Genomic DNA, 144,179 nt, shown 5'->3' with positions numbered 1-144,179 from the left:
GGTTCAAGAAGGCAGCTCACCACGACCTTCTCAAGGGCAATTAGGGATGGGCAATAAATGCTGGCCCAGCCAGCGAAGCCCACATCCCTGAATGAATAAAAAAAGTTATTGCTTTTAAATGGGTCCCACACGAGCAATGTTATTGTATTCTGGCTGTGTTGAGTTTTTGACAGCAATTGGTACATAGGGAAATATTTAAAATCGTGCAACTAGGTGTTCCCAGAAAAATGAGGAATTGGAAGCTGCAGCATGTGAAAAAATACATTTTGGAAGCAACCAGCCCTCTCCCTGCTGGAGGGAGTGTCTATTTTGCACCTTATTTCCCCCAACCTTCCCACTATTTTTAATTCTCAATGCATCTTTGTCTCTTTCTTTCTCAGTCTCACTAATCTCCCCAGCTTTGTTCCTCTCTCTCCCTCCCTCCCTCCATTTCTGTTCTTTATCACTGCCACTCCCGCCCGTTTCTACACTTTCAGCCTCTCACTTGTCTATCGTCTCACTCGTTCCCTATCTCTCTTCTCCCTTTCTTCCTCTTCCTCTCTCGTGTATACGACCGGCTTCATTTTTGCTACATTAATCAGGTAAATCAGAATTTCGGTGTCCTGTTTCAAAGCAATATGGCTCCATTTCATGAACCCACCCACGATGGTGAGATGACTGTCTCTCCCCCGTCAAACCCATAACTCCATACCTTGCTCTCCCCCATCATCCAAATATCTCACTGGCACACCCTCAATAATGGGCAGACAAGTGCTGACAAGTCCTAAGTAGCTTTGTTACATTTTACCGCAGTTTGTGACAGAAAGAGTATTTGCGGAGGTAGGAGGTGAGACAAAAACTTGTCCTTTGATGTTTGCTGTTGTTGACAATTAATTAAATCCCTAAGTAACCAATGTTATAAGGTGACTAATAGAAATGGAGAGAATGCAGCTCTCTGTCATGCACTAGTCATCCAGTTCAGGGCTTAGCTAAAACAGACTGGGGTGCCCCAGACAGTGTAACTTAGACTCCGCACGTACTTAGGTTGCAAACCTTTATAAAGCTCTGACTATGCCACAACTAGGGCACTGGATTCAGTCCTGGTCAACGCGCTTTAGGAAGGATGGGAGGGTCCTTGAAAGGATGCGAGGAGAGTTGCCAGAATGGTTCCAGGGATGAGGGATTTTAACCGCAGGGTGGGAGAAACTGGGGTTGTTTTCCTTGGGGTGAAGGAGATTTGAGGGGAGATCTGACAGAGGCGTACAAGATGAAAGCAGGTTTATAGGTGGGCAAATGAAATCTGTTCCCACTGGATGACCATACAGGTACTAGAGGAGATAGATTTAAAGTTTTGGTTGAGAGAGCTGGTGGTGGTGGTGGTGGTGGTGGTGTGGGGGGGGCGGGGGGGAGAGGAGGAAGGAAAAATGTCTTTACTCAGTGAGTGGAAATGACCTGGAACTTGCAGCCCACAAGGGTGGTGGAAGCGGAGGCGATTAATGATTTCAAAGGGAAATTGGATGGGCATGTGAGCTAAATAAATTTGCAGGGATACAGGGGTAGAGCGGGGGAGTGGAGCTGACTGGATTACTCTACAGAAAGCTGGCATGGACTCAAAGGGCCGAATGGCCTCCTTCTGTGCCATCATGACTATGACTCTAACTCTAATGGTATCACAATTGCCAACTACCCCGCCCATGCCCTCCCACCATTGATCACCAAAGACGTCGGCATTATCTTCCTGTAAACACACCCTCCATTCATGGTCTGGACAATTCTTTAACTATCAGTCAAACAGGCCTCTCCCCCCCCAATAATTTTTATAACTTGCAAACCAAATGTATTTATTGCCTCTACTTTTGTTCTCCCTCAGCGGTGCCCTGCGGGTTGGTATTTAATCCCAGGAGACTCCAGGGCCAGGATTTCACAGTGCCTCCCGCCGGGAGGGATATTAGGGACCTGCCGAACTGAATGGAGATTTAAACAGGTGGGTGGAGAGCGAGAACAAATAGGAATCTGTTATAAAGTTATAAAGTGTCAGCGAGAGGAATTGGCCAACCCAGAGCCAGCTCGTCCTTATCCAGCAGATAAAGGGCCAGTGTTGTTGTAACATGAACAATTAACCTTCTGACCCAAGCCTTTCGCAGCAAAGTCGCTGCACTCTGACTAGAGAGGGAGCCAAAGAATGGAACGTTAGGCAGCAAGGAAATCATAGAAAGTTTACAGCCTGTGGGCCGGACGCAGTGAAGGAAAGCAGAAAAGGAGAATGCAGAAAAAGTTGGCACCACAATCTTGTCCACTTTGTCTGTGTGTGAGATACTTGAGGAAAACAAAATGGTTGCTTTCTTAAAGGGACAGAGCCCACGAACTGTAGAGTTTTTTTTTGAAATGGGCTCCTTTCCCACAGTGACAATTCCACATCAATGCCACCCACGTCACCCAAAACACCAGATTTCTTACTGTGTCAGAGCTCACACCACTGTCAATATTTACACCGTGTTACTCACTGACTTTCTGCCCACAGTTCTAACAATGGACCAATGATGGAGTGGGGGTTGGGGGGGGCGGGGGGGGTGTGTGGGGGGTGTCGGTGAACAAATAACTTTCCCTGAGAATAGGTTTTAAAGTGCCTCTCAGAAAGGTGGGGTGGGACATGGGGGAATGATTTTAGGGGAGGGAATTCCAGGGTGTGGGGCCTAGACAAGGCCCCCAGTGGTGGCCTGGAGTGGAATGCATGAGAGGGGATGGAGTGCGAGGCCACAGAGGAATGTACAAAAGGAACGGGGTTGGGGAGAGGTGGTGGAGCATGAGACCACAAGCATAAGAATCTAAAAATATTCGCTTGCTGCTTGTAGGTTACCATTAGGGTCCCCATGCAACCCTCCAGGATTGGCCTGGAGACTCCAGGAATTGAAGATCGATCTCCAGGACATTGCTGTGGGCAACCCTGGAGAAAAATGTTTTTTTTCTATCATTTTCTTTGAACGTTTCTCTTTGCCAGATATAAAGGTATTGAAAATGGGGGTGAGGGAAGGCTGTGTTGGCTGACAGTCAAGCAGTCAAACATCCAGTTGGGTAATGAGTCTTTCTGCTATCCAATTGGCGTAGGAAGGCAGTACGTCACAGGGATGGATGTGTTGGCCGACTAATGGCTGGAGTGTGGGGGCAGGTCATGTGATGAAACCTCCAGAAATACATTTAATCACAGTTAGCACCCCTAGTTACTGACAGAAATATTTCTCCACTTTAACTGAAAGCAAGGGAAGTGAAGAGCGAAACCCAGTGAGTCCCAGTTAGGCCACAGCAGACAGGCTGTGCACAGGGGGCCTTCAAGGAGCAGTACATTACTTGGGACCATATGTGAATGGAATGAGGACATAAATATCTCCTGAAGCCAGTTCTCAGCACCACTGCTTTATACAAATTGAGTTTTTGATAATTAAAGAGCTATTTTAATTATGCATCCTCTGGAATGTTGAGGTGCAGGTTCCATCAGGACTGTTTAAAGGCGCTGTATAAAATCTCACAGGATATGTTATCCAGCCAGTCCTGTCCCCCAGCCTTGGCAGGTTCACCAGCATTCCATAATCCTTTGGCAGACAGAAGAAACAGTGGTTGGACATTTATTACGTATTGAACCAACCATGTCAGCATTAACAATGACGCCACCTCACATAGAATGATACGACACAGAAGGGTACCATTTGGCCCGTCGTTTCTGTGCCGGCTCTCCGATGGAGCTATCCAATTAGCCCAATTCCCCTGCTCTTTCTCCACAGCCCTGTAAATCTTTTCCCTTTAGGATTTATCCAATTCCCCTTCTGAAGGTCACTATTGAATCTGCTTTCAGGCAGCGCATTCCCGATCACAACATCTGTGCTACCACCCGACTGCAAACTGTACCTCGGCTCCACTTACCCGTCTTTGGTTGTTACAAGCCTATTTTTGACGTTTGTGTTTTACATTTTCCAGTTGGTAGTCTTAAAGTCTTTGGCTGTGTCAGAATTATTGTTCGGTCTGATATCTTGCGAATCTGAAGACTGAAGGGTATACAGCACTATCGATTTTTTTTTTCCCTTCGAGAAGTACATGTTTCCTGTTCTATTGGCCTTGTGACATGGTTGCCATGACAACCAGTACACATCCTGTTGCCCAGGCCTCCATCACTGTCTGCCTTGGACAGTGGCCAGGGGACCTGAATACCACACCGGCCTAGCATTCGCCTCTATCTCCCTCCTGCTGAATGGCAGCTCGCACAGCTGGGCCTCTATCATTTTGGTCCCATGTACCGGTACCTGGCATTCCAAAATCCGGGAGGATCCGAAAACCAGCGACACTTGAAGCTGGCGTCCTGGTTAGCAATTTGAATAAAACACTTTGATTCTTATTTTCATACTTTATTTTATGTGTCGTAAGCACATGCTAGGCCTAGGACCCCCAAATCCATAGAATCCCTAAATCCGGCCCACGTCTAGTCTCAAGCTTCCCAGATACGGGATCCGGTACCTGTATTTTTTTATGTTTCTTAGGTACAGCATGATTCCACTATCACTGCATTACCCCCTCCAACCCACCCCCCTCCTCCCCAACCCACCACCACAGCCCTATTGTTTTATCCTCCCTCTTCTGAAGTCACTGACTCATGTTTGCATACATTTTCTGTGGGCAACAGTTGCTCCCAGTATCTTAACTGTGTGGCCTCTCTTCAGGTGTGAGTCCAGACAGCGTTGGTGGGTGTTCCGACTCTTGGGCCCTTCAGAAGGCAAACTCTGCCCTCATCTCATAAAAGACCTGCACTTATACAACACCTTTAACAACCTCCAGACCTCCTAAAGCCTATGCAAGCCAATGAAGTATCTTTTTTTTTTGAAGTGTAGTCACTGTTGTAATGTAGGAAACGTGGCAGCCAATTTGCACACAGCAAGCTCCCATAGACAACAATGCTGATAATGACCAGATTGCCTGATTTTGTGATGTCAATCGAGGGCTAAATATTGGCCAGGGCACCAGTAATAACTCCCCTACTCTTCTTCATGTGTGTCATGGGATCTTTTGCATTCACCTGAGAGAGTAGGCAAGATCTTGGTTTATTACCTGAAAGTCAGCACCTCCAAAGAGTGCAGCACCCCCTCAGAACTGCACTGGAGTGTTTTAAGCTCAAGCCTCTGGAGGGAACAAGATCCCTTGAGCTTCTGACTCCGAGGCAAGAGTGCTACTAACTAAGACCCCCGATCACATCTCATATTCCCTCTACTTCCAGCAGCATTCATCTCATAGTGATCAGGAGTATGGACTTTGGCTGAATTTTTTTTTTAAACCTGACTCATCCAGGAGCACCCATAACACCCTTAACACTACCATAGTGATGGTCAGCTAGCTTGGCACAGGCCTAGGATCCAGCACAAAGCTTTCCACTTCCCTATGACTGGACTACTCACAGGTCTTTGCAGCCTGAATCAGAGGAACTGGATTGAAGAGACCGACAGCATCTGTCAGCATACATAGGGTTCATGCAATTAAGTAAATTAATCTTTGCTTCAGTACATTCCAAAAGGGAGGGATTACTTTGAAGGGACTTTGTTCACAAGGTCAGAAGTGATCCCTTGAACTGGTTTGCTTTACTCTTTCAGGGGATGTGGGCGGCACTGGCAAAGTCAGTATTTTTTGCCCATCTCCAGTTGCCCTTGGGAAGGTGGTGGTGAGCCGCCATCTTGAACTTCTGCAGCTCCTGTGGTGTAGGTACACCCACCGTGCTGTTAGGGAGGGGGGTTCCAGAATTTTGATCCAGCGACAGTGAAGGAACGGCTGATATATTTCCAAGTCAGGATGGCGTGTGGCTTGGGGGGTGGGGGGGGTGGTGGAGCTTGCAGGTGGTGGTACTGCCACCCAGCTGCTGCACGTGTCCTTCTCGTTGGTAGAGGCCGTGAGTTTGGAAGATTCGCTTATTCCAATTTATATATTTTTCTCTTGCCGAAATGATTTCAACCACTGTTGCTGCAATTGGAAACTTTGCTGATGTTCTTAGGTCAACTACAGGGGAGGGGAGGCCGTGAGTGAGAGCATTCGACATGGCCAGGCCAAGACACTCGTTGAGCTCCCTCAAAGATACAGTGTGCGAGTAATGAGAAGAGGGTCACTGCTCAACTCGTTAGCGCACTGTTCCCAATCGGGATTCACATGAACACTCCCTCGGAATTCCCCACTTTCTATCCTGGGATTATTGCTTTCTGCTTCCAGGATGTTCTCTTAAGCCATCCAATAAATGAGTTACTGAAGTCCTAGAGGCCAATTGGAAATCACAAGTCAGTGCTCCTAACGGAGAGATATGCTCCTCTGGAGTATTGTCACAGGGAGGTTTATAACCTAACCCATCCCTCAGGGAGCAGACAGCATCAGATGCAACAGTGGTTTGGTACTTCATTCAATTTCACTCTTCATCGAACTCAATAACAGATGGCGTGTATAACCAGCTTTCCAACTCATCCTGTGGCTTTCCTGTCCAGTGAGTCAGCTTATACCTAATCCCGGTCTCCCCTTCTCCAAGAGCCCAACCTGTGATAGGACATCCCTCGGGGAATGCATTTATACACTGGCAGAGCAATTTTAAAGGGACATTGTCTCTGTGAAAAAAGTATCTGACAAAATCCCCTCTTCCCAGCTTATTTGGTAAAATGGTTTGTTTTGAGCTTTTTCTGGTAGGTATTTCCTTGGGTTCAATGCCACTGGCCTCTTTGGGTAAGTGGACCTCCTGCCCCCTGTGAGCCGGAGAGGACCAGGTGCGTGGATAAATGTAGCAGACACAGAGGTCAAGCAGTGTCCTCCAGCTTACTGGAATGCAGCACCTGTCACCGTACAGCCTTCGATAGAGGGAAGGGGGCAAATTGTACCTAGGCTCTGGCGCACACTGTAAGCCATAATAAAAGCAGAAAATGCTGGCAAAGCTCAGCAGGTCTGTGGAGAGAGAAGCAGAGCTAACGTTTCGAGTCCGTAAGACTCTTCTTCAGAGTTCTTCTCTCTACAGACTCTTCTCTCTCCACAGATGCTGCCAGACCTGCGGCATTTTTCCAGCATTTTTTGGCTTTATTTCCAATTCCCAGCACCCGTGGTATCTAGTTCGTTGAACATCACCCAGCTAATCACTGAGCACAAACAGCAGGTTTACTGTAAATACAGGCTTGACTCTCAAACCAAAACAGAAGCACTTGCCCTACTGCAGCTCTCATCATGGATTAATAAAGTCACTTGTCTCTAAGCTGGCTATCTGCTAGAGCCAGGCATTCGTGCTGGCTTCAGTCTGTTACATGGTCGCAATATAACCACCATAGAGCTGTAGACTTCAGTGCCACCATCCCAGAACAAAAAGGATTCGTTTCACAGTTGCACATTTTTGCCGGCAGAGTAGATAGCTGGGCAAAAGTGCTTAGAATTGAACGGGATACGGCTTGACTCCTTTGTTCGCCTTTTCGAAACACTTGGAATGATTTGCGAGGTAGGCTCCCGGTCCAGAGAACATTGGCTACAATCCAAGGCCTTAAGTGACATATTCTGGGATCAATGCGTACGGCAGGAGCTCCGCCGTGACCCATTTTAACCCTGTGTGCACTCGAACCGGCAGGAGTGAACTCCCAAAGATAACCAGGCGTTCCCATTAATCTCACGCCGGCAGAGGGTGTGGAAAAACTGGATCATTAACCCCACAGCCTGTCAGCATAATAGGCTTTGTCGTTACTTGGATGGTTGCTTGGGATTGTACACGAACTTTTGCTGAGTTTCAAGGGGATAGATTCCCCTTTTTAGACACAGGATTAAAGCAAAATCAGGGTGGACTGAGTTCCAGGACCTAATGGTCAGCGACTGTGCTCAATAGGACCCGGAAGTTAGGCAGAGGGATGGGGTGTTCCTTTCAGTTAGAGGGCAACAACGGCTGAATAAATAATTCTCAGCCTCAAATTCAACGGCATAATTTAATCTATTAATCTGGCTGTCAGGAATATTAAGTCATTGAGAAGCAAAACATAACATTAAAGCTGGAGAGTTTGGTGATCCCACGAAAGTTCCCCCGCCACCACCCTCTGGGAGATAAAAGTTTTTTTTTAAGTTTGAGTGAGATGAAGACTGTGAAGTGGAGACCAGAAATCGCTCCAAGAATGGAGTTTTGCAGAGAGGAGTAAGTTAGGAGACAATGGAAAGGCCCCCAGAGGCGGAGGAGAAACTTTCTTTTCAACAGTAAAAAGTGCAGACAGTGTGTGAGAAAAAGAGAGAGAGAGAGGGGGGTGCAGCGAGGGAGCTGTCAGAGTGATTGAGCTCCCAGTGGACGGGTCAAAATGAGAAGAAATGGATTCCTTACACTGTCCAGGTGCCTACGATGGACACAGCGCTGGCCAGCAGAGGCAGAAACAGCCAGCAGCTCATCGCGGCTCTCGGCGCAACCTTGATCCAAGCAGGTCCAACAGCGGCTGGAGTTACACTCGATCACACCCTGAGAGAGGAGCATCGGAGGAAGGAGAATCTGTCAGGAGCCCAGAAATGAAATCCCTCTCCAGCCGCAGCCTGCCAGAGCTGGGTGCCCCTGAGGAGCTTAGGGCTCAATGAATCACACTTCAAAAGCGAGCACACACCCAAAGCACAGCCAGCCCGGAGTCAGGAGGAAGTTATATCTGTCGTAACTATCGCTCCACTCTCTGTCTAAATGCAGACCCGAGGCTTAGAATCACGGACCACACTCACATTGCACCAAACACATGTTCTGGCTCCAACCCCTGACAATATTGGCTGGCAAAAGATTAGATGATTTGCCAGGCGTTTCTAGTTAAAGGTTATGATACCAAGGTACCCATTCCTTCCCACCCCCACCTCACACACATTGCAGATTTTACTTTTGAATCAAGCTGTAAAATTTCCTCTGCTAGTTATCTCCCCATTCCACCACCACCACGCCCCCCCACCCAACATTCCCTCCTGTGCCCAGAGCCAAAGCAATTCATGCCCCGGTGCTTGCCAGTCCCCTTATAATGTGAGCCGGGGTATGGAGCACAAACAATGCTTTTGGCTGGCTGGCTCATCCTATTTCCACAGGGGGTCACTGTGGAAGCGATCAGGAGCCCGCAGACTTGCGGGAGGTCAACTGGAAGGAAGGAAAGAACTTGCATTTCTATAGCGCCCGGCACAGCCTCAGGGATGACCCTCCCCAACCCACCGCGCAGCCAATGTAGCACTACTTTTTTTTGAAGTGCCGCCACTCTTGTCACGTAGGGAACACAGCAGCCAATTTGTGCACAGCCAAGTTCCCCAGGGGTTGCAATGTGATGAAGGTTGAGGGATAAATATTGACCAGGGATCAGAAGATAATTCCCCTGCTCTTCTTCCAAATAAAGCCATGGGATAGGATATGACCCTCTATGCCATCATCCCTCTCCCTGGCAACTGACTGAGATTGAGCCAGTCTGTTCAAAACATTTGACTCCGAGATAAGCTTCTGACCTCACTTTCAGACAATCACTAAGGACGCCTTTCCCGCTCTGTAACATCACCCGACTTTATCCCTGTCTCAGCTCATCTGCTGCTGAAACCCTTTGTTACCTCTAGACTCACCTGTTCTAGTACACTCCTGACTGGTCTCTCACATTCCACTCTCCATAAACTTGAGGTCATCCAAAACTCTGCTGCCCATGTCTTAACTCACACCAGCCCCCGTTCACCTATCACCCCTGTGCTCACAGGCTTACGTTGGCTCCCAGTCAAGCAAAGTCTTGATTTTAAAATTCTCATCCTTGTTTTCAAATCTCTCCATGGCCTCACCTGTCCCTATCCCTGTGATCTCCTCCAGTCTCACAAACCTCCTCCCTAACTCCGGCTTCTTGAACATCCTTGATTTTAATCACTCCACCACTGGAGGCCGAGTTTTCAGTTGCCTGGGCTGCAAACTCTGGAATTCCCTCCCTACTTCCCTCTGCCTCTCTACCTCACTTTCCTCCTTTGAGATGCTCCTTAAAGCCTACCTCTTCAACCAAGCTTTTGGTCACCTGACTGAGTATCTCCTTATGTGGCTCAGAGTCAAACTTTGTTTTATAATGCTCCTGTGAAGGCCTTCGGATGTTCGACTACATGAAAGGTGCTATATAAATATAAGTTGCTGTTGTTCTATTGCCGTGAGTCTCCCTCAGAAATTTTGCTAAATTTCTTTAACCAGGCTCAGGCTCCCTACTGATGCGCTGTTGTTGCGAACCGGAATCTGAAAAAGGCGATGGGAGCAAATTCAGAACCAATGCTGAAGATCGGGGGATTTTAAAAAGGAGCTACATGCAGCTACGTTCGAGCTTTCTTATGCTTGCTCGAGAACCAATTCGCCTGAATCTGGCACCGACCACAGAACTGCTCCCACCCACCAAATCGGCATTGCGAGTTTTGGCTAATGGCAATTGGTTATAAAGTCTCTTTAAATGATATTCATTCAGTTAGGTGCACAGACATTAGTCAGTTTGTTTCAACTGCTTTGCTGTAGCAAAATTATTTAACTTACTGGGAAACTGACCAATGAAACTAGTATATGGTTCAGTATAGTCTTTTTAAAAGTGATTTTAAATTAGGTTACTCACAGCTGCATGTCTGGGCACTTATTTAAATGTTTGTTCTGTCAACAAATGTGTTTTCCACTTTATTAATAAAACTGCACTAGGTCACCACTCTTCAAAGCAACAAAGGACACATCTTAATGGAAAGAAACAATTCCATTATATTCTACTGCCTGATTGTGCTGGCTTTTGAGAGGTTTTACATTTGTGATTTTGAAAATTAATTTCAGCAAAGACATGCACTCCTGACTGCTCTCCCACATTCTACTCTCCATAAACTTACAGGATGTTAGGGTCATGGGCAAGGTCAGCATTTGTCACCCATCCCTAATTGCCGTTTGAGCTGAGTGACTGGCACAGCTATTTCGGAGGGCAGGGTTAAGGGTCAACCACATTGATGTGAGTCTGGAGTCACATGTAGGCCAGACCAGGTAAGGACGGCAGATTTCCTTCCCTAAAGGACATTAGTGAACCAGATGGATTTTCACAGCTATCAGTGATAATTTTATGCTTTAACTTTGAATTCAGGTTTTTTGCTTTTTGCATGAATTTAATTTTAAATTCCACCAGCTACTGTGTTGGGGCTTGACCCCATTTCCACAGAGTATTAGGCTGGGTCTCCTGGATTACTAGTCCAGTCACATTACCACTACACCATCATTGCCCCATAAAACATAGCTGCATTTCTTGTGCAATGTCCCAGTTGCACTCAAAATGAGACTCTCTTATCTTCATCTGTCAGTTCAATTTCTCTGTGATCTTCATTTGTTGTCATTGTTGTGGGCCCCACTTCTCAATTCAGTAATTCAGTGGCAGGGAGGGCGTTGTCCATTTAAAGGAGGTGGTTGTGACAGACTCAGAGGAGGCTCCGCCCTGCAACACCAGGTTTGTTGGAACCCCTCTACTTTTATTTTCCTTCACGAATTTCTGAATTTCCCCATCAGCCTCATCTCAATTATTACTTTTCTGCTGCCTTTTGTTGCCACTTATCCTGAAAGGTCTCAGCTGGGGTCACCCTCGAGGGACAGTTACTTCCACTGAGACAGCAGCCTAGTGCAGAAAGATGTCCCAGAGCAGGTTACGATGAGGAGTCAGGGTGACACCGAGAACAGTGGGATGGGAATCCAAAGGCACATTCAAATGGGAGGGTTTTGAGGAACGTTATGAATTTTATGGTCTTGCTTTAGACCTCCTCTTCTTCCTCTTAGACCATCCCTCGGGATCGGGGATGACTTGCTTCCACTCCGGTTCGATGGGTTCTGAGGTGGCCAATAAATCCAATGCACGATCTGCAGACTCCGCCACATGTGGGGCAGGTGGTGCTTGAAGGGTTGGGTAAATGGGTTGCTTGAGGGTTTGTGCACCCTCTCCAACATCTTGACTTCACCTCTGCACTAGCCAACGAGGTCTCTCAATGTGTTCGGCGCCTTCCCGAATGAATCTTCTCCATTTTAGTCGGTTGCAAGCCAGGGTGTCCCATGAGTCAGCGGGGACATTTAATCTCTTCAGGGATGTTTGAGGACATTCCTAAAGCATTCCCGCTATGCTCCTGGGAACCTCTTGCTGCAACTGAGCACCGAGTAGAGCGAACGCCTTAGTGTCAGGCACACAAATGACAGGTCCGGCCCAGCAGACCTGGTTTGGAGTGATTGGCGCCTCGATGCTGGGCATGTTGGCTTGGGAGAGGACACTGTTATTGGACCACCTTTCTTACTGCAGGATTTGGAGGATCATGCGAAAGCACCGCTGGCTGTACTTCTCCACTGCTTTGACGTGACTGCTGCAGGTTGTCCAAGTCTCCGAAATGCATGGGGGCATGGGGATCACTGATGTCCAGTAGACCATAATCTTAGTCCCGGGTTTGAGGTCCTGGTCCTTAAATACTCTTTTCCTCAATTGGCTGAGCCGGTGCATTGGAGGTGATGAGGAATCTCTTGCTTTAGATAATCTCCACAGTACCTGATTGACACTGCATGTATCTATGTCTGTGAGCACGGTTGTATGCACCTCTATGTGTGTGCACGTTTCCATGTGTTTGTATCCACAACAGTGTGCATTTTGACTTCATGTGAACCTAATTAGAGTGCGTCTGTGTGCCAGCATTATTGGCATTTACCCCTCTGCTCGTGCATTGGAGTGTTGGACTGGGCAGAATTTTCGGGTTGGGGTGTGGGTGCGCACCTGCCCCATTCAAGCATAAAATAGCACGGGATGCCGTCAGGTGGGTGTCCCAACATCATCTGGCACTCACGCGATATTTCGGCTGGCGGGCAGGCGTTATAGCTGGAAGCGCGCCCGCCGACAATTAAGAGGGCATTTAAGCCGATGGAAGTCGTAATTGTCCCCGATTTTTCATGGTCCATCCAACCTGCACGCACCCTCCATTACTCAAAAAAAGGGCTTGTCCCACCCCTCATGCCCTCAGCTCCACACCAGCCAGCCCAGTAAGTCCCTGACGTTTGGAATTCTGGAAGAAGTTTGCCTTAGCTCCCACTTTCCAAAATCTACCTGTCACATTTTGAGATTTACTTGGAGCATTTTTCCCACAGGACAGGGTGTAGGAAGAAAAGAAGCAGCTTTGCGTTTTAAAAGCAAATTGCGTTCGCACAAACCAATAGGCAAACAGAGGCAGAAACACTTTGCAAGTTTTTAACAGATTGTTATGGGGAAATGAGATCCAACAAAGGCTGCCAGAGGGTTAGACACAGGGGAATCGTTCAAAGTCCATTTGTTCTCACTAACTAAGATGGCCCATTGATGTGGGGAACCATGGCGAGTTTGTTATTTTTTTACTACAGTGTGCAGACAAGGTAGACTGATCGAACCAAGTGACTCTGATCCGAATCGGTTCCCTGTATTCATTCTCACTGTGAAATAAAGCAATTTAGCAGATCTTTTTCAGCCTCGTCTTACCTGTCTCCGAGGAAACACAGATGCGAGGAGCATGAATAAAGCCTTTAAGTCACATGAGTTCAATGTTGTTACACCCCTTGCATTACACTGCTGTACAGTGCTGGACCTCATGGTGAGACCCTCAGGCCACATACAGGGGTGGGTGAGCAAATACAAAGGGTCATAACTTCCATTGGCTCACAGTCGGATTGCCACTCCGCTCCGAGTTATTTACCCTGAAATGCAGCTGCACCTCCCTCACCCAACCTCCTGACTCAGGCCGAGTGAGAACAATCCAGTGCAGTGGGTTCTCAAGGCTTTGTATCAAGGGTGGCTGAATCTAAGGCAAGGGAGACATGCCCCTTTTTTACAGCACTAGCTGCCGTAAAGCAGGTGGGTTTTAAAGGCCCAGTCCCTTTGAGAAGCCACAGAGGAGGTAAGTGAGTAAGGTAAGTGGGTAGGATAGTGGGTGTTGGGGGTTTTGGGGTGGAATTGGGGGAGGTGCAGGTGGTTGGCTGGTCAGTGGGGAGCGGTGGTCATTGTGTGGGGATTGGGTGGTCAGCAGGGGGTGTCGGGTGGTCAGTGGGAAGGCCGTGTGGTCAGTGGGGGTGGTGGTCACTGGACAAGCTGGGTGGTCAGGGAGGGTGGTCAGTTGGGGTGTGATCAATAGGGGTGTTGGGTGGCTGGTCACTGGGAGGGTTGGGTGGTCTGTGGGGGGATTGTCAGTGGGGGTGTTTGGGTGATTAGGGGGGTGGTCAGTGGGGATTCATGGTCAATTGAAGGGGGGGTCAGGATGTCAGTGGGCCTTCAGGAGGTCAGTGGGGCCATCAGATGGTCAATGAGAGGATAGTCAGTGGTGGAGGTCAGGCAGTCAATAGGGGGATAGTCAGTGAGGGGTTGGGTGGTCAGTGTGCTGGTCAGTGGGGGTTTTGGGGGTGTGGTCAGTGGGGGGGTTGGTCAGTGGGGGTGTGATCAGTGGGGAGGTGGTCAGTGGGGAGGTGGTTAGTGGGAGGGGGTGGTCAGTGGGAGGGGGTGAATGATCACTGGAGGTTGGGTGGCCTATGGGGGTGGATTGGCTGGTCCTGGGGGGTGGTCGGGTGGTCAGCGAGGGTCTGATCAGTGGGGGTGGTCAGTAGGTTGCTTGGGTCATTGATGGAGTAGTCAGTGCCCGGGGGGGTGGAGGGGGGGAGGTGGGTGGGTGGGGTGGGGGGGGGTTTGTCAGTGGGAAGGGGCTGGGTGGTCAGTGGAGGTTGGGCAGGGTAGTCAGGGGTTGCAGGTAGTCGGAGGGGTGGAAGTGTAGTTGGAGGCTGGGGAGGGGTGTCAGTGGATGGGGATGTAGTTGGGGGCTGGAGAGGGCAGTTGAGGGACCTGGGGATGTAGTTGAGGGGTCCTGTGGGGGGTGGGGGTGGTTTGGGTGGTGAGCAGGTTCAGGGGTGCCAAGTGGGCTCGGGGGAGTGGGGATATCATCTGTGGGTCCCAAGGAGAGTGGGAGGGGATGGGGGCGATGCTGTGGGGGGTCAGGGAGGGATCAGTACTGTAGATACCCTGCAATTAGAAGCGGTTTTAATTCTACTAACAACAGGAGTTAGAACTTCCCAAGCAACTGTCAGGCAATCCTTACCTGTGAATTTCTGTCAGGGGGGTCTCCCAGTGTGTCTTTGGGGTAGCCTCCAGGTACGATCTTCCAGAGTTCAGAGGTTATGGGCCAAAGAGTCATAGAGTTATACAGCACAGAAACAGGCCCTTCGGCCCATCGTGTCTGTGTCAGCCATCAATTGGCCCTTAGCCCTGTGTGCTATGGCATTTCAAGTGCTCATCTAAATGCTTCTTAAATGTTATGAGGGTTCCTGCCTCTACCACCCCCTCAGGCAGTGTGTTCCAGATTCCAGCCACCATCTGGGTGAAAAAGATTTTCCTCAAATCCCCTCTACACACCTGCCCCTTACCTTAAATCTACATGTGTAACGTGCATACAAGACCTGACTGGTTCTAACACTGTCATTTCCATTTGCCACATATTCTGATGGAATTCTGCCATGGGCCACATTGGGGAAACCAGTTTGAGAGATGGAGACTGAGCGCTGAATTGCAGTGTGTACCGATAGAAGAGTCACACTGCATTGAACATGTAGCCTGACCAACGCTGGATCCGCCAAATAAACCAGATGAAACCAATAAATACCGTCTCTTAAATTCAGCGACAACTTCAGGGCACTGGCTGCAAAGACTCATATCAATAACTGGACAATTATGCACAGGAAACAAAATTGTTTCGTGGAGTCATTCATGACTTACTTACCGTCTTAAAGATGCTTTGCAAAAAGAATTGTCCATCGCACATCAATATTCCCTGTTTATACACCCCTCAGTGGCCTCCCATCATCTCTCTTCCACATGAGCGACAATACCTAGTCAGATATATCAGAAATAGGTGCGGGAGGGAAGTCGCAGGGGGATCTACTTCATAGTCGAAGTGTTGAAGGTGAAAATGACCCCTGACGACTGAGAATAGGTACACGTGTGATGGAGAACCAGCATGGGTCATCAAATATTTCGAGGATGTCTGAGCCGGACTTGGCGTGGGACTGGGTATGGGCTGTAGGATTTTGGATTGGAGGCTGTGGAGTGTGGGAGAACATTTCAAAAATTAGAACTGGTTGTGACAAACAAAGGCCTTGGATGCAGGGATGCAGAGGTGGAGCGAGGGTTGCAGGGGTGGAGGTGAGTCTTCCTGATGTCGGTACCCAGGATACAAAGAGAGGAAGAACTTCAGTTATATAGCACCCTGCATGATTTCAGGACCCCCCCCCCTCTCCCCGCCAACCGCCACAACACACTTTCCAGTCACTTCTGAAGCACAGTCACTCTTTTTAAAAATTTGTTCATGGGGATGCCGGCATCGCTGGCTAGACCAGCATTTATTGCCCATCCCTAATTGCTCTTGTTCAAGGGGCATTTAAGAGTCAACCACATTGCTGTGAGTCTGGAGTCACATGTAGGCCAAACCAGGTAAGGACAGCAGATTTCCACCCCTAAAGGGCATTAGCGAACCAGGTGGGTTTTTACAACACGAAAACAAAAACAGAATTATCTGGAAAAACTCAGCAGGTCTGGCAGCATCGGCGGAGAAGAAAAGAGTTGACGTTTCGAGTCCTCATGACCCTTCGACAGAACTTGAGTTCGAGTCCAAGAAAGAGTTTTTACAACAATGGTTTCATGGTCATCATTAGACCTTTAATTTCTGACCTTTTTTAAAAAAATTGAATTCAAATTCAATTACCATGGATTGCCGGTCCAGAGTTTCAGTGACAATACCACTACCGTCTCCCCTTCTAATGTAGGAAAAATTGCAGCTAATTTATGCTCTTACCCTGAACATTCACTCCCTCCACCACCGACGCACAGTAGCAGCAGTGTGTACCATCTACAAGACGCACTGCAGCATCTCGCCAAGGTTCCATCAACAGCACCTCCCAAACCCTGCAACCTCTACCTCCAAGGAGGGCAGCAGACACATAGGAACACCGCCACCTGCAAGCTCCCCTCAAAGCCTCACACCATCCTGACCCAGCGAGAGATCACCATTCCTTCAGTGTCACCGGGTCAAAATTCCGGAACTCCCTCCTTCACCACCTGGGCAGCAGACATTCAAGACAGAATGGCCCATCACCACCTTTTCAAGGGTAACTGCGAAATAAATCCTGGCCTTGCTAGTGATGCCCACATCTCTGGTATGAATTATAAAAAAAGATCTATCCTACCAGGTAAAGGGAATCCAGCAAAAGTATTCAGAGACGGTACTCGCAGCACCACCTTGCAGCTGTCTTCCACAGGAATTATAAAATAATTTAAGGTAAAGTTACAGTCTCCAGAAGGGCCACAGGATTGGACAATCCTGCTGTAGCCCCCATCTCCAAGCTGCACTCCCATTGGCTGTGACTCCTGACTGGGAGCCTCTGATTGCTCAGTCTACCCTTTTGGCTTCAACTAAATCCCACGCATGGCTGCGGTCCCCTTTTCAAAGGTTGAATTTGGGGGGGCATTTGGGGACAGGAATACGTGGGCTGCTGCAGATCATGAAGGTGCATGCCTCTTAAAGGGGCAATGCAGCGGTACCGGGCAAGGGTTATATTGGGGCTCCGGAGGAGGAGATCACACCAAGGATGAGGCCACCTGCTCTCGCAGGTGAAGCTTGGGATGGCCCCTCTTCTATCCCCCTCATAATGGCCAACAGGTCAGCGGAAGGATTGCTCCAGGCGTGGTTGGATAAGGCCGATCAGGTCGACATGAACAGAAGAATATCGGGGATTTGGATTCCGTGATGGAAATGGTTGAATGACCTGAACACCTTCTCTCACAGCTCGATGGCTTTCACCATTACGTTGCACTGTAAGTTTCCCGGCACCATCTCCCCGGTCAGAAAACTGAGCTCCTCCATCCATCACATACAAACAACACTCAAACATGTGGTTGTTGGCATGTGTGCTGATATAAATGTTAAGCACTCAACACATGTCTGTGTTTTTGTAGAAGAGAGTGCAGAATAAATGAGAATGGAAGATGATAGTGAAGGGCCAGGCAAATGGCATCCCAAATTATTGACTTTGGCAGTGGTGTAACTCTGAATTGCCAGAATGATACCAGGGTTTAAAGGGTTAAATGATGAGGATAGGGTTGCATAACCTCGCATTTGATGGTTGATCTAGTCAAGAGCCTTAAAATAATAAGAGATTCAATAGGATGGACAATGAGAGGCTATTCCCTTTGTTAGGGTAATCTAGACTGTGAGGGCATAATCCAGAAATGGGGAGGTGGTGGTTTAGTCGTAATGTCACTGGGCTGGGAATACAGGGGCCCAGGCCAATGCCATGGGGACACGGGTTCAAATCCCACCACAGTAGCTGAATTCTGAATTCAATTAATAAATCAGGGATATAAAGCTAGTCTCAGTAATGGTGACCATGAAACTATCATTGACCATCGTAAAAACCCATCTGGTTCACTAATGTCCTTTAGGGAAGGAAATCTGCCATTCTTACCTGGTCTGGCCTACAAAGAATAAAGAAAAAAAAATCAGAGTGTGTCCATTTAGAAAATCAGGAGCGGCTTTTGTCACACAAAGGGCAGTGAGGTCTTTCCTGGAGTTCTTTCCCCAATATGGATGCTGTGTCAACTGAACTTTTCAAGACTGAGATTGATGGATTTTTGTTAGGTAAAGCTATCAAGGGATGGGGAATAAAGGTAGAGTTGAGGTACAGTTCAGCCATGGTCTGGAAAGGCTGAGCAACTTCGAAGGGCTCAATGGCCTAGGCCTGTTGCTAGGCTCAAAGCGTCTCATTTGAGAACAAATCTGACAACTTTCCTGCTACCGAAGACCACTTTCACTCCTCTTCGCACCTACTCTCGAACGCTCTTTCAGTCTGAGCTACCTACTTCTCCGACAGCGACAGGATATCCTGAGGTGGTTGATTTATACCAGGAGCCTTGTCATTGCCTGTGGGCTGTTTCCCTCTTAACAGAGAGAGTGAAAACACTCTGTGGGAGGGTGACCAGGTTTCAAAAGTCAAAAGGGGGGCGCATTGAAAAACCAAGGGGAGGCGGGGCCCCGTGATGATTGACATGTTGGGTGACCAATGGCAGGAGTCTGGGGGAGGGACAGTTGACGGTGGGAGGTCATGTGATGACATCCCCCAGAATATGCCCAGCTGGAGTTGGCAACTTTATTTCGTAGATAACTCAGAAGGCATCATCAGCAATGGAGCCGTTGGTGCCAAAAAGGTAATGACAACTCCCTTAAAGATGTCAAGGTGGGGGTGGGATATAGGTCCACTGCATGCAAGGAAATATGATGTAATGGGTGTTTACAGGCAGTAGGGCTAAATTTCAAAGCCCTGGGTTTGAGTGGACAGCCCTGAATGGCTGGGGCAGGGGGCAGGGGACAAGGGGAGAGGGGAGGTGGGAGTGAGGAGGCATTACCAAGGGCTGCTCCTTCCACAGGCCTAAAGCTAGATTACAGACAGTCGCAGCAGCTCAGATGAGGAGGCATTCACTTTGTGACCTTGGTGCTCCAAAACCTCAGGCATCGCAATGAGTCGCATCCTTGTAGACACAAAATGAACACCCTTGACCTTTGCTCCCTGTGCCCCCCCCCCACCCCGCCCCATGGCTAACTGTTAATTGTCAGCTGATAGTGTTTCATTTCCATTTGATGGTCACATTGTAGGGTGACCAGATGTCCCTGTTTTACCTGGACAATCCCGGTTTTTCATTAAAAATCCAAAAAATTCCCCAAAAGTAGTCCAGATTTCCTGGTTTTCACCTTTTCCCTTTCTGTCCATGGTCTCCAACGTCTTCTTAGGGCAGGTGGAGCAAACTGGGCCCTTTGGGGGGGTGGGGGGAGAAAACCTGTGTAAAAATTTCAACCTGCCTCCTGTGAACACCCGGAGATAAGTAGGTGAGGGGACATTGAGGTAACACTGGGAGCAACATTTCTGGGCTAAATCCATCAAGGAGGAAAATCCGAGCCTTTTGAAAAGGGAGCGCCGTAGTAGCAGGCATGAGCCTCAGAGACACGGCACCTTCCGGAAAATAAATAAAGTGCAACGTGTTCTGTTTCACTTGTACACCACCAAAAAAAGTCATGGAGTTGAATTTGGTGGTATATCGGATTACTAGCTCTGCGGTGAAAGTGGAGAGGATGGTATTTGCAAGCCATGGGAAACGTGAAGGGAGGACTGGACAAGTGAAAGGTCAATGAGTGATGAAGTAAAGGAGGTTCTGTGGGTTTGATCTCACAGCTGGCATCCGCGCAGATATGCCCTTGGGCAACTTAGTGACGTCTCCTAGGTGATGTTATATCCTGCTCCATGTGGCCATGTTGCTGAAGAATGAAGTTATGGGGAACACAGCGATTTCCAAAACACTAGCGGAGCTGCATTGCCTCTGATGACCGGCAACTTTGATCCATAAACGAGCCCTGATTAATACCTTGGCGGTTCCCAAACGTCCCAAAGACTCATCGACTCACCCCACGTAAAATGGCTCTGATGAAAGGTCATCGACCTGAAACGTTAACTCCATTTCTCTCTCCACAGACGCTGCCAGACCTGCTGAGCATTTCCAGCATTTTCTCTTCTTATTTCAGATTTCCAGCATCCGCAGTGTTTTGATCAAGTAAAATGGATGTCTGCGATTACTAAGACTTGTATTGCTGAAGGAACTGCTTTTTAAGAGTCCTACCTCAAGGCTGCATTAAGAAGTTTGAAGGGTGTTAACACACGATCCAGAGCTCGCTGCTGTGTCCAAACCGGCAGATGCCATAGCACGAGAAGGAAATACTGCTGGAACACGGCATGGGGGCATTAAATGGGCAGAGAGCTGGCATCCCCGTTCTTCAATCTAATTTCCAGAGAACTCCCTCAACTTACATCCGGTTTTTCAGGCAGAGCTGATCTGAAAAGTTGGGCTTCCATTTTGCCTCATTTGGAAATTGTTTAGGGAACAATTTCCTCTCCCCCACCCCAGTGTTCTCCCCTTGAAGCCACTGGCTTTGCTGGGGAAGGCTTCAGGAAGGCCACACAGCACCATCTCAGCCAGAGTGCTCATTGTTCAGGTGTCTATTCCTACTGAGTATCAATTGGGTATAACCCGATCTCCAACTTAACGAACACCCAATGCTGAATAATTCCTAGATAGGCAAAGGACTTGCATTTATATAGCGCCTTTCACAACCCTCGCAAAGTGTTTTACTGCTGATGAAATGTAGTCACTGTTGTAAAAAATATGGCAAACAATTTGCACACAGCAAGATCTCACAAGCAGCAATGGGATAATGTTAGTTCAAAGATAAATATTGGACAGGACACTGGGGAGATCTCCCCGCACTCCTCAAAGTAGTGCCATGGGATCCATGAGAAGGGCAAGTGGACATTGGTTTAACATTTCATCTGTAATGTGGCAGCTCTGACAGTGCTGCACTCCCTCGGCACTATACTGGAGTGTCAGCCTGGATGGGGTGCTCAAGTCTGAATGAGGCTTGAATCCACAACCTTGTGACTCAGAGGTAAGGGTGCTACCAACTCGGCAATATCTATGTTAATTTTTAGGGAAATTGGGGAAGCGGGGTGGGGGGATGTGTGCGGGGTGGAGGGAGCTGGTTTGTGAATACCGCAGCTGATTTTATTTCCTCTTCGCCCTCCCACTCCCATTTCTAGCTCGGGATAGTCTGAGACCAATCCTGGTGCCCGTAACAACATCTTGGTTGAGATCAGCTAACTTAGCCCAGGCCTGAGTCCACCTAGCAACGCACTTACCTGCTCATACTGGGGGCAGTGGGAGGGCCACTGGAAAATAAGATGTTCAGTTCACAACGCTTGGCTGTATTTTAAAGGTAAGAGCGTGTCCCACACCCCCCTCCCCCATCCTCCACACTCCCTCTACCCCCTCCACCACACGCCCCCCTCCCACCTCCTCCACACCCCCTCCCCCACCCCCACCTCCCCCCTCCTCCACACACCACTCCCCCCTCCTCCATACCCCCCTCCCCCACACCCCCACCTCCCCCCTCCTCCACACCCCCCTCCCCTCTCCTCCACACCCCTCCTCCCCCATCATCCACACTCCCCCTCCCCCCTCCACCACACGCCCCCTCCCCCCTCCTCCACACCCCTCCCCCACCCCAACCTCCCCCCTCCTCCACACACCCCTCCCCCCTCCTCCATACCCCCCTCCTCCATACCTCCCTCCCCCACACCCCGCCTCCCTCACAACCCCCTCCCCCCACCCCCACCTCATCCCTCCTCCACACCCCCCCTCTCCTCCACACCCCCCTCCCCCACATACCCCTCCCCCCTCCTCCACACCCCCTCCCCCACCTCCACAGCCCCACCTCACCCCTCCTCCACACCCCCCTCCCCTCCTCCACACCCCCCTCCCCCACCTCCACACCCCCACCTCACCCCTCCTCCACACCCCCCTCCCACTCCTCCACACCCCCACCTCACCCCTCCTCCACACCCCCCTCCCCCCACCTCCACACCCCCACCTCACCCCTCCTCCACACCCCCCTCCCCACTCCTCCACACCCCCCTCCTCACTCCTCCACACCCCCTCCCCCACCTCCACACCCCCCTCCCCCCTCCTCCACACCCCCCTCCCACCTCCACACACCCCTCCCCACTCCTCCACACCCCCTCCCCCTCCTCCACACACTCCCTCCCCCCACCTCCACACCCCCCTCCCTCCTCCTCCACACACCCTCCCCCCTACTCCCCCTTCCACCCTCCCCCTCATCCCTCTCCCCCCACCTCCAGACACCCCCCAACCCAAGGTTTTGAGTCTGCTCCCAGTTTAATGATATCAGATACAAGCGGCCTTGAGTTTAGCAAAAATGGTGGCAAAGTAACAAAACGGCACAAAACGCGTAGGGAAAACCTCAGCAGCTTTCCTGAATACAGCAATGGCCTTCACTCACCCTCTCACACATTGATATTGTAATATTTTCGACTCACTCCTCACACAATGAGATACTAGCCGAGGACAAAGACCTTTTTATCCAGGTACTTCGGAATGATTGGTTGCTGCATTAAAATTTCCAAGTGACAACCCCAATCTCATGGTTGTTAACAATTAGCATACGTGATGTGATTCTGCTCCCCTGACAGCCAGCTATTGGCTCGGGAGAGATTTTGATAAAATGTTCCCTCGGCCAGTTGCAGTGTTTAAGAACGACTTGCTAGATGCCAGCCTTGGCTATAGCACTCTCGCCTTGTGATCAGAAGGTTACAGCTTCAGGTCTGGCTCAAGAGTTAAGCACACTAATTCAGGCTGGCACTCCAGTGCAGCACTGAGGGAATGCTGCACTGTCAGACGTACCATCTTCCGGGTGAGATGTTAAACAAATGCTCTGTCCGTCCTCTCAGGTGGATGTAACAGACACCATGGCACTATATGAAGAAGGGCAGGGGCATTATCCAAAATAAAAACAAGTATTAGTAAAATTCAGCAGGTCTGGTAGCATCTGCGCAGAAAGAACAGAGATAACACTTCGAGTCCAACTTCTTCAGAAGGAACTTCAACATTCACTCCCTCCACTACCATTGCACAGTGGCAGCAGTGTGTACCATCTACAAGATGCACTGCAAGAATTCACCAACACTCCTCAGACAGCACCTTCCAAACCCACAACCACCAACATCTAGAAAGACATGGGCAGCAGACACACGGGAACACCATCACCTGGAAGTTCCCCTCCAAGTCCCTTACCACCCTGACTTGGAAATATATCGGCCATTCCTTCACTGTCACTGGGTCAAAATCCTGAAACTCCCTCCCTAACAGCACTGTGGGTGTACCTACACCAGATGGGCTGCAACAGTTCAAGAAGGCAGCTCACCACCACCTTCTCAAGGGGCAGTTAGGGATTACCGACCTAATCCCATTTACCAGCACTTGGCCCATAGCCTTGAATGTTATGACGTGCCAAGTGCTCATCCAGGTACTTTTTAAAGGATGTGAGGCAACCCACCTCCACCACCCTCCCAGGCATCGCATTCCAGACCGTCACCACCCTCTGGGTATAAAAGTTTTTCCTCACATCCCCCCTAAAGCTCCTGCCCCTCACCTTGAACTTATGCCCCCTTGTGACTGACCCTTCAACTAAGGGGAACAGCTGCTCCCTATCCACCCTGTCATGCCCCTCATAATCTTGTACACCTCGATCAGGTCGCCCCTCAGTCTTCTCTGCTCCAACGAAAACAACCCAAGTCTATCCAACCTCTCTTCATAACTTAAATGTTTCATCCCAGGCAACATCCTGGTGAATCTCCTCTGCACCCCCTCCAGTGCAGTCACATCCTTCCTATAATGTGGCGACCAGAACTGCACACAGTACTCCAGCTGTGGCCTCACCAAGGTTCTATACAACTCCAACATGACCTCCCTACTTTTGTAATCTATTCAGCCACATGAAGAGGGACACGTTGGAAATGAAGTTGAAAAATTTTTTCCGCTTTTTTTTTTAATTTGCTGTTGGAAACCTCATCCTGCCTGTGCTGAGGCTTCGTAAGAAATGCAAAGGCTGCCGGGCCTATTTGCCTGGCCGCCGACTGAACAGCTGAGTGGGCAGCGAGAGATGGCAGGCAACTGAAACGTCAATGGGTTTAGTAGTCCTCTTAGCTGCTGGCGGACGTGTTGCCGATTCTCGAGTGCGCCACACCGACTGAACGATCGCAAGAAGTGCATGGTGACGGCGGGACCCTCGCCCGATGTCATCACGCACGATTTTACGCCCGATCGGGTCGGGCGCCCACCCACCCACGGGTGTAAAATCCTGGCCCCCCTCCCCCCATGGTGAAGCTTGGCCTAGGTGGAGTGCTGAGCCTGGAGACCATGGGCCCACAGTCCTGATTGTTTTTGTGTGTGCTACGTGTGGAGTGGGGGTGCTTGTTCAGCTCAGGCATAGAGAACCTTACGGCACAGAAGGAGCCCATTTGACCCATCATGCCTGTGCCGTCTCTTTTGAAGGAGCTACCCAGTTAGCCCCACTCCCTTGCCCTTTCCCCGCAGGTTTTTGTTAGTTAGGGGCATGACGGGGTTGTGTAACCTTGGTGGGTAGATGGAGCTATGAATCAGATCTGCCATGACCTTTTTCAAATACACACTCACCATGACTATGCCAACAATTTGAAAGAACTATTCAGCCCTACATTCTGCTCTTTTGGGTTAAGGGGACATTTCATAGAGGCGTTCAAAATTTTGAATGGTTTGGATAGGGAGAAACAGTTTCCAATGTCAGAGGATGATAACCAGAGAACACAAATTTAATATCTTTGGTGAGAGAACCTGGAGGGGATAAAGAGAATTGGGTTTTTTTTAACAATTCTTATAAAATATGCATATTGGGGTCTCTGATTACACTGGCCATTCTCCTAAACTGGTCGATGTCAATGTTCATGCATCACATGAACCTCACTCCCTCCAGTCCTGTCTCGATCTCACCCCTCCCTTGTGCCCAGCCTTGGTGCGGTGTGTGTGTGACAGACAGTGTGAATGGAAGCCCAAAGCAATGTCTACTGACCTCAAAGTCCAGGAAGAAGTCTAGCTTGCCAGGCGCATGCCACTTGTGTCCAGCCTTGGAACAGAGTGTTCTGAATTCCCACTGGGGCGGGGGGTGGAATTAATTTGGAGGGGAGCAAGATTCTTGTGTGTTGGGCTTTTGATGAGCATTCACGAGATACAAATGGAGATCCTGACATAGGCCCACGGGACACTCTAAACCGCCATGAAAGTCGGGAGAACAAGATTCCAAACTAAGTTCCCGACGTCAGGAATGGGATTTTCGGCCTCCTGAATCTTGCTCCCCCGACCACCACAATTCCCACCTGCTGGTGGGAGCTGAAAATTCCGCCCCGGGACTTGAGCTCATCAACTAGACTGAGCCTCCATTGCGGTACTGAGGGAGAGATTCCCTTTGTCATGGGATCCTGCTGTACACAACTGCTGTCCTTCCTACATTACAACAGTGACCATAAGTTCATGAAAGATGCCATAGAAACGCAAATCTTTCTTTATCATATCAAAGACCACAAGCCAAATTGGCTGATGGCGCTCAGTTCATTTACTTCAATTACGTAGACAGATTGGAGAAGTTGGGACTGTTCTCCTTGGAGAAGAGAAGGCTGAGAGGAGATTCGACAGAAGTAAGATAACAATATGCAGGGTGAGAAGGTGGGGGCATGGCACAAGGTGAGTTGCTCATTCTGAGAGCTGGTGCAGATACAATGGGCTGAGTGGCCTCCATCTGTGTTGTAACAGTTCTGTGATTCTGTGAATTCAGTGCCAAAAGGCAGTTTAACTCATTACAACGATTGGATGGTGCATCGGAAGTAATCGCACAATATAGACATACTCAACATTTAACTCATCGAGTTCTGTCGAAGGGTCATGAGGACTCGAAACGTCAACTCTTTTCTTCTCCGCCGATGCTGCCAAACCTGCTGAGTTTTTCCAGGTAATTCTGTTTTTGTTTTTGTTTTGGATTTCCAGCATCCGCAGTTTTTTTGTTTTTATTTAACTCATCGACTGCTTTGGTACAGTAGTCAGCTTCTAAGTCTTCCTGCTCTCTACAGATGCCTTCAGGCCAAAGCAATAAAAGCTCTTAATCAAACTGTCATGCAATTTCAATTCTCCATTCCCCAGATTGAAATCATTAGTGATCCCAATCTCATCGCAATATTCCCTGTTCACGATCTCTCACCATTTCCACTTTGTGAACCCTGGTGCATTTGTTCAAGGTGTGTGTTGTGTTTGGGCATTGTCATCATTACTGTGTGACAAAATAATGCGTATTTTCCTCACGTTTTAGTTTTCAGACCAAGTTGCAGAAGAATATATTGTTACTGTTGGCCAGAGGCTACTCTGCTTGGAAGGAGCTGTACCCTATTTTAGTGGAAGATGGGTTGCACTATTGTTCCTTTTAACAGTCTAATTCCCTTTTGAATGCCTCGATTGAACCTGCCTCCACCACACTCTCAGGCAGTGCGTTCCAGACCCTAACCACTCGCTGCAGGAAAGTTTTCTCTCGTGTCGCTTTTGCTTCTTTTCCCAATTATCTTAAATCTGTGCCCTCTCGTTCTTGATCCTTCCACCAATGGGAACAGTTTCTCCCTATCTACTTTGTCCAGACCCCTCATGATTTTCAATACCTCTATCAAATCTCCTCTCAAGATACCCAGCATAATTTTCTTCACTGCGTATTATTCTGCTTCCTTCACCCATCACCGCCCCAATTTCTCCAGGCCAGACAGGGTGCAACTCCACTTATTGTGTTCGCTCCCCAGTATTTTATTCAAGTGTCCATTATCTACGTGTAAGCCTACTTGATAAGTTTCAATGGATTGGCTTCCCACAGGGTGCATCACAGCCTAAATCCAATCCCCATCTCCTCCAACACTCACAGGTATACGCTTCATGAGAGAGATATCCAGGCACTAAGACCAACTCCAGCACTCCCACTGCTACCTTGGCCAATATAGACTCAGAGAGCACAGGCCGGCGATTGAATGAAAATCTTTTGGTCTATTTGGCTCGGTGCCACCTAGTACTGCTTCTCTGGTGATGGCGCATTCTATATGAAGCAGCAGAACTGAAGCTGATTTATTGGTTCCCTGTGAAAATCTAGGATATTCGGTAGCCATTTTTAAAAATTAGTTCATGGGATGTGGGGTTCTCTGGCTAGCCCAGCATTTATTGCCCATCCCTAATTGCCCTTGAGAAGGTGATGGTGAGCTGCCTTCTTGAACCGCTGCAGTCCATGTGGTGTAGGTACACCCACAGTACTGTTAGGGAGGGAATTCCAGGATTTTGACCCAGCGACAGTGAAGGAACGGCGATATATTTCCACATCAGGATGGTGGGTGACTTGGAGGGAAACTTGCAGGTGGCCGTATTCCCATGGATCTGCTGCCTTTTCTCTTCTAGGTGGTAGAGCTCGTGGGTTTGGAAGGTGCTGTCGAAAGAGCCTTGGCGAGTTGCTGCAGTGCATCCTGTAGATGGTACACACTGCTGCCACTGTGCATCATTTGTGGAGGGAATGATGTTGAAGGTGGTGGATGGGGTACCAATCAAGTAAGCTGCTTTGTCCTGGATGGTGTCAAGCTTCTTGAGTGTTGGAGCTGCACTCATCCAGGCAAGTGGGGAGTATTCCATCACACTCCTGACTTGTGCCTTGTAGATGGTGGGCAGGCTTTGGGAGTCAGGAGGTAAGTTACTCATTGCAGAATTCCCTAGCCTCTGACCTGCTCCTGTAGCCAGAGTATTTACATGGCTGGTCCAGTTCAGTTTCTGGTCAATGGTAACCCTCAGGATGTTGATAGTGGGGGATTCAGCAATGGTAATACTGCTGAATATTAAGGGCAGGTGAACTTGATTGAAACATATAAGACCCTGAGGAGACTTGGCAAGGTGGATGAGGAGAGGGTGTTTCCTCTTATGGGAGAATCAAGAACTAGGGGCCACTGTTTAAAAATAAGGGGCTGCCCATTCAAGACAGAGATGAGGAGAATTTTTTTCTCCCAGAGGGTAGAGAGTCTTTGGAACTCTCTTCCTCAAAAGTCAGTGGTAGCAGAGTCTTTGAATATTTTAAAGACAGAGGTAGCTAGATTCTTGATAAGCAAGGGGGTGAAAGGTTATCGGGAGTAGGCGGGGCTGTGGGGTTGAGGTTACAATCAAATCAGCCATGATCTTATTGAATAGCAGAGCTGGCTCGAGGGGCCGAATGGCCTACTCCTGCTCCTAGTTCATATGTCAGTTCATATGTTAGATTCTCGCTCATTGGAGATGGACCATTGCCTGGCACTTGCAGGGCACAAATATTATTTTCCACTTATCAGCCCAAGCCTGAATGCTTTCCAGGTCTTGCTGCATATCGGGACAGTCTGTTTCAGTATCTGAGGAGTCGTGAATGATGATGAAAATTGTGCAATCATCAGGGAACATCCCCACTTCTGATCTTATCTTGGAGGTAAGGTCTTTGATGAAGCAGCTGAAGGTGGTTGGGTCTAGGACACTACCCTGAGGAACTCCTGCAGTGATGTCCTGGTACTGAGGTGACAATCGTCTTCCTTTGTACTCGGTATGACTCCAACCAGTGGAGAGTTTTCCCCCGGATTCCCATCGACTCCAGTTTTGCTAGGGTTCCTTGATACCACACATGGTCAAATGCTGCCTCGATGTCAAGGGCAGTTGATCTCACCCTAACCTCTGAAACCTGAGGTACAAACAGAATGCAGCACCTTCAAACATAAAATGTCACTTTGTATATATTTCAATCCCATATTTTTAAATGATGATATGATGGCTGGAACTGTAGTCTATTTACCACTGGAAAGAGCAAATGATTGATAAGCAACATTTCTAATAATACAGATATTTGTTTAAAATGTGTAAAAATTCAACTATTTAAATTGATGAATTGGTCATTGCACACAAAAGAGAGTTTGGCTTCTTAGCTAACCTGGTGATATCAGATGCCAAGACCAGAAATGGTTGTCACTGTGCGGAGGTCCCTGATCGCTTCAGAAGTTGATACAACAACAACTTGTATTTATTTAGCACCTTTAACATAGTAAAAATGTCCCAAAGCATTTCACAGGAGAGTTACCTGTCAAACCTTGACACCGAGTCACATGAAGAGATATTAGGGCAGGGGACCAAAAGTTTAGTCAAACAGGTAGGTTTGAAATAGCATCACAAAGGAGGAGGGAGAGGTTTAGTGAGGGAATTCCAGAGCTTAGGGCCGAGATGGCAAGGGGCATGGCTGCCAATGGTGTGGCGAATGAAATCGAGCATGTGCTAGAGACCAAGATTGGAGGAGCGCAGAGATGTTTGAGGGATGGAAGAGGTTACAGAGCTTGGGGGAAATGATACAGTCGGCAAAGACTCTTCTCAGTGGAGGTGGGTACAGGGTCAATGTCAAATGCTTCTGAATTCACAAAACAGAGGGGATCTGGGGGCAGACACATCCTCCCTGGGGAGGGAGAAGAGTGGAAGGAAGCAGAGCTTAGGCCAGTTAAGTCCACACAGAGGTAGGGGATGGGGGAAGGATGTAAATGCAGGGACAGTGAGGAGGTAGCAGGAGTGCACAAAAGCAGGGCTGATGCTTCTGGTCAACCTGCCCTGTCTATGGACAGCTCCTAGTTAGTGGGAACGGTCATGTCTAAGAAGTAACATCGTTCCTGTCTTCCCTGGAAGTGAAGGATGACATAAAAATACACAGAATCAATCACCAATAAATGGAAATTACATTAAAAAAATGAACATGATAACTCCCATTTGAACGTTTACCTGTCCCATTTACAAGGGTCAGTGTTACAAGCAACTTAAAGACAACAAACTCCTTTCACAATACTCTGAATGGTCGAAAGATTTGCTGTCATAAAATATATAATTCATTTTTCTATTATAAAAATCAAATTTTTATAAAAAAATGTAAATTTCGTATAAAGGTTCCAAAAATACCATTGGAAAAGGAAAAGATTTGGTCCTCTTGTGATGGCTTTTTTACGTAACAGTATCCTTGATTCTCAAGGATCCGAGGTATCTAGTGATTATTCCTTGCATTGCATCAGGCAGCAATGCTCCACAAATACCTCTGGCCCCCAGTCTGACTGTTATGGATGTTTTAAGGCAGAGTTACAGCTGTGCCACAATCATTTAACCTGCTTGTGGAGATCTTGAAGCCTAAATCATGGTGATGGCCTCTTGAGCACGGTTGATGCCTGTGCTGAGGACTACATTGTTGTCTGATTTACAGTGAGTCTTCTTGCCTTTCTTTGCCAATATTTCAAGGAAGGTGTTTTGGGTGATGGAGCCAAACTCCACAGCGAACGTCCCATAGAAAATGAGGATGATGATGGTGAAAATCCATTCGCATATAGCTGCTGCATGCTGGAGCTGTGAGCTCTCCTGGATAAAGAAGACTCCACCTAGAAGGATGGTTAAGGAATTTATAAACTGGGTATTGATGCTGCTGTCAATGTGATTTTCTAGACTGCATTTTGGGTATAACTGCAGACCATGCTATGGGTGTTATTTCAGATTTGCTCTACTTGACCTATCAGATCATATCCTAGTTATTGTTCCAGGTTACAGTTTAGAAATTGCTTCAGACCACACTCTAGATGCTATTCCAGCTCACACTCGAAACGCTGTTCCAGATCACATTCTACATGCTGTTTCAGACTGCACTCTAGATGTTGCTCCAGATCACATGCACTAGATGCCGCTCCAGATCACACTCTAGATGCAGTTCCAGATTGTGTTCTAAATGCTGTTCCAGATTGAATTCTAAATGCTGTTCCAGATCACATTCTAAATGCTGTTCCAGATCGCATTCTAAATGCTGTTCCAGATCACATTCTAAATGCTGTTCATGATCACATTCTAAATGCTGTTCATGATCACATTCTAGATGTGTTCCAGTTGCATTCTAAATGCTGTTCCAGATTACATTCTAGATACTGTTCCAGATCACATTCTAAATGCTGCTCATGATCACATTCTAGATGCTGTTCCAGATTACATCCTAGATACTGTTCCAGATCACATTCTAAATGCTGTTCATGATCACATTCTAGATGCTGTTCCAGACTGCATTCTAAATGCAGTTCCAGATCACATTCTAGATACTGTTCATGATCACATTCTAGATGCTGTTCCAGGTTACATTCTACATGCTGTTTCAGACTGCACTCTAGATGTTGCTCCAGGTCACATTCTCGATGTTTTTAAAACTCTTTCACGGGATGTGGGCATCGCTGGCTGGGCCAGCATTTTTATTGCCAATCACCAATTGCCCTTGAGAAGGTGGTGGTGAGCTGCCTTCTTGAACCGCTGCAGCCCATGTGGCGTAGGTACACCCACACTGCTGTTAGGAAGGGAGTTCCAGGATTTTGACCCAGTGACAGTAAAGGAACAGCGATGTATAATAGGAACTATGTATGTAACAGATCACGCTATAGGTGCTGTTCCAGATCACATTCTAAATTGCAAATTTGTTTGAGATTACGTTGTGTGTGACACTTACTGGAAACCAGAACCATAGCTCCTCACACAGCAACAGAGTCATCACATAGATTTGGAAGTGAAGCCTTGAACCAGAATTGGTTCAGTAAGATTAATGTGAATTCTATTGTTGGAACCTGACAATGGAGCTGTATGAATACACAGCATAACCATCTGTCAAGTAACATTTTCACCTAGTAGTTTTCCGATGGCAGTGAGGGGTCAGGAATCATATATAGATAGGGGAGAGAGCTGTGGCTCAGCTGATGGAGGTGTTATCTTTTGGATGAGATGTTAAAGTGAGGCCCTGTCTGCCCTCTCAGGTGGACATGAAAGATCCCACAACACTCCTTCAAAAATGAACATGGGAGTCCTGACCAACATTGATCCCTCCATCAACATGACAAAAATAGATTATCTAGCCATTAGCCCATTGCTATTTGTGGGAGCTTGCTGTGCACAAACTGTCTGCTGTGTTTCTTCATTACAACAACAACAACACTTGAATGTATTTAATTGGCTGTAATGCGCCTTGGAATGTATGGTGGTTATGAAAGGCACTATATAAATGCAAATCTTTCCTTCTTTACAATGCTAATACACAATATATTACTTTGCTGCTAACTTATATATTTGTCTGCTTAAGGTTAAACAAACGTAATATTTCTTGACATGAATGATAGGGTCAAGCTGCAGATGAGAATGTTGACTCTGTTCCTGAGGAGATTGATTAAGATGCTGCAGATATTCTGGCTCCAGTACTAACTGGATTCGAAAGTATGGGAAAAATTATCCCCCCGTTGGGGGGGAAAGTGCAGGAGCGGGCGCGGGTGGGCACACCTCCGATCAGCGCCCCCTATCGGGGGTGCACCGCCATTTTACGTGGGTGGGCCAATTAAGGCTCACCCAGTGTGACATCCACTAGGAAGCACTATACGTTCCCCGTGCGAGCGGGGAGGTGGGAGTTCCCTCAGCTGGGAGTGCGCTTTTTCACGCATGCGCACGAAAGAGTGCACTGATCTCCCTGAGGCTAAGTGCTGCCTCAGGGATATCGCCTCGGAATTATAACTTTTAAGACAAATGTTTTAAAAATTTCCCTGACATGTCCCCTCGGGTGACACTGTCACATGCGTTGGGACATGTCCATCACATTTACCCAAAACTTTATTAAGTTTTTCAAAACCCTCATGAAACCTCATCCCACCCATGGATGAGGGTTTGTGCTTTCGCTGAATCCTGCCACGGCTCCCGGCCTCCCCGCTAAGGTTGGCTGGGCAGCCCTGTCAATTACTTAAACTGTTTTACTAATGGCCTCAATAGACGGTTGACAGGTTGGTGGGTGCACAGCTGACTTGGCTGCGCCCCCTGCCGACCTGAAAATGGAAATGACGCGGGGTGACGTCGGGAGTTCCGCTCGACATCATCCCGCGTCATTTTACGCATCATCAAGCGGGCCCCACCCCCGCTCAGTGACCGGAAGATCCTCCCCTATGTGTCAGTTGCTAACAGATCTTCCAATGGCATCTCTAGTGGTCAGTCGGAGAATATACTTCATTATAGAAACAGGAATGTTTCAAAGTGTGACAGGGTAAACATGACAGGAATTAAGTGTGACGGTTGCTGAAAGTTGCACAATAGGCAACCTGTGTACTGTAAGTAGGTCAGCAGGGTCGTTTGAGACCTCAGGGAGTAGCTGTCCTTGCCCATTTGCGAGTCGGCCCCTATTCCAGTTAAGGGTTCCCATACCCAAGGTGACGGGTCATGGTCAACAGCAGAACCAGTGAATTTCCAGGTGGTGGTGTCGAAGGAGCTAGAACTTTGAGGGACAATGGCTGCTTCCCAGACGGAGGATCCCTGGGGAAGACGGCTTATGTTTTCTTTAAGCGGGAATGAGGAAAGCAACAGGAAAACCACCTCACCTATTCTTATCATTCATCACGTTGTTCAGTGAAGTTTGAAAATCGGTGGCTCCCACGAGCAACTGAAGAGGAAAATGCAAGACCGTGGGGATCAGGGAAATGAGCAGAGGGACCTCCCCTGGTGCAGGTCACTACTAAATAGTTGCAGAAGTGGAGATGTTCACTGATGATTGTACAATGTTCAGCGCCATTCGTGACTCCTCAGATACTGAAGCAGTCCATGTCCAAATGCAGCAAGACCTGGACAATATCCAGGCTTGGGCTGATAAACAGCAAATTACATTCATGCCACAAAAGTGTCAGGCAATGACCATCTCCAACAAGAGAAAATCCAACCATCGTCCCCTTGACACTCAATGGCATTACCATCACTGAAACCCCCACTATCAACATCCTGGGGGTTACCACTGACCAGAAACTGAACTGAACTAACCATATAAATACTCTGGCTACCAAGAGCAGGTCAGAGGCTAGGAATCCTGTGATGACTAACTCACCTCCTGACTCCCCAAAGCCTGTCCACCATCTACAAGGCACAAGTCAGGAGTGTGATGGATACTCTCCACTTGCCTGGATGAGTGCAGCTCCAACAACACTCAAGAAGCTTAACATCATCCAGGACAAAGCAGACCGCTTGATTGGCACCACATCCACAAACATTTACCCTGTCCACCACCGACCACCACCATCTACAAGGTACACTGCAGGAACTCACCTAGGCTCCTCCAACAGCATCTTCCAAACCCACAACTTCTATCAACTAGAAGGACAAGGGCAGCAGACACATGGGAACACCACCACCCAGAAGTTCCCCTCCAAGCCACTCACCATCCTGACTTGGAAATATATCGGCCGTTCCTTCACTGTCGCTGGGTCAAAATCCTGGAACTCCCTTCCTAACAGCACTGTGGGTGTAACTACACCACATGGACTGCAGCGGTTCAAGAAGGCAGCTCACCCCCACCCTCTCAAGGGCAATTAGGGATGGGCAATAAACGCTGGTCTTGCCAGCAATGCCCACCTCCTGTGAAAGAATGCACACAGATCACTAAACACTAACGCACAGCTACCAAAAACAATTTTGTTTTTCACCTCAAGACAGCTGAAAAGTAAAAGTGAGGAAGTTATGCCTCAATTGTACAAACTTCAAATAAAATACTGTGTTGAGGTTTGGACAATGCTCCTCTGGAAGGATATATTTGCTTTGGAGCAAGTGCATCACAAATTAATCAGAACCACACCAGGGATTAAAGAGTTAAACTATGAGAACCAGCTACATAAATTGACTTGTACCTCCCTTGAGATTCGAAGGTTGGCCTGAGGGCCTTTATAATGATAAAGAGAATTCAGTACGGTAGAGCCAGAGAAACAATTTCCTCTGTTGGGGACTGCAGGGTTAGAGGGGCATAATCTGCAAATTCAAGCAATAGGAGCCAATTCAGGAAGTAAGGTTTCAGGCAAGGGTTAGTGAAAACCTGGAGCTCGCAACTGTGGGCACCAGGGAAGGAGCCGAGTGAAATATTAAAAACGGAGATGGATAGATGTTTGTGGAGTAAAGATATCAAGGAATACAGAACAAAGGCAGATAAAATGGAGGAAAGGGACAGATCAGTCACGATCTAATTGAATGGCAAAGCAGACCTGAAGCTGTATGGCTATGTCCTCACTCAGAGTTAATTCCAGTCTCTAATTATACCTCAGATTAGAATTTCACAAATTAATTATTTATGTTTGGCTTTGAATTATGTGGAAGGGGAGAGAGGAAGAAGGGTCTTTTAATCTGTTTGTGCTGTTAACAACTTTTTGGATCCTGGTTTGTGGTTTAGGTTTTAGGGCTGTAATTCATAAAATACCTGTCAAAGTGAGTTAAGAGGTCCAGAGAATCATTACTGATAGTTCTCTAGCGTATACTCAGCAATATCATTTTAATCCTGTGACCAAGTTACATTAGACATCAACAATCATTTTCTTTTTAATGTCTACTTAAAACAGTTTGCACATCATTTATTGCTAAGAATTTTTTTTTTATTCATTTTAGGACCAAGCCTAAACTCTATAGTCTGATGAGTGTTTAAAAGGGTGGGGTTCTCACTGAGCCATATACAATATGAAATTGTTTAATTAAGATAACTCCAGAATGTTGAAGGGTAACTCAGTGAGACCACACTGTTGGCTGGGAGTTTTCACACTGCTCAGGCAAGGAGGACAGTTGTCAAATCTGGCAGCATCTGTGGAGAGGGAAATGGAGTTAACATTTCAAGTCCAGTATGGTTCTTCTTCAGAAGAGTCTTCAGCTCTGAGGAAGAGTCATAGGGACTCGAAACGTTAACTCTGTTTCTCTCTCTACAGATGCTGCCAGACCTGCTGAGTTTTTCCAGCACTTTCTGTTTTTATTGCCGATTTCCAGAATCCGCAGTATTTTGCTTTTATTTTAGTTGCCAACTCTGTTTGGTTGCATGCCTGGAGACTTGGTCACATGGATTCACCCTCTAACTGACGAGCTCAATCAGCCTTTCTCCCTCAGCGTTGAATGACTTAGTAACGACTAAAAATAATTGTTCAAAGGAAATGAGAGAAGTGGATTACTGTTTTAATGCTGCTGTGATTTTTCTCCTGAGATGCTCTCATCACTGTTCAGGAGATTAAACGTTAATTCCTGGAGACTCCAGGGCAATCCTGAAGGGTTGGCAACCCGATGTGCAAATCAGACAATGGAACACACCATGTCCGTGATTTTCCGAATTCAGGGTCAGCGTGTGCCCGAATTTTCAAGTTGTGTTGCCAGCTCCCAGCCAACAGCACAGATCCACCGAATTACAGTGTCAGAGCAGAGGACATAAATTCAAATGGAAAAGCCTATTTGAAGTTGGTATTAGGACTGCTCCCTCAAACATGAAGAATATTTGCCATAATCAGCAGGTGGGGTTCTTAAGACAGGTATTAGGAGCATTCAAAATACTCTTGGATGGCATATTGGGAGTAAGTCTGCAAGAGGGATGAACTTCAGTAAGCCAAGCCTTCCTCTGGAGGTTAATACATCAGCAAACATAGGGTTACTAAAAGCAGAAAATGCTGGAAACACGTAGGAGTTCATGCAGCATTTGAAGCAGGGATTAGCGAATATGGGACAAAGGGCGAGTTTGAGAGGAGGGATAGGTTCAGCAGAAAGTGAAGGGGAAGAAAGATCAGGAGGGGCGTTAGTATCTAACAGTCGTGAAACATGAATGAAGGGAAAACATTGTTTGGTAAAGTGCAGATAAGGCAAAGGATAACAGGGAATTGAAGGCTAGGACAGTTCTGAAATAGGGTGAGTCAGAGCTGTGAAGAGAGGTGGAGAGAGGGCATATGGCATTAAGCATGGTAAATTTATGGTACAATTGCACTACAGCTTCCAGTCTGACCTTGATAATATGCTTTGTAGTTCTTTATATTGCACAGGCCAGCTGGTGCAACACTGAATACACTGCCCTCTACCTGTTTGCTACACATTACTCCTCAGGAGTATTTGTGCATCTGATTACCAACCGCCTGTGTTTGTTTCTGATTTTGGCTTAAAGCAACGTGACAACGGCTGGTGGAAGTTATACTGCTGCCTCCGAGCGCTGTCTGGAAGGAGTGCTCTGCGCAAAGGATACTCAGTACAAGGTTGATGAAGGCCACAATGGTGAGGAATGTCCGGCAGTGACCTATCTGGTAGTCCAGTGAGTTCTTTGCTATCCTGTAGGTGAGCACAGATTGGAAACAGATGAACAGCATACTGCTGGGAAATCCCACTCCAGCACCGACATAGTGTAGGACTTTGGCATTGTCAACCTGCAGGCATAAGAGAATTCAGCTGTTAGACAGACGCCACTCCCTTTCCCTGACTTTCATTTGCTGCTTTTTCAACAATGTCACATCAGGAATCTTAACACCAATGAACGAAGCACACCCTTTGCTTCAGTCAAATGCTGATACATCCTTTTTGTAAAATCACATGATCAAGAGGTGCGAATGGGTCCCAAGGACGAGGGGGTTGTCCTTTGCTGAGAGGCTGAGTAAATTGGGTTTATATTCTCTGAAGTTCAGAAGAATGAGAGGTGATCTCATTGAAACGTGTAAGATTCTGAGGGGGTTTGACTTTTGGTCTCTCAGGGAATTGAGGAACATCGGGAGCGAGCGGGATAGTGGAGTTGAAGCCCAAGATCAGCCATGGTCGTATCGAATTGCGGAGCAGGCTCTCGATGGGCTGTGTGCTCTACTCCTGCTCCTATTTCTTATGTTCATATGTTCTTAAGCTAAAGATTAAGCTGACTGACACCTAGGCCTAAACTTTGCACCGGTCGGGTGTGCGAGATCAGTGAGCCCGGAAGCGGACATGGAATACACTCCCGGACAAGATCTGGGAAGAGACACGATGTCACAACGGCCTGGCCAATTAACCGGCAGTCAGCGTGAAACGTGCACCAAGAGAGGCTCAACATCGGCCTGGAGCTGGGGGTGGGGGGGAGGGGGGTTGGGTGGCGATGGGGGATGGATTGGGGGCAGGAAGAGGGCAGAAGGCTGACAACTGCTCAGAGCTGCCTCAGGGAGCTGCGGCGTTGTACAAAGGATGTTTTCACACACAAAATGCCGCAAACTATCTATAACGCAACTGCAAACAACTGACGGTGGTACTCCTGACTCCTCAGCCTTCAAGCATTTTTTTGGAATTTTATCCCGCACTGGATCAAGAACGATGCAAAAACGTGAAGGCTGCCCTAGCCGATTGGCCCGTGCGCTAAGCATAAAAGCGCATGGGCCACTAAATATCCCGGATGATTGGGGCTTTAAGTGGCTTAATTGAGACTTTAACTGTCGGCAGGCGCACTTCTGACTCCTGCGCGTGCCCACCAACCACGATGTGGCGCGACGTCGCTATGGCGACAGGATGCCTGCCCACCGGTTCCTCACGCGATTTCGCACTAGCTCAGGCCGGCTGCGTATCCGATCGTTAAATTCCGGCCGTAATTTCTGCCATTTTTGTCAATCAAAATATGGAAGGTTTAAACCCTGCGGGAGGTATGTTGATCTCTCAGTGTGTTAACCTCTCAGAGCCTTACACCAGAGGCCCGATCGACATGGATCAGCACCACCCAACAACTTGCATTTATCTTGTGTCTTTAACTTCGTCAAATGTTCCAAAGTGCATCACGGGAGGGTCACAAGGCAAAATCCAACACCAACAATAACAAGCGCCATTGGTATAGCATCTTTAACCTATGTCCCAATGCACTTCAGAGGAGCGTTGCTCACCACATGATGAGATGTTAGGTAGGCTTTAAGGGTCCTCTTAAAGGAGGAATGAGAGGTGAAGAGGCAGAAGGGTTTAAGGCAGGAATCTCAAAGCTTAGGGACTCAGCAGGCAAGGGAGAGGGTGGTAAGAGGGACCAGTGAAGTACAGAATGGACTAGGAATCACAGCCTGCAGGAATTCTAAATGAGAAACAAGCGGAGGCACAAAGACTGCTGAGGAGTAACTGTAGGTAACAGCAGAGGGCAGTGTACTCAGAAAACTCAACATGTGAGACTGGCAGGGCCGTGCCATACAAAGAGCTACAAAACCATTTCAAGGTCAGTGATTATTCCAGCTCTGCTATCCACAGGAAATGTTCCCTGTGTACAGAAACAAAAAAAAAGAGAAACAAGCAGAACCTGGAATCCACATACGGATTGTAAGAGATGCCCTCCCCCAGCAGACCCCAAAATACACCAGGGCTCACAAAGTCCACCAAATTTATAAGCCGCGCAAAGATTTAGTGTCAGCCAAGCAGTTCAGCAGCATTCAGGCGTAGGGGAAGGTTGGGGAGCTAGAGCTGGGTGTGAATGCTGTGCATCTAGAGGCTAATCCTGTGTCCGAGGGCGATGTCGCCAAGAGGCAGCGTGTGGTTAAGGCAGAGGATGCTGTGGGGGGGTGGTGGGGGTGGGGGGGGGTGGGGGGCACATGGGCGGGTGGAGTGCCAGTGCGTGGGAGAAAAGAGGAGCCATTGTTGGAGATGTGTTCAGGTGGGTAGGAATGGAGCTGCGCCAGGGTACATCCAGCAGTCCCGGATGGTGGAGGAGAAGCATGGGAGGATGATTGGCTGGTCAGCCCTGTGGAAATGGGTGGAGGAGGGACCAATGTGTCGCTGTCACTGAGCCCGTCGTTTGTAACTCTGGTGCTACGAGCAGGTTGGGAAGCCGGCTGGGTACAGACAGGGTGTTACAGAAGAGCCTGGGCATGAAGCTGGGAGATGTTGAGAACCTGAAAGAGGGAAGGGAGATTGGAAATAAGATTCCCAACCGTCCAGGGTTGTCCTGGAGTCTCCAAGAATTAATGGCCAGGATAAAGCTGCGAGCTACGGAGGGGAAAGTAGAAGCATTGAGGTGTTTGTACATTTTCTTTGGATACTTTTATTAATTGTAACATATCCGACATGGGCAAATGGCTGTTTGATTGATGGTGAAGAATTGTCCAATCAGGTACTGAAGAATCTCCACCCTTTCCAATTGGCACATCAAGAGGATGGACATCTGGGCCAACCAATGGCTGGAATTTGGGGGCAGGGTGTTTGGAAGCAGAAGGTCATGTGATGGAACTTCCAGGAATGTGTCCGACCCAAATTGGAACTGTGCGATTGGTTAAGGCATGAAGGTGAAGGGCGGCTTCTTGGGGGTGAACAGATAATTCAGCAGTTTTGAAGGGGACAGGGATGATGTCAATTTATCCAGCTCCATGGGGAATGAGTGAGATTGATTGATAGATTTTCCAAAGGGCCAGCACAAGGACAATGGGCCAAATGTCCTCTTCAGTGCTATGAGATTTGGTCATTCTCTTTACAGTTACTTGCTCAGCTGCTGTGTCTTTTCAGCCTTTTTTTGTTCATTTGTTCGGTCATTTTACATCACGTTCTTTGGCTGGAATTATCAATTATTCCTTTTGTAAAGACATAAAGTTCAACAGATAGCTGCCTCGGACACCCTTTACAAGAAAATGAGAAACCTTTCCAGAGCCACAGAACTTTTATGTATCCCGCTTTTGGCTGTGTGGGTGTGTGCGTGTCGGCGTGTGTGGGTAGACGTGTGTCTGTGTCTGGGTGGGTGTGCATGTTGGCGTGTGTGGGCGGAGTGTGTGTGTGCGTGTTGGGTTTTGTATGTGTGTGTGTGTGTGTGCGCGCGAATGTTGGGGTGTGGGTGTGTATATGGGTGTGGGTGAGTGTATGTGTTTGTGGGTGTGTTAGGGTGTGTGTATGTGTGTGTGGGTGGATGTTGGGGTTTGTGGGTGTTGGGGGTGTTAGGTGTGTGCATATTGGTGTGTGTTGGGGTGTGTATGCTGATGGTGTGTGTCCGTGTGTGTGTGTTGGGGGGTGTGTGGGTGTGTGTGTCTCCGGGTGTGTATGTGGGTTTGGGAATGTGTGTGTGTATCTATGTGGGTGTGTGTGTGTTGGTGTGTGTGAGTGGGTGTGTGTGTCTGTGTGGTTGTGGGTGTGTGTATGGGTGTGTCTGTGTGTGGATGTGTGTGTGTGTGGGGCGGGGAGGTTGTTTGTTTATATGAGACCCAGTTGCATGTTCAATCCTGTGTCTCCCACAGCCCCATGAATCACACAAGCTGCACTGGTGTTTAATGGTGCTGCCTATCACTGTGTAAGCGTAATCACTGTGTAAGTGTAATCAGTACACCCGTTGGCAGCAAAAACATTTTCATTTCCTGTGGAGATTACTTGATCTTTGCAATTCTTCAACGTGTTTTCAAAAAAAGCCTCATGGAGTCTAATTCTTTATGGGAGACTGTCTCAGTGGCTCAGCCAGGTGACTGGGAGCAGACACTTCCAGAATCCTTCAACCCTGAGCAAAAAAAAAGGCCAATTTTGTCTTTCAGCTGGGTCTTTTAATCTCACACAGGCACAAACCAGACAAAAGAATGCTCTGAGGCTTCTTTTCAGCCTCCTAACTGTGTAATATTGAACCAGCAGATGTGAATCTGTCCAGGCTTTAATCCCTTTGTTTCATCTACAAGGTTTCATTTTGCACTCAGAGTGATGCTCACTTTCCAGGACTTTTTATTTATTGATTCTCAAGACCAGAATTTATTGCGCATCCCTAATTGCCCTTGAGAAGGTGGTGGTGAGCCGCCTTCTTGAACCTCTGCAGTCCATGTGGTCTGGGTACACGCAGAGTGTTAATAGGGAGGGCAATCCAGGATTTGATTCAGCAACAGTGACAGAATATAATTCCAAGTCAGGATGGTGAGTGACTTTGGGTGGGGGGCTTGCGGGTGGTGGTGTTCCCATGTGTCTGCTGCCCTTGTCCTTCTAGGTGGTCAAGGTCATGGGTTTGGAAGGGGCTGTCAAAGGAGCCATGGTGAGTTCCTGCAGTGCATCTTGTAGATGGTACACACTGCTGCTACTGTGCATCGGTGGCAGAGGGAGTGAATGTTTGTGGATGTGGAGCCAATCAAGTGGGCTGCTTGTCCTGGACAGTGTCAAGATCCTTGAGTGTTGTGGGAGCTGCACTCATCCAGGCAAGTGGGGAGTATTCCATCACATTTGTGCTTTAATAGTAACAGCATTGTCTAGATTAGCAGTATAGACTAGAGACAGCTTTTTAAGGCAAGTAAAGGTTGGTGTTGTGACATTTAGGGAGTCAGTATAAAACAGCAGTGCTTCTCCCCTTGGAAATTATGTAAGTGAAAGGATTTGTATGACAGTTACATGCACATGCACACTCCTTCCATGGCTGTAGCATTCTCACGATAGCCAGTTAGTTATCCTATATATGGAAGCGTTTCTGGTCTCCCATATAATGGGGGGATGGGATGGGGTGGGGTCCCCAGCTTAACCATTGGACTCAGGGATCCTGCTGGATGTGAACCAGAAATTCAGAGCCGGAGCTCTGGTTTCCACCTACCGGGGCTGCCTGGTGTGCACTTTAAACCCTGTGCCCACTGCTTCAGCATGTTGCCATTATGTCAAAGACTCACTCAAATAGTGGGATTGTTTGAAGGAAATGTTGAGCGGGGCTGCTTTATGGGGGTAGTGTAGAGTGCAGCTGCTTTATAGGGATGGTGTAGTTTGGGGCTGCTTTATGGGGATGGTGTAGAGTGCAGCTGCTTTATAGGGATGGTGTAGTTTGGGGCTGCTTTATGGGGATGGCGAGGAATGCAGCTGCTTTATAGGGACGATGTAGTGTGGGGCTGCTTTATGGGGATGGTGTAGATTGCAGCTGCTTTATAGGGATGGTGTAGTGTGGGGCTGCTTTATGGGGATGGTGTAGATTGCAGCTGCTTTATAGGATGGTGTAGTTTGGGGCTGCTTTATGGGGATGGTGTAGAGAGCAGCTGCTTTATAGGGATAGTGTAGTGTGGGGCTGCTTTATGGGGATGGTGTAGAGTGCAGCTGCTTTATAGGGATGGTGTAGTGTGGGGCTGCTTTATGGGGATGGTGTAGATTGCAGCTGCTTTATAGGGACGGTGTAGAGTGGGGCTGCTTTATAGGGATGGTGTACAGCGAGGCTGCTTTATGGGGATGGTGTCGAGTGCATCTGATTTAAAGGGACTGTGTAGAGTGGGGCTGTTTTATAGGGACAGTGTAGAATGGGGCTGCTTTATGTGGACTGTGTAGAGTGGGCTGCTTTATAGGGACGGTGCAGAGTGGGACTGCTTTATAGAGACGGTGTAGAGTGGGGCTGCTTTACGGGGACGGTATAGTGTGGGGCTGCTTTAGGGGGACGGTATAGAGTGGGCTGCTTTATGGGGACGGTATAGAGTGGGGCTGGTTTATGGGGACTGTATAGAGTGGGGCTGCTTTATGGGTTGGTGTAGAGTGGGCTCAGTAGGGACATTGGAAGCAACAACCTTAAAATCTAGATTACAGGCACTCTCCAAATCATTGCTAGGATCTGCTGATGGTACGAAGGTGGAATTCTAAGCTGTTTGTGGGCCTTGCTTTACCTGAGAAAAACACATCTTCTGTACTTTTGCTTTAATCAAAGGTGCCATCTCTTGCATATTTGAATTAATTTTTAAAACAAAGGTCAGGCATCTGCACTGAGCTCCATCCAAGTGCTCAGGAAGACTCAACCTGCAAAGGAATCATTACTTCAGCTTTGAACTGAACACTATTTATGTCTTGTCTTTTAAAGTATCTACATTAGGTGAAGCAACCTCAATAACTGTTATTATGCCAATTTGCAGCCAGAGGGCAAGAAAGGACCAAAGAAAGGACAACATTCCAAACTCACGCCATCATTTTTCTCAGAAGCATTTGTTTTATATTCTCTGTATGGATTTTATGATTGTTATTGGAAGCGTGTCGACAGTTAAGAGTTAGGAAGTCTGAAGGTATGCGAACTCTTACTTTTAATAATTGAGTAAACTGGGCCCCTTCCAGCGATGAAAGGATGAAGTTAGACGATGAGGTAAATCAGGCAGAAGCAGGGGGCACAAAGCTCGGCTTTACCGACCCTGTAGATGGGGGGAAGGTGGGAAGGCTGACTGAGGGAAAAGGTTGGGAAACAAAGCGTTCGGGCGGAATGGTCGGGTCTTGTTGGTGTCAGGCAAGATGACGGGCGGGGGAGGGGGGTGTACAATGTGTACAAGATGGCAGGCGGGGGAGGGGGGTGTACAATGTGTACAAGATGGCGGGCAGGGGGGGTGTACAATGTGTACAAGATGGCGGGCGGGGGAGGGGGGTGTACAATGTGTACAAGATGGCGGGCAGGGAAGGGGGGTGTACAATGTGTACAAGATGGCGGGCAGGGGAGGGGGGTGCAATGTGTACAAGATGGTGGGCGGGGGAGGGGGGGTGTAATGTGTACAAGATGGCGGGCGGGGGAGTGGGGTGTACAATGTGTACAAGATGGCGGGCGGGGGAGGGGGGTGTACAATGTGTACAAGATGGCGGGCAGGGAAGGGGGGTGTACAATGTGTACAAGATGGCGGGCAGGGGAGGGGGGTGCAATGTGTACAAGATGGTGGGCGGGGGAGGGGGGGTGTAATGTGTACAAGATGGCGGGCGGGGGAGGGGGGTGTACAATGTGGAGACAATGTGGCGAGATGGCCAAAAATCACTTTATCGCCGGCGTGAAACCAGTTTGCGATCGTTCACCGCACCCAACAATGGCGGCCGTGTCTGTCACCGCTAGCAACCTAATTGCAATTCTTTAGCATCTCATGATAAGCCCTGCTCACCAGAATCATCCCCCCCTCCAGCCACCACACCCCCCCCCCCCCCCCCCCCCACCCCCGGCCCCCAACTTCCCTGTCCCCCCACCGTCACCCACTCCCCCCGTCAACTTTGGTCCCCATGTCGGGGTGACTCCAGAACGGTGTGCTTCACAGATACCTTTGAAGGGCGTGCACCTGGCAACCTGAACTTTGAGAGGAATTCGGAGGTGAGTGAACACAACCTTGTGCAGAGTTCGTGAGCATCGCCCGAGGGGCATGGAGGAAGAGGCACCGCGCATTGGCAGGGGACACAGGCCAGTCGCTTGGGGGCGAGGGCTCCAGTGTGGGCCAGGCCGGGAGGGGGGGGGAGGTGGGATGTTGGGGGGTGGGGGGGGCAAGGCCGCACAGACTGAAGGACATACCCAAGCACAGGGTGTTTAGATGGCTCCTGTCATTCCCGCAGATGACTGAGAACCAGTGTCGCTGAAGACTGTGCATGTCTAGGGAATTGGTCGGTCACATACGCCACCTGCTGCAGGATTTGGCACCACAGGGACATGGAGGGCAATCACTGCCAGTGGCCGTGAAAGTGACCACGGTGCTCAATTTTTAGGCCAGTGGCTCCTTCCAGGGCTCCAGAGGTGACTTGTGCGGGATCTTGCAAGTCTCCACACACAAGTGTATCTAGGAGTTCACGGACGCTATCTTCGCGAAGGCACAGAACTTTGTGCATTTCGACCAGGATCAGGAAAGCCAGGATTTGCCCAGATCTCAGGTTTCCCACAGATGCAGGGTGCTATTGACTGCACTCACATGGCACTTAGATCTCCGTGGCAGCAAGCAGTCAACTACATCAACTGCAAGGGCTTCTATTCACTGAATGTTCTGCTGGTGTGCGACCACCACAAATGCATCCTACAGTATTGCGCACGATTCCCAGAGGGCATTCATGACTCCTACATCCTTAGGAGATCTTCCAGGGTCCAGAGAGGTTGCAGGGTTGGTTCCTCGGGGACAAGGGCTACCCAGAGAGGACGTGGCTGATGATGCCCGTGTGGCAGCCTCAGGCTGCAGCAGAGTGATGGTATAACCAGGCTCAGGACACGACCCGGACTTTAGGGGGGCAAACGATAGGCATCTTGAAAATGAGGTTCCAATGCCTCGTCGGGTGCATTCGAGCACTGGAATCCAGTCCACCGAGGGTGTCGCACATCATGGTCACTTGCTGCACTCTACACAACCTGGCGCTGTGACGGGGTAAGGGTCTGGCTGAGGAGGAGATGGGAGAGCTGCACGTCTCCTCCAATGAGGATCATGTTGAAGGTGATGCTGTTGATGAGGTCCTCGAAGATGAGTATGCCAGGGATGAGACCTTCGCACTGGCCAGACAGGAGGTCCTCATAGCCCCAAGGTTCATGGAGGATGATGAGATGCAGTGAGTACAGTCCTGACATCCTCACCTTGCATCTGTGAACGTTTGACTCCTGTGTGGCTAATGGCAGCGCACATACCCTCAGTGCTCAGGCTTATGTCATGGAGACGCAGCGGAGACCCTGATAGTCACTAGATTCCAGGAGGATGATGATGAGATGCAGTGAGGACACTCCATAGATCCTCACATTGTGTCTGTGAATGTCTGACTCCTGTCAGGCTGAGGGCAGCTCGCTTGCGCTCAGGGAGACGTAGCTGTGAAACTTTAAATGCATCTGATCCTTTGCCAGCCTTCAGTACCTGAGCCCTTCAGGAGCACAGCGTCACTGGTCACAGATACTGACGAGATGGGGGTCAGTCCCACCTTAAAGGTGCTGAGAGCACAGAGAGAGAATAATGGAACACGGCTATGCCCTGCCTCTGACGACTTTGGCGGGCGTCCTCTGGAGGGTCTGAGACCTGGTGGGCCCCGGCCTGCTTTGGGTGTCTAGCTGTGGCCCAGCCAGCGATCTGGAATGTTCCCCATGTGTGCATTATTAATGAGGCGGGACTTGCCGGGAACAGGACAATAAGGTGCGAAATCCCGCTATTTCGGCAGACGGGTAAAGCAACTTTCTTCACGCCCGCTCTTTTGCACTTAGCGCAAATCGGGGACGATTCTGCCCTTAGTGTAGGATTTCCCCACGGGCTTTAGTGGGGGTCCGGAGCCCACCTTGCCGGGCGCCAGACTCGGGGAGCTGTTTCTCGGAAGGCGGCCTCCTAATTGGGCCCCTCGTCGCTCGCTGTCCAGTTAAGGAGACGAAGGGGAGGGGGAGGGCGGGGATGCTGCTGAACCAATCATAGGGCGGCCCTGCTGGGAGAGATGGCCGCTGCTGAGACAGGTAGGAGACCTCGGGGCGTGAATTTCAAATAAAAATTCAGAAGGACTGAGCAGTCAGGTCCCGCAGAGCAGCAGGGAAACCCCTCCACTCGCAGCATTTGGGCCAGGCATGCAACCTTACTGCCGGCGGCCCCCTCTTTGGGAGGTGAAGCCCCCCAACAGGGCTTCCCACTAACTTCACAACACCATCCCACCCCCAACCCCCACCACCTTCAAACTTGCCACCCCAGGGCAGCGAAGATTCTGTCCTTAGATTAGAAGAGGAACGAGAAGGAATGTACTAATACAAGAGGCAGGATTGGATTTGAAATCTCTCGTTCGATAAAAGCCGCAGGTGGAATTGCACTTTTTTTGTAGATGTCATAACATGACTTGACACGACTTTAATTAAACAACCAGATGTTGTACTTACGTGTTACAGTGTCTACCACATCACCATTCAATGGAAGGCTTTGTGGCAACTGTCACTAATAATAGGGTATCATCTAGCACTTTAATGAAAAAAGCTTCTTATTCATCCCTTTGAGAACCAATAGCTCAAGTAACTCTGGGATATGAGCCTATCTCTCAATCCTTCTTCCCATTCACCTCCTCTGTCCTGATCTCTCCTTCTAATTTCACCCCTTGCTGTATTTTCACCCACCACCTCTGCCCCTTACTATTTGGCCCTGAACCATTTGGCCTTGGGTTTCATCTCCATATGACCGCACCCTAAAAAATTCCAAGTTCAAGACAATGAGAATCTTGCCTTCCACTTCCTTTGCCCTGGGGCTCTCTCTCTCTTGGCCAGGAGGGCTGCCCTCGTATCCGTTTCTGATCTTCGCTGTCCTCCAGGACCCCTCACTCTGTCCTCTTGCATTGCCTGACTCTCTTCACGGAGCAAGGTCACCATGACATTGGCTGTCTCCGTCGCTTCACTCCCCTTACCTACCCTGATCCAGCTCCCTCTGAGTTTGCAATCTATCGTTCTAACCCAGGGCTTCCCGCACCTTTTTCCCGCTGTGACCGCATTTTGGAGGCTTGAAAACTGCCATGACCCTTCAGTGACAGTGTGAGAGTGGGCTGGTGTGGGTTGGGGTGGGGTGGGGGGGAAGGTGGGGAGACCCTGTGCAAGCAGAAGGGCCTGTGAGAGCAGGGGGTGGGGTGGGGTGGGAGGCATTGAGAGGCAGGCAAAGTGTTTAATCTTCAGGGATTTTCCAAATCCCACCTTTTCACTGGCTTTTTTAGAGTGAGAATCGGGCTTCAGAAAGATTGGTCAGTTAGGCCGGGCCTACTTTTTGGAAAAAAACGCAACGATTTAAAGCGGCCTTGCAGCTCTTCACATTCAGTCAGAGCTCCATGGCAGCCACTGTGGCCTCGGAGCTCACAACGCCAGAGTCTCGTCCCGTGGGGTTACGACCCACAATTTGGGAAGCCCTGTTCTAACACCAATACCATTATCAGGCATGCTGACAGTGTTACATGGCAGAAAGACCATACTGATGCCAATTGCCAAGCCTGGTAACTCCTCTTTGGACCATGATTAACTCCTCTTTGGACCATGACCCCTCCCTCAAATCCTCACACCACCCCCCCCACCGTCCCAAAACACATCCCTCTCTTTACCTTCTCTCTGTTTAAATAAAAATTGGAATATGGACAACCAAAAAGTCAAAACAAATTAGATCAAAAAGTTTCATATTCTGCGGTATATCTCAAAACGCCTCTCGTCCAGGACCCCTAACAATCTCATCATATATGTATTACTTTATGTAAAGCAATCAGACAGTTAATAACTTTCATCCACCCAGTAATGTCAATTCTTTTCTCAGGCATACATTTCCCACAATGAGCGATTACCTACATAACATTCAATGGATATACTGTCTTCAGTATGCCCCTTGTACAGAATCTCACTTAAAATATTTAACAGATAGAATCCCATATCCACTGCCTCCATAGGAGCCAGTGTTTCAGCAGCTGAAGTACTTTTAATAACCCTTTTTATTTTCTTAGCTTTCAAAGCTAAAGGACAACACTTCCCATTTTCACCCATAAGAAATATTATGAAACCAGCTGCACTAGCACACCATCAGGGTATGCTGCTCCTAACCTGTATGTTTGTATTAACATGTGGACCAAATTCTAAGCTTCTCACTCTGTTCATGATGGGCTCAGTAAGCATTGTGAGCTGCAATGTGAGCTTGTGAAGACTATATCTCTTGGCATGGAGTCTATTCCTCACCGTGCAAAGGGAAGACTGAAATGCTTATCAAATAGTAACACACGGGATAAATGTGAGGCAGAAATCGGACTTCTGCCCAAATGGATGTGGAGCAGAGATTAGCTCTAAACCTTGGACCAGATATATGGAAGAGTGTAGATCTAAACCCTGGATAGGTATGAGGTAGTGTGCAAATCTATAAAATAGATAGGTATAGGGTATAGTACAGATCTGTAGATATATAGGGTAGGGCATAAATCTGTACCCTGAATATATATAGAGTGGAGTGTAAGTCTATACTCTCGATATATATGGGATACTCTTGATGTAACTTGTATAGCCTGAAAATGGAGCTGTTGGCTCAGTAACTCAGGCCAATTCAGATACTCAGAACAAGATCACTGCAAACGTGGAATGTGGAACAGGAGAAAGTTATTTTTTGTGGCTGGGCAATGCTGGAGTGCACAATTCCAGCATTGTTCACTGAGCCTTACTCAGGCTGGATCACTCCAAACGTTGGAACCATTTCCTGGCACAAGCTAGAGGAGGCTACAACTTGGGTCAAATTCACTGCAAACCTCCCTTTGTCTGCTGGCTCAGGGGTGACACCTGTTGTTTCGTTGATGTCCTATTTATAGACAGACCGAACAGGGCATTGTGGAGCTCACCAGCGCCAACTTCACCACAGGCAGAATTTTCCAACATGCATCGGCTGGGCCAAATCAAACAGTCATAATCAAACCTTTATTTGCCTGTATAGGCAGATGCAATGTTGCCAAGAAATGGGAGAGACTTGCAAACAGCTCTGTGGGCCCACTTGCCACGGAGAGACAGCTTGGCAATGCTCCAAACGGAGTGCGCCGACGCTCTCTCCTGCAGCTGTAATCACAAGCTACCCTTTCAGCATTGACAGCCACCCTTCACCACCTTTATAGTTTGTGCCCACCTTGTCTTACAGCTTGGCTCTTGAAAGGGTTCCCTGTGTGTCCAAATTGCTGAGACTTAAAAAGGGCAGAGGCTTAGCCACAGAATGTATAGGTGTTTACAGAATTGCTGGAATTAAAATAAATTGTTGGTTGCAAAAATGCTACTTCATTAAAGGGGTATAGTGTCTAGTAAAGAGAGAGCGACCTTGTGAGAGAAAGAATTCAATTTTATATATTGCATTCCACAACATCCCAAAGCACTTTATATCACTTTATATCACTTTATATGCTCAAGTCTCTGGGGTTGAACCTACAATCTTCTGACTGAGAGGTGAGAGTGTGACTTACTGAGCCGCGGCTCCCATTGTGAAGCCAAGAGTTACCAGTCCAGCAATTTTGCCATCAACTATTTGTAATCAAGGTTGGCATTTAGCGTAATACTGAGAGAGTGCTGCACTATTGGAGGTGCTGCCTTTCAGGTGAGACATTACACTGAGGCCCTGTCAAGTGGAGCAACAGCCTAAAAATCACCTTAATATTAGAAGAGTAAAAATCAGGGCTGTGGGGCAGCTTCATTATACCTACCATGACGGTTAGAGTAAAATTAAAGGTTTTTAAAATAATTCCGCAGTGCCCATTCTCCAAGCCAACCTTTTACCTTTTCACCTCCATTGTTGAAATCTCATGTTGTGCTTTTTGTTAGCTAGGTTGTGTGAGGACTCTAGTGCTGACCACTGGCTAGCCAGCACAGTTCATTAATAGGAACCGATTGGTAGAGCCATCACTGGGAGATGGCATTTTCCCCTGCGGATCCAGATTACAAAGAGCAATCGTGACTCACAGAATAACATTAAGAACACGCTAAAGTGCTTTACTGAAGAAAAGAGGAATATGAGGCACTAAGGGTGGTCCCGTGGTGAACAAGCCAAGGGACGTTTACGTCTGTGCAAGTGGCTAAACTCCTAAAATCCCTCCGAAAAGGGAAGTCACTAAGCTTTGACTTTTACTCCCTTGGGCCTAAGCTCGCTGGATTTAGACAAGTGACACATATCCCCAGTGGGACAGAGTGGGGCCCAACCCAATATCCCCACACTCACCAGTTCACTTGGGCATTGGGGATGAGGGAGTTGGAGGGCAGGTTTATAACGCCCAGTCTCCACCTGTGTCACACTTGGCGCAAATTTGCAGACTTGGGAAGAGTCTTGGGCTGCGCACGTTGTTATTGACCCATTGAAGAGTTGATTTTATGCATTTCAGATGTTCTGAATCTGAGACAGAAATCAAACTTTAAACAGCCTGTAGTGCAACAGTTGTCTCTCAACTTTCCTGCTTTAATTGGGACATCCTAACGTTAAAACAGTAGCAAAGAACAAAAATAGATGCGCAAGACTCCCAAACTGACACAAATCCATGCCCCCTACCAAGCACCACTCCTTATTTCACCCACCTCATTCAAATCTAAACCTAAGTTTCTGTCATTAAATACAATAAATCCACTAGGGAATTCAGGAGAAACTTCTTTACCCGGGAAGTGGGGAGAATGTGGAACTCGCTACCACAAGGAGTAGTTGAGGTGAATGGCAATGATTGCATTTAAGCGGAAGTCCGATAAATACATGAGGGAGAAAAGAATAGAAGGATATGCTGATGGTGTCAGATAAAATAGGAAGGTTGGAGGCCCTTGTGAACCATTAACACTGACATGGAGCTATTGAGTCAAATGTCGCGTTTGCACACGAACAGGGGAGAGCACTCATCCTGAGTGAGGCACAGCCAGAGTGGGTATTGGCAATTTGGTGCGCCGTGGTAATTTAGTGCCTAGGGAAAGAGGTGCTCTTTGCATCTTTTCCTTGCTATCCAACTTCTTAAATCTTCAGAGAGTGGTCTTGCCCTGCTGCAGCAGTAGAGGCTACAAGGGAAAGGAATGACTGGTGAGTAGTGGGTAAGGTCAGGTAAGTATTTACTACTTTAATCGCTTATAGTTTAAGGTCTTTTTGTGGTTTATAGTTTGTATATTCCATAGTAACGAGGATCAGGAAAGAAGGGCCCTAGAGTAATTGATTTAAAAGGTTTAATTTAAAGGGATAAGTCATGGCAGGAGAGTTCAAAGCCGTGGTGTGCTCCTCGTGCTCCATTTGGGAAGCTGGAGACTTTTCCAGTGCCCGGGACCAGCATGTGTGCAGGAAGTGTGTCCAGCTGCAGCTCCTGGAAGCTCAGGTTTCAGAGCTGGAACTGCGGCTGGGGACATTGTGGAGCATCTGCGAGTCTGAAAGCATCGTGGATAGCACATTTAGAGAGGTGGTCACACCACAGATGAAGAGACTTGAGGAAGAAAGGGAATGGGTGACCACCAGGTCGTCCAAGAGAAACGGGCAGGTAGTTCAGGAGTCCCCTGGGGTCCCGCTCGCAAATTGGTATTCCATTTTGGAGGCTGATGAGGGTGATGGTTCCTCCAGGGAGTGCAGACAGCGCCAAGTTTCTGGCAGCCTGTCTGTACAGGAGGGGAGGAAGAGCAATAGTAATAGGGAATTCTATGGTCAAGCGCTACTGTGGGCGTCAATGTGACTCCAGGATGGTATGTTGCCTCCCTGGTGCCAGGGTCTGGGATGTCACTGAACGGCTGCAGGGCATCCTGAAGGGGGAGGGTGATAAGGTAGAGGTAATGGTACATGTTGGTACCAATAAGATAGGTAGAAAGAGGGATGAGGTCTTGCATCAAGAATTCAGGGAGCTAGGCAGTAGACTAAAAAGCAAGACCTCTCAGGTTGTAATCTCTGGATTACTCCCAGTGCCACATGCTAACAAGATCAGAAATAAGAGAATAGCGCAGATGAATACGTGGCTTAAGAGTTGGTGCAGGAGGGAAGGTTTTAGATTCCTGGATCACTGGAGCTATTTCTGGGGAAGGTAGGACCTGTACAAGCAGGACAGTCTACAGCTGAACCAAAGTGGGACTAACATCCTTGAGGGCGGGTTTGCTAGTGCTGTTGGGAGGAGTTTAAGCTAATTCGGCAGGGGGAGGGGACACAGAATGTTAGCAGAATAGGGACACATCATAATACAATAAAACAATTAAGTCACAGGGAGTACAGCTGCATTAAGTTTCAAGGGAGTAAGGCAAGGCTGGGTGGCCTCTACTTTAATGCCAGGAGTATTACAGGTAAAACAGATGAGTTAAGGGTGAGGATTGACACGTGGAATTTTGATATAGTAGCCATCACTGAGACGTGGTTGAGGGATGGGCAGGATTGACAGCTCAACATTTGGGATATAGAATCTTCAAGCGAGACATGGGAGGGGGTAAAAGAGGAGGAGGCATTGCATTATTAGTTAAGGAGTCAGTTACTGCAGTAAGGAGAGATGGTATCTTGGAGGGTGCATCGAATGAAGCTTTGTGGTAGAGCTTAGGAATAAAAAAGGGGCAGCCACATTGTTAGGTGTTTATTATAGACCCTCAGATAGTCAGCAGGAAATTGAGGAGCAAATATGTGCACAATTTGCGGAGGTGTGTAAAAACAATAATAGGGTAATTATATTAGGTGATTTCAACTTTCCCAACATTAATTTGGATAGACAGAGTGTTAAGGGCATGGATGGAGCAGATTTCTTGAAATGTATACAGGAGAACTTTTTAGGTCAATACGTAGAGGGTCCAACAAGGGATGGCACAGTGCTGGACCTAATTCTGGGGAATGAAGCCGGACAGATGGCTGAGGTGGTGGTGGGGGAGCATTTTAGTGATAGTGGCCACAACATGGTACAGTTTAAAAACAAAAAACTGCGGATGCTGGAAATCCAAAACAAAAACAGAATTACCTGGACAAACTCAGCAGGTCTGGCAGCATCGGCGGAGAAGAAAAGAGTTGTCGTTTCGAGTCCTCATGACCCTTCAACAGAACTGATCTTTCTTTACAAGGAGGGAAATATAAGCTGGTTTAAGGTGGGGTGGGGGGGGGGGAGAAGTAGAGAGGGGGGGGGTGGTGTTAGGATAGGAGCAGATCATCAAAAGATGTCACAGACAAAAGAACAAAAGAACACAGAGGTGTTGAAGTTGGTGATATTATCTAAATGAATGTGCTAATTAAGAATAGATGGTAGGGCACTCCAGGTATAGCTCTAGTGGGGGTGGGGGAGCATAAAAGATTTAAAAATAATGGAAATAGGTGGGAAAAGAAAAATCTATATAAATTATTGGGAAAAAAAACAAAAGGGGGAAGAAACAGAAAGGGGATGGGGCTGGAGGAGGGAGCTCAAGACCTAAAGTTGTTGAATTCAATATTCAATTTCAATCTTTTATGCTCCCCCACCCCCACTAGAGGGGGTGATATAGGGAGTGACAAGGTATTGGAGGTGTTGGCAGGCTTAAAAGTGGACAAATCTCCAGGTCCAGATGATTTGTGTCCCAGACTGCTGAGGGAGGCAAGGGAGGAGATCGCAGGGGACCTGACCCAAATTTTTAACTCCTCTCTGGCCACGGGGGAGGTGCCAGAGGACTGGAGAACAGCTAATTTGGTTCCGCTATTTAAGAAGGGTTGTGGAGATAAGCCAGGGAACTACAGGCCAGTGAGTCTCACATCATTGTTAGGGAAAATATTGGAGAAAATTCTGAAGGAGAGGATCTATCTCAACTTGGAGAGGCAAGGTTTGATCAAGAATAGTCAGCATGGCTTTGTCAGACGGAGGTCATGCCTTACAAATTTGATTGTATTTTTTGAGGAGGTAACCAGGTGTGTAGATGAGGGTAGTGCAGTTGATGTAGTTTATATGGATTTCAGCAAAGCCTTTGACAAGGTCCCACATGGGAGACTAATAAAGAAGGCAAATGCACATGGGATACAGGGTAATTTAATAAGGTGGATTCAAAATTGGCTTAGTTGTAGGAGACAGAGGGTGATGACAGAAGAAAGCTTTAGTACCACAAGGATCTGTGCTGGATCCCCTATTATTTGTCATTTATATAAACGACATAGATGACTATGTGGGGAGTAGGATTAGTAAGTTTGCGGATGACACAAAGGTTGGCCGGGTGGTTAATAGTGAGGTTGAGTGTCTTGGGCTACAGGAAGATATAGATGGGATGGTCAAATGGGCAGATAAGTGGCAGATGGAATTTAACCCTGAAAAGTGTGAGGTGATACATTTTGGAAGGATTAATTTGACAAGGAAGTATTCAATGAACAGCATGACACTAGGAAGTTCTGAGGAACAAAGGGACCTTAGCGTGTGTGTCCATAGATCTCTGAAGGTGGAGGGTCATGTTAGTGGGGTGGCGAAAAAGGCATATGGGACACTTGCCTTTATCAATCGAGGCATAGATTACAAAAGTAGGAAGGTCATGTTGGAGTTGTATTGAACCTTGGTGAGGCCACAGCTGGAGTACTGTGTGCAGTTCTAGTCGCCACATTATAGGAAGGATGTGATTGCACTGGAGGGGGTGCAGAGGAGATTCACTAGGATGTTGCCTGGGATGAAACATTTAAGTTATGAAGAGAGATTGGATAGACTTGGGTTGTTTTCGTTGGAGCAGAGAAGACTGAGGGGCGACCTGATCGAGGTGTACAAGATTATGAGGGGCATGGACAGGGTGGATAGGGAGCAGCTGTTCCCCTTAGTTGAAAGGTCAGTCACGAGGGGACATAAGTTCAAGGTGAGGGGCAGGAGGTTTAGGGGGGATCTGAGGAAAAACCTTTTTACCCAGAGCGGTGACGATCTGGAATGCACTGCCTGGGAGGGTGGTGGAGGTGGGTTGCCTCACTTAAAAAGCACCTGGATGAGCACTTGGCACGTCATAACACTCAAGGCTTTGGGCCAAGTGCTGGTAAATGGGATTAGGTAGGTAGGTCAGGTGTTTTGCACGTGTGAAGGGCCTCTTCTACACTGTGTGATTCTGTGATTATGTGCTGTAAATCCATGTAATGCCAGTAAAAGGGTTAACATCTTAAATAGTTTAAAAAATGCACCAGCCTGTAGTAGCTGGTTAAAGTGGGGAACGCATCTTAAGACCCTGTCTGAGAGGCTTGTTTCACGCGAAGACTCGGGGCGGAATTTTACACTACCATCACGATGGGGGCGGGGCCAGAAAATCCCAACGTAGGTGTGAGTGGAAAATAGTGAGATGCATTCACAGTGAAGACTAAATGTCATGGAACCAATCTGGACTCTTTCAACAACCTGAGAAACTCAGTCAGAACTAACAGAACAGTAAAACCATAAGTTCCAACTCTCTCCCAAAGGATGGTGACTGAGTTTCTCTGGAATCCAATTCACAGTAAAGTATCTTTCTGATCCACAGTTATTTTTCAGTTCATATTATTTTCACAACATTAAATGCTAAACTACTGCTAACATCATTCAGACTAACTTTTCATTGGAAGTTAATTATTTGATTTGAGGACATAGCACCAGCTGTGAGAGATAATCCAACTTCCTGTACTTACACAGCTAGCCAAGCCATCCTTTAGAATCGAAAGGTACACAGGGTTTCTAATAAAAGGGAGAACTTAGCCTCTTAAATGTGCAGTTAGATTAGAAACAGCCCATGTTTCAGCATATGTGGAGGCACCATCTCCTATCCGTTTCTTCAGAACTAATTTCCCAAAACTAGCTTGAGGGAATGATTGTGAAACATGTCAAGCCATCGAACGCCAATTCTCATAAAGATGCAATAGCAGTGGGTTCTGTAAATACAGTCTGTGTTTGTGAATGATGCAGCGGGATGAGTATATAGGATAAAAGCAAAATACTGCAGATGCTCGAAATCTGAAACAAAAACAAAAATTGCTGGAAAAACTCAGCAAGTCTGACAGCATCTGTGGAGAGGAAGACAGAGTTAGCGTTTCGAGTCCATATGACTCTTCATCAGAACTGATTCATCAGAACTGATGAAGAGTCATACGGACTCAAAACGTTAACTCTGTCTTCCTTTCCATGAGTATGTAGGACCCTGTCAAATGTTTGACTATAGTACCAGCAATCCCACTGTACTTTGATGGGCTGAATGGCCTCATTCTGTGCTGTATTAGCTCTATGGCTCTACTCTGATGCGGGGCCTTGGCCCAGAACATTCTTTTCACTTTGACGTCGGTGTTGATACTGTTCTTGCCTCTGGGGGGCAGCATCGATACTGCTGCCTAACACTGGAAGCTCATCTGGTACTGATCTGTAAACTTTGGGAGTTGATCTAACATTTGATCATTGACACCAAGTGGCTCTCAGAGCTGGGAATTAACGGGGAGAGGATCTATGATTAACAGATAATGAAAACAGGTCAGGCATGTGACAGGGAAATTTGGCGTACAGTCTATGGATAGAGTGAGTTCAAGGGGCAGAACGGACCTGTTTCCATTTTTTAACCCTCTCCTTTTCTTTGCTGCCTCCACACTGGCTGCAAACATGTTCATTACACATTAGTTCACAGACACTTTCTGTGAATGTCTGTGGTTCATGGGGAAAAGTTCAAACGTAGCTTCCTGTCTGAATTGCTAATGCTCTGTGAGCTATAAGCGGCGATAGCTGAGTGTACAGCTGAGGCTGGACGTGCAGAGCCAGTTTGTCAGCTGCAAAATGAGGAACCAAACCAGATCCAAGGAGGGAACACAGGCCTTTTTAACACTACTGCCAGTGTAATATTAGAAAACCAGCCCCCATCATTCAACTGATTTATTGCTGGCCAGCCAGTAAAGGCTGTTTAAATAAGGTGTTCAGAGACCGATTGTTGATCCTGCTGCAAGCAATGCTGTGATTTACAGATGGCTCTCAGCCCATCTGACTAGCAATCTGGCCGAGAAAGTTGGTATAAACACTGAGCGCATTTGGATGCTATTTCTCCAACTGCTCGCCAAACAGAAGATTTAACTCACCCTACAAAATCACAAGATCATAACAGATGAGAGAGGCCATTCACAGAGATATAGGAACATGAGGAGGCCATTCAGCCCCTTGAGCTGATTCCACCATTCAAGCAGATCATGGCTGATCTGTATCTCAACTCCATTTACCTATATTGTGGCTACATATCTCTCCACATCCATACCCATTTGGCCCATCTTAGTTCATTCTTCCAGAAAGATCCTAATAAATCCCCCACTGTAGCATACAATTGTTTTTTTTAATGATTCCAGGGTTTAGGGCTCCATTACACCAACTGGAAGACTGCTCCGGACATTGATCAGTCTTTGGGTTCAGTTTTGATTCTCTTAACCTAACAGGATGGTAATAATCTCGGGATAGGGCAGTAACCTTCTCACCCCCTTGCCACTGGCTTCCACCTGAATCAGGGTAGATTCCTTTTTTAATATGGGAATCATGCTCTTGGAACATAAATAGGGCGCTGAGTGCCATTTAAGGCAGGAGCTGGTTGGAGTCTGCACAGGGCTCACTCCACCCAACTCCACGGGTGATGGAGCACACAGGGCACAGCCGTGGGTTAGCCTCAGATAAATAAGCTGGGCAGCTGCCACTCTGGCACAATCACCCTCAGCCATTGTGATTATCCCCCCACCAGCCCCACCCAATGATCTCTCTTCCTGACGGCAATCCTCTGACACGGGGTCAGCCTCATGGCTCTTCCCTGCACTGCCTCCAGTGGTTGAATGTCTCCCTTGTATCTCAGTGACCAGATCCTGGTGAAATATTGAAGGTGCAGACTGACCATAGCACTGTGCGGTTTGATCATTATCCTTTGTGTCTTATTCCCTACTTTTTTTGGCCACGTGTAGCTCAACAGCCTACTTGGCTTTGCTGATTGCCATTCTGCATTGATTGGACATGTTTAACGTTAAGTCTGTTAAGACTGCGGGCAATTTTCCATCTTAGCTATTGCGACACCATTCATGTATTGTTTATTTTTTCCTTTATTTGTGCAGCATATTGTACTTGTCTGCATTAAACTTCCTTTGTCATCGCTCGGTCCACTTAAAAAAGAAAAATCTTGCCTTCAAAACATCCCTTTCACCATTGGACATCCCATAGTGCCTTAAAGTATCATCCGTAGTTCAGTGTAAACGCTTTGAGTCAGGCGGTTGTGTATGCCAGTTCCAGACCTGAGCACAAAAATCTAGGCTGACACTCCATTGCCATACTGAGGGAGTGCTGAACTGTCGTGGATGCTACCTTTCATATGAGACGTTAGACTGAGACCCCATGTGTCCTTTCGAGGGCACGTAAAAGATGCCATGGCAGTATTTCAAAGACAGGCAGACGAGTTCTCCTCTGGTTTCTGGCCAGCATTTATCCCTCAGCCACAATTAAAAACAGATTATCGGGTCATTTAGCTTATTGTTTTGTGTGGGTTCCTGCTGTGTACAAGTTGGCTGCCACATTTCTAACATTGACTATGGCTGGAAAAATAGACATTTTGTCAAAGCTTTTCAGGACTCATCAGGACAAATCGTGAGAATACCAAATGTAAAGGGAACAACAATTTATACCGTATGAGAAGAGAATGCTGATTGGTTAGCAAGTGGACTCTGATATATACTCTGAATCCACTATAAGAGTATATATCAGAGTCCACTTGCTAACCAATCAGCATTTTCTTCTCATACATTGTACATAAATTATTGTTCCCTTTACATTTGGTATTCTTGAGAACTGTCCTGATGAGTAAAAAACAAAAAGCTTCAACAAAAAAATATTTTTTTTCAGCAATACTCAGCTTCTGTACTACCAAATGACTATTTCTAACATTATAACAGTGACTACACTTTGAGAAATGATTCATTAGTTATAAAGCACTTTGGGACATCATGACGATGAGGCACTCCGTAAAAGAGAGTTCTTTCCGTTTTCTACATAAGTGTAGTCGCTGTTGTAAAGTGACTACAGAGTTATTTATTTTAACTGGGTTGGCACCAATTTAACATATTGGACAGATGAATAGTATGGTTGGCAAGAGTCACTTCTAAATTTTCTTTATATTTTACCTGGAAGTTTCCCACGACGATGAGCCCTGCAGCGCAGATCCAACATGCCACCAGTGCTGCTGTGTTCAGTAAGGAGTTCTGGTGTCTCTCCATCACCTGCGCGTACCGTAGCAAACCCACCAACATCACTAAAACAAAAGGACATGGTGTCACATCAGCCCATTTATCTGTAACATCTCACATGCCAAAGACAAGAATGATGAGGGAAAACTCTTTCCTCTCAAAGAGGAACATGGAGGGATCCATCCATTTATGCTTTACTCACTTTACAGGTGTTTACAATGAGGACCCACTATTGTCCAGCATTCCTCAAGAAATCCTTTGCCAGTTTGGTATTTTCACACACACTTTTTTTCCCTTTGAGGAATGGTGGGGAAATGTTACAAGGATTAGCAGGCTGATTCTCAACCTGTTGAACTCCATCATGAACACTCCTTCCATAGCCAACAAGCCCTGGAGTGGGACTTGAACCCAGAGCTTCTAGCTCAAAGGCTGGGACATTATCTCCTCGAGTCACAAGACCTCCAAGAGCTCCTTTGCTCTCCTAGGTAATATTGAATTAATCCACAATTACACCTTCATTATCAAACCTTCAGCCTGAGATGTCCCTCAAAAATATCACCTTACATTCACAACTGCTTACTCAGACAGCAATTGTCACCCACTCCTGAAGTGATTATTCCCCCTGGGATAGTTTCCGTTTGGGCTCTGTAGCTCAGTTGGTAGCACTCTCACTTGAGCCATAAGGTTGTGGGTTCAAGTCTCACTCCAGGACTTGAGCACAAAACTCAAGGCTGATGCTCCAGTGCAGGTCCGAGGGAGTGCTGCACTGTCAGAAATGCTTTTTTCTTTCCAGAGCAGACATTAAACTCAGGCCCCGTCTGCCCTTTCAACTCGATGTTAAAGATCCCAGGTCATTAGTTCAAAAAAGAGCAAGGGGGTCCTTCCTGGTGCTCTGATCAATATGTATCCTTTAACCAACATCGCAAAAACAGATTATTTGGTCATTATTATTTTGCTGTTTGTGGAAGCTTACTGTGCATAGATTGGCTGTCATATCTCCTACATCAGTGGCTCTACTTTGAAAGTATTTCATTGGTTGTAAAGCGCTTTGGGAGGCCCTGTGGTTGTGAAAGGCACTATAGAAAAACAGAAAGACTTAAATTTCTTATTGCTTGACGGACATCCATTCAGGCATCTGAGGGAGAAAATATTGCAACGTATTTTCTGGTCCTAGCCCACCAAATGTACTTGCTGTTGTGGGTGGGCACAGCAGGCACAGGAATATGGTAGCAGGCAGGGGGAAGGGGGAAGAGAGAGGAGGAGAGTGTTTTCGTAAAGGGGCATGGTCAATTTAAATGGATGGACAATCAGGTGGGTTTCCTTAAGGACATACATGCCTTCCAACCAAATTTTCCAGTATTTGCAAGGTGCAGGCAATCAGGGCGAGTACAGGGGAATTTTTGGAAAGTTGCAATTAACAACAGCTCACATTTCTGGAGTGTCCAGGACATAGGGAAATATTTCAAGGCTGCTAACAGAGGACAGGTGCGGTGCCAAAGAAAGGAGATATTAACCCGAACGCTTGATCAAAGGAAGAATTTCACAATGTCAGGACATCTCCAAGCACTTCACAGCCAAATAAGAGCTTGCTGAAGTGTATCCAGGTAATCAATGTAATTCACCTTCAGTGTGCCATTATCAGCAAAATTTGTACACTGACGGGTATGTAGAGTAAAAGGGACTCCAGTTACCCCCTCAAAGCAATCCAGCTGGTTAGTGAGCTATGACCTATTTGCTTATAAAATCATGCTGACTATTCCTAATGACCTCGGTGCTCTTAATAACAACCATGTAAAATGGCGCTGCATCAATGACCCATAGCAACAATTTCATCACAAATCACCAGATTAACAAATTCTGTACTAACTGCAAGTGGATCATCAACATCTTCGTCTTAAGTCAACAAAAGCTTCTTAGTTTTATTGGATGTAGCGGTCTTGTGGAGGAGCCCATCAGGGAAATATTGAAAATCAGAAGGGTGGAAGAAACTAAAGGTCCCTCTTAGTCCATCTTCCTAATAGCTCATCCAATATGTGCCCCTCTGTCCAATTCATACATGAAGATAGCTACACTCTACAACCTCAATCATATTCTTCTTCAGTCCTCTCCCCTCCAGAATCCCAAACTGCCTCCATAATATTTTATTCATTTCCCCTTATCATTTCCATAGCTCTACATTGGAACATTACAAAAGTGATTACCCTTCAAAAATTACGTTATTGGTTGTTAAGCGCTTTGGAACAGTTTGTGAAATGAGCTGTCTAAATGTAAGCTTTTTTTTTTCTTTTCTCTTCTCTGTACTTTTCCAGATCAATTTTTCTTTTCTTCAGTTCATTCATGGGATGTGCGCTTCACTGGTAAAGCCAGCACCTTTTTGTCAAGTTGTGTTCGAGACGGTGGTGTGAACCAACTGAGCGGCTTGCTAGGCCACTCCTAAGGACAGTTAAAAATCAACCACATTGCTGTGGATCTGGAGTCATGTGTAGGTCAGACCAAGTAAGGACGGCAGATTTCCTTCCCTAAAGGACATTTGAGAACCATGTGGGTTTTTGTGACAATCTGATAGTTTCATGGTCACCACTACAGTCACTAGCTATTTTTTTCTAGTGAAGGTTGCAAAGCTGCACAGAATACTGATGTGGGACACGGCCATCGCTACATATAATGTTAAGATTATTTCCATTGACCTTCACTCCATTTCTCATTCTCTGCAGCCTACTGCCCATTAGCTTTGTGACAGCAGACAATGGTTTAATGGCTTGAGAGGTCTGTGCACTGAGACTGCAAGATGTTTTTCCTGACTGCCTTGGTCAATATTTTTCCATTAACCCTACATTTCCTCTGCCTGTTCCCAATTCCTAAATGCATGGTGTTACATTTGTCTACATTAAACCCCCATAACCCTGTGTGTGTGTACAAGAAGACATTTCCTCAAACATAATGTCTGGTTGACACTTCCCTAAGGCTACAAAACCTGGATTAAATGATCAAAAGACTAAAATCCTTTGAAAAGTGGACATACAGGAGGGCATTAGTGAGACTGCACCTGAATTCTGTGTACAGTTTTGGTCTCCTTATTTTAAAAAAGATATAATTGTGTTTGAAGCAGTACAGAGGAGGTTCACCTGATTCATTCCTAGGATGAGGGGCTTATCCTATGAAGAAAGGTTGAACAGGTTGGGCCTGTACCCAATGGAGTTTAGAAGAATGAGAGGTAATTTTGTTGAAACATAAAAGATCCGGAGGGGACTTGCCAAGATAGATACCAGGAGGACGTTTCCCCTTGTCGGGGAGACTAGAACCAGGGAACACAGCTCAAGAATAAGAGGTCTTCCTTTTATGACTGAGATGAAGAGAATTTTGTTTTCTCTCAGAGAGTATGAGTATATAGGCTAGCTGGAAGAAGAGTAAGCAAAAACAGGATGTGCAAGCTGCTGAGTCTGCCCATTACTCCTGTGCATCCAACCTCAGTGACTTGATCTGACTTCTCCCCAACTTTCACTCTGCATGATTGTGTCTGGTTCCTGTTTAGCAACTCTTTCTCAGTGTCTTTCCTGAAATTGAAAGGAGAAGAGTTTATGGAAACTCTATTCCTAGTGCAAAACCTACCTCAACGAGAAGCTGTCAAAAGATCGAGCATGAAAGTGCCTCCACTTTCACAACTCATAGCCTTCCAAGAAATTAAACTGGCAACTAGAAAAGTGATGACTTTGTGACTCAGGTGCACTGACTGTCCCCACCACCTTATTCTCCACTCCCCCTGAGACAGAGACCTCAGCAGACCTGCAGTCTCTCAAAACTCACCCCAGTGAGTAGAACCTGTGGATAGTTCTGTGAAGGTGGAACACTGGGCGAGGCTGTGACAGAGGATGTTGTGGTCAGCATGTTTAAAGGAGAATAAACTGAAGGGGGTAAATGGCAATTACGGTTAATGTGCAAACAAATTACAGCATTATACTGACAGATTAATAATAATTGATAATTGCAGTATTACACTCAGGGTTAATAATATGCAATGAATACAGTGTTACTTTGAGATGGTGAGATGTGATACAGCGCGACACCAGGGAGCACTACACCCAAGAGTTAATGATATATAATGGTTACAGCACTGAGGGGTTACTGCTATGCATTGAGTACTTTTAGACCAAGGGATTAATGGTACATAAAGAAATGTTTGCCTTTATATAGCGCCTTTCCCTATCATGTTTTTATAATGATATAAGCTCATGAGGGTTTGTGTATACACGTTGTGCATTCATTTATTAAGTGTAGGCACGTGGTAATGTGTATATATATGGATAGAAATCTTGAAGACACCAGCAGCAGAGCTGTGTGTGAGATCTGCTGAATGCTTCAATCGTACAATTCAAGATAAAGAAGCAAACACCACTGAGCAAACTAATGAGAACATACTGTGAGCGACAGGTCTCACAGATCAGGTTTCCTTTCGATGGTCAGCCAATAAATGAAGCTGATGTATTGGCTATGTTGGAAATGGAAGACAAAGGCATCAGCAGCAGAGCTGCCTGTGTGACCTCTGCTGAAAAAGCAAAAGCAAAACTAAAACTGGATCACATGACACACTTTCTTTCTAGTGATTTCATGCTGCATCTCTTAAAGGCAGATTACAACATTCCTGACCTCAAGACATCCTAAAGAGCTTCACAGCCAGCTAACTACTTTTGTAGTGTAATCACTGTTATAATCCCTCCGTGGATCGCCACTTTGATATGGTGGACAGACTTGTGCGCCCCGACGATCCCTTGATCCATGCCGTTGGGAGCGCCTTGCTCCTGGCAAGGCCAGTCATGGCGACAAGGTCAGGGAGGGGGGGTGCCAAAGTGTGGTCCAAAACGTTCTCAACAGCAGAACGGGCGAAGGAAGATTGTGCGTCTCACCGGCTGCAAAGGCGGAAGAAGGCTGCAGCAGCAAGCGACACCAACCTGTCAAGATGGCGTGGACAATGACAGCACTCCAAGGCCCCTATATTAAAGAAAGCCACACTGAAGATTCTATCATCATCCCTTTGCCAAGTCTCACCTTGGTGAGAAAAGGTTGAACATGCTGGACCTGTACCCAATGGAGTTTAGAGATTGAGAGGTGATCTTATTGAAACATATAAGATTCTGAGAGGCCTTTGTGAAGTGGGTGCTGAAAGAATGTTTCCCCTTGTGGGAGAAACTAGGGGATCTACTTTAGACGGAGATGAGGAAAAATGTTTTCTCTCAGAGGGTTGTGTGTCTTTGGAACTCTCTTCCCCAGAGAGCGGTGGAGGCAGAATCATTGGATATTTTTAAGAGGTTGATAGATTCTTCATTAACAAAGGGAGTCAAAGGTTACCGGGAGCAAGTGGGAACGTGCAGTTGAGGCCACAATTAGATCAGCCACGGCCTTATTGAATGGTGAAGCAGGTTCGAGGGGCCAAATAGACTACTCCTGCTCCTAATTCTTATATTTCTATGCAAGTCCTGTGGCGATGGAGAATTGGCACCCTGCCCCATGTGCCCAAAGATTTGTGGGTTGAGAATCAGCCTGCTGAAGGCCCTTGGCAGAAAAGCATGACCCTGAGTACACATTGTCAATGAACTGAGGGACAGCCAATGCAAAGACTGTTGTAATGTAAGAAACGTGGCAGCCAATTTGTGCACAGCAAGCTCCCACAAATGGCAATGAAATGAAACACCAAATCATTTGTCTTAGGTGTTAGGTGGAAGGATAAATATTGGACACAAACCCCTTACTCATCTTTGATTAGGGATCTTTTACATTCACCTTGGGGACAGATAGTTATAGTGTTTCATCAACGGGCCACCTGAGATATTACTGAGTCTCTAATTACTGCATGACAGAGAGGGTTAAGTGGCTAACAAACGATGGCTATAAGGTTGCAAAGAGGAGATAATGATACATGATTAGTTCATGCATGTTACATGTTACACCAAAGGGTTAAATACATGCAACGATATGTTTCTTCACCTATGTTTCTTAGTTTTACTGGCACTGCGTGACATTAAAAGAACAGCAACCAAAAGTTACACAATTTCTCACATTAATATGAGAACAGTGAAACATTGTTCTTAAAGCAGATCTGATAAGGGCATAAGAAGAGGCCTAAGTGAGGTTTAGTTAACTATCTCTGGGGGAATAACTAGAGTCGAACACATAGACTTCATTCTGCAATCCCGCACTCCCATCAGTTTGAAATCACCCCATCACAACATAGGCTCTAAGCTGCCAAATGGCAGATTACTTCCCAGCTCTGAAGAAGAGTCATACAGAGACAAAACATTAACCCTGTTTCTCTCTCCACGGATGCTGCCAGACCTAAATGTTTTCCAGCATTTTCTGTTTTTGTTTCAGATACTTCCTAATGTCCCATGTTCATGCTGTCTGCAAACGTGTGAGGCACATTTGCTATGAATGACAACCTTTATAAAAGATCTTGGCTAACAGAACACAGGATGAACAAGCATAAGTGAACCAGATGACAACTGGTGATAGTTTCATGCTCAACATTACTGAGACTCTCTATCAATTCCAGATTTTATTCAGTGAATTTAAATTCCAACAGCTGCCATGATGTGATTTGAACCCACATCCCCAGATCGTTAGCCCAAATCTCGGGATTACTAGTCCAGTGACATTACTACTGTGCCTCCATCTTCCACAGATAAGAACATCAGAACTAGGAGCAGGAGTAGGCAATTCAGCCCCTCGAGCCTGCCCCACCATTCAATACAATCATGGCTGATCTCATTTCGGCCTCAACTCCAATTTCCCGCCCTCTCCCCATAACCTTTCAACCCGTTGCTAATTAAAAATCTGTCTATCTCCTCCTTAAATTTATTCAGCGTCCCGGCATCCACTGCACTCTGAGGTAGTGAATTCCACAGATTCACCACCCTTTGAGAAAAGTAATTCCTCCTCACCTCTGATTTAAATCTACCACCCCTTAGACTAAAACTATAGCCTCTCGTTCTAGAATGCCCCACAAGGGGAAACATCTGCTCCACGTCTACTTTGTCTATCCCCTTTAGCATCTTATATACCTCAATTAGATCTCCTCTCATCCTTTTAAACTCTAGTGCGTATAGACCTAAACTGCTCAATCTCTCCTCATAAGACAAGCCCCGCATCTCTGGAATCAATCTAGTGAACTTCCTCTGAACTGCCTCCAATGCAATTACATCCTTCCTCAAGTAAGGGAACCAAAACTGTGCACAGTACTCTAGGTGCGGTCTCACCAATGCCTTGTACAATTGCAACAACACTTCCCCATTTTTATACTCTATTTCTTTAGCAATAAATGCCAAAATTGCATTTGCCTTCCTTATTACCTGCTGTACCTGCATACTAGCTTTCAGCGATTCATGCACGAGGACACCCAGATCCCTCTGCACTGAAGCATTCTGAAGTTAAATAAGTTGCTTTTTCATTCTTCTGACCAAAATGGATAACCTCACACCTATCCATGTTAAACTCCATCTGCCAAATTTTGGCCCATTCTCCTAACCTGTCCATATCCATTTGTAAATTTCTTATTTCTTCATTACAACTTACTTTCCCATCTATTTTGGTGTCATCTGCAAGTTTAGTTATAGTACCTTCTATCCCTAAATCCAAGTAATTAATATAGATTGTAAATAGTCGGGGCCCAAGGACAGAACCCTGTGGCACCCCGCTAGTTACAGCTTGCCATCCAGAAAAAGACCCATTTATCCCGACTCTCGGCTTTCTGTTAGTTAGCCAATCCTCTATCCAAGCTAATATATTACCCCTAACTCCGTGTGGTCTTATCTTGTGTATTAATCTTCTGTGCGGCACCTTATCAAAGGCCCTTTGGCAGTCCAGATCTGATAAGGGGCATAAGAAGAGGCCTAAGTGAGGTTTAGTTAACTATCTCTGGGGGAATAACTAGAGTCGAACACATAGACTTCATTCTGCAATCCCGCACTCCCATCAGTTTGAAATCACCCCATCACAACATAGGCTCTAAGCTGCCAAATGGCAGATTACTTCCCAGCTCTGAAGAAGAGTCATACAGAGACAAAACATTAACCCTGTTTCTCTCTCCACGGATGCTGCCAGACCTAAATGTTTTCCAGCATTTTCTGTTTTTGTTTCAGATACTTCCTAATGTCCCATGTTCATGCTGTCAGCAAACGTGTGAGGCACATTTGCTATGAATGACAACCTTTATAAAAGATCTTGGCTAACAGAACACAGGATGAACAAGCATAAGTGAACCAGATGACAACTGGTGATAGTTTCATGCTCAACATTACTGAGACTCTCTATCAATTCCAGATTTTATTCAGTGAATTTAAATTCCAACAGCTGCCATGATGTGATTTGAACCCACGTCCCCAGATCGTTAGCCCAAATCTCGGGATTACTAGTCCAGTGACATTACTACTGTGCCTCCATCTTCCACATATAAGAACATCAGAACTAGGAGCAGGAGTAGGCAATTCAGCCCCTCGAGCCTGCCCCACCATTCAATACAATTATGGCTGATCTCATTTCGGCCTCAACTCCAATTTCCCAATGACAGACGTTAAACTAACTGGCTATAGTTTCCTACTTTCTGCCTCCCCCCCTTTTTGAATAAGGGCCACAACATATTGCTCCAAGAAACAATCTCTAATACAATCTATGAACGCTCCCTCGAGGCTACCCTTGCCAATTTGATTAGTCCAGTCTACATACATATTAAAATCACCCATGATTAATGCTGTGCCTTTCTTACATGCTCCCAGTATTTCCCGGTTTATACTGTGCCCTACTGATGAACTACTGTTTGGGGACCTATAGATTACTCCCACCAGGGATTTCCTTCCCTTGCTATTTCTTATTTCTACCCAGACTGACTGTACGTCTTGCTCTCCAGTGCCTATATCATTCCTCACTATAGCACTGATCTCTTCCTTTACTAACAAAGCTACACCACTTCCTTTTCCTTCCTGCCTATCCTTCCAAAACACTGAGTACCCTTGGATACTCAACTCCCATACCTGTTCTCCCTGTAACCACGTCTCAGTAATCGCTACCAAATCATACCTATTTATCTACATTTGCACTGTTAACACATTAGTTTTATTCCGAATGCAATGTGTATTCAGATACAAAGCCTTTAAGTTTGCCCCATTGTCAATTTTCCCCACTCTTATATGATTCTTTGGTGCAATATGGCGTTCACGCACACAGTCCCTTCCTTTCACCGCCCCCCACCTCCGCAACCGTCCGAACAGAATAGCTCCCTCTTTCCCAAGTACTGGTGCCAATGTCCCATGAATTCGAACCCATTTCTCCCACACCAATCTTTGAGCCACACATTTACCTCTTTAATCTTATTGACCCTGTGCCAATTAGCTCGTGGCTCAGGTAGCAATCTGGAGATTATTACCTTACATACAGATGTCACCCTACACTCCTGATTTCCTAGACCCAGTAGAAAAACACCACACCGATAGGCTATGTATCTCAGGCTAAACTACTAATTCAAAGTTCATTCCAGAAGTTACACAAGTAAACCACCCGGAGTTAAAAATCCACCCTTGAAAATATTAATTGGGTCACAGAATTACATGTAATATAACTGAGTTAAGTTTGCTTGATGTCACAGGGAGAAAGAGTTTGGGGAGTTGGAGAGAGTCATCAATATGGATCATGCTGAACTGAGAAGAGAAGGACCCAGGGCAGCAACCTTTGGGTTGGCAAAGAAATCTCAAAGACACTGAGTGTAATTTTTCCAAAGATGTGCCAGACGTTTTTGGTTGGTTTTGGGGAGTGTAGGTTAGAACAAGTGGTAGGGAGTTGATCCTAATGGCCATTTGTATGATCACTTGGAAAACCAGCCATTCCATTGAATGCTAATAGCCGTTCTAAGGTGTTAGGGAGCAAAGCATCTATTTGATCAACAGCCCATTCACCAGCTCAAACATCCACTGCCCCCACTGGCACACTGTAGCTGCAGTGCATGCACCTGTTGGGCTGAATGGCCTGCTTCAGCACCATAAATCTTACTTTTATTCTTTCATGGGATGTGGGTGGGGGTAGCAAGGCCAGCATTTGTTGTCCATTCCTAATTGAGAGGCTTACTCAGACCATTTCAGAGGGCAGTTAAGAGTCAAGAGTGGGACTGAAGTCATATGTAGGCCAGACCAAGTAAGTATGGCAGATTTCCTTCCCTAAAACACACTGGCAAACCAGATGGCTTTTTATGACAATCAGTAATAGTATCATGGTCAGATTTTATTAATTGAATTTACGTTCTACCAGCTGCTGTGGTGGGATTTGAACCCATGTCCCCAGAGCATTAGCCTGGGCCTCTGGATTACTTGGCCAGTAATATTACCACTACACCACCATCTACTGTACTATTATGATGTCATATCCACAGGTTAAAAAGCAACAAGTCTGCCCTGAGATTGATTCTAATTTGTACATTGAATTTGTCTCCCATGGTCCCGCTCACTTGATCCTTGGTTATTATGGTTACCTACCAGGAGTGAACCACATTTGATTTGCTGTGTCCTTTTAAGGCCAATCCCCAATTCCTGCCTGTAGCAAGGCCAGGTATACATTTGGCATGTTGATGAGTGACAGACCCGCACTGAAAGACTTTTACACATGTCATTATGGAAGGAATTGGGAATGGAGTTGAACACTGTGCAATCATTTGGGGTCTTCCCCTTTTCTGACCTTATGATAGAGGGAAGGACATTGGTGAAGCGGCTGAAGATGGTTGAGCCTATGACAGTGAGGAACTCCTGCAGTGATGTCCTGGGGTTGAGATGGTTGTCCTCCAACAACTATAACCAGCTTCCTTTGTGCTAGGCGTGGCTCCAGCTAATGAGGAATGTTGCCCCTGATTCCCATTGACTTTGATTGTAATAGGATCCCTTGATGCCACACTCAGTAAAAAGCTGCCATTATTGTGCTCTGTGCCCTGAGTATTTTGAGCTCCAGTCACACGGGAACCACAACTCTCTTTAGCAGCTCCAGTCTCCCTTGTTCTCAGTCTCAGTAACATTCCAGACTTTAACATCAAAGGCCATGGAACTTACCAGAAAAGATGGACAAGTTTCCACAGGCACAGAATCCTGGGCTGACGACTAATATTGTATTGCTCACATCAAGCACTTTGTAATGAGCAATTTACCTCACCTGACATTTTGTCGAATTCCTTCCTTATATGAATATTACCGAATTGGCTGGCATTTAATGCCCATCCCTAACAGATGCAAAATAGCTCCCCTCATGCCTGCAGATTTAACACTTTACTGGGTGCATAAATATTTACCATCAACAGCTTGCACTTATATAGCACCTTTAACCTAGTAAAACATCCCAGGGCACTTGACAGGATTGTAACCATGCAGAAAATAACACTCAGCCACTTAGGGGGATATTAGGGCAGGTGATCAAAAGCTTGCTCATAGTGATAAGTTTTAAGGAATGTCGTACAGCAGGAGAGAGGGGTGGATAACGGAGGTTTGGGGAGGGAATCCCAGAGCTTAGGGTCTAGAAAGATGAAGGCACAGCCACCAAGGTTGAGTTAAAAGAAGCAGGGGTTGCAGAAGAGGGCAGAGTTGGAGGAACGCAGACTCCACAGAGAGCTCAAAAGAGGTTGCAGAGATAGAAAGAGGCGAGGCCATAGTGGGCTTTGAACAGGAAGATAAGAATTGGATCAGAAGCCAATGTAGTTGAGCAGGCACTGCAGCAATGCCTCCCTCTAAAATTTTTTTTGGAGTGCGCAAATGATTAAGTGCATGGCCCTTATAAATTATTTTGCTTGGCCACACGTTTGCGGTAACTTAAACTTATGCTGGGCTTGCATGGGGACTCCCTGGTTGCTGCCCAGCCCACAGAGCTTTGAGGGAACATTGTGCATGAATGAAAGTTGATGTGAGTTAGGACACAGGCAGCAGAGCTTTGGATGTGCTCAAGTTTATGGCAAAAGGGAGGCTGGCCAAAAGAGCATCGGGTTAGGGGAGTGTGGAGGTAACAAAAGCATGAATGAAGGCTTCAGCAGCAGATAGGTTGAGACGGGCAGAGCTGGCTGATATTACAGAGGTGGAAGTAGGAGGTCTTAGTCTTGGAGAGGGTATGTGGTCGGAAGCTTAGCCTGGCATCAAATAGGACCTTGAGGCTGGGCACAGATTGGTTCAGCTTGAGACAAGGTCCAGGCAGGGGGATGGAATCAGTGGCTGGGGAGCAGAGTTTGTGGCAGAGGCCATAGGACAATGGCTTTAGTTTTCCCAATAAATAATCAGTTATTGCCTACAATGGGAAGATCTTTTGGGCAGATTGAACTCCTATCTCCAAGAACCACGGTAGTATGTTGGCCAATGGCTATGGTAGCATAGTGCTTCTGTACTCAACTAATGACCCAAGATCGCAAGTTCAAATCCCACCACAGCACCTGAAAATTCAATTGAATAAATTCAAATCTAGAATAAAAAGCCGGTCTCAGTAATAGTGGCCAAGAAATTACAAGATTGTTGTAAAAACCCATCTGATTCACTAATCCCCTTCTGGGAAGGAAGTCTGCCATCCTTCACCCTATCTGGCCTACATTTGCCTGCAGACCCAAGCAATGTGGTTGACCCCTAGCTGCCCTCTGAAATGGCTGAGAAAGCCACTCAGTTGTATTAATGAAGGTGGCAGCACCACCTTCAAGGACAATGAAAGATGGGTAATAGATTTTCACCTCGCCAGCAATGCCCACATTCCATGAACGAATAAAAAGTCCACACGGCAGCAATAACTTCCACGGGCTTTTCTCTGGACTTTTCTCGAAGCTAAAGGAGTGAATAATTCCTCCACAGGAAAAAAATGTGATCTCGTGTCAAGATGAGGCGAACATTTCTAAGCTGAAACATTTCCAAACTGGCTCGAAGGATTTTCATTCTCATGATTACTGCACTTATTTGAAGTCGGGGGCTGGTTTAATTGCACAGTGTGGTTTAATCAGCTCCGAGTGTACGCAGAGTCAAGCTGAGACACAAATGCTGCTTGCGTTTTGTGATCCCACCATGACCTCGGCTCCACATTGCGATGCACAAGGGGTTCTCCCTTTGCAATCTGATGAAGATAGTTGCCACGCGGCAGGGCAATCAGGACACGGTGACCTCCTGCAGAGGGTAGCCTGCTGAGCTATGTTTTTGATGCCAATAGTGCGGCAGGAAAAGAAGTTTATGCCTGCGGATTGACGCCTGCCATTTCAAAAAGAAAAATCTCACAGCCCTTGCGAATTTTCGACTTGCACGTTTGGACAGAATTCTCCGCTCCCACCAGCAGCAGGAATTGTGGCGGGCGGGCGCACAAAAGCTGGCAAACGCCTGTTTCCCACGGGTGGAAAATTAGTTTGGAATATTTGTTCTCCCAACTTTGACGACGGGTTTCCCGCTGATCCATGTTGGCAACCATATTTGCATCTCACGAATGTTTATTAGAAGGCCAACCCGCCGGAATTATGTTCCCCCTCCGCCCCACCAGTGGATTGTTAGAATACATCGTTTTCCGGCTGTATGTAAATGGCGGGTACCTGGCAAGCTTCACCTCATTCCGAGGTGTGTATTCGCTGCTTTCACCTACCTTTAAGACCAGTGCTGTGAGATTTTGGGGGGCTTGACAGAGGAGGCAGGTTTATGGGGGAAGATGGGGCTGGGGGGGGCGGGGGCAAGTGTGTCCAGGGACGGGCTTGTGGGTGGCCGGGGAAGTGGGGAGTCAGTGGCGTTGACAGTGGAGAACTTAGGCTACTGGTGGGAGGAGGGAACAGTCACAGTTAGAGGGGGAGTGGGATGCGGTAGGGTGGCAGGTTCAGGGTGAGGGTCTGGGTAGGTGGAAGTCTTGTTGGGTGGGTCACAGATGGGGACAAGACAGGTGGCTCGGATCACAAGCAGGGGCAGGGTCAGAGTGGGCATGGGGACGGTAAGAGGTGTCGGCTCTGAGGGGAGGAATGGCATGCGGAGGTGATCGTTATAGGTTGTAATGGGGGGAGGTTCAAGGGTGACAGAAGGGAGGGGGAATGGTGATATTCAGTGGGTCTGTGGTTCTGAGTGGAAGTTGGTGGAGAGTAGAGGGTAGAAGATGGTGGAGCGTGTCTGAAAAGTTGAGTGCACCGTTTTCTCAAGGCTGTTCTTGACAACACATTTGCTCTGGGCGTGTGAATCCTCGAAATGGAAGGAGGGTCTTTTTGGGTGGGTGGAGTTCAAGGTCAGCACAAGCGGCCGACTAAAGGACCAGTCTAATAGTTTGAGGCAACTGGATGTCAAAGATGCTCAGCTGTGTTCCCCTCTCTATGGTGAAACCCACACAGCAGCAGGTTTGTTCCTGACTCATGTGTCTCCTAACATTGAGATCCCAGCAAGGTGTGGAGCTGCCGTTCATTCTGTGCCATTTGCCATTGGCTGCAGCCAGAGCCAGGGGTGAAGAAAGGGAGGGAGGTGGAATGCTTCCAAGGGGTATGGCTAGGGGAGGGCAGCCAACTCCCCCTGGGTGAATGGTCATGGCTGACAAGGGATCATGTGGTTAGTCTTTCTATGCTGTCAAGGCAATAGTCTCTATACAGAGTTTCAAGGGTAGTGGAGACAAGCGGAATAGTGTCTTGTGTGAGGCTTCTTGCACATGGTTCTCATCACCCTGGTCAAAGAGTAATATTTCCATATACGTTCATGTATGAACAGGAGGAACACCCATCTCTAGTCCTCCAGGACGTCCTTTACCTGGAAGGGGTGGGGTGGGGATGCCATGTCTAGAAGGAGGCCAGGTAAAGGGCTTAGCACTTGCCTCTTTGCTTTGAGATGGAGGGAAACCTGCAAAGGACATGCTCAATAAATGTATCACTTCAATCCGTTCACACATCCACCGAGGCACAGATGTCTCAGGTTACAGGTCACGCTGCCTTGGTGATGGCTCCCATCCAAATGAAGAGAAGGGGCCCATCGCAGGTTGGCACAGGCCTTGAGCAGCAAGAGGCAGCGGGGCCTCTATAAAGCCAAGATGCTGGCGAACATGAAGCACTGCAATGGCGAGCATTGGCCCGATCATGGGTGTATTGCCAGCAGTGCTTTTATCTAGAGGTGAGTGAAAGGCAAGGCTAGTGGTGCCCTCGTAGGTCCCGGGATGTGGTTATTCACATCTGCCGGCTTCTCCGGTACGAGCTGTGGCCACAAGGACTCTGGAGGAGTGAAGCAGAGCTCCTAGCCCGCAGTGAGTGAATGCCTGTTAGGGTGTCCTTTCAATATGGCGCAGGACCTTTGACCCCGATGAGGTAACAGCAGGAGGGGTAACTTCCTGCCTTTTCCTGCCATGGAATTTGCCGAGCTCCTAGCTTATGCAGTAATTAATGAGCTGAAAAGCGGCAGGTCATGTGTGTTCACCCACCCTGCTACCCAGTGGGAATCACCCTGACTTTCCCGGCCGCCAACAGACTTAGTCTGCGGAATGGAAAATCCCGCCCATTGTCCTGGTCAAGTAGTTTGTTCGCTTCCACTTCTCCTCCTCTCATAAGGGCACTGATTTCTTGCACTCTCTGGCACGCCACCCTGTGCCCATTGTTCATGTGAGGATGGGAATAGAGAACATTCAATGAACCCGCTCCCCGCTAGATGTTTCTCGTTGATTTCACACTCACCTCCTGGTGCTAACTCATGATTTATTTGCTTCAACTTGACATGGTGGGATTTGAAGTCACAAAGGAATGCTCCCAGGCATAAGGAACTTTAGCTACAAAGGTTGGATTGGAGACGCTGCGGCCGTTCTTGGACTGAAAGAGATTGAGGGGAGACCTGATCGAGACGTAAGAGATTTTGCTAGCTTTCCATAAAGGAAAGCTGTCCCCATGAGCTTATGCTACAAGAACTCAGGGACACAGATGTAAAGGTTTCAGGCAGAGATACAGAGAGGGCTGCGAGGAGGATGTTTTTTTTTTATTACACAGCGAGTGGTAATAACCTGGAACTCGCTGCCTGCGGGGAAGCAGTGACAATCAATGATTTCAAAAGGAAATTGGATGGGTGCTTGAGGGAAATAAACTTGCAGGGCTATGGGGATAGAGAGTGGGAACAGGACTAACTTGTCAACAGAGAGCTGACATGGACTCGATGGGCCAAATGGCCTCCTTCTGTGTCATTATGACTCCATGACCTCTGGGTCACTAGTTTAGTATCATACCCACTGAACTACTGAATAGCAAACTGGATTTACACCCGAGGGTTACATGCGGTTCCAATACAGCACTAATTTCTCACCCTGGATTCTCTGATAGAGAGGGGACCATAACTGATGCATTAGAGAGCCGATACTGTTAGCTCCAGAGAAATGCATCCCTGCCCTCAGCACCACCCATATCACTTCCCTCCTCACCTCTGTTATATACAAATTTAAATATCTGATGCAAGTGTTATATTTCCGCCAATAATCCAAATATTTCTGCTCACTTATGTTGCCAATTCACTCCCTTGGTTGAAGTGTCCATAACCAGCTAAAATAGATTTAGGATGTGTGATAAGAGGGTTAGAGGGGATTCGATGGACATTTTTTTTTAACCAAGAGAATGACCAGGATCTGGAACTCACTTCCCGAAAAGATAGAGGCAGAGACCCTCATAACAGTTAAAAGGATACTTGAAGTGTTGTAACTTACAAGGCTACAGGCCAAAAGCTGGGATGTGGCTGGATGGCCCCTTGATGGCCAGCATGTGCACGATGGGCTGAATGGCCTCCTTCCACGCTCTAAATTTTAACAATCCTATCATTTCAACCATTTTCCGGGCATGGTGTGCTTGATTGTAACATGAACGGGTTTGAGCGAGTTAAAATCCCGGCCTGTTTCTGCTCAATGTTTATCTTTGTTCAGAACAAGGCACTAGAGCTTGTCTGGGCTGGGGAAAGAGATGTGGAAAAAGATGATCTTATCTTGTTACTGTAAACACATAATAGGCAACATGCTGATGGCGCTGATATTAGGGACCAACACAACACAATCAAGATCTGAGCGACACAGTTTAGGGCTCACTGAACCTTTCATTCACCAAAACAGAAAGATAACATCTATACATGCTGAATGTGTTGAGCGAGTGATATAGTCACTCAGCCAACTTCAGTTGTGCTGCAGTGACTTATGTGACTTACCCATGAAAGAACCGACACTACAGATCAGACTGAAGAGACAGCTCTCGGGAGGGAGGGTGCCACACTTACTGTAGGGGGAGGAGAGAGAGAGAGAGAGAAAAGATACTGAGTGAGTATTACAGGAGTTCTTGTACAAACAGAATAAGCAGCATGAACTTTCACCTAATTCCAATTCTGCTCAGGTTCCAGGAAGAGCAGTTGGGGAATTTCAGTCTCTGGAGAAGCCAAAACATTCGGGGTCAATAAATTTCCAGCCTGAGATAGAGAGAGAAGACGAGAGAATGGAGATAGAGGAAAGCAAAAAGAATGAGAAGGAACAAGGGAGAGAGGATAACAATGGGAGATAGATACGGAGAGAGATAGAGACAGAACATTACCATTTCCTTGACACACAAAGAGACATTCCCTTTCTAAACTTTCTCAAAAGCATTTCATAACACAACCAGAAAATCAATTAATAAAGAAACAGAGGCATCAATAATCTTTTTCATCTCTTGCTGGTGTGTATAACAGAAACAGACAAAGATTTAACTAAAGGGAAACAATAAGTCTGGCAGTGAATTCACAGCATCACTTACATTCTCCTCACTAAATCAATATGAGTATTTGATAGCTAAATAAAACACCAAGCATTCCATCCATTTTCACTCCTGTTAACAATGTAACAAGCCTGTTTATCACATTGTACTGATGGAGGTGACTTGCGCTTGTAGTTTTGTTTGTCAGGAGAAGACTCCCTGGATAACAGGAGAAGCTCGGGGACTGGGGTTGGAACAGTGTTGTCATCAACATCACCAGATGAATGTATGAATGTCTGCTGCTGCATTACTAACCCCAGGTTGGAAAGGATACAGCATACCTACAATAGAGAGAAAACCCATCAAATCACAGAGTGATGTGGTTTTGTCCCAGCAAAACTAGATTCAATGGGAATCAGGGGGAAAACTCACCGCTGGTTGGAGTCATACCGAGCACAAAGGAAGATGGTTGTGGTTGTTGGAGGTCAGTCATCTCAGCTCCAGGACATCACTGCAGGAGTTCCTCAGGGTAGTGTCCTCGGCCCAAACATCTTCAGCTGCTTCATCAATGACCCTCCTTCCATCATAAGGTCAGAAGTGGGGATGTTCATTGATGATTGCACAATGTTCAGCACCATTCATGAGTCCTCAGATACTGAAGTAGTCCATGTCCAAATGCAGTGAGACCTGGACAATATCCAGGCTTGGGCTGACAAGTGCCAAGTAACATTCGCACTACACAGGCAATGACCATCTCCAACAAGGACAAAGCAGCCCGCTTGATTGGCGCCACATCCGCAAACATTCACTCCGTTCACCACCAACGCACAGTGGCAGCAGTCTGTACCATCTACAAGTTGCACTCCAGGAATTCACCAAGGCTCCTTCGATAGCACCTTCCAAACCCATGACCTCTACCATCTAGAAAGACAAGGGCAGCAAATAGATGGGAACACCACCACCTGAAAGTTCCCCTCCAAGTCACTCACCATCCTGACTTGGATCATCACTGTCACTGGGTCAAAACCCTGGAACACCCTTCCTAACAGCACCATGGGTGTACCTACACCACATGGACTGCAGTGGTTCAAGAAGGCAGTTCACCACCACCTTTTCCAGGACAACCAGGGATGGACAATAAATGCTGGCCCAGCCAGCGAAGCCCTCATCCTGTGGGTGAATAAAAAAAGACTATGGAACCTGCAAGTCCCAAGAGAATTGTTGCCAGTTTTCATTGATTCAATCAGCACAGAAGTAGGTTCTTTCCTCAAGGCTCTGCAAATTCCTGTTTTTCAAGTATTTATCTAACGTTAGTATCTAATAAGTTCTGTTGATGGATGTTAAATACCCAGTAGTTGAAGGTAATAAGGTGAACAGGTGTCGTGTATTGATCAGTTAATTATACTCAAATGTGTATATCAAGAAGAGCCAGCCAGCACTGGGGAAGAGGGTGTTGAAGTGGAGAAGGAAGCTCTATGGCAAGAAATAAACACCCTCCACCAAAGCAACCTAGTCTCAGTGTCTTCTTTACAACCAGGCTTAGGAATTTCTCTAGCATCCAATACCTTTTGGAAAGTTACTATTGAATCTCCGCCAGCCTTCCAGTCAGTGCATTCAAGGTCAGAATGACCTGATGTGTAAAACTATTTTTCCTCCTGTCTCATCCAACTCTTTGTCAATTACCTTAGATCTCTGTCCTCTGGTTACTGACCCTCTTGCCAGTGGAAACCGTTTCTTCTCATTTACTTTAGCAAACTCTTCAAGGTTTTGAATACCTGAATTGACCAACTGTTGTGGAAAAGGACAGGGGAATTGTGAATAATGACCTTGCATTGCTCTCCAACCATGCTCCCTCTGTCCCCTCCTAGCTTCAGCCCCAAGTCAAATACGAGTTAAAATTGTCTTTTCAAATTCCCAAGTGTCTAGCCTTTGGTTTTCATTCACCTCAACATTGCTACAGCTACTGATGTGCCTAACCACACCCACACATCCATCTTTCTTGCCCTTGTCCCTGTTGAGATGATTACTATCTCTCACCCTGGTCACCCAACTCCAATCACCAAGGTACTTCCCTCATCTCCACTCCTAAAATGCAGACTTGAACATTTGTGATGGGGAACTAGCTCAGCCATTCACTGCCAGATCTTGCTGGATGACTAACTTCTGCCACAATTTCCACCTTCTGAAACTCCTCTCCATTGCTCCCTCAACCATCACATCCAACAAGCACAAGGAACTCATGGGCTTCCTTGCCACTAAGATTGAGACCATCCGTTTCATTGCCTCTATTGTGTCTCTCCCTTCCCCTAGCCCACTGGAAAAACTTGCCCTCCCTGCCCCTGCCCTGAACTCACATCTTTCTCTAGTTACTCTCCAATCACCCTTAAGCCCTCTCTGAGCTTATTTTGTTCATGAGAGCCACCTCCTGCTCCCTCAATCCTATTCCCACTAGACTTCTGACACCCAACTTCCCCTCCTGGTCCCCCAATGTAATCTGATGGTGTGAACAATTCTCTCTCTCAGGTGCTGTCCCCCTCCTATTCAAACCTGCCATCATCACCCCTCTCCTCAAAATGGACAAACACAACCCTTGCAAATAACTGCCCATTTCTGTGTAGGGTGTTGGAAACCATTCGGGAGGCCTTAATGAAGTCTTTGTTGTCATAAGTAGGTTAACTATGCATTTATTAACAACAAGAACTATGTACATATATACAGTAAAGAGTTCAAGCAAGGAGCTATCTCCATGCTTGCTTGTGCACACAGCTCTGTCCAACATTAGACTGACCTCCAGGTGTGGGTCATGTGTTCTCTTACATCACTGTGTGGGCGGTACTGTACACAGTCCCACATTAACCCTATATGTGCCAGACCCTTTTACGACAATTTCCAACCTTGCCTTTCTTTTCAAAGGGCAGAATTTTGCCCTCATCGGGCGGGTGTGACAGGCGGCCTGCTGCCTGCAATCAGGCCAATTAACAGCCGGCCAGTGTGAAGTGCGCGTTGCCGGGGTCGGGGGTGGGGGCTGGGGGTGAGCGCAAGCACTGAAGTTCACACATGTGCGTGGGTGCGTGCACTAAAAGTTCCCTAAGGCATGGAGCTGCCTCAGGGAGCTGAAGATTTTCACCACTCAAAATAAAGAAATGAAAAATAATGAAATCACGTCGCCTCATGTGACATGAACAGGGACATGTTAATCGGAGGGCAAAAAGTTTTTTTTTTAAATCACAGGTCGAAACCTTATCCTGCCCCCCCCACTGAACGGTTGGATGTGCAGCAAAAAATTGTAATCAATTAATTAATTAGGGGTCTTAATAGGCCGCTTAATTGTCGGCGAGCGCGCTGCAGACTCCAGCGCGCCTGCCAACCGAAATACCACCCGAGTGCACGATGATGTGCCTGGCATCATCGCGTGTCATTTTACACTCAAGCGTGTCGGGCGCATACCCGCACGCCAAGCAATAAACTCTGGCCAAAGTCTTCGTAAGGGCTCTTTCTTAGCAAATCTGTCCCCATCTTTCCCTCAACTCCATGTTGACATCCCACCTATTCTATCGTGTGTGACTGTGACCGAGGTAAATTATCCCTCCTCATCCTGTCTGCTGCCATTGACAGAGCTGACTACACTCTCCTCCTCTAAGACCTTTCCTCCATCAACCAGCTGGCTGGGACTGCCCTTGTCTGATACCATTCTTACCATCTAGTCTTAGCCAGAGGATCACCTGCAAATGCACCTCTTCCCACCTCCGCACCTTTACCTCTGGAGCCCTCAAGGATCTATCCCTGGCCCACTCCTGTTTTTCTTCTGACACTCATCTTTACCTCACCACAAGCTCTCCCCTCTGATTTGTCAGGCTAACTGTCTGACCTCCAGTACTGGATGAGCAGGAATTTTCCCCAACTAAATATTGAGAAGTCTGAAGCCATTGTCTTCAGTCTCTGCCACGAACACTGTTCCTGAGTGACCGACTCCAAACCCACTCCCCGGCAACTGCCTGAGGTTGAACCAGGCTATTCGCAACCTCAGTGTCATATTTGACCCCGAGATAAGCTTTTGCCCACATAACCATGTCATCACCAAGACTGCCTGCTTCCACCTCCCAAACGTAACCCAACTTCACTCCTGCCTCAGCTCATCTCCTGCAGAAACACTCATTTCTTTTTGATTTTATTTGCTCACGGGATGTGGGTGTCACTGGCTTGGCCAACAATTATTGTCCATCCCTAATTGCCCTTGAGAAGGTGGTGGTGAGCTGCCTTCTTGAGCCGCTGCAGTCCATGTGGTGTAGGTACACCCACAGTGCTGTTAGGGAGGGAGTTCCAGGATCTTGACCCAGTGACTGTGAAGGAACGGCGATGTATTTCCAAGTCAGGATAGGGAGTGGCTTGAAGGGGAAATTGAAGGTGGTGGTGTTCTCATGTTTCTGCTGCCCTTGTCCTTCTCGGTAAAGGAGCTCGTGGGTTTGGAAGGTGCTGTTGAAGGAGCTTTGTTGAGTTGCTGCAGTGCATCTTGTAGATGGTACACACTGCTGCTACTGTGCGTCGGTAGTGGGGGGAGTGAATGTTTGTGGATGGGGTGCCAATCAAGTGGGCTGCTTTGTCCTGGATGGTGTCAAGCTTCTTGAGTGTTCTTGGAGCTGCACTCATCCAGGCAAGTGGAGAGTATTCCATCACACTGACTTCTGCCTTGTGGATGGTGGACAGGCTTCAGGGAGTCAGGAAGTGAGTTACTCGTCACACAATTCCTCGCCTCTGACCTGCTCTTGTAGCCACAGTATTTATATGGCTAGTCCAGTTCAGTTTCTGGTCAATGGTAACCCCCAGGATGTTGGTAGTGGGGGATTCAGCAATGGCAATGCCATTGAATATCAAGGATAGAACAAAGAACAAAGAAAAGTACAGCACAGGAACAGGTCCTTCGGCCCTCCAAGCCTTGCTGATCATATTGCCCGTTAACTAAAACATTTTGCACTTCCTCCAATCTGGCCCCTAGAGAATCCCTGGTTTTTGTCACTCCACCACTGGTGGCTGTGTTTTCAGCTATCTAGGTCCTAAACCCTGGAATACCCTCCCTAAATCTCTCTGCCCCTCTTCTTCTTCCAACCTATCTCCTTGACCAAGCTCTCGAATATCTCATGTGGAATGGGGACAAATAATGTCAGATAGTGCTCCTGGGATGTACCTTGGGATATTTTACTGTGTTGGAGGTGCAATAAAATGCAAGTTATTGTTGTAGTATTTGGAGTCTTAATGTTCTGATCTTTGCTGGGAATGAAGGTTGCTGTGCAGATGTTTTGATTTGTTAGGCCTGTACAATGAAAGGTGCGGGTCCTCTGAACAATTAAACAATTAGAAGTTTTCATTCCACAAGGGAGTTCTTAAACCAGTACAACTGGGCCTCAGTGCACTGACTGCATTATTTTTGGTAGCCAATCTTATTTTGAGAAGTGAATGAGCAAGCTTCCAGTGCCAGGCCCAACAGGGGCTGAGGTCTCCCTTATGCTTAGACTTTAGGCTTAGTTCCTCCGGTCCCGTGTGGGACAATGGGCAGCAAGACTCCTCCACCAGCCACTATCGATCGCAATGTCTTTTACTCAAGCCTATGTGCTGTCCCACTCTTGAAGGTCCTCCTTAAATGTACTTCACCAGGTCCTCTTTGACCAGCCCTGTCTTCTCCTTCTTCTTCAACCTGGTGATGCCCACTCTACTGCCACTCTGATCGAGCATACATTCGGGAGGCAAAATACACGTCCTAGCAGCCTCAGTCATCTCTCTGTCACAATGTCCCGCAGTTGCCTCTAACCAATCCTCCATTGCACCTCCTCGTTGGTGATACTCTCTCTCCATGTGACGCCAATGTAGGGGTCAAAGTGCAGTCTGCATAAATTGTCAAGGGGAAAGATAATGCCTGGTGACTGGAAATCCAGTGATGTTGGTGTCCGGATAAAGTGGCAAGCCCACTACACACTGATCACACTGACAGCAGGACTAGTAAACCTATGCTAAGGTGGCAATATTTTATTTTTTGGCTCTGGTCGCTTTGGGCAATGTTTTGATTCCCACCTAGTACCTGTCAGATACGTATCGAGTTTTGCACAGTCTTGTACCCAACATGGCACCAATAAGATCTTGATTAGACATGAACCAGATTTTGTGAAGACACATGGGAAACTTGAATGCATCATCCAGCATATACCAGAAAACAATACACCTGTCTGAGACTTGCAGTGGACCTCATCCAGCTCCTCAACAGTATCAATGTGCCAACTTTCAATTGGGTTTATACCAATTATGAATTGGGCATGTGCACATCTCAACTTCATGTATACAGCAAATAGTGTCGACACATATACTATCGGCTGAATATACACACAATATAGTCCAGAAATGCCACATATGCAGAAAAGATGAACCAGAAACTGACCAGATATTTATCAATGAAAGAGATATTCCAAATGACAATCACCATGTATGAGGTAAACAACTGTCATGTATCAGCCAGATATATACTAGACCATTAACCAGATATTAACTAAATGTGTGTGAAACACTGGTCAGCTGTGCCACAGATCAGCCAAACACAAAATCTGCAAAGTACTGCAGACACTGGAAATCTGAAATAAAAACAGAAAATGCTGGAAATGCTCAGCAGGTCTGACAGCATCCATAGGGAGAAAAACAAAGTTAATGAGCTGGATTTTCAAGGAGTTGTAAGGACTCTAGAGCCATTTAAAAATGATGGGCCTCATTGTGCATGCTTGGCCAAAACCCCAGGCTGTTCTAAAAGGATTATGTGAGTTTGTTAACCCAGGTGCAGAGAAGATTGACAGCTTTATGATGGTAAAGCTATTTTGTCTGTGATCTCTTTTGTCAATGGCTCGATGTTTATTTGCACAAGATAAAGAGGCGCCAAGTGTTTTTGTTTCTGTCATTGATACTTCAGAGGTCTGGTTGATTGACACTTTTATAGCATTGGCATAAGAGCAATTTTTTAAAGAAAATTATGAAAAAGTGTTTTTTAAGCAGTTCCACACATGCCATTATTGCTATAGGTTTCACTTGTTCTGTACCGAGTTTAGCTGGGTGAACAGGCATAGAAATGTAGTGAGTTAGCACAGAGAGTATGAGGGGCCATTGGGGCTGGATGAGGGTCATGAGTTGCATGAAGGTGGCATGGGGAATGGGCGGGGGGATGGGAGCTGATGAGGGGTAAATGGGTGAAAGCTAAAGGACCTCCAATATAAGCAAACAAGTGGGGCGAAGTCCCAGAGAACTGAGGTGGACCTTCTTAGCATTCAGCCACCCCTGTAGACACCTCCAATCTGCTTTGGTGGGGGGGGGGGGGGGGGGGTTGGGGGGGGGGGGGGGCTGGTGGCAGGCCCAACTCCATCCTGCACCCACCCTCACCCACCTGCCACCCACTCCCCACCCCAGAGCAAAAAATTGGTTCTGACAAGGTACTTTCTACTGAGGTAGGTCTGCCAAGTTGAGAAATTTCCCGGTTTGAACTATCCGCCTCACTGACAAAAATCCAGCCCAACATTTCAGGTCCGGTGCCTTTCAAGTTCTGAGGCTGCCAGACCTGTTGGGTATTTCAAGCATTTTCTGGTTCATTTGCATTAGACGCATCCATGACACAATTCAGAACTTGCCAAAAACCTGGCCAAATAGTAACAGGTATCAATCAGACATTCAAAAGCTGTGCTCCAGAAACTGGCATCGACAAGAATCAACTTGACGACAGCGATACATGAATCGGATTATCAAGGTGTGTGTGTTAGTTTGCAGCAGATTTATATCACACAAACATCAGCAATGTCAGCCACAGGGAACAACAGGAGAGATTAACCCACACCTTCCCATCTCAGTGTGTTCAACGGGATGGAGTTCAGGTCAATACCAAAGGCAGGTGGTATTTTCGGTGTAGCAAACAAACTAGCTAATGTTGCCAACTTGGGCGCTGGCACTGATTTTCAGCGATGGTGTTTATATCCCAACCTTCCAATTGAAACAGAATAATTGAGAGTGCAGTGATCAACCATTGATCAGGATGGAACAGGAACCCACTCAATGACTAAATGCCAACTAAATACCAGACATTAACTAATCACATTGAAGACACCAACCAGAATTCCCTCTGGTTTCATCAAGGCATCAGGAACACAAATATTAGAGACTGACTAGACTTAACTATGGATCTATTGCACAAGTACTGGCATTGACCAAACAATTATCTGGGAACAACTAGGCAGGTACCAAACCACAAGTAAAGAAAATGACTGAGAATGATTAGAAAAATACCAGACATTGTCTAGTCACATAGGTAGACAGAAATTAGACACACACAGGCATATATCAGGGATCGATTAAGCTCATGCAAGATACTGACCAGGTTAGCCCAGAAAACACTGACCTTAAGCAGAGCAATCCTTAATGGTAACTTTTTCACAAACATCTTCAACATTACAAAAGTGGCCAATCTTAAAAAGCTCAAAGTAGGGACATTGGCAGCAGCCATCCAGAGAGTGCTGGACATTGCATTGGTAAAACAAACCAATGAACTGTCAAAGCCAATTGGAGACCCGACAGAACACCTGAAAGGGAGAAACTTCAGCAGGAGAGTGGGACTAATTGGATAGCTCTTTCACAAAGAGCCAGTGCACACACAATGGGCCAAATGGTCTCTGCCTGTACTGTGTGATTCAACAAACACTCGTGTCTGAGAGTAACAATGGACATTCTCTTACCTGACCAATGGGATGTCATTTAAGGTGCAACATTCTTTGGGTTCGCCCTGCACCGAGACCACACCACATGACTCATTGTAGGTCCTACAGAGACAATAGAAAGATATTTGTGAGCCGCTAGCTTCCAAATCACCTCACGCTGATGCTGGACTCGGAGAGAAAAATCATTTTCTCCTCCTAAGCAATCAGTCCTCTTCTCTCAAGAGTGCAGAACACAACATTATACAACAATCTCTATTTCCCCTGTTCCTGATAAGAAATATTGACAGAAAAGTTACAAGTGCCAGGGAAAATACAATATCTATTGTATTTAAAAGTTTCACTCCCCATATTACGCTTTGAAGAAAATACCAGCAAAGCATCACTCAACTACCATAGAGCACCGAGGAAATGTTTTTCTGACTTTGAATCAACAAGAGGCAAAGCGTAACTGTTGCCGATCCGGACAAATGTCAACATTAATTAAACACTGAAGCAAAATACTGCAGCTGCTGGGAATCTGAAATCAAAGCAGAAAAAGCTGAAACTACAAGAGAGAGAAATAGCAGGATTTTCCCCATGCACTTCTGAATCCAGCCGTCAGCCTCAAAGGAGGGTCTGAATCCCGCGCTGCTTCGGAAACAGTTGCTCAGTGTAAGTTTCCCCTGTGAAAGCCAGTTAATGGCCAGAGAGTGGGGTCGTCTGGGTTTTGGATCATGGTTGTAACATGAAGCGGCTATATTCAGCCAGCTCTTTAAGGCTTTGATTCGACTGTCCACTATGGAGGAGTGGTCTGATCACAGGACAGGGAAACACGTCGCTAAGTATTCAGAGCCCACAGCTGCTCTCTGACCTGCTGGTGCGAAATGGTTTCTTCGCAGTACTTGTGCTGAGAGGTCACTTGGGAGGTGTGACCTGCACTTTGGAGTTCTGATCGATCACATCAATCTGGCTGCCACTTCCAGCTGTCTTACTTTGGACCTCAGATGAGGACCAAAATGATCAGCAGCTATGCGAGCAGCAACCTGCAGTTCACATATGCAGCTGGACAAAGAGAGGGGTGGTCAGGAGAGAGGCAACTTGCCAGGGACCATACCTGGGGACAGAGGGCCCACAGGCAGGGGAGAAGAGTCCTCGGCATGTCAGAAAACCAGTATCTCAGGAGGCTCAGGGTGTCATGTCAGGTGGTGATGGATATTTTCAGCCTCTGGAACATCTTGTGCTGCCAACTGGCCCTGGTGGTCAGGCTTCACCAGGGGCTGTCATAGTCGCCAACACACTTAACTTTTTCCAGGACTCTGCCAGAGACACTTACAGGATGTCACAGCCAACGGCTCACAAACCCTTGCCACAATTATCTGAACTTTTCCTGTTATGATGCTGTCAGACTGAGCGGATGCTCAGGCTCTTCCTGGCTTCCCATCACTGCAGGGGCCACCGAACGTACAGGTGACAATTGAAGCACCCATCGCATTCATCTGCAACGGTTTCCACTCCCACAATGTGTAGCTAGTGGAAAACCACCAGAGGACGTTTCTGTAGGTGTGTGCAAGATTCGTGGGAACCTGCCGTGCTGCTTTCATCCTGCGGCAGTCCACCCTCCCTCACCCTGCCCCACCTCCACCCTCCCTCACCCTGCCCCACCTCCACCCTCCCTCACCCTGCCCCACCTCCACCCTCCCTCACCCTGCCCCACCTCCACCCTCCCTCACCCTGCCCCACCTCCACCCTCCCTCACCCTGCCCCACCTCCACCCTCCCTCACCCTGCCCCACCTCCACCCTCCCTCACCCTGCCCCACCTCCGCCCTCCCTCACCCTGCCCCACCTCCACCCTCCCTCACCCTGCCCCACCTCCACCCTCCCTCACCCTGCCCCACCTCCACCCTCCCTCACCCTGCCCCACCTCCGCCCTCCCTCACCCTGCCCCACCTCCACCCTCCCTCACCCTGCCCCACCTCCACCCCTCACCTCCACCCTCCCCCGATCCCTTCCCACCTCCACACTCCTTATCCCACCTCCACCCTCCCCAGTCTTGTCCCACTTCCACCCTCCCCCAATCCCGTCTCACCTCCACCTTCCCTAATCCCGCCCCAACTCCTCCCACCCCCAGAAATGATACAGTGAACATATCATGACCACCAGACTTGTGATTGAACAAACAGTCCACATGCCGGAGATACACAGCAGGTGTCAGGTCAGATCGAGAGGCCCCTTAAGTACAAACCTGCCTTCAGAATGGTCATGGTGTGTTGTGCCCTGTAAAGCATTATGCAGCAGCGAGTTTTGGACTAAAGTACCCTCTAATTTGTTTTTTATAATTGCACAGCCAATGCATTTCAGTGTGCGGTACCTTTAAATTGTTTTATACTGCCAGACAAGCGCGGTAAATTAAATTACACAGGGACTTTTTTTAAAGCTAATTTTTTCCTGGGATGTGGGCGTTACTGGCAAGACCAGTAGATGTTGCCCATCCCCAACTACCCTTGAACTGAACAGTTTGCTTGGCCATTTCAAAGTCAACCATATTGCTGTGGGTCTGAAGTCACATGTAGGCCAGACCAGGTAAGGTGTGCAGGTTTCCTTCCCTAAAGGACATTAGTGGGTTTTTATGACAATGGTTCCATGGTCACCATTACGAAGATTTAGCTTTTCAAGTTCATATTATTAACTGCATTCTAATTCCAGCAACGGATCCGAACCCTTGTCCCTAGGACTGGCCTCTTGGATTACTAGTAAGAGTGACGTTAGCACTATGGCACCATCAGCCTTTCTTGGGTTGCTGCAGGGTGACACAGCTGAGGGGAACATTGACTTGGACCTGCAGGGGCAACAAGATGCAGAGCAGAGAGCCTCTTCAGCCCATTCCAAGGAGGGGAAGGAAGAAGAGAAGGGGGAGGAGGAGGATGGGGAGGAGGAGGAGGAGGAGGGGGGGGGGGAGGGGGAGGGTGGGGGGGAGGGGAAGCAAACAGAAGGTGATGAGGACAATGCATCACCGTTGGGGACATTGTGGTCCCGGGTACCTCCGTCATTGTGAAGTTCATTTAGCTTCCACCAGTACAACCACATGCAAAAGCCCCACCGCACCCCGCTAAGGTTATGAACACAAATCAGTTCTGTGCCTTGGGTGTCATGGTGGTAATGTTACTATGCTGCTAATCCTTAAGGCCCTGGTTAATGCTCTGGGGACATGGGTTCAAATCCCACCAACGCAGCCGGTGGAATTTAAATTCAACTAATTTTTTTTAAAAAATATCTGGAATATAAAGCTAGTCTCAGAAACGATGACGAAATGGCCAGAATTTTCAGGTCGGTGAGCGGGGGTGGGGCCTGCTCGCCGAGGCGTACAGTGACGCGCGGTGATGTCAGGCGTGCGTCCCGAAGTCACCGCCCATCATTCAGATTTTCAGTTTGGCGGGCGTGCACCGAGTCAGCTGCGCACCCACCGAACTGTCAAAGGCCTCTTTAGGCCATCTATATATCAATTAAGACAATAAACTGAGCTGCCCGTCCAACCTTAAGGCTGGGGGGCAGGTGAAGAACCCAGACGGCCTTCGCATTTATCGTGAAACCTCATCCACAGGTGGGATTTTAAAGTTTTTAAAAAATTTTTAATAACATTCGTAGACATGTGCCAGCTCATGTGCCACTTTCACATGAGGGGACATGTCTTAAATTTTTTTTGTCTTTATTAAAATTTTCAGAACTTAATTTAACCTCCCTGAGGCAGCATTCTCCCTCCCCCTCCTCCCCCTCCTCCCCCTCCTCCTCTTCCTCCTCCCCCTCCCCCTCCCCCCTCCTCTTCCTCCTCCTCCTCCTCCTCTTCCTCCTCCTCCTCCTCCTCTTCCTCCTCCCCCTCCCCCTCCCCCTCCTCCTCTTCCTCCTCTTCCTCCTCCCCCTCCCCCTCCTCCTCCTCCTCTTCCTCCTCCTCCTCCTGTGCGTCAGGGAGGTTTCTGTGCTCTTTCTGAAACCCCACACGTCTCTCTGCATTCTCCCACAGAAGTGCGGGTGTCTGAGCTGGTCATGGTCGGCATGCATCTTGTGAGGGTGCACCCTCCGAGGGAGCGAGCTCCTCTGAGGGGGCATCGTCATCATGGGTGACCTGCACCCCAAGATACCTGATGGCCCTTTAGGAGACAAAAGCCATGTATGGACACTCAGGGAGTAAAAAAAATCACTGTGCACGTGATCATATTTCAGTAGCAAGTCATCCCATGGGTGAGGGATGCCTTCCATTTGGCTGAAATTTAATTCTGTCACTAGGTGGCTGGGAGGCTCCTTCCTGCAAATTACGCTGCAATTATATAATCGGGGCCAAACCCATGATTTTAAACTAAGGCATAAGTGGGGGACCAGGTCGAACTGGCTGGGAGCTAAATCGAACAGCAGAGGGACCCAGCTAGTTCATTGTTGTTTGAGTTTCCTTGCGGGACAGGAGGAGCAGCGATCCCACCGCAGGCTCCACGCGGAAACCTTGGGCCTCCCTTCCCCCAATCAGAAAAACCTTTGGGTGCCCACCCTCATCACTTAGCTAATTGCCGAGGACCAGGAGGAGGTGGCTTGTGGCTGCCTGAATTCCCACTCCCACCCATCATTCAGGCTCTGATTCCTTCTAGGTTATGGCTGGAGTTGGAGGCTGAATATGAAATTGGGGGGTAAAACCTCACCAACCTTCCACGTGGGAGATGGTGGCTTTCCCCCGGACCCATACATGCATCGATTCAACCCCAAGTTAAAATTGCGGACAATGCTCTAGTGGAAATTTAGGGTAGGTTTGGTAATGAGCTAACAGGTTAGGAGTCTGAATGGCTGAAGATGTTTCACTGTAGTTGGGTCTTCCTAAAAACTCTACTATGAGAACAGGCTGCACAAACATTATTTAGAAATTTGAATGGTGATCTGATCAAGGTGTTCAAAGTGGTGGATACAGAGGGTGGGAGTTTCCAGTCTCCTGGCACCACCCAAACTCAATGGACCTTTCGCTGATCCATCAAATTTTCCAAGCCACCTGCAACGATTTCCACGGTGGGGAGGACCGGAAAATCCCGGCCAGAGCAACTACTCCCTCCAGGAAAGGGAATCAAGACAAAATCTTATCATTAAAACTAGGCTGTTTAGGAGCGATATCAAGGGGCGCTATTTGGAATTCTCTGGCTCAAAAGAGTGTGTTGGGGGGTCAATTGAAGCTTTCAAGACTGGGATCAATAAATGTTTGTCAGGTAAGGGCATCACAGGCAGGTAAATGGGTCTGAGATATAGATCAAACCTGATCTAATCGAATGGTGGGGCACTGTCGAAAGGGCTGAATGGCCCATTCCCCTTTCTCATGTTCTTAAAACCTGAATTGCAAAGGACCTTACTTAGGAATTGATCTAAAACACAGATGGAGTATTCAATGTTTCAGTTTTCCTTTTTCTAAATTCACTTAAGGGAAAGTCTAGTTGCTGGTTTAACCCAATGCAATACTTAAATTATGGAAATATAATGTAGCGTGGGTGGGGTTTTACCAAAATAGACCCGGTTCCCACTGTAAGTTATTGCTACAATTGACAAGTTAAGACAAATCTCGTTGTGGCAGTTAAACACGAAAGGATTGAAATAGGGGTGGCTGCCAGGGTGTTTTGTGTCATCTTTCTCAATGGCATAAGTGAATTGGCACATTGCTTGGTTCAGGCTGGGGAGATGAGCCAATCGTCTCAAATTTGGCCTAGAGCTGTGGTACCATTATATACAACCTTAAGATAATTGGCAAAGGGACCAGAGGAAGATGAAGCAATGTTTTTTAACCTAAAATTTGCTGAAAATCTTTCAGGGCTGTGGGACAGAGATTAGGAGAGCAACTAATTGGATCGCTCTTTCAAAGAGTAGGCATGGGCAGAATGGGCCAAATGGTCTCCTCCATGCAGTATGGTTCTTTGAAAAACAGGCAATGATCTTCTTGGGGACTCGCAAGTGGCGTGGTGTTTGGGTGGGGTTCCCTCCATAATGTAGGCTCATAGGAACCTAATTGGATAAATTACTTCCATTGGACAGGAAGTCTAGGATCAGGGGGCAGAGTCTAAAAATTTGAGCCAAACCTTTCAGTAGTGAAATTAGGAAACAGTTTTACATACACATGGTGGTAGAAGTTTGGAACTTGTGGCGATTAAAGGGAGGTCAATTGTTAATTTTAAAACTGAGATTAGTAGATTTTTGCTGGCCAAAAGTATTAAGAGAAATGGGGTGAAGACAGGTAGATGTGGTGAGGTTGCAGATCAGCCATGATTTTGTTGAATGGTGTAACAGACATGAGGGGATAAATGGCCTCCTCCTGTTCCTAAAATGGGGTTTGTACTGCAGCCGCTAATCTATGATTACTTATGAAGATCTGGAAGCAAGATCAGTGAAGCTGATAGTTGTTACTCCTCACAACAGAACAATAGAGGTTTACACACCAGTGCAGAGGGTCTGTTTCCCCTGTAAAGAATTATCCTAAACTAATTCTACTGCCCTGCTATCACCCTATAACCCTGTGTCTTCCTTGGTTTCAAACAGTTATCTTTTTTTTCTTGAAAGATTTAATGGTTTCCACCTCACCAATTCCCTGTGCTTGTTCCATCAACCTTCGAGTCAAAAAAAGTGACAATTTTAAATTGATAAGTCCCCTCATGAAAGACTCTCCAATTAGAGGCTCCAAGCCCAGATATCCTAACCATTCATTCATCACCTTCCAATATGCCTATGGGAGTGGATAATTTAGCTATGGAAACAGACATAAACATATGCTGTGTCTGCCTCATGTGTCACTAGGCACAGCAAGAGAGGAGTGAAATTAGGAAGCACTTTCCCACGCAGAGCGTAGCTGAAATTCGGAAATGTCTCCCCATGCCCACCAACCCCACTCCCCCTCCCCCTTGCAACCTCCATCTCCCCTAGAAGGCAGTGGATGCTGAGATAACTGAAATGATCAAGACTGTGGTTGTTGGGTTTTTGTTGGATTAAAGAATGTGAATCAAAGGCGGGTAAATGGATTTGGGCAAAGGTCAGCCATGAGCTACTTGGGTGGGGGAGTGGGTTTAAGGGGCTGAATGGCTTATTCCTGTTCCAGTGTCAGCTGTGGCTCAACTGGTATCACTCTCAGCTTGGAGTCAGAAGGTTGTGGGCTTAATTCCCTCCCCCATAGACTCGAACACAGGGTCCAGGTTGACATTCCCAGTGCAGACCTGAGGGAGTGCTGCACTAGAGCAAGTGCTGCCTTTCAGGTAAGACGTTAAACTGAGGCCCCGCCTGCCCTCTCAGGTAGATGTAAAAGATCCCGTGGCACTATCTTGAAGAAGAGAACGGGCATTCCCTCTGGTCTCCTGGCCAATATTTGTTTCTCCATCAACATCATTAAAACAGGTTATCTGGTCATTGTCACTTTGCTTTGTGTGGGGGCTTGCTGTGCACAGTTTGGCTGTTCTGGTTTCTCAAATCACCACAGTTACTTCACTTCAAAATTAATCTCATTCGTTGCAAAGTGCTTTGAGGCATCCTGGGATTGTGAAAGATGCTATAGAAATGCACTCTTTTTCCTGCCTTCTTATCTTCCTAAATTCAAAGCATCAGATACATTCGGCACAAAAGTGAACTCAGAATTGGCCAATGAGGTGTACCACTTCCAAGTTTTCTCTAACCTGAGCAATACCTATTAACCATTCTTTCCTACCTATCATCCAACTCCCCAACCCATGCTGCTGCATTTCCTCTTGGACCTTATGCCTGGCTATTTGTAATAAACCTTCTGTCAGGCACCTTTACAAACTCCTTCCAAAGATCTACGTCAGGGGTGGGGAACCTAAGGCCCATGGGCCAGATCCAGCCTATTGCTCAGTTTCAACCAGCCCGCAGCGAGGTTTCTAAACATGTAGACCAATGACAGTTGTGCCTGCAAAATAGCATTTATCGCCATCGTTACGAATTTGTGCTGGATAAACGCATCAGCTAAGTTACAATAATAATATTTAACAATATAATATTCAAATCCAGCCATCGCATTAAAACAGCAGACGAGTTCGACGTTTCTGTATTCTCTCTAAAATAAAACTAAATTAAGTTGATTTTCATGTGTGTGTGTGTGGCCTGTGACTTATTTTGTCCATGTGTGAGTGGCTGGTGATAAGAGAAAGGTTCCCCTCCCCTGGTCTACATGCACATGTAACTGCATTCCCTATATCCACACAGTCACTCCTTCAAAATTCTATTAAACTTTGCCAAACGCAGCTTGCCTCGAGGTCGTTTCTGCTGTTCGTCTTTGATTAACCCTTGCATTTCCAAATTAACCTTACGTATCCCTGAAGGACATCAGGTTACCCCAGCACATTCAAGCAGGGAGATCTCAAAACAGCATAAAACGCCTTTAGACTATATTCTATTGTGAGACTTAATGGCTCTATTTTTTTTTTCATTTCATTTCTAAATGAAAATATGCTTTGCAGTAACTGAAGTATAACGGCATATCCATAGATGTGCTGAAAAGACATCACCTGCATCATCTCACATGGTGAAGGGATCATTTTATGGTCGCTCTCAGTGTACCTTTGGTTTCCAGCCTGTTTTTGTCTCCTGTTCCACTTTGTTACTTTCCTGTTTGTAAATCGGATTTGCCTTATCCGTTGGTTTCCTGATCCCATTCTCAGCACTGGTCATTTTTGCTGAGGTGGGTTCAGGGCCAGGAGAATCTAGCGGGTAGTCAGTTGGGCTCATTAAGCACAGTTAAAGACTGGAGTTTCCCTGACACCACAGGGCATAGGGTTTAACTGCCTGGAGGTGTGCACCCAGCAGCAGTTTGAGGGGGCCAGTGCTCCAGGCAGGCGAACAGGCCCTCCTTGCCTGTCTGCAAACGTGTGCAAAGCTGTCCTGTCGAGGAGCTCTCCCACCAGCACACCGCAGCCCCCCCACCCCCCCACCCCCTCCTCCAATGGTGGCCTGGCTGCTGAATCTGTTTTTTTTATTTAAAGTTTTACAAAGGTTGGTGAGAGGGCACCTTCCATGTTGAAGCATCCTCTCGCTTACCGACCCTCTACTGCAGTCTGCTGCTCTTCTCAAACTGGAAAGCCTCTGATTGCAACCCCTGACACACCCCCCCACCCCCACCCACCACCCCACCCCCACCCCCCACCCCCAACCCCCACCGCCAGCTTGGAGAGCCCACCTGTCGACCCTCAATCGGACAGAGAACTCAGCTCCATGCCAATTAAGGGTTTACCCATGTGGAAATCTCAAACAGTGACTGCTACCCGCAGGTATGGATACAAAGCCTGGAAACAGTCACAACCTCAGCTTCTCAGCCCAGAAGGGAAACCCCAGCCCTGTGTGTCTGTCTATTTGCAAGTGTATGTCTGCTTATTTTTGGGTCTGTTTGTGCATCTGTTTGAGCGTATATTTGTGTCTGTCCATCTGTTTGTGTATGAGTGTGCATTTGTGTCTGTTTAGTGCCTGTCTGTAAGTGTGTTTGTGAGTATGTGTGTGTGAGAGTATTTATCAATCGAGGTATAGATTACAAAAGTAGGGAGATCATGTTGCAGTTGTATAGAACCTTGGTGAGGCCACAGCTGGAGTACTGTGTGCAGTTCTGGTCACCACATTATAGGAAGGATGTGACTGCACTGGAGGGTGCAGAGGAGATTAACCAGGATGTTGCCTGAGATGAAACATTTAAGTTATGAAGAGAGGTTGGATAGACTTGGGTTGTTTTCGCTGGAGGAGAGAAGACTGAGGGCCGACCTGATCGAGGTTTACAAGATTATGAGGGGCATGGACAGGGTGGAAAGGGAGCAGCTGTTCCCCTTAGTTGAAGGGTCAGTCACAAGGGGACATAAGTTCAAGGTGAGGGGAAGGAGGTTTAGGGGGGATGTGAGGAAAAACTTTTTTACCAAGAGGATAGTGACGGTCTGGAATGCGCTGCCTGGGAGGGTGGTGGAGGCGGGTTGCCTCACAACCTTTAAAAAGTACCTGGATCAGCACTTGGCACGTCATAACATTCAAGGCTATGGGCCAAGTGCTGGTAAATGGGATTAGGTAGGTAGGTCAGGTGTTTCTCACGTGTCAATGCAGACTTGATGGGCCAAAGGGCCTCTTCTGCACTGTGATTCTGTGATTTGTGTTTGTCTGTTTAATGCCTGTCTGTAAGTGTGTTTGTGTGTGTTTGTGAGTGTATGTGTGTAGCGGTATGAGTGTTTGTGTGTGTTTGTGGGTATATGCGCATGAGAGTGTGTTTTTGTGAGTGTTTGTGTCTGCCTGGTTGTAGGTGTTTGTGTGCTTTTGTTTCTGTTTGTGTGTTTGTTTGTCTGTCTGTCTGTGTGTGTGTGTGTGTTTCGGTTTGCATGTGTCTGTGGTTTGTTTCTGTTAGTTTCTGTGTGTGGTTTCCTCCATCCATTTCCCTTTGTAGGGTTTCTTTTGAAATACTGTTTATTTGCACTCTTTCCAATTTTGGTGAAGATTTTTCTGTGGAATGTAAACTCTTTTGCTCCTTTCAGTAACTGATCTGTTCAGTGTGTTTTCAGCACTTTCTGTTTCTATTTTCCATTTCCATTAGTCTCAATTTTATGTCTCTTACAGTAATTGGCACAGATTTAGAAAGAACAAGTTGAGGCAGGTTCGATATCATTGGGTGACCTTGGAGGATTTTAGATATTCACTAATAATACATAATGCAGGCAGGGAGGCTGCTCAATATCAAAGTGGTTTGAGGTGATGCTGCGTGTAATGTATACACAATTGTTAAATTGTATAATTGCAATTAACTGAAGCAGGCTGTGCCCATGTGCAGCAAGACCTGGACAATATCCAGGCTTGGGCTGACAAATGGAAAGTAATATTCATGCCACACAAGTGCCAGGCAATGACCACCTCCAAAAAGAGAGAATCCAACCATCAACCTGACATTCAATGGCAGTACTATTGCTGAATCGCCCACTATCAACATCCTGGGGGTTACAATTGACCAGAAACTGAACTGGACTAGCAATATAAATACTGTGGCTACAAGAACAGGTCAGGGGTTAGGAATCCTCCTGACTCCCCAAAGCCTGTCCACCATCTAAAAGGCACAGGTCAGGAGTGTGATGGAATACTCTCTCTCCACTTGCAGCTTCAACAACACTCTAAGAGCTTGACACCATCCAGGACAAAGCAGCCCATTTGATTGGCACCCCATCCACCAGCCTCAGCATTCACTCCCTCCACTGCCAACACACAGTGGCAGCAGTATGTACCATGTACAAAATGCACTGGAGCAACTCAGCAAGTCTTCTTCGACAGCACCTTCCAAACCCACAACCTCTACCACCTGGGAGAACAAGGGCAGCAGACACATGGGAATGCCGCCACCTGGAAGTTCCCCTCCAAGTCACTCACCACTCTGACTTGGAAATATATCATCATTCCTTCACTGTCGCTGGGTCAAGATCCTGGGACTCCCTCCCCAACAGCACTGTGGGTGTACCTACACCACAGGGACTGCAGCAGTTCAAGGGGTGGCTCACCACCACCTTCTCAAGGGCAATTAGGGATGGGCAATAAATGGTGGTCTAGCCAGCAACACCAACATCCGTGAAAGAAAAGGATAAAATAAAATATAAGTTCATGAGAGAATCAAAACCATCATATTATCTGAGAAGGCAGCATACTTTCTGGTATAGAGATACGAAGATTCTGGAAATACTCACCATGTTCAGTAATTACGTACAAAAGGTTAACACGCTATACTGCACCAGCTCCCCTCTCTCACCCATATCCCCTGTGCTCACTAGCTTACATTCACTCGTCGCTCCCTTCCAATGCCTTCACTTTAAAATTCTCATCCTGGTCTTCAAATCCCTCCATGGCCTCACCCATCCCTATCTCAGTCATTCCCTCAAACCTTACAAATCTCCACAGGGTTGACTAGATGACTAGATGGCTAGCATGTGATGCAGAATGACGCCAACAGTACGGGTTAAATCCCCTTACCGGCTGTGGTATTTCATGGAGGCCCTGCCCCCTTGCCTTGTCCCATGCTGTGGAGTGGTGACCCTCAAGCTATGAGCAGCCAAGAATGTCTCTCTGATGGAGAGAGACACCTATGGCCCTTTGCGACCAAGGTTAGATTCATTAACAACGCTCTGAGAGTTCTCCATTCCTCTCACCCTGGCTTCTCCTAATTCTTTCATCCCACATTAGCAGCTATGCTTTCATCCATCTAGGCCCTAAGTTCTGGAATTCCTTCCCTAAAACCCTATGCCTGGCCATGTCCCTCTCCTGCAGTAAAGCTCTCCTTCAAACCCTGCACTTTGACCAAGCATTTCACCATCTCTCCTAATCTCTCCCTCTTTGAGTCAGAGCTAATTTTTTATTGTCTGAATCTCACAGCTCAGAGGGAGGCCATTCTGCCATAGTGCCTGTGCTGCCTCCTTGAAAAAGCTGTTGTGCTTGGTCCCACACCCCAGCTTTTTGCCCGTAACTCTTTAAGTCTTTCATCCTCCAGTCCCTGTTCAACTCCCTTTGCAAATTATTTATGGTATCAGCTTCCACCACCCTAAAGGTCATAAGTGAACCAGATGGGTTTTTACAACAATCAACGATAGCTTCATGGTCACCATTACTGAGACTAGCTTTCAATTCCAGATTATATTAATTGAATTTAAATTCCACCAGCTGCCTTGGTGAGATTTGAACCCATGTCCCCAGAACATTAGCCTGGGCATCTGGACTACTAGTCCAGTGACATCACCACTAAACCACCATCTCTCATAGTGTATTCCATAGGTCACCAACTAGTAGGAAAGATATAGAGAAACAAATATGTTAGGAAATTACAAAGAGGTACAAGAATTATAATGTAGTTATAATGGGAGGCTTTAATTATCCTAAAAGAGACTGAAAAAGTAATGGTGTAAAGGGAAGAAAGAGGCGAAAATTTCTGTAAGGGAATTTTAGGGGACAGTGATCATAGTATAAGGTTTAGGCTGGCGATGGTAAAAGACAAGGAGCAATCAAGAGTAATAACGATTAACTGGGGGAGGGCCAACTTCAATGGGATGAGAATGAGTCTGGCCCAAGTAAATTGGAATCAAAGATTGGCCGGCAAAACTGTAAGGGAACAATGGGCTGAGTTATAGAGACAGAGGTTCAAGTCCAGTCAAGGTACATTCCCACGACAGGGAAAGGCAGCATTAACAAAGCTTCGGTGCTCCCGAGATGACAATAGAGATAGTAAGATGAAGCAGAAAGAAGGCAGATATGACAGATTTCAGGAGGTTAACACAATTGAGAACCAGCCTGAATATAAAACGTCCAGAGGGGAAGTGAAAGAAGAAATAAGAGAAATGAAGGCAAAGTATGAGAAGAGACTGGCAGCTAACAATAAAGAGAATACAAAAGACATATAAATAGTAAAAGGAGGAGTAGGGCCGATTAAAGACCAAAAAGGGGATTTACATATGGAGGCAGAGGGCATGGCAGAGGTATTAAATAAATATTTTGCATCTGACTTCACCAAGGAAGAAGTTGCTGACAAAATTGTAGTGAAAGAGGAGGCAGCTGGGACACCGGATAGTTAAAAATTGATAAGGAGGTGGTATTAGATAGGCAAGCTGTATAAAGCTGACAAGTCACCAGGACCAGATCAAATGCATCCAAGGATATTGAGGGAAGTAATGGTGGAAATTGCCATCATCTTCGAATTCTCCCTAGAAAGTGGCAGCGGACTGGAAAATTGCAAATGTTAACATTCTTATTCAAAAAGGGTGTAAGGATAAGTCTACTGGACTAGCTTATCCTCAGCATTAGGAAAGCTTTCAGAAACAATAATTCAGGACAAAATTAACAGTCATTTGGACAAGTCGAGATTAATTAAGGAGAGCCAGTATGGATTTCTTAAAGGCAAATCGTGTTGAACTAATTTGCTTGAATTGTTTTTGTTGAAGTAACAAAGAGGGTTGATGAGGGTAATGCAGTTGATGTGATGTACATGGACTTCCAAAAGGTATATGATAAAATGCCACAGAATAGGCTTGTCAGCAAAGTTGTAGTGCACAGAATAAAGGGGACAGTAGCAGCAACGGATACGAAATTGGCTGAGTGGCAGGAATCAGAGGATAGTGGTAAACAGTTATTTTTTTGGACTGGAGAAAGGTATACAGTGGAGTTCCCCAGAGGTTGGTATTCGAAACGCTGCTTTTCTTGATATATAGTAACGACCTAAACTAGGGTTTACAGTGCACAATTTCAAAATTTGGGGATGATATGAAACTTGGAAGTATTGTGAACTATGATGATGACAGTGTAGAACTTCAAAAGGACATAGGCAGATTGGTGGAATGGGTGGACATGTGACAGATGAAATTTAATGCAGAGAAGTATGAAGCAATTCATTCTGGTGGGAGATGCAATAGAAAATAAAGGGTTCAATTCTAAACGGGGTGGAGCAGTGGAGGGAACTGGGGTTATAGGTGCAGAGAAGGTGGCAGGGCAGGCTGAGAAAACAGTTAATAAAGCATAGAGGATAGAGAACAAAAGCATGGAAATTATAATGAACCTTGATAAAGCTCTGGTTCAGCCTCAACTGCAGTATTGTGTTCAATTCTGGGCACTTCTGAAAGGATGTGACGGCATTAGAGAGGATGTAGAAAAGATTCACAAGAATGGTTCCAGGGATGAGGAACTTTAGTTACATGGGTAGATTGGCAAAGCTGGGGCTGTTCTCTAAATAGAAGAGAGGATTAAGAGATTTAATGGAGATGTTAACAAGGGGCTATGGAGAAAAAGGAGAGCGGGACCAGGTGAATTGCTCTTGCAGAGAGCTGGCACAGACACAATGGGCTGAATGGCCTCCTTCTGTACTGTAACCATACCTCGGCAATATCCTGGTAATTCTGTACCCTTTCTAATGCCTAATTTACATCTTTCCCTGAAGTTTGTGGCCCAGAATTGTCCACAATATCTCCAGCTAAAGCCTCACCAGAGGTTTACAAAATGCAATTGAGATCTTTTTGCTTCTATGTTCTATGCCTCTAATTATGAATCCAAGTAACCCAAATGCTTTTTTAACCACCTTATCAACTTGTCCTATGACCTTTAAGGGTTTGTGTAGATGGACACCAAGGTTTCCTTTACACTTTTCAAAGTTGTTTCATTTATGATATACAGTCTTTCCATATTCGTCCTCCAAAGTGCATCACTTCACACATTAACCACATTAATTTCCATCTGCCATGTTTCTGCCCATTTCACCATCCTGTCTATGTCATTCTGAGGTCTATAATTACCTCATCTTCATCTACTACTTTGCCAAGTTTTATATCCTCTCAAACTTTATTTTGCTGCTCCCTATACCTGACTCTGGAATGTTTAAACAAATTGCAGAGTCATGGACCTAAAACTGACCTTTGTGGACACACCACTGTAAACTCTACCTCGGAAACTGTAAAGCAACAGGCCACCGCTACTCTTGTCTCCCTGTCACTGCATGAGCCAATTTTTTATCCGTAGTTCCCCATAATTCTAAGGGTTTCCAACTCCTTAATGAGCCTCCTGTGTGGCACTTTGTCAAATGCCTTCACAAAGCCAGATACACAACATCTACTGCACTACCTTGATCAATCTTTTCTGTTACCTCATCAAGGAATTCAATCACGTTAGCTAGACACAAATAACCTTACCAAATCCTTGCTGGTTCTCATTGAATAACCCATGTCTTTTCAAATAAAAGTTTATTTTGTCCCTGATACCCAATGATTTCTCCAACACCAATGTTAGGCTGACTGGTTTATCCTTCTCACCTTTCTGGTATAGTGGTACAACACTCTGGCAATACTCCTGTACCAAATGAGGATTGAAAGTTTGTGACCAATGCCTTTACTATTTCCACCATGGCTTCTTTCAATCAACCTAGGATTCATTCCATCTGGACCGGATTACTTACCAACTTTCAATGATGATAACCTGTTTAGTGGTGGTGGCGGCATGTTACAGTTCACTCAGAAAGACCAAGTTGCCGTGGCAACACGCACTTTTTACATTGAGGCTGTCGTTTGGAGCTATGGATAGTGATGGTAGAGGCTCCAATGCTCTTTCCATCACATGGCTGACCAGGAATCTCTCCCGCTCTTACTGCCTGCCATTGGCATGTGTTGGATGGGTTTGCAAGTTAACACTCAACCTGGAGGCACATAATGTGCCACATTATAAACGCACCTTCCTTGGCCATCAAGTCCTGGAGTGGGACCTGGCTCAGAGGTAGGGACACTACCCACTGCACCATGAGACCTCCAATCTGTTTAGTACACCCATCTTCCCTGTCGATCATTATCTTCCATAAATTCTGTCTTTTAAAAAGTATGCGAAAGAATTTACAGGTGACCCTCTCCATGTATGCGGAGTAACTGGATTGATTTCAGAAACATTCATCATGTTCAGGTTTTTTTCTTTTGCTCATTCAGAATTTAGAGATATCCCCTTATATTCAGGAAGCCTGTGTTAGAATTTGGAGATATTCCCTTATATTCAGGAAGCCAATGTGAGAATTTGGAGATATTCCCTTATATTCAGGAAGCCTGTGTGAGAATTTGGAGATATTCCCTTATATTCAGGAAGCCTATGTGAGAATTTGGAGATATTCCCTTATATTCAGGAAGCCAATGTGAGAATTTGGAGACATTACCTCAAATTCAGGAAGCCTGTGTTGAGAATTTAAAGACATTCCCTTAGCTTGTGATCTAAGTATGAGGAGTCCAGAGAAAATCCCTACATTCTGGGAATTGGTTTGTGGATTTTAGGGATGCTACAAATACCTGTGAAGTGGGAGTAGAGATTTTAGAGACACTTCCTACATATGAGGAATTGAGGTGAAAATCTTAAGTGATTTGAAGATTTTGGAGATGCTCCCTAAGGCTATGGGCTCCTTCTCATTGGCCTGCTACTGGCATTAGGCCTATTTTAAGGAACTAAATACTTGTATAAACATTTTGTACCAGCTAAAGGCCAATCTGCTACGCACATTGACAGTGTAAATACCACAGGCATTAACAACTTGCAAAGTCTTGGAATAATTATGGCTACTTATCAAAAACTTATTGGAGATTAATTTTATGCCAATCTACATACTAAATCACAGAATCAGGGAATACTTGGAATAGGAGGCAGCAGCAATGGGTTTACCTCACATTGGCATGGAGGGCGCAGCCTGATAACCTCCAAGGGGGAATCATTCTACTGCAAATGGTTTCTGCATGATCCTGGAAGTCAGGGCAAAGTCCTTCAGCATGTGTCATACTCCCTGCAGACAACCTGAAGAACTCTAGAAACTACAAGAACACAAGAAATTAGAGCAGGAGTAGACCACTAGGCCCACTGAGCCTGCTCCACCACTCAATACGATCATGGCTGATCTTGGACTTCAGCCCCATTCTCTCGCCCAATCTCCACATCCCTAAATTCCCTGAGAGACCAAAAATCTGTCTATCCCAGCCTTAAATGTATTCGACGCTGGAGCATCTGCAGCCCTCTGAGGCAGAGAATTCCAAAAACTCACAACCCTTTGAGTGAAGTAATTTCTCCTCATCTCAGTCCTAAATGCTCCTGAGACTGTTGCCCCCGTGTTTCAGATTCCCCGACCAGTGAAAACAGTCTCTCAGCCTCCACCCTATCAAACCCCTTCAGAATCCCTTCACTTCCTCTCTCCTCACCGTTCAAGGGCCCAAACACTCCTTTCAAGTAAATCAGCTTCTCACTTACATTTCCCCCAACTTAGCCTACTGCATTCGTTGCTCCCAATGTGGTCTCCTCTACATTGGAGAGACCAAATGCAAACTGGGTGACCGCTTTGCAGAACACCTGCGGTCTGTCCGCAAGAATGACCCAAACCTCCCTGTCGCTTCCCATTTTAACATTCTCTTGCCCACATGTCTGTCCTTGGCTTGCTGCATTGTTCCAGTGAAGCCCAACACAAACTGGAGGAACAACACCTCATCTTCTGACTAGGCACTTTACAGCCTTCCAGACTGAATATTGAATTCAACAACTTTAGATCTTGAACTCCCTCTTCCATCCCCACCCACTTTCTGTTTCTTCCCCCTTCCTTTTGTTTTTTCCAATAATTCATTTGGATTTTTCTTTTCCCACCTATTTCCATTATTTTTAAATCTATACCTTTTATGCCCTGTTAGTCTTTCCACCCCACCCCCACTAAAGCTGTACCTTGTGTGTCCTGCCATCCATTCTTAATTAGCACATTCATTTAGATAATATCACCACCTTCAACACCTCTTTGTTCTTTTGCTTGTGACATCTTTTGATTATCTGCTCCTATCATTGCTTGCTTGTCCCTACAACCACACCCCCCCTACTTCTCTCCCACCGCGCCCCCCCACCCCCACCTTAAACCAGCTTATATTTCACCCCTCTCCTAATTTCACTCAGTTCTGTTGAAGGTGGTCATGAGGACTCGAAACGTCAACTTTTATCTTCTCCGCCGATGCTGCCAGACCTGCTGAGTTTTTCCAGGTAATTCTGTTTTTGTTTTCCCTTCCGAATCTTGTAGGTTTCAATGAAATCACTTCTCATTCTTCTAAACTCCTTAACAAGAAACTTTATCTCTTCCTTTCAGGTGCCAAGGAATGCAAGCTCCAACAACTCATTGATACCAACGTCCATCCAGGACCCTCCACCCCTTCCCGTCCCTCTGACCCTATCCCATCTTCTAATCCCAGCCCTTGTCGTGTATTCACCATACCCCCTGACCTTCCCCTCTCTGATGCTGAACGTTCAGTGCTCAGCAAAGGACTCAGTTTCATACCCTTATGCCCCCATCTCAATGAATTTCGGGCTCGGCATGATGCTGAACTCTTCTTCCGCCGCCTTCGTCTCCGTGCTCATTACTTTGGGCAGGAATCCTCCCCCCGAACCATGGATCCTTTCAGCCACCTCCAGTATTCTCCCTCCACCTGGACCCCTCCCTCTGGCCTCTCACCTGCTCTTGATCTTTTCATTGAGAACTGTCGACGTGACGTTGGCCGTCTCAATTTCTCTGCTCCTCTCACCCACTCTAACCTGTCTCTTTCTGAAATTGCCGCACTCTGCTCTCTCAGGTCCAATCCTGACTTTGTAATCAAACCTGCCGACAAGGGTGGTGCTGTTGTTGTCTGGCGTACTGACCTCTACCTCGCAGAGGCTAAGCGCCAACTCTCAGACATTTCCTCCTACCTGCCCCTGGACCATGACCCCACCACTGAATATCAAGCCATTGTTTCCAGGACTGTCACTGACTTCAACTCCTCTGGAGATCAACCCTCCACAGCTTCCAACCTCATAGTCTCCCAAGCCCAGACAGCTCGCTTTTACCTCTTCCCCAAAATCCACAAACAGATCTGTCCCAGTAGACCAATCATGTCAGCCTGTTCCTGCCCCACAGAACTCATTTCTTCCTATCTTGACTCCATTCTCTCTCCCCTTGCCTAGTCTCTTCTCACCTACATCCACGATTCCTCTGATGCCCTATGTCATATCAACAATTTCCAGTTCCCTGGCCCTAACTGCCTCCTCTTCCCCATGGACATCCAATCCCTCTACACCTCCATCCCCCACCAGGATGGTCTGATGGCTCTCCATTTCTTCATTGAATAGAGGCCCGAACAATCCCCATCCACCACGGCTCTCCTCTGTCTGGCCGAACTTGTTCTCTCACTGAATAATTTCTCCTTAAACTTGTTTCACTTGCTCCAAATAAAAGGTGTGGCTATGGGTACCCGCATGGGCCCCAGTTATGCCTGTCTCTTTATGGGGTATGTGGAACATTCCTTGTTCCAGTCCTACTCAGGCCCCCTCCCACAACTCTTTCTCCGGTACATCGATGAGTGTGTCGCTGAAGCTTCACGCTCTCATCTGGACCTGGGAAAACGGATCAATTTTGCTTCCAATTTCCGCCCCTCTATCACCTTCATATGGTCCATCTCTGACACTTCCCTTCCCTTCCTTGACCTCTTTGTCTCCATTTCTGGTGATAGACTGTCCACCATTACTCATTTCACTGACTCCCACAGCTACCTCGACTACAGCTCCTCACACCCTGCTTCCTGTAGGGACTCCATCCCATTCTCTCAGTTCCTTTGCCTCCGTCGCATCCGTGGTTCCTGCCAGGATCACTGTAGGCCGGATGTAGGCCTGCTGCCCTCAGGGTAGACCAATCTTACAAAGGGTGTTAGGCTCCTTATTTGCAGATACAAAGGGCTTAATGCCTATCTCTGGAATGGGCCATGGGCACTTGATTTTCTGTCTTTACCTTACATGGTGGGCTGTGTACCTCCAGCATAGCACCACGCGCACACCAGCAGCTATATTGGATGTTTAGGCACCTATTTTGCATCTAAAAATCATGAGCGGCTCCAGCACATTTCTGGACCTTAGTAGCCACATTGGAGAAGCTCAAAAGAGGCAGAAAACTAACGAGTGAGCACTCTGAAAACAATTCACAAAGAAAGACTTGTCAAGCTTATCAAATTAACCAGCGCACCTCTCCCAGCAACCACCCCCCAGCACCCCCCACCCCCCACCCCCCACCCCCACCCCCACCCCACCACCCCCCCCACCACCCCCCACCACCCCCCCCCCCCCCCCACCCCCACCCCAGCCCCAATCATCTCAGTGTTTTATATCCTGAAAGTGTTAATCCTGTGAAAGTAACATTATGTTTTGATGGATACTATCTCCTCAGCAATGACAGAGGACAGCCAGGCCCTTTAAGTTTAAGGAGGCCTGTGTGGAATTTTCCCTCAGGAACACCCGGTTCTCCTGTCTCTGACGCACTGACCTCTGCCGTCAAGGTAATGGAGCCCATTGAAATTCAGAGGCACTGGGCAACAGAGAGGTGACTGTTGTTTTTGAAACTTGCACGACCAGCCAGAACTTCCATAATAAAATTAATGTGTGAAGATTCTCAAGCCTAATTTTTGGAAGTGGCTTTCAGCAAAATCTTATCATTATTCCTCCTAACTAATGTAAACAGAAGAAAGTTTAACATTACACCAAAGACTAACAACGGCTGTGATGGGGAAGTTACTTTTTCAACAGGGCTGGTGTTGAAGTCAGGATGTTTCATTCCCAGGACAGTTAACCAATGGTGAGCAGATTGCCAGAGCTTCTCAGGTAATTACATGTGAGCAGGCAGATCGCCAACACACTGTTAAAGAACTCCACTGTGTACACATCCCAACATTACCCCTCCAACCCACTGTGTACACATCCCAGCCTTAACCTCCGACCTACTGTGCACACAAGGAGCCTTACCCCTCCTACCCACTGTGTACACATCCCAGCTTCACCCCTCCGACCCACTGAGTACACATCCCAGCGTTACCCTCTCTGGTCCACAGTATATACATCCCAGCCTCACTCTTCTGATCTACTGTGTACACATCCTAGCCTTACCCCTCCAGCCCACTGTGTACACATCCCATCCTTACCCCTCCAGCCTGCTGTGTACACATCCTATCCTTACCCCTCCAGCCCACTGTGTACACATCCTATCCTTACCCTTCCAGCCCACTGTGTACACATTCCAGCCTTACCCCTCCAGCCCACTGTGTACACATCCCAGCCTTACCACTCCTCCAGCCCACTGTGTACACATCCCAGCCTTACCCTTCCAGCCCACTGTGTATACATCCCAGCCTTACCCTTCCAGCCCACTGTGTACACATCCCAGCCCTACCCCTTCAGCCCACTGTGTACACATCCCAGCCTTACCACTCCAGCACACTGTGTACACATCCCATCCTTACCCCTCCAGCACACTGTGTACACATTCCAGCCTTACCCCTCCAGCACACTGTGTACACATCCCAGCCTTACCCCTCCAGCACACTGTGTACACATCCCAGCCTTACCCCTCCAGCACACTGTGTACACATTCCAGCCTTACCCCTTCAGCCCACTGTGTACACATCCCAGACTTACCCCTCCAGCACACTGTGTACACATCCCATCCTTACCCCTCCAGCCCACTGTGTACACATTCCAGCCTTACCCCTCCAGCCCACTGTGTACACATCCCAGCCTTACCACTCCTCCAGCCCACTGTGTACACATCCCAGCCTTACCCCTCCGACACATTGAGTATACATCACAGCCTTAGCCCTCCAACACATTGAGTACACATCCCAGCCTTACCCCTCTGATCCACTATGTATACAGCCCAGCCTTACCCCTCTGACCTACTGTGTACACATCCCAGCCTTACCCTCTAGCCCACTGTGTAGACCTCATAGGCTAATTCCCTCCAAAGCACAATGTCCATACAGTAGGCAGTGTCCTGCAAACCACTGTACACATTCCAGGTACCAAACACTAGTCCTGAGCCAAGCAATCACCTGGTTGGCCAGCCCACAGGGTGACAGATAGTTCCTGACCAGTGTCTTCTGCACTATGTATTTTAACCGTCCAACACAGCAGCTCTCAGTATCTGATTACATGGATGTCCTGTGCACAATGGTCACCGGCACTATGGAAGCAAGGCATCCGGTACCAAATAATGAAAAATAGCGGAAATGGCTGGAAGTTTTAAGTCCCACCCCCCCCACCCCTCCCAAACATGGCCCTTCCTATCTTTGCGGGGTCGGGACTGGAGTTCACGTATGTGTGGTTTACAGAGGAAGCTGGCCATTTAAATCACCAGCTGCATCCACTGAAGTGGGATTTTGGTAGGTCAGCCTTGTGAAACCCAAAATGTGTAGATTAGAACAGGTCTCAACTTGGTGGTGAGTTAAGGTACCCCTTTGGATATGGTTCAGGGACACCTTTGGGAGAGGTAAAGCTCTCTTTGGGATTGTTAAAAGTAAACAGGGCTGTTTGTAAGAAGTGCATAAACTCATTAGAACTGTTATAGAACTGTCAAACTGTCAAAGCTGTCAAGGAACTGTCAAAGGATACTAGGTGACTTAGCATGGAGGGAGTAAAGGCAAAGAACAGTGGATGGAGGCATTGGTTGGTTTGAGTTGGCACTAAATTGGCATAGGGGCTATAAAGGGCCATGGGAATATGGGTGGCATAAGGGTACAAGGGGCCATGGGAGTGGATAGAGGGGCCTGGGTTGGCATAGGCTGGGGCAGTCTGTGGGTGGCCATTTTTAAAGATTTGGGTTCGCAGTGCTGGGATTTCTCTCGTCTCTGTGCACCCAACCAGGAGTGAAAATCTGAGCCAGTGTATCTCATAGCACTAGTGGGACACAATATCATGATTATATGATTACGGCTGCACAATAAAATGAGTGTTTCTTTTCTTTAATGGGATACAGGTGTCACTGGCAAAGCCAGCATTTGTTACCCATCCCTATTTGCCCTTGAACCGAGTGGGCTTGCTCGGCCAATTCAGAGGGCAGGTAAGAGTCAACCACATTTGCTGCGGGACAGGAGTCACATATACACCAGACCAGGTAAGGACGGTAGATTTCTTTCCCTACAGGGCATTAGTGAAGCAAAGGGTTTTTTTTTAACAACAATCAATAGTAGTTTCATGGTCACCATTACTGAGACTTGCTTTATATTCCAGATTTATTAACTGAGCTTGAACTCTACCAGCTGCTGTGGTGGGATTGGAACGTATGTCCCCAGAGCATTAGCCTGGACCTCGGGATCGCTAAATCAGTGACGTTACCACTACCCCACCAGCTCCCTAAGAGCGTTCCCACATATAAGCAAGTAACATTTCACAGAAACCAAATGGAAAGTATCTGCACAATGACAGATGCCAGAATCTTTGCTCCTTTTGGATACAGTCGACGTGATATGTACCATTTCAGACCACAAAGAGCTGACTCCATCCATGATACACTCTGCTTGACCCAAGCTCATTTCAGAATGCACAGGTTTCCCAGTAAATTCAAGGCTGACGTAAACAGCTCCAAGTTTAACTTTTAAAGCGTGCTTGACCCCTCTGCTCGCGCCCCTGAGACATAAAAGAAACATCAGGATTCAAAAACCAGCCCATCTCGCCCATGAGGGACTGGACTGGCTGATCACATTCCTCTGTTAGTGGATGAGACCACCCAGGTAGCTGGGTCCCAGCCAGGCTTTTTAACCTTGTTTATTGACTGCGAGCCCAAAGAAGCTTCAGGTCAAAGTTATCTTTTTACGAGGACACTGCAGCTCGGATTAGCATCCAAACTAGTAAGTCAGTATCGTGCAAGAGCACACGGTTCCCCAGATTTATGGGGACAAATTTGTTTGTCTCTCAGCAGGAGATACTTACCAGTGACTAATTAGCTGCTAAGGATACACTGGTATGGGGACGAAAGAGAGGCAAAAGAAAGAGAGAGAGAAAGAGAGACAGAAAGAGAGAGAGAGCATTATATAGCACATTTAATGTAATAAAATGTCCCAAAACACTTCACAGGAGCGTTATAAAACCAGGTTTGACACCAAGCCATATAAGGCGATATTAGATCAGATGATCAAAAGGTTTTAAGGAGCTTCTTAAAGGAGGAAAACGAGGCAGAAAGGTGTAGGAATGGAATTCACAGAGCTTTGGGCCCAGGCAACTGAAGGCACGGCCATCAATGGTGCAGCGAGTATAATTGCAAACGCACAAGAGGCCAGAATTAGAGGAGCACAGATATCTCGGAGGGTTGTGGGGCTGGTGGAGATATGAGGGGCGAGGCCCTTGTATGGAGGGATTTGAAAACAAGGATGAGAATTTTAAAAATCGAGGTGTTGCTTGACCGGGAGCCAATGCAGGGGCGTTGGGGGGAATAAGACTTTTTGTTGAATTAAGACCTCAAGTTTCCAGAGGGTAGAATGTGGGAGACCACCCAGGAGCGCATCGAAATAGAAACACGGGCTGAAGTGACGGAGGATTCCAATGTCTGAGGACTAAAAGACTGTTTTGTAGCCACAACTGAGAGTCCAGATGATGTGCTGCCTCCAACGTGCCAGGGTGAGGGATTTAACGGAATTGGTGCAGAAGATTTTGCAGTGGACGGGGAGACGTCAGAAGGTCCTGGTTCAGGTTTGAATCAATGATTTAGGAGTAGATAGATTTGAAATCCAGAAATTAGGAAATAGGATAAACAGCAGGACCACGATGGTAGTAGTTCAGGATTAGGCCTGCGCGTGCATGCTGGTCAGTATTGGAATAGTAACATAACAATGGTAAATGTCTGGCTGAAGGGGTGGTGTAGCAGGGGAGGGTTTCAGGTTCCAGGTCTAGGACAGACATGGCATGTCCTGACTTCACTCGAACAGCAAAAAAACAGCAAAACAAACAAAAAAAAACAGCAAAGATCAAAACCAGAAACAACCTATTACCCAAACTGAATCTACGTGGAGCGCTACTGCTATAACGCTCCAGACCCCAGCACTTGCCCTATCATACTCTGCAGCAGAGTACTGTGCACAGGTCACCATACACACATACACACACACCTCGTTGAGACTCAATTGAATGCAACAATGTGCATCATAAGTGGAACTCTCCGCTCAACACCGCTCCCCTGGCTTCCTACCTTTACAAACATCATGCCGTCAAATATACGCCAACTGACCAAAACCCAGAGGGTGGGATTTTCCGCCCACCCCCCCACCCCCCCCCCAGCACCCCCCTTACCCCAACCCCTCCCCCCAAACCCCCCCCAATGCCAGGATCGTCCGGCCCGGACAAAAGTCAATGGACTCCTGGCTGGGCTATTGAATGTCCCACGGTGGTTCCCTCCACAAGGGGCCAGAAAATCTCAGCTAGAAGCTGGGTGAAACCACCCATGCTGCACCTCACTAGCTACCCCCACGATGACTTGTTCAACCCACCTACTGCCCACCTTCCATCTCGGCGCCCAATGTGGGGCATCCCTCCTGAGCAAGATCTACCAGCGCACATCCTTTCGATCAAGGAATGGGAAACATGGGAAGTCACTAACAAGTTCCCTGTGACCAACCCCATCTGTCGAATGACAGGCTTTGAACTACCACATTGAGAGTGGTCCTCGCTAACTAGGTTCAGGGCAGGTCAGGGTCCCTGTGCAACCAACCTCCGCCAATGGGGTCTCAGTACAAACCCCTTATGCATTTGGAGAAAGACACAAACAATGATGCACATTACGGAGACATGTCCCCTCTACAGACTAAATGGTGGACTAATCACCTTTAACTCAGGAACATCGATTGGCTTCAGGGATTTTGCATTCACTCAATAATTAACTGTTACTTGTACCATAGGTAAAGGAGAACCAGTGGATGTGGTGTATTTGGATTTTCGGAAAGCTTTCAATAAAGTCCCACACAGGTTAGTGAACAAAATTAGAGCACATGGGATTGGGGTTAATGTGCTGCTGTGCATTGAGAATTGGTTAACAGGCAGAAAACAGGGAGTAGGAATAAACTGTTCATTCTCAGGAAGGCAGGATGTTAATAGTGAGGGACCACAAGGATCAGTGCTTGGGCCACAATCTATACAAATGATTTGGATGTGGGGACCAAATGTAATATTTCCAAATTTGTTGACACAAAACTAGGTGAGAATATGAGTTGCGAGGAGGATGCAAGGAGGCTTCAAGGGAATTAGACAGGCTAAATAAACGGGCAAGGACATGGCAGATGATATATAATGTGATTAAGTGTGAAGTTACCCACTTTGGTAGAAAAACACAGAAAGGCAGGGTATTTCTTAAATGGTGACAGGTTGGGGAGTGTTGATATCCAAAGGGACCTGGGTGTCATTGTTCATGAGTCACTAAAAGTTAGCATGCAGGTGAAGCAAGCAATTAGGAAGGCAAATGGTATGTTGGCCGTCATCATGAGAGGATCTGAGTACAGGAGTTAAGATGTGTTGCTGCAATTGTGTAGAACTCTGGTGAGACCTCAGCTGGAGAACTGTATACAGTTTTGGTCTCTTTATCTGAGAAAGTATATATTTGCCATAGGGGGAGTACAACAGAGGTTCACCAGTCTAATCCATGGTGGGGGGGGGGGGGCTGGTTACTGAGAGCGACAGTGGGGAGGGAAGGGGCCAGTTACCGTGAGGGACAATGGGGGAGGGGCCCTGTTACCAGGAAGGACAATGGGGGAGGGGCTCTGTTACCATGAGGGACAATTGTGGGAGGGAAGGACCTGGTTATCAGGAGGGACAATGGGGGAGGGACCGGTAACTAGGGAGGGACAAAGTGGGAGGAGCCAGTAACCAGGGAGGGACAATGCGGGGAGGAGCCGATAACCAGGGAGGGACAATGGTGGGAGGTGCCGGTAACCAAGGAGGGACAATGGGGGAGGAGCCGGTAACCAGGGAGAGACAAATGGGGGGAGGAGCCGGTAACCAGGGAGGGACAATGGGGGGTGGAGCTGGTAACCAGGAGGGACAATGGGGGAGGAGCTGATAACCAGGGAGGGACAATGGGGGGGGAGCCGGTAACCAAGGAGGGCACCTGGGTGTCCTCGGGCCAGCATGGACAAGATGGTCTGAATGGCCTCCTACTGTGCTGTAACTTTTCTATGGTTCTATGGCAGGACTGTCCCATAAGGAGAGATTGAGGAAACTGGGACTGTTTTCTATAGACTTTCAAAGAATAAGAGGTGATCTCATTGAAACTTATAAAAGGCTTACAGGGCCTGACAGGGTGGATGTGGTCTAGAACCAGGGGCATAATCTCAGAATAAGGGGCAGGCCATTTAAAACTGAGACGAGGAGAAATTTCTTCACTCGGAGGGTGGTGAATCTTTGGAATTCTGTACCTCAGAGGGTTTTGGAAGCTCAATCATTGAGCATGTTCAAGAGAGAAACTGATAGATTTTGGGATACAAATGACATCAATGGATATGGGGACTGTGGGGGACACTGGCATTGAGGCAGATGATCAGCCATGATCTAATTCAGGGGTAGGGAACCCATGGCCCATGGGCCGGATCAGGCTGTTAGTCAATTTCTAAAGACGTAGACCTATGTCAGTCGCGCCTTCAAAGCAACATTCATCATCATCGTTTCGAATTCGCTTTGGATAAAAAGCGTCAGCTAAATTACGATAATAATATTTAACAATATAATATTCAAATTCAGCCATCGCATTAAAACAGTGGGTGAACTGAACGTTTCTGTATTCTCTCCAAAAACACTGAATTAAGTTGATTTTTACGTGTGTGTGTGTGTGGCCCACGACTGCTCTTGTCTTTGTGCAAAGGGCCCATGATAAGAGAAAGGTTCCCCACCCCTGGCCTAATTGAATGGCGGACCAGGTTCGATGGGCTGAATGGCCTACTCCTGCTCCCACGTTCCTAAAAAATAACCTGAACAGCACCAAGTACAAAGTTCCTCAACGCCAGTGCAGTGAGAGGTTTGGCCTGATATGGCAGGGAGTGGGGGAGAAAACAAAATGAGGTTAGGTTAAAGGAACAAGGGCTGTCGGAGAGAAAAAAGAAAATGAGTAAAGATGCAATTCAGAAAAGGGAGAAATGAAAAAAAAAATTGTAGTCAAGAGGTAAGTGAAGGCACGTAAGATCGGAAACAGAATTGGAGAACTGAAAGCATTGATCACAATGGAAGGACACAATATTGATCCTGAATTTCCTGATTTCAAAAGAAATGCGACAGAATCCTCATTTCTGTCCATAAGCAGGATGTCGATCACACTGTCTGGTGAAGTTGTGGCTGAGCAATAACAGGAAGTTAGGGACCCAGGTACAGCCCTCGGCCACACTTTACACAGCCCTGGGCTAAAGTCCACCACCCGCTCCAGAAATGCACCTGAGAGCTACAACCATCATCATCTAAGCCACAGCCCCGAAGGACCGTAGGCCCTTCCTTTCCATCGGAGAGAGGCAATTCTGGCAACTCGCGGCTTGAGGGGTATCAGCCCCGCAAGCTCGGGGCACAGCAAGGAGACAGGGCCTCCGTAAAATACTACAACCCGCCCGGGGATTGAATCCACGCCGCTGGCGTCATTCTGAAACAACATATGGAATCATAGAACCACGCAGAGTGGGGATGAGGCCATTCAGCACACCTTGCTTATGCCAGCTCTTTGAAAGGCCTTTCCAATCATTCCCAATGTCCCATAGCCCAGCAAATGTTTCCTTTTTAAATACACAAACAATCAATTCTCTTTTGAAAGTTACTACTGAATCTGCTTCCACAGCCTACAAGCAGCAATTCCAGATCTTAATGACATATTAGCATAAAAAGATCTCTCCTCATCTATCCATTGGTACCTTTGGCAATTTACTTAAATCAGTATCTTCTGGTTCCCGGCCGTCTAGCCAGAGAAAACAGTTACTCCCTATTTTATCAAAACCCTGGTAATTTTGATCTCCTCTACTAACTCTCCCCTCAACATTTATCTGCTCTGCGAAGCACGAACCCAATTTCTCCCACCTCTCCATGTAAATGAAGTCCGTCATCCCCGGTGAACACTTTGTGTAAGTTTCTCGGCCAAATTTGCAGATCAACCCCCTCAATGACCAGTTCATGCTGCCGTTTCCGAACATAATGAAGGGGGACTGTCTGGCATTAGGGCTGGGGACGGGTAGAGGGACCGGGGGGTGGGGGGGTTGCGGGGTGGGGGGGGGGTGGAGGCAGAACCCATCAATTCGCCATTAATAACATTTACTGGAAGCTGTCGAGTGAGTGGGTGTCACAGGTCAGATTTGGCGGGTGGACATGCAGTCGGAAAGCCCAAAAGAGCCAGTGCAGGTTCCCAATCACTCTACGGCAAAGAAGTAAGCGCCAGGGTACCATACCAGTTATCCACAGGGCAAACGTGGTGATTCCGCACTGCCACCGCGTACCTGTTCAAAACAAACCAGAAGTCAAATCAGAGGTCAGTCCATTGATCACTCAATTCCTATTCTGGTCTTCTCAGCATCACCAGCAATTCAGGAACACTCAATGAAGGACTGCAAATAGAATAACTCCAGTTAGCCCACACACATAGAAACAGGAGGAGGCCATTCAGCCCCTCAAGCCTAATCCGCCATTTAATTAGATCATGGCTGATCCTTATTTTTAACTCCATCTGCCCACCACGTTTCCAAAACCCTTAATACTCCTGCCTACCAAAAATCTATTCATCTCAGCTTGGAGATTTTTTTTACCTGACCCCTCCCCACCCTCCCAGCTTCAACAGCTTTTTTATTTGGGGGGGGTGCGGGGGAGGGGGATAGTCCCCAATTTCCACAACCCGTTGTTTGAAGAAGTGACATCATCCCTGAATGGTCTCGCTCGAATTTTATGGTTACGCCCCACCACCCCCCCACCCTGTCCTGGAATCCCCCACTAGAGGCAACATATTTGCATTGATCACAATGGAAGGACACTATATTGATCCTGAATTTCCTGATTTCAAAAGAAATGCGACAGAATCCTCATTTCTGTCCATAAGCAGGATGTCGATCACACTGTCTGGTGAAGTTGTGGCTGAGCAATAACAGGAAGTTAGGGACCCAGGTACAGCCCTCGGCCACACTTTACACAGCCCTGGGCTAAAGTCCACCACCCGCTCCAGAAATGCACCTGAGAGCTACAACCATCATCATCTTAGCCACAGCCCCGAAGGACCGTAGGCCTTCGCATATATTTTTTTTGGGTCCAATGATATATGAAAGTGACGCAGACACTGGTGTGCCTGTGGGGTTTTAATCAAAGTGATAACGGTAAGCAGTGTGGAAACTCAGAGTTCATGGTAATTCTATTTAGCAGTGAATCCTAATCAGCGTCTGTATTGTATAACTTCACTTTTCAGAATCATCCTTGTACAAAATGTTCTGTTCTGGAAAGGGCCTCGCATCTTACTGATACCATCATATCAGCTTGGCTCAATGTCAGTAGGCCGTCAGTAGGTTCAAATCCTACTGCAAGACGACAGCATATAATACAGGTTGGCATTTTAGCGCAGTACAGATGGACTTCTGCATTACTGGAGGCGCTGACTTTCAAAGGTTAGCCCAAATCCTACCTGCCCTTGCAGATGGATGTAAAAGATCCCATGACGGTATGTGAGGAAGAGCAGGGGAGATTCTCTCAGTGTCCTGATCAAATTCACCCTCAACTAACAGAACTAAAACTGTGAAGCTGGCCATTTATCTTACTGCAGTTTGTGGGACCTGGATGGCAAATGGCTTCTACCTTTGACTTCACTGTGACGAACCACACTTGAAAAATGCTCGAGGGTCAAGCACTGTGGGGCGTCTCAAGGACGTGAAAGACATTAAGGTAATGCAAGTTCTATTCCTCCTCCAGGGCCAGGATTTTTAGGTTGGTGGGGTTTCACATCCCCGCCAACACTGCCTGCCCCGCAGTCATTTCACGCTCCAACAAGAGTTAATTGGCTGGAGGTGGAACTCTTGTCCCTCACTCGGGAGGAAGTCTCGCCTTAGAGAGCTGCCGGTCAATCTGATTGGCCGGCAGTGCTGTGGTCCGTGCAGCGCCAGAAGCTGCAGTGGTCAGGACTGGGACTGCAATCAGCGCCCCCCCCACCCACCCCCCCCCCCCCCCACCACCCCCCGGAGCCGAAGTCCCAGGATTCAAGGAACAGGTAGGTTTTGGGGGTCTCAGGGTGGGGAGGGTAGGGGAGGCCTGGGGGTGGTGGGTGGGGAGCAAACAGAGAAGAATGGGGTGTCAATGGAGAGGCGGGATGGGGAGGGGGGGTGTTGGAGGTGAGGTCCTACAGTTACCTGGGGTAGCGGGGGAGGGGGGAGTGTCCGAGGTTGAAAGGGGGCTGCTGCTGGAGAGGCGTCCCAGGCCCCTTCCCACCCGAGGCCTGAACCCCATTTATCTCGGGCTTCCCCCACATCCCGGAACTCCTCCCGCCAGCCTGAATATTGAAGCTGGGCGGGAAACGGCCTTTAGGTGATCAATAATTGGCCATTTGAGGGCTTCGCCCGCCTCAGCGTAAAATTGCAGAGAGGTTGTGCCTGGCAGGAAGCCAGCGGGAAGCTCATCCGTGAAACCTTCTGCTTACCCCTCCCCCGTCTACAATCCCAGCAGCGGTGCGGGGGGGGGTGGGAAGGGGGGTGCGGAGGGGGGGACATAAAATTCTGCCCCAGGTCTTGGCAACTGACTAGTCAAGAGATCCTCAGTTAATAAGTAACAGAATACCCCCCGCTCCGTTACTCCCTGTTTTGATGGAGCCTAAGTAGCTCAGTGTGTTACACTCCTAACTCCGAGCCAGAAGGCCCTGAATTGATGCCCGATTCCAGTTGCTCGGGGATTGTTCACACAGTTCAAAGAAGGTTATTTGTTCATTAAAATTTCTCAGATGGGCTTCCCGCTGGGTTCCCTCCAGTCCCGAACTCTCTACAATTTTGCGCTGGGGCGAGCAAGCCCTCGACCAGCTGCCCTCCCTTGCCCCAGTTGAGGCCCTTAATTAGCCAACTGGCCTGGAAAAAAAACCTTCCCATGCTCTACACCATTCTGGGGGTGGGGGTGGGGGGGGGGGGGGGGGGCGGGTGGTGGTGAAAGGAGTGTGAGGATATGTAAAAGAAGTCATTTTGGCGTGAGCTGATTTTCAAATGAAGACAACCTTTGGAGAGCAGGACACAAAACCAAGGAAAATAAAGTTCGCTTGTCTGGATGAAAGTATGAGCGTGCTTCAGTTCTGAATGACTCCTCTAAAATGATTGAAAGCAGCCACGAGGAACCTATGATAACCTTCCAAGTTCGTGCTTTCAGTTCCCTTTAGGATTGGTGGTAATAATAACTATTTATTTTAGAGTTGGCTCCCAGTAATAATGACTCAGCTGGCGGCTTAAGCATCAGCTTTTCACTGCAGCCTACACATATTTAACCAGTTCCACTTTAAAGCCAGTGTGGCAGGTTTGAAACACAGACATGGATCCAGTCATTATATGAGGACAACCACCATCTACAAGTCAGGAGTGTGATGGTCTAGATGGCAACAACACTCAAGAAGCTCGACACCATCCAGGACACAGCAGCCCGCTTGATTGGCACCTCATCCACCACCTTAAACATTCACCCCCTCCACCACCGACGCACAGTGGCAGCAGTGTGTACCACCTACAAGACGCACTGCAGAAACTCACCAAGGCTCCTTCAACAGCACCTTCCAAACCCGCGACCTCTACCACCTAGAAGGACAAGGGCAGCAGGTACATGGGAACACCACCAGCTGCAAGCTCCTCTCCAAGCCACTCACCATCCTGACTTAATTGTATCGGCCGTTCTTTCACTGTCACTGGGTCAAAATCCCGGAACTCCCTCCCTAACAGCACTGTGGGTGTTCCTACACCACATGGACTGCGGCGGTTCAAGAAGGCAGCTCACCACCACCTTCTCAAGGGCAATTAGGGATGGGTAATAAATTCTCAGGGAAACAGTGTGATACAAACCAGCTGCTGTAGCGCGTGATTTCTGGATGGTGCCAGTGCACATTTCAAAACCGCGAGCCCCATCTCACTGACTTGAGGGATAGTTCTACCCCAATATTTAGGGCTGATTGCGGAGAGACAGTGGGGTGGGGGCAGTTTGAAGCAGCCAGGAAAGCTGATAAAGAAGCCAAGGAGGACTGCTGTCAGTTGAAGAATCCTGTTCTGGAAGGCCACAGCCTAGCGGCAGGGAGGAGGGAGGCTGGGGTGGTGGTGGGGCGCAGATGTAATTAGTGCTGGTGGGGAGGAAGGGAGTGAATCTATCGTGGGAAATCGTGGACAGGAACCCAAGCCTGGAGTGGTAAATGCATTTGCTTGAAGAGTTGGAGGAAAGCCCTCCTGCTCCCCCTGGCCCACAAGCAGTGCTGGAAAATTCCTTACCCACCGGAACAGACGTGCCTAATTTTTCATCAGCAGCCAGGCTTCCCGAGCTCGGGAAAGCAGCCCACAGGCGATAAACCGAAAAATCTGTCAAAAGTTGAGCCTGATTGTCATATTTAAATAACTGGCCTGCAGGTTAGTTGCCCATCTCCCCATGAGATGACAGTGGAACCCATGGCCTAAGGAGACACTACAGCTGTTCCCTCAAACAATACAGCACCTTACTCTGCTTTGTGACCCAAAGGGAAATCTTCTGTTTCAAACCATTTCTCTCTAAGGCATGAATCTGGCTCCAAAATTCCTGGCCTCGATTTTCTTACCAGTCGTTCTTAGGAAAAGCCAAATTTCAAGAAGAATGTTAAACTCCTGGAAAAGGGATTCTGTCAGGATTGCTGTACACAGGGGATCTCATACTGTGTGTTTTGGCACATGGGAAATTCTAGCTTTCAATACAGGCCGACTATTTAATGAGATGCCATGGAAGTAGGCATCTACCTGTGGCTTAACTGGGGGGGGAGCTTCTTCTGAGCCAGTGGCTGCCTACTCCCTGGGAACTGGACAAATATATATACGAACTTACACATTAGGAGCAGGAGTAGGCCACTCGGCCCCTCGAGCCTGCTCCACCATTCAGCAAGATCATGGCTGATCTGATTTTAACGTCACCTTCACATTCCTGCCTGCCCCCAAATAACCTTTCACCTCCTTGCTTATCAAGAATCTATCTACTTTCACCTCCTTGCTTATCAAGAATCTATCTACTTCTGCCTTAAAGATATTCAAGGGCTCTGCCTCATCCACCTTTTGAGGAAGAGAATTCCAAAGTCTCACAACCCTCTGAGAGAAAAAAATTTCCTCACCTCTGGCCTAATTTTTTTTTATTCATTCATGGGATGAGGGCGTCGCTGGCGAGGCCAGCATTTATTGCCCATACCTAACTGCCCTTGTTCAGAGGGCACTTAAGAGTCAACCACATTGCTGTGGGTCTGGAGTCACATGTAGGCCAGACCAGGTAAGGATGGCAGATTTCCTTCCCTAAAGAACATTAGTGAAAAAATGGGTGACCCCTTATTTTGAAACAGTGACCCCGAGCTCTAGATTCTCCCACAAGAGGAAACATCCTTTCTACATCCACCCTAATGAGTCCCCTCAAGATTTTATATGTTTCAATCATGTCACCTCTTACTTTTCTAAACTCCAGCGTATACAAGCTTTTATATATATATATATATATATATATATATAAAATATCAACTTAACAATGTACACAAAAGTTGCAACGTCTCAATAACATTCCAGGAGCAAATTTTGTAAGATGGATGGAATCTCTTCTTGAAAAGTTGCAGGATTATGGAGAAAGCAGGGTGTGGTACAAACTGAATAGCTCTTTCAAAGAGCTGGCACAGATGTGATGGGCCGAATGGCTTCCTCCTGTGCTGTTTGATTCTCCTATACAGCTGCAAGCGATCTTCACTGCAACAGGCAGCCATTTTCAGTGAAGACAAACTCCCATTCACTCTCTCGCTACTATGGAAGGAGGGGCAGTAATTGGATGCAGGAACTGGCCGAGTTATTATATAGTTTGGAATGCGCAGTTTCCTTTGATGATGAACACTAAATCCCATGTAAAGAAATGCAACGGAACAGCATCCAAGTAAGTTTACATCCATCCTGCAAAGCATGGTTAGAATAACTCTCAATGTCCCTCATCAGTTTAGATATATCAACAGAAATTGAGCATCATTAAACACTGAGTATCAATTGAGGGGAGGTGTTTACATTTTCCCAGGCCCAAAAGACCACACCATTGTCATTTCCTTATTTGGTCTGCAAAGGGATTTAAATCTCCTTGTCCTCAAATCACAGCAAGTACAGCAAAAGCAATTGTCAAAGCAAGTGGAAATTTGCTCAAGTTTGGAGTGAGACTTTTTGTTAATCTTTCACGCAATGTGGGCATCACTAGCCAGGCCTATTCATTATCCATTCCCAATTGACCTTGAACTGAGTGGCATGCTAGGCTATTTCACCATAGTGCTGTGGGTCTGGAGTGATATCTAGGTAACACCAGGTAAGGACAGCAGATATCTTTCCCTAAAGAACATTAGTGAACCAGATGAGATTTCTCTTTTTTAACAATTGGCAATAGTTTTATAGCACCGTTACTGAGACAAGCTTTCAATTCCAGATCCTTATTAATTAATTGAATTGCTGTGATGGGATTATGAACCCAGACTCCCAGAGCCTCTTGAATTACAAATTCAGTGATATCACCACTAGACCACCAGCTCCGCGGAACCTAGAGCCTCTAAAGCAACCAACCAACCCACGGCTGACACTGAATTCCCAAGGATTTGGACTGAGAGGTGATATGATTGAAACATATAAACTTCTGAGAATGTTCGATAGGGTAGACACTGAGAGGCTTCCCGCTTCCTGCTGCAGGAGGAGTCCCGAACCAGGGTCTCAGGGCAAGGAGTCAGCCAGTTAGGGCAGAGGTGAAGAGGAATTTCTTGAGTCAAAGGATTGTGAATTTCTGGAATCCTCGACCCCAGAGAGATGTGAACGCTCAGTCGATGAGCATATTGAAGACTGAGATCATTAGATTTTTGGGCACTCGGGGAGTCAGGGTATATGGAGATAGGGCAGACACGTGGAGTTGATGTAGAAGTTCATCAACAATGTTAGTGAATGATGGAGCAGGCACAAGGGGCCATGTAGCCTATTCCTGCTCCTATTTCTTAGGTTCTTAGCAGGTTGTGAATTTATCACCAATTGAGTTGTGGGGTGTGGGGGGGTGGGGGGTGGGGTGGATGGTGGTTGGTGTTGGTGTTTGGGGGTTAAAAATTCAGCTGTGCAGCATCTTTCAGACACTTTGTTCTATCCTAAGTTTTCAATATGGCGGGCTGGAAGCAGCTGCTCAATGCAGTCAGGCAATGCACTGCCTGTATATTGCTCAAGGCCAAATAATAGTCATGTAGCGAAACATGGATTATTCCCTCGCATTTGGAAATAAGTGCCTAGTGCCAGTTTGAAGGCCTCATTGAAAGATTGGCTTGCATTGAAGCATCTGCTGCCAACTCCTTTTAAAATTGTACCATTTAGTTTATATTGCGTTGCTTCATTCCTCCCATCAACATGAATAACTTTGCAATTTTCAGTGTTAAATTTCATCTGACATGTCTCTGCCCAGCTAGCACAGCACCGTGTGCATAGAATGCAACGTCTCCTCCAATCTTCAGACTGGTTTACAGATGCTTTACAGATGCTTTACAGGCATCACTTTGAAGGACCTATTGCCTGTTTTAAAATTGAAATTTAAAACTTCTGGTTTCATTAGCATTGAACTGGCAGGCAATCTGGTAGGAAAGGTGTTTTTTTTTAAAATTTGTTCATGGGAGGTGGGTGTCGCTGGCTAGGCCAGCATTTATTGCCCATCCTTAATGACCCTTGAGAACGGAGTGGCTTGCTAGGCCACTTCAGAAGACATTGAAGAGTCAACCGCATTGCTGTGGGGTCTGGAGTCACAGATAGGCCAGACCAGGTATTACAGCAGATTTCCTTCCCTAAAGCGTATTATTGAACCAGATGGGTTTTTATAACAATCGACTCGCAGTTCATCATTAGATTTTTAATTCCAGCCTTTTTTTTTATTGAATTCAAATTCCACCATCTTACCCTGGGTCCCTGGATTACTACTCCAGTGACAGTGCCACTACTCCACCGCCTCTCCATTCACTTAAGATGAAGAGTAATTTAAGTCAAATTTAGTCCGATTATTGGAATATTTGTCACACTTATTCCCCATCGCTACCACCTCCAAACTTTCAATTATCTGCATAGGAGAGAAATTCACAAACTGTGAACTGTTATCAGAACTGGCAGTTTTTTTTCTGTGCAAGAGGATTAGACAAGTTAAGTGAGTGGGCGTGGTGGATGGAATGGAATAAAGGAACACAGGAACACAAGGGATAGGAACAAGGGCAGGCCATACACCCTGTCAAGGCTGCTCTTCCATTCAACATGTTCATGGCCAATTTCAGGCTTCAACTCCACTTTCCTGCCCACTCCCTATATCCCTTAATTTCCTGAGAGACTGAAAATCTGCTTATTTCAGCCTTAAACAAATTCAATGACGGAGCATCCACAACCCTCTGGGGTACAGAATTCCAAAGATTCACAACTCAACAAGTGAAGAAGTTTCTCCTCATCTCAGTCCTAAATGATCAACCCCTTATCCTGAGACTGTTGCCCCCCGTGTTTTAGATTCTTCCAGCCAACAGAAGCAACCTAGCAGTGTTTACCCTGTCACGCCCCATCAGATTCTTGCATGTGTAAATGAGATCACCTCTCATCCTTCTACACTCCAGAGAATATAGGCCCAGTGTGGGGGAAGTGTGAAATTATCCACTTTGAAAGGAAAAATAGAAAAGCAGTATTCTTTTTAACTGGTGAGAGACTGAATACTAAATGAATTGTGGAAGAAAAGACATTCTTTCGAAGCTTTTCGTCTTGCACTCAACAGGAAAGACACAACAATGCCAAATTTCAAAGAAAGCCACAATTTATACTGCATGTGAAGAGGGTGCTGATTGGTTGGCAAGTCAGTTCTGATTGGTCGAGGTGTTCCTGTGCCGAATGCACCAGGAAAGTATTGTCCCCCAAGCTTCTGTTTAATTCAAAAAAGGCACAATGCCTGGACATGTTTCTTTTTCCTGCAGAGAACAGGTCCCTGAATATGAATATATGTAGCTTCTAGCAAGTGTAAGTGAGCTACATCGTGAACGCGACTGATAATCTTAAATTGGCTGTTAGTGCAATTCTTAGCATGCCCAGGATTGTTCAGCAAGTGCTGTCCCATCGCAGAATCACATCTAATGCTAGACATCATGTTTTGAGATTTGCAAGCACGGGCTGGTTGAGTACGATCAGTATTCTGCCTATTGCAATCAGCCAAAGGGACATGCTGTTTGATACGCTCTACTAGTCATCGGGACAGAATGGCCTACGTACCTGGCATCGCACTGGCACTGAAATTCATATATCACTTTACTCATTTGTGTGGTAGGCAGAATGTCTTTTTGGCTTGATGACAGCATCCTGTTAGTGGAAAATACTACTCGTGTTGCTACTGCATAATAGCAGAGTGATACAACTAGCTTTACCTGTTGCTCAAATTTTTGAGATACCTTGCCCTTCCAGGGTAATTTGAGGTAGACTGAGCACTTATAGGAACACGGGAACATCGGACTTAGGAACAGGAGTAGGCCATTAAGACCTTCAAGCTTACTCCGCCGTTCAATCAGACCATGGCTGATCTGGTTGTGGTTTAAACTCCCCTTTCCTGTCTGCCCCCCACTACCATTGGCTCCCTTGTCTATCAAAAATTTGTCTGACTCAGCCTTAAATAAATTCAATGATCCAGCCTCCATTGCTCTCTGGGAAAAGAGTTCCACGTACTACCGACCCTCTGGGAGAAAAAATTTCTCCTCATCTCAATTTTAAAAGGGAACCCTCTTATTTTTAAGCTGTGTTCGCTAGTTGTAGTCTCCCACAAGTGGAAACATCCTCCCAGTAAATATCCTGTCAATTTCTCTCACAATCTTATGCGTTTCAATAGGATCACCTCTCATTCTTCTAAACTCCAATGGGTGTAGGCCCAACCTATTCAACCTTTCTTCATAGGAAAAGCCCCTCATCCCAGGATTGAGTCTGTGCTGCTTCTAAAGAAATTATATCTTTTTTTCAAAGAAGGAGACCAAAACTGTAAACAGAATTCCAGATGTGGTCTTACCAAAGTCCTGTGCAGCTGTAGTGAAACTTCCCTACTTTTATATTCCATTCCCATTGCAATAAATTCCAACTTTCCATTTGCCTTCCTAATCACTTGCTATACCCGCATACTAACTTTTTGTGATTCATGTACCAGGACACCCAGCTCCCTCTGTCCCACTGAGTTCTACAATCTCTCTCCATTTAAACACTATGCCGCTTTTCCATTCTTCCTGACAAAGCAGACAAGTTTGCATTTTCCCACGTTAAACTTCATCTGCCAAATTTTTGCCCACTCACTTAACCTGTCTATATCCCTTTGCAGACTCTCTGCCTCCTCTTGACAAATTAGTCTCCTCCCTATCTTGGCATCATCGGCAAATTTATCTGCCATACATTCTGCCTCTTCATCCAAATCATTGACGTAGATTGTAAATAGTTGAGCCCCAGCACTGATCCCTGTGGCACTCCACTAGTTACAGCTTGCCAACTCAAAAAAGGTCCATTTAACCCTTCTCTCTGCTTCCTGTTAGTTAACCAGTCCTTTATCCATGCTAATATGTTAGCCCTATACTATGTTCCCTTATCTTGTGCAGTAATCTTTGATGTTGCACCTTATCAAATGCCTTTTGGAAATCAAAGGACACCACGGCCTGAATTTTTCGGATGCAGGGTCTCGCTTCCCAACATCCGAAGAGCATTCCTTCCAACTCCGAGTGCCCCACAGACGTTTCACGCTCGAATGAGCGTTAAGTGGCTGCAGGCAGGACTTCCGCCCCTCACTCGGGAGGAATTCCCACCCGATTGGCCGGCAGCTTTCCAGTCCCTGCAGCAACAGCGCTGCAGTGGACAGAAGAAGAAGTGCAGGAGGACACCTGAAGCTAAGTCCAGGCACTGGAGGCCCGGGTAAGTTCAAGGGGTCCCAAGGCGGGGAGGGGTATGGGAGGCCTGGGGGTGGGGGGTGGGGGTGGCGAAAGTGGCGATTGGGGTCTTGGGGAAGAGGCGGTGGAGGGAGGGAGGTCCAGAGGCCACCAGACCTTAAGGGGGTTAAGACCTTAAGCCCAACTTCAGAAGGGGGCTTCTGATGCACACACCCCCCACTTCCCGCCCATGATCTAACTCTGTTCTTTTTCAGGCTTCCCCCACAGATGTTCAATCCTCCCGCCAGTCTAAAAATTGAGGCTGGGTGGGAAACAGGCCTTAAGCGAACAATAATTGGCCACTTAAGGGCCTCAATTGGGTAAGGGCGGACTTCCCATCTGAGATATTGCCTGCCCCAGCATAAAATCGCTGTGTGGTCAGGGCGGGTGGGAACTCAGAGGGAATCCCGTCCCTTCAATTTCACATTCCCCATCCCACGGCCTAAAAACCCGCTGTAGGGGAGCACTAAATTCTGGCCCACATCTACAGGTTCCCCCTTATCCAGCTTGCTTGTTACTTCCTCAAAAAATTCTAATAAATCAGTTAAACGTGATTTCCCTTTCACAAACCATGTTGACTCTGCTTGATCCCATTACATTTTCCGAAGTATTCCTGCTATAACCTCCTTATTAATAAATTCCAGCATTTCCCTATGACAGATGTTAGGCTAACTGGTCTGACGTTTCCTGTTTTCTGTCTCCCTCCTTTCTTGAATAAAGGTGTTACACTAACTATTTTCCAATCTAATGGAGCTCTTCCAGAATCCAAGGAATTTTGGGACACTTTAACCAATGCCTCTACTATCTCCACAGCCACTTCTTTTACGACGCTAGGATGCAGGCTATCTCGTCCTGGGACTTGTCAGTCTTTAGATCTAATGGTTTTCCCAGCAGCTTTTCCCTGGTGATGGGGATTGTTTTAAGCTTCTCCCTCCCGTTCACCTTTTGATTTTTGTGTATCTTTGGGAAGTTTTCTAAGTCATCCACAGTGAAGACAGACACAAAATACCTGCCCAACGCCTCCGTTATTTCCTTGTTTCCCATTATCAATTCCCCAGACTCACTCTTTACAGGACCAGTTATTCTTTTACTATTTAAATACTTGGTGGACACGCTTACTATCTGTTTTTATATTACTAGCTAGCTTTCTCTCATTCTCAACTTTCTCCCTCTTTATTTTTTTTAGCCATTGTTTGCCGGTTCTTAAAAACTGACCAATCTTCTGACCTACCATTAATCTTTGCATACTTGTACAGTGTTTCTTTCAGTTTGATACAATCCTTAGCTTCTTTATTTAGCCACGGACGATCCATCCTTCTCAAAGAGTCTTTATTCCTTACTGGGATTAATCTTTGCTGAGAGTTATTAAATGTCTCCATAAAAGTCTGTCACTGTATCTCTACTGTCCTACCTTTTAAACTAGTTTTCCAGTTCACTTTAATTAGCCCTGCTTTCATACCCTTGTAATTACATTTATTCAAGTGTAAAACACTAGTCTTGGACCCACATTTCATCCCTTCAAGCTGAACATGAAATTTTACCATGTTATGATTGCTGTTACCAAAATGCTCCTTTACAATGAGGTCATTGATTATCCTGTCTCATTGCACATTACCAGGTCTAGAATAGCCTGCTCCTTGGCTGACTCAAGAATATACTGCTCTAAGAAATTGTCTTGAATACACTCTGTGGACTCACTTTCCAGGCTACCTTTCCAATCTGATCCATCCAATCTACATGTAGATTAAAGTTACCCATGATTATTGCAGTACCTTTCTTACAAGCCCCATTTATTTCTTCTTGTATTCTCTTCCTACAGTGTAAATTCTGTTAGGAGCCTATAAACTACTCCCACAAGTGATCTCTTACCTTTCCTATTTCTTATCTCTACCCAAACTGATTCTACATCTTGTTCATTTGAGCTAAAAGATCACTACTGGACTAATAGCATGTTGCTCAATTAACAGAGCTGCTCCACTGCCTTTTCCTAGCTTCCTATCTTTTCAAAATGTCAAATACCCTTCAATATTCAGGACCCAGTCTTGGTCACCCTGCAGCCATGTCTCCGTGATTGCTATCAGGTCATACATATTTATTTCTATCCGTGCTAACATTCATCCACTTTGTTACGAATGTGGCATGGATTTAGATACAGAGCCTTTAACTTAGTATTTTATCATCTTTGCAATCTCTGGCCTTATCTGTCAATGCACTCTTAAGTTTATACTCTTTGTCCCTTCCTACTACAATTTAGTCACCTTTACCCAAATTGCTCTAGTACCTTGTTGTTATTCTTTACTCCATCTCCTCTCACACAATCCCTTCCCCCCACTATTTAATTTAAAGTCCTCTCGACCATCCTAGACATACGACTGGCCAGAACATTGGTCCCAGTGTGGTTCAGATGAAAGTGGAGGTGGCTTTTCAGGTCTGAAAGTGGTAGCCTTAGGCCCATTCATGAGTATATGTGATACACAGCCAGCAATGATCTGATCGGGGTCAGCCATTCACCCACAGGATAGCTTTGACGTGGCCTATTTCGGGGTTAAAGGAAATTAAGGGATATGGAGATAGTGCTGAAAGGTGGAGTTGAAGTAAAAGAGCAGCCATGATCGTATTGCATGGTACAGCAGGCTCAAGGGGCCGAATGGGCAGCTCTTGCTCCTCTTTCATAAGTTCTTACGATCTAATATGTAAGATAATCTTAGCCCTAATACTGCTGTAACTTTAGCGGCTCAACTTAGGCAGCAAAGTTATATTTTATCTGACCTTGGCTGTACCAATCAGTTCCAACATAAGATTGTTAACTCAACATAGCCCCTGCAATACTCGATAGCAACAACTTAATTGCAGCAATGACTTGTAAATATTTAAAAGCCAACAGAAGTGATTATAATTGCAAATGTTTATTAAGGGATTTGGAGATCTATGTTAATTCTATTTAATTCTATTAAGAAAAACATCTTCCATGTGTTACTTTGGACACACCTCAAAAAGCTGGAGCCGAGTAGAGTAAAGGACACCTGGAGCCACTGAGGTTTAGTTGAATCCAGCTCTAAAATTAGTGCAAATGATATGTCCCCTGAACAGTACCTGTTATAAGCGATGAGCCTAAATAAACTCTTGCATGAAACCAACCGCAAAGCGAACTGTGAACTTCTCAAGTAAATGCTTTAGCACCTCTCAGCCTGGCTAGGGAGATGCATTTTTTCTGTTAAGGTACATTTGTAGTTACTGAATGCTTCTCAGCTACTGCCTGAGTGCTGCACTCTTGCAGATGCTGACTTTTTGGGTTATATATTAATCCATGGCCCTGTCTGGCGTCTCATTCGAATGTAGAATTTCCTGGCACTATTGCAAAGAAGAGCTGGGGGCGTTCTCTCTTCCCAGCGTCTCGGCCAATATTTAGCCCTCAACCGACATCACTGGTTCGGGAAACCCATGGACCGGACATTAAACTCAAAGACCAGGATTTTATGGCCCCCAACATGGCGCATGCCCCCCCCCCCCCATCCCCGTCCCCGGCAGATGTGGTGAGCCATTTAAAATCTCCATTCAGTTCGGCGGGACCGTAATATCCCGCCGATTGGGAACGCCGTCAAATCCTGGCCAAAAAATATCACTCTAATTAACTGATTAACATGGGGTAAATGACAACCTGCCTCACCTAAGGGGTTTGTATGCATGTGAGCTAGCGCGCTGCAGTGACATGCAGAAGTCAGCAGGTTGGAGCTGATACACTGTCAACTTATATCTCCAATATAATAATACATAATGAACCAATTGTCCAAAGACAGTTCCACTTATTGTAAGATCTCGCAACCTGATTCTTGGGTTTACTTGTTCTGGTGATTAATCTGTCATTTCCTGAGATTCCAGCATAACCCTGGAGAATTGGCTTGTTAACTCTGATCTCACTGCTACAAAGGTTGGGTCCCTGACCCCACATTTTCAACAGGAGATTGTGAAAACAGCTTTGCACCAATGGCCAATAAAACCCTTTTTTTATTCTTTCATGGGATGTGGGCATCGCTGGCTAGGCCAGCATTTGTTGCCCATCCCCTAATTGCTTTTGAGAAGGGGGTGGTGAGCCACCATCTTGTGCTGCTGCAATCCATCTGGTGAAGATACACCCAAGTGCTGCTCGGGAGTTAAGAGTTCAGCCACATTGCTGTGGGTCTGGAGTCACATGCAGGCCAGACCGGATAAGGATGGCAAATTTCCTCCCCTAAAGGGCGTTAGTGAAGCAGTTGGGTTTTTACAACAATTGACAGTAGCTTCATGGTCACCATTACTGAGACTGGCTTTCAATTCCAGATTTTGTTAAATTATTAATTCACTGAATTTATTCATTAATTGAATTGAAATTCCACCAGCTGCCATGGTGAGATCTGAACCCATATCCATATAGCATTAGCCTAGGCCTCTAGTCCACTGATATTACCACTACGCCACCAGCTCCCCTTCAACAGATTACCATCTTCTGTCAATCTCCACAGTTTAGTAGATGCCACTCCCCAGCATTATAATCCAGTGTACAAATGATTTGTAGAACCTGATCCTAGCTGTTACCTATTGTCGATTGTGTGTAGCGTCACCAAATTTTGGTACAATCTGTACTGTCACCCAGTCTTGATAAAATCTGTATTGCCAGCCACCGTCCTTGTCTGTATAGTCACCTACTCTCACTCTGCTCTCCACAGTCACTATTGTTGCAATGGTGTCTGCTGTCACACAGGCTATATCAAGAGTAGTTGACTGCTCAAACCCCCTGCATTGACAACAACAATGTATATAGCACCTTTACGCAGTAAAACAACACATAGCACTTCACTGGAGTGTAAACCAAGCCACATACGGAGATATTAAGACAGATGTCTAAAAAGCTTGGTCAAAGAGATAGGTTTTAAGGGCAAGAGCGAGGTAGAGACATGTATAGTTTTAAGGAGGAATTCTAGAACTTAAGGCCTAATCCACTGAAGGCATAGCCGCCAATGGCAGGGCAATGAAAACCAGAGATGTACAAGATGCAGATTTGGAAGGTCACAGAAACTTCAAAGAGCTGTAAAGCTGGAGCAGTTTACAGAGAGAGATGAGGCCAGGGAAGATTTTGAATACAAGTATGAGAATTTTAAAATCAAAACAGTGCAGGACCAGGAGCCAATGTAGATCAACGTATACAGGGGTGATGGATGTGACACGAGTTGTTGCAAGTTAGGGAAGCTGAGCTTTGGACAAGCTCAAGCTAATGAAGAGTGCATGGTGGTAGACCAGCCAGGAATGCACTGGAATCATCAAGTCTAGAAAGGCATGAATGAGGGTTTCAGGAGCTGATGAGCTGAGGTAGGGGTGAAGTCGGGCAATGTTCTGCAGTCTTATTAATGGCACCAGTGTGTGGTCAGAAGCAAATCTCAGGGTGAAACACAATACCAAAGTTTCAAAAAATCTGGTTCAGCTCAGACTATTGGCAAGGGGATGAGTTGAAGTCAGTAGCTGGGGAACAGAGTTCATGGCTAGAATCGAAGGCAATGGCTTTGATCTTCCTGTATTTAGTTGGTGGAAGTTTTGGCTCGGCCAGTACTTGATGTCAGACAGGCAGTGTGACAAATCAATGATAGTGCAAAGGTTGAGAGAGGTGCCGGCGAGGTCGGGCTGGCTGTTGTCAGCGAACGTGTAGTTGACGATGTGTTTTCAGGTGATGTCACCAAGGAGCTGACTGTGGATGAGGAATAAGACGGGGCCAAAGCTGGATCTATGGGGCCACCTGAGGTAACAGTGTGGAGGACGGAAGAGAAACCATTGCAAGTGATTCTCTGGCTATGACTAGATAAGAACAGCAGTTGCACCAGGCTGGATGAAGCTAAAGACAGCTTGAGAAAGATTGAGGAAGGATAGTTTACCATGGTCACAGTCACATAGGATGTAATTTATGACTGAAGTGCATCAAGAGATGACAGTACAGACCGTGCTGAGAACAGGCCACAGTACAGATTGTATTGAGGGTCAACAATACATTCAGCAAGATAAGCACTTGCAATGAAGAGGGAAAATAGATATTTATGGAATACTGAGAGAAGATAATAGCTGATACAATGCTTGTAATAGACAGATAATAGCCATACAAATCGAGACAGGAGTGAAGTAGAGAGAGTGCAATGATTATCTGGAGCTGGTAGCGTGTGTGAGTCTGTGTGTATGTACATGTCTATGTGTATGTCTATGTGTGTCTGTGTCTGTATGTCTGTGTGTGTGCATGTTTGTTTCTGTCTATGGCTGTGTGTCTGTCTCTATGTGCATGTATATGTGTGTGAGTGTGTGTGTCTCTGGCTATGTGTGTATATGTCTGTGTGTGTGTGTATGTGGGTGTGTCTGTGTGTATGTGTGTGCCTGTCTGTGTGTGTGTGTATGTGTGTGTGTCTGTTTGTCTATGTGTGTATATGTATGTATGTGTCTGTATGTGTGTGTGTCTGTTTGTCTATGTGTTTGTATGTATGTGTGTGTATGTATGTATGTGTCTGTATGTGTGTGTATGTGTGTCTGTGCAGGATACTCACACGACCCAGAGTGCTGTGATGGTGGAGACGGACAGGCCAACGGGCAGGATGACCCAGGCTGTCATTCCAGGAGGCAGGCGGTGTCTGGCACGGTCCGAGACATGTGGACGAGCTCAGCCTGTCACTGCAAACAGAGCCGGGAGCAAGAATCAGAAAGTGACACTGGAACCAGATCAATCCAGGAGCAAAAGCGATGGCAGCCCCACACACACCTCCCCCAACCCTCCAAAAAAAAAACTTGCTCGTTGTTTTAGCTTTCCTGCTTCAATTGAAAATAGTCCTGAAATATTCCCGGCTGGAATATTCCTACTGGTTTTACAGAGATGGTGGGGTGGGCGGGGGGTCGCTCCATTCAATTGTGCCCCGTCCCCAGGGTGAGTTCGGGGTCTGGGATGTGCAGCGATTATATGACCCCAGAAAGATACAACCCCCACCTCCCCCCCACCACCACCACCACCACCCCCCCCCCCCCCCCCCCCCCCCTCTCCCTCACCCCCTCACCCCCTTCTGCCCTCTCTCTCTCTCTCCCTCCATCACTTACTGATGCTGATTCTTCTCAAGGCTCCGGGGACATCCAGCCCGCGGGAGGTGTCAGCTCCAGAACGACCGGGACTCCAGCAACTTGCTGCCAGCGACAGCACCTTCCCCTCGGCTGGAACTGCAACCCGTGCGGGTCAATGCGGCGCTAGAGGGCTCCTCTGAGACTGGGAGAGACTGAGTGAAAGTGAGAGAGAGTGAGAGAGAGAGAGAGATAAACTAACTGGGGAAAATAGACGAGAGAGAAAGAGAGAGAGATAAACTAACAGGAAAAAAAGACAGAGAGAGACAGACAGGTAAACTGACAGGATAAAAGACAGAGAGAGAGAGAGCTAAACTAACTGGGGGAAATAGACGACAGAGAGACAGAGACAGAGATAAACTAACAGGAAAAAAAAGGAAGAAAGAGACAGACAGGTAAACTGACAGGGTAAAAGAGAGAGAGAGAGCTAAACTAACGGGGAATAAACGAGAGAGAGACAGAGATAAACTAACAGGAAAAAAAAAAGACAGAGAGAGACTGACAGGTAAACTGACAGGGTAAAAGAGAGAGAGAGAGCTAAACTAACTGGGAATAAACGAGAGAGAGACAGAGATAAACTAACAGGAAAAAAAAAGACAGAGAGAGACTGACAGGGTAAGAGATAGACAGGGAGAGAGCTAAACTAACTGGGGAAATAAACAGCGAAAGAGAGAGGCTTAAGCAGGGAAAAGAACTGAGAGAGAGAGGGGGAGAGAAGGACAGATGGAGAAATAGACTGAGTCTGCCAGAGAAGCTGAGAGACGAGCAGAGAGGCTCAGGGAGACAGGCAGTGAGGAAGAGACTGACAGAGAGACAGACAAAGAGACTGAGTGAGAGTGAGTCTGTAGAGAGAATGACAGGTGGACAGTCTAACTGAAAGAGACAGTGACTGAGAAAGAAAGACTGAAAGTGTTCATACAGAGAGAGACAGAGACTGAGCAAGAGAAACACTGAGACAGAGGGGGACAGATAGTGAGAGGCAGAGAGACCGAGACAGAAGATGGGAAATTGAGAGACAAAGTGAGACAAACGTTGATAGACAGATTGAGAGACTACAACATAGAGAGAGAGACAGTCCCACTTAGCCTCAGGGAGAGGAAATGTGAAGGAGAGAAGTACCAGAGTACATCAAACTCCAGCTGTAATCCTTACTCTCCAATCGCTTTGAGGGGAGGGAGTTGGAAGGTACTTTTAAAAAATTTATCTAGAATTAAAGAAATAAAAGAGAATTCCTAACAGTGATTTTGGATTCCGCCTCATGTGTTTTTTAATTGAGGGGGAAAAACTTGAATGGACAGTTCTGACTTGGGGGTGAGATATAACTCAGGAGCTGAGATATAACTCAGGGGGTGAGATATAACTCATGGGGTGAGATATGACTCAGGAGTTAAGATATAACTCAGGGGGTGAGATATGACTCAGGAGCTGATATATAACTCAGGAGTTGATATATAACTCAGGAGCTGAGATAAAGCTCAGGAGCTGAGATATAACTCAGGGGGTGAGATATGACTCAGGGGGTGAGATATGACTCAGGGAGTGAGATATGACTCAGGGGGTGAGATATGACTCAGGAGTTAAGATATAACTCAGGGGGTGAGATATGACTCAGGAGCTGATATATAACTCAGGAGTTGATATATAACTCAGGAGCTGAGATAAAGCTCAGGAGCTGAGATATAACTCAGGGGGTGAGATATGACTCAGGGGGTGAGATATGACTCAGGGAGTGAGATATGACTCAGGGGGTGAGATATGACTCAGGAGTTGAGATATAACTCAGGGAGTGAGATATAACTCAGGAGTTGAGATATGACTCAGGAGTTGAGATATGACTCAGGGGGTGAGATATGACTCTGGAGTTGAGATATGACTCGGGGGTGAGATATGACTCAGGAGTTGAGATATGACTCAGGGGGTGAGATATGACTCGGGAGTTGAGATATGAATCAGGGGGTGAGATATGACTCAGGGTACACTATCATCTCTGTGGAAAATGGTTGTGGTGTATGTCCCACTCCAGAAACCCCAGAGCTCAGGCTGACACTTTCATGCAGTTCCTATGGAATACTGTATCGTCAGAGGTGTCATATGACCATAAGACATAGCAGCAGAAATTAGGCCATTCGGCCCATCGAGTCTGCTCCGCCATTCAATCATGGCTGATAAGTTTCTCAACCTCATTCTCCCGCCTTCTCCCCGTAACCTTTGATCCCCTTACCAATCAAGAACCTATCTATCTCGGTCTTAAATACACTCAATGACCTGGCCTCCACAGCCTTTTGTGGCAATGAATTCCATAGATTCACCACTCTCTGGCTAAAGAAGTTTCTCCTCATCTCTGTTCTAAAAGGTCTTCCCTTTATTCTGAGGCTGTGCCCTCGGGTCCTAGTCTCTCCCACTAATGGAAACATCTTCCCCACATCCACTCTATCCAGGCCTTTCAGTATTCTGTAAGTTTCAATCAGATCCCCCCTCATCCTTCTAAACTCCATCGAGTATAGACACAGAGTCCTCAAACGCTCCTCATATGTTAAGCCTTTCATTCCTCGTGTCACCTTTTGAATTAAATATTAAACTGGGCCTTACTCCACCCTTCCCCCCACTACTCTGCCCTCTCAGGTAGAAGAGTTCCCTTGACAAAATTTCAAACTAGTGCAGTGCAGATCTCCTGGTAATATACCTTAACTGACATCACTGAAAAGAGATGCTATTGCTGTTAGTGGGATCTTGCTGTGTGCAAATTGTCTGCCACGTTTCCCTACACTACAACAGTGACCACACTTCAAAAAAGTACTTCATCGGCAGTAAAGCGCTTTGGGATCCCCAGGGGTTACGAAAGGCGCTATATAAATGCAAGTCTTTGCTTTCATTACAGATGAGGCCCCCCTACCTTAATTGATCCATCCAGAGAGATTCTGAACTCCCCCCATGGCTGCATCAAATTGTTCAGATGGTTTTCGCTTCCACCGTTCCTTAGGAGTCCGTTCAAGTGTTGATCGTCTGGTGTGTGAAGAATCTTCTGATATCAGTCCTAAAATTACCTTTGACTAGTTTGAACCTGTGTTCAACACACACATAATTAAATGTAGAGATCAGCCATTTCCACTTCGTTAATTATGATATGCCTCTCAGATTATGATCATCTCTCAGACACCACTTTCCAAACTAAAATAAACCAGCATCCTTGTGTATTATGTATATTAACCAAAACTGACTGACACAGGGGATTAGCTGAGATTCTAAATAACTGGTTTTGTGTCCTGACTTGGGTAATGTGACTCTCACTTAGAAAGCTGTGGATCATTGTCAGGGCAATGAGGGAAGCTAGATAAACACACAGGGATATTCTATAGTGCATGGGGAGAGAGGCTCATGTGGGGCCTAAATATTGATCATTTTTTTATTCATTCATGGGATGTGGGTGTTGCTGGCGAGGCCAGCATTTATTGCCCATCCCTAATTACCCTTGTCCAGAGTGCGTTTGAAATTCAACCACATTGCCGTAGGCCTGGAGTCACATGTAGGCCAGACTGGATAAGGATGACAGATTTCCTTCCCTTTAGTGAACCAGATGGGTTTTTACAACAACCAGATATTTTTAAAATTGAATTCAAGTCCATGTGATGCTGATTTCAAATTTCACCATCTACCATGGTGGGATTTGAACCCAGGTCCCCAGAATATTACCCTGGGTCCCTGGTCCAGTGACAATACTACCAATACCACCATCTCCCCAGTCAGTTGGCAACACTCTCCCCTCTGAGTTGGAAGGTTGTGGGTTTGAGTCCCACGCCAGTGACTTGGGTCCAGAATGATAGTGCATAGTGAGAGAATGCCACACCATTGGAAGTGCTATCTTTCCAATGAGATATAAATAAGAATGAAGCGCTCCAATGGTGATTCTGCACGAGTCGGTATGGGAAATACACCAAGTGTCACAGCCTTGATCAAAGAATTGGAATGGGAGTCACTACAGCAAAGGAGGCAAAAAATATACTGACCGTGGCCTGAATATTACACCCTCCCCACCCACCCTGCTAACGGGCTTGTAGGCAGGGGTGGAGGCTGGGTGTTGAGCATAAAATTCCTCGGAAGGATTCCTGTCCACCCCGACCTCTCTGTAATTTTACGCTGGAGTGGACAAGGCCTCAGACAGTCCACCTGCCCTTGCCCCAGTTGAGGCCCTTGAATGGCCAATTATTGACCATTCAAGGGCCATTTCCCACCCATCCTCAATTCTTAGGCTCGTGGGAGGAGTTCCCAGTTATGGGGGAAGCCCAAAAATAATCGGGTGTGGGTCACGGGCAGGTTGGGGGAGGGGCGCCACCATAAGAAGCCCCCTTAAGGTCTGGTAACCACAGGACCTCCCACCCCTCACCCAGCCTCTGCCCTGAAACCCCAATCCCCCACCCGTCCAACCATCTCCCCCTGCCCCCACCCCACCCCAGGCATCCCCTACCCTCCCTGTTCTAAGACCCTCAAAACGTACTTCTTCCTGGACTCCCGGGACTTTGGCCCTGGAGACTGCATGGAAATCCTGCCCTCTGCATCATCTGGGCCTGCAGGGGGGCAAGAGACCTGCTGGACAAGCTGATTGGCCAGCATATCGCTAAGGTAGAAGCTCCTCCTGAGCGAGGGATGGATATCCTGTCTCCAGCCAAATAACGCTCATTGGAGAATGAAATAGGAGCAGACAGTGTCCGCGGGGATGTGTGTCCCCCATACACTCTTCGGATGGTGAGACGGGAAACCACGCCATCCTAAAATTCCTGGCCCATGTTCTATAAAATAGGGAATGGTCCGGTGGGAATTGACAGAAACCAGTAGCTGGTGCCCTCCAGCAATAACAAAAAGGAGGTAGCCACACAAGCTACAAAGACCATTTGTTTCCCAGACAGCGCATCAACAATCTTTCTTCCCAAGGCCAATCCCACAATGGAACAAATTGCCAAAGGGAATAGTCACAGCCCCATCACTGGAAATCTTCACGACCCACCTTTAGATTATTTTCATTTAACAGTTTTCATTATCAGGATGACCAACTCAGCAGGGTCATGCCTGGCTTAGCTAGTGCCGCCCCTGTAAATCTTGGCAGAAAATGGATATTAGTCTGTGGTACCAACACAATTAAAGCAGGAGCTGAGACCCGTGTGCTCTTTCTCATGTGGTTATAGAAGATCCCACGCCACCATTTCAAAGAAGGACAGTAGAGTTATCCCAGTGCCCTGGTCAATATTAATCGTTCAACCAGTATTACTAAAAACAAATGTATTGCTGAGAAAAGAGACATGTCGAAGCTTTTCGTCTTGCACTCATCAAGACAGTTACCAAGAATACCAACATAAGGTGAAAACAACAATTTATACCATATGTGAAGAGAGTCATGACTGGTTGGCACTCTGCATGGCAACACCACTTGCCAACCAATTGGCACTCTCTTCACATACAATATAAATTGTTGCTTTCCCCTTATATTGGTATTCTTCTAGATTTTCCTGATGAGTGCAAGACAAAAAGCTTTGACGTGTCTCTTTTTTCACCAATACTCAAGTTCTGTACTACCAAATGGCTATTTAAAAACAGATGATCATCAGCACATTGCTGTTTGTGGGAGCTTGCTGCATGCAAATTGGTTGCCACATTTTTCATATTCCAACAGTGATGACACTTCAAAAGTGCTTAATTGGCTATAAAGGGGAAATGAGGGGGCAGTGATCATGTCACTGTAATCTTAATCCAGAGGCCCAGGCTAATGCTGTGGATTCAATTCTCACCATGGCAACTGATGGAATTTAAATTCTATTCATAGATCTGGAATATAACCCTAGTCTCAGTGTGACCATGAAATGATCATCGATTGTTGTAAAAACTTATCTGGATCATTAATGCCCTTTGCTGTCTTGAACTGGTCTGGCCTACATTTGACTCCATATCCACAGCAATGTGGTTGATTCTTAAATGCCCTCTGAGATGACCGACCAAGCCACTCCGCTCAAGGGCAGTTAGGGATGACAACAAATGTTAGCCTTGCTAGTGATGCCCACATCCCATCAAAGGGAAAAATAAGCACTTTGGGATATTGTGAAAGGCACTATATAAATGCAAGGCCTTTTTCAGGCCCAGTTGGGCTGAATGGTGTGTCTCTGCGGTGTACATATTGTGTCTCTTCTTGAGAGAGGGTCATGGAGGTCTTCTAATAGAAGGGATTATCCCAATACAGTGATGTCCAATATTTCAGTAGGTGGGAAAATGTTAGAATCTATTATTAGGGACATGGTAACAGAGCTGTTAGAGAATCATAATATGATAAGGCAAAATCAACATGGAATAATGAAAGGGGAATCATATTTGACTAATCTGTTTGAGGTTTTGAAGACATCAAGGGGACCTGGTGGATGTGGTATATTTGGATTTTTGAGAAGCATTCTCCAAGGTGCCATGCAAGAGATTATTACACAAATATTATTAGGTTCACATGGGAATTCAGTACACGAGAGAAAGAGGTGCTTTAAGTAATGTTTATTTCAACTCATAAAGTGTGTTAAGTATTAAAGTTGAAGGGTCAGTCACAAGGGGACACAAGTTCAAGGTGAGGGGCAGGAGGTTTATGAGGGAATGTTAGGTAAAACCTTTTTACCCAGAGGGTGGTGACGGTCTGGAATGCACTGTCTGGGAGGGTGGGGGAGGCGGGTTGCCTCACATCCTTTAAAAAGTACCTGGATGAGCACTTGGCACATCATAACATTCAAGGCTATGGGCCAAATGCTGGTAAATGGGATTAGGTAGGTAGGTCAGGTGTTTCTCACGTGTCGGTGCAGACTCGATGGGCCAAAGGGCCTCTTCTGCACTGTGATTCTGTGTGTGATTTCAGAACATGGGGCCAAATACGAATGTCAAAACAGGATTTTAAACATTCATGTATGGACATTTTTAATCAGCCTCACTCACGAATCTTCATGCCCACAAAGACATAAGTTAGAATGGCATAGGCACACAAAAAGTTAGCCCCCCTACCTACCCACCCCTCCACAACCCTCCCACCCCACCCTGCACCCACCAAGACAAATATTCCAAGCCAACAACAGGAAATATTCCAGCCACCCCTTCATTTCACCATTGTCATGTCCGTTCTTGTCTGTACCATCATCAATTCTGCTCTCCCATAGCTTGGAAACTGGGAAAATTCAGTCTCAACTCCTTAAGCCTCCTCCCACGTTGAACAATTGATTGGCGCAAAGACGCTGCTCCCTCATTGGTCCATTTCCACCAAATCAGGCAACAGCCTTCGCTGCACAAAAGCAAAATGGTGCGGATGCCAGAGACCTGAAATAAACGCAGAAAACGCTGGAAATGCTCAGTAGCTTTGGCAGCGACCACGGAGAGAGAGAGAGAGAGAGAGAGAAAGAGAGAAACCGAGTTAACGCTTCAGGCCATCAGAAACATTCGAAATGTAACAGCTTCTATTTGGGTGAAATGGGGGAGGGTGGGAGAAAGAACAAAATGGAAGGGTTTGTGATAGGGCAGAAGATGGGAGACATTAAACGACGGAAGCGTTGGTGGGACAGCGCCAAAGAAAGCAGGAGTGAAACAAGTAAAGAAACAAAGTATGGTTGCAGAGGAAGTGTGAACAACAGAAAAATGAACAGCTGCTCTCCAAAAGCAAAACAAGGAAAACAAGATCAATGCCGATACATGTTCAGGAAAGAAAACAGTCATCTGCCTTCTGCTAACAACGCTATTGTTTCAAGTAAATGGTCTGTTTGCATTGAATGAATAGGTATGTAATTTGGCCAAGATAAAAGCAAAAAACTGCGGATGCTGGAAATCGAAAACTAAAATAAAAATACCTGGAGAAACTCAGCAGGTCTGGCAGCATCTGTGGAAGGGAGCACAGTTAACGTTTCGAGTCCAAATGACTCTGGCAGCATCTGTGGAAGGGAGCACAGTTAACGTTTCAAGTCCCGCATGCGGACTTGAAACGTTAACTGTGCTCCCTTCCACAGATGCTGCCAGAACTGCTGAGTTTTTCCAGGTATTTTTGTTTTTGTTATGTAATTCGGCTAACCTGGACTGAATGTAGGTGACATAATTTGGGTGATGTCGATGAGGTTGAGCAGACATCTTAATCGGTGAGCTGAGGAGTGCAGGGGTCAATGGAGGTCAGGCATGGCCCAGTCAGCCACTATCTCCTGTGAGTCAGGGGATGGTGTGTTCAACCCTCATTCCAGGAACATCACACGTCCTCCAGGCTGACACTCCAGTACAATACTGAGGGAGTGCTGCACTGTCAGTGGTGCCCTCTTGTGGATGAGATGCTAAACTGAGGCTCCATGCTCCCTCTCAGACAGATGTCAAAGATTCCATCGCAATATTTTGAAGAAGAGTAGGGAATCGGTCCCTGTGTAGTGGCCAATGAGTATCCCTCATCCAAGAGATTATACGGTCAATATCCCACTCTCGTTTGTGGGATCTTGCTGTGCACAAATTGGCTGCTGTAGTGGGAAGAACCTCTCATTTTTGAAAAATGTCAGGAAGAACACAGCCTCCTGGTCTCCTCATAAATGGTACGGCCCTGTGAAGGCGGACGGGGTCTCGATTTCATGTCTCATCCAAAAAACAGCACCTCTGGCAGTGCTGCACTCCCTCATTCCTGCATTGGGAGTACCAGCTTTGATTATATGTTCAAGTCCCTGCCATGGGACACCCGCCCATGACCTTCTGATTCAGACGGGTGAGTGCTACTAGTGAGCTAAACTGGAAGCTATTGGAAGATTGGCAATATTTTATTTCCTCCATGTGCTATTGGAAATATTGCAATTTGGGACCATTTCACCAAACCGTTGCACAGCTGCTGTGGAGTCATGAGCTGCTCCCTCCAACTTTGGGTGCTTAGTCTTCCTGGTTTTCCATTCCAAGACGGAATATCACTGTGTGAGGGGATGGGGTGGGGTGGGGTGGGATCATGGCGAACATCCCAGAATATCTTCCTGGCAGGCTGGACTCCAAGCAGTTGGGTATGTTTGGAAAAATGACCTGAGTGGGATGCCCGAACTACCGCCCGCTATGAGCAACACCATAGGCGATCAGCTAGTCAACTTTTTGTCCCCTCAAGTGAAACAAATAAATAGAAGCACATCTGGAAGCCGTCAATCCTGAGATCAAATGCCACACAGAAAGGGAGACTTAAGGTATTGGCTAAAGGATGGTTCTAAGGAGTAAGGTGAAGAGATAGAGGGCGAATTTTCTGAGTGTGCGGCTCTGGTGAAGAACAAGATTGACCGATGCAGGCAGGAGATGGGTAAGGTCCTTGGCTGCCAACCTGGGCCTTGCAATTGCTCAGGTGACATCAGGTTAATTTCATGAAATAGCTGGAAGCAAATCACTGAAGGCCCAGGCTTGAAGTCATAGTGGGTCTGATTCATCATCGGGGATCACGACAGACTCAATCACTGATCAGCTATCTTGTTTTATGTCTTAGATTCTGATTTGCAAATGGATGAATAACATCAATTGTTTACTAACTCACAGCAGCAGCCGCGCAGTAATCTTTTCCTGGCTTCATTGCATTTGACTGCAATCTAGGGGGTGGTGGGGGCAGGGAGGAGAGGCGCTGCAGTCTAATGGGGAGAGGAGGGTGCTGCAATCTCGGGGGGGGGGGGAGAGTGGCTGAAATTCAAGGGGGAGAGGAGAGAAGGGCAGCAATCTGGGGGAGAAGGGAGGGCGGTGTTACAACCTGGGGTCGAAGGGAGGGCGGT

General features: G+C 46.8%; 2 protein-coding genes across 4 annotated transcripts in view; both read right to left on the bottom strand.

Annotated features, from left to right (window-relative positions):
• Nucleotides 1–8,639, bottom strand: part of si:dkey-228d14.5 (uncharacterized protein LOC796266 homolog) — a 51,140-nt gene extending 42,501 nt beyond the window's left edge. The window contains exon 1 of the mRNA XM_041176127.1: nucleotides 8,324–8,639. Within this exon, the coding sequence (XP_041032061.1) occupies nucleotides 8,324–8,388 (65 nt within the window). The 5' untranslated portion in view covers nucleotides 8,389–8,639. The remainder of the gene's footprint in view (nucleotides 1–8,323) is intronic.
• Nucleotides 8,640–29,241: 20,602 nt separating this feature from the next.
• On the bottom strand, nucleotides 29,242–137,458 carry LOC121270704 (transmembrane protein 150A-like). Of its 3 annotated transcripts, none has more exons than XM_041176047.1 (8): nucleotides 137,315–137,458; nucleotides 133,863–133,986; nucleotides 116,594–116,641; nucleotides 86,915–86,998; nucleotides 77,650–77,717; nucleotides 60,443–60,570; nucleotides 37,555–37,732; nucleotides 29,242–30,922 (listed from the first exon to the last, which is right to left on the bottom strand). In XM_041176047.1, exons 2-8 carry the CDS (start codon nucleotides 133,925–133,927, stop codon nucleotides 30,678–30,680), a joined length of 816 nt encoding a protein of 271 aa, XP_041031981.1. In that variant the 5' UTR covers nucleotides 133,928–133,986; nucleotides 137,315–137,458; the 3' UTR covers nucleotides 29,242–30,677. The 3 variants fall into 3 exon arrangements, with proteins under 3 accessions (XP_041031981.1, XP_041031980.1, XP_041031982.1); XM_041176046.1 differs by lacking the exon at nucleotides 137,315–137,458 and adding an exon at nucleotides 134,404–134,697; XM_041176048.1 differs by lacking the exons at nucleotides 116,594–116,641; nucleotides 137,315–137,458 and adding an exon at nucleotides 134,404–134,696.
• Nucleotides 137,459–144,179: the final 6,721 nt, after the last annotated feature.

The sequence above is a fragment of the Carcharodon carcharias genome, chromosome 28 (assembly GCF_017639515.1).
Source record: "Carcharodon carcharias isolate sCarCar2 chromosome 28, sCarCar2.pri, whole genome shotgun sequence".
NCBI lineage: Eukaryota > Metazoa > Chordata > Chondrichthyes > Lamniformes > Lamnidae > Carcharodon > Carcharodon carcharias.
This window is presented reverse-complemented; position numbering and strand designations above follow the sequence as displayed.

Bases quoted from the DNA above. Each gene is read 5' to 3' on its own strand.
- LOC121270704 (XM_041176047.1), bottom strand. From the start codon at position 133,927: ATGACAGCCTGGGTCATCCTGCCCGTTGGCCTGTCCGTCTCCACCATC. The intron at 77,718-86,914 runs GTAAGAGAATGT...CTCCCCCTACAG, and splicing joins AATGACATCCCATTGGTCAG to TAAGTGTGGCACCCTCCCTC. The intron at 60,571-77,649 runs GTAAGTCACATA...CTTTTGTTTTAG, and splicing joins TAGTGTCGGTTCTTTCATGG to TGATGTTGGTGGGTTTGCTA.